The 133,737-nt window shown below is 33.6% G+C and overlaps 9 protein-coding genes and 1 pseudogene across 9 annotated transcripts; 8 read left to right on the top strand and 2 right to left on the bottom strand.

Moving 5' to 3' along the window:
* The first annotated feature begins 19,046 nt into the window (after nucleotides 1-19,046).
* On the top strand, nucleotides 19,047-21,936 carry LOC146896850 (F-box/FBD/LRR-repeat protein At4g26340-like). The gene is made up of 4 exons (XM_085735590.1): nucleotides 19,047-19,603; nucleotides 20,620-21,073; nucleotides 21,415-21,504; nucleotides 21,673-21,936. The coding sequence occupies exons 1-4, from the start codon at nucleotides 19,047-19,049 to the stop codon at nucleotides 21,934-21,936; spliced, it is 1,365 nt and encodes a 454-aa protein (XP_085591716.1).
* A 4,366-nt stretch (nucleotides 21,937-26,302) lies between these two features.
* LOC146896851 (F-box/FBD/LRR-repeat protein At4g26340-like) lies at nucleotides 26,303-29,178 on the top strand. The gene is made up of 4 exons (XM_085733631.1): nucleotides 26,303-27,157; nucleotides 27,668-28,115; nucleotides 28,392-28,541; nucleotides 28,624-29,178. Exons 1-4 carry the CDS (start codon nucleotides 26,658-26,660, stop codon nucleotides 28,879-28,881), a joined length of 1,356 nt encoding a protein of 451 aa, XP_085589757.1. The 5' UTR covers nucleotides 26,303-26,657; the 3' UTR covers nucleotides 28,882-29,178.
* Nucleotides 29,179-38,283: 9,105 nt separating this feature from the next.
* On the top strand, nucleotides 38,284-44,222 carry LOC146896852 (F-box/FBD/LRR-repeat protein At4g26340-like). Its single transcript, XM_085734584.1, has 4 exons — nucleotides 38,284-38,806; nucleotides 42,092-42,539; nucleotides 42,744-42,896; nucleotides 43,846-44,222. Exons 1-4 carry the CDS (start codon nucleotides 38,325-38,327, stop codon nucleotides 44,107-44,109), a joined length of 1,347 nt encoding a protein of 448 aa, XP_085590710.1. The 5' UTR covers nucleotides 38,284-38,324; the 3' UTR covers nucleotides 44,110-44,222.
* Nucleotides 44,223-46,361: 2,139 nt separating this feature from the next.
* LOC146896853 (F-box/FBD/LRR-repeat protein At4g26340-like) lies at nucleotides 46,362-47,349 on the top strand (annotated as a pseudogene).
* Nucleotides 47,350-48,629: 1,280 nt separating this feature from the next.
* On the top strand, nucleotides 48,630-50,888 carry LOC146896854 (F-box/FBD/LRR-repeat protein At4g26340-like). Its single transcript, XM_085735042.1, has 4 exons — nucleotides 48,630-49,218; nucleotides 49,343-49,779; nucleotides 50,163-50,254; nucleotides 50,472-50,888. The coding sequence occupies exons 1-4, from the start codon at nucleotides 48,752-48,754 to the stop codon at nucleotides 50,730-50,732; spliced, it is 1,257 nt and encodes a 418-aa protein (XP_085591168.1). The 5' UTR covers nucleotides 48,630-48,751; the 3' UTR covers nucleotides 50,733-50,888.
* A 29,421-nt stretch (nucleotides 50,889-80,309) lies between these two features.
* Nucleotides 80,310-82,343, top strand: LOC146896855 (F-box/FBD/LRR-repeat protein At4g26340-like). Its single transcript, XM_085736350.1, has 4 exons — nucleotides 80,310-80,782; nucleotides 80,868-81,306; nucleotides 81,622-81,774; nucleotides 81,994-82,343. Exons 1-4 carry the CDS (start codon nucleotides 80,310-80,312, stop codon nucleotides 82,252-82,254), a joined length of 1,326 nt encoding a protein of 441 aa, XP_085592476.1. The 3' UTR covers nucleotides 82,255-82,343.
* Nucleotides 82,344-89,652: 7,309 nt separating this feature from the next.
* LOC146896856 (peptidyl-prolyl cis-trans isomerase FKBP62-like) lies at nucleotides 89,653-93,235 on the bottom strand. The gene is made up of 10 exons (XM_085734062.1): nucleotides 92,800-93,235; nucleotides 92,551-92,712; nucleotides 92,214-92,441; nucleotides 91,796-91,969; nucleotides 91,580-91,681; nucleotides 91,319-91,494; nucleotides 90,790-90,912; nucleotides 90,195-90,341; nucleotides 90,050-90,087; nucleotides 89,653-89,961 (listed from the first exon to the last, which is right to left on the bottom strand). Exons 1-10 carry the CDS (start codon nucleotides 93,206-93,208, stop codon nucleotides 89,886-89,888), a joined length of 1,635 nt encoding a protein of 544 aa, XP_085590188.1. The 5' UTR covers nucleotides 93,209-93,235; the 3' UTR covers nucleotides 89,653-89,885.
* Nucleotides 93,236-100,519: 7,284 nt separating this feature from the next.
* LOC146896857 (uncharacterized) lies at nucleotides 100,520-101,023 on the bottom strand. The gene has a single exon (XM_085736351.1). The coding sequence runs from the start codon at nucleotides 101,021-101,023 to the stop codon at nucleotides 100,520-100,522; it is 504 nt and encodes a 167-aa protein (XP_085592477.1).
* Nucleotides 101,024-103,584: 2,561 nt separating this feature from the next.
* Nucleotides 103,585-108,089, top strand: LOC146896858 (F-box/FBD/LRR-repeat protein At4g26340-like). Its single transcript, XM_085734063.1, has 4 exons — nucleotides 103,585-104,184; nucleotides 106,333-106,783; nucleotides 106,943-107,095; nucleotides 107,278-108,089. Exons 1-4 carry the CDS (start codon nucleotides 103,709-103,711, stop codon nucleotides 107,542-107,544), a joined length of 1,347 nt encoding a protein of 448 aa, XP_085590189.1. The 5' UTR covers nucleotides 103,585-103,708; the 3' UTR covers nucleotides 107,545-108,089.
* Nucleotides 108,090-109,564: 1,475 nt separating this feature from the next.
* On the top strand, nucleotides 109,565-113,751 carry LOC146896859 (F-box/FBD/LRR-repeat protein At4g26340-like). Its single transcript, XM_085734064.1, has 5 exons — nucleotides 109,565-109,783; nucleotides 109,980-110,436; nucleotides 110,602-110,754; nucleotides 110,938-111,213; nucleotides 113,472-113,751. The coding sequence occupies exons 1-5, from the start codon at nucleotides 109,587-109,589 to the stop codon at nucleotides 113,523-113,525; spliced, it is 1,137 nt and encodes a 378-aa protein (XP_085590190.1). The 5' UTR covers nucleotides 109,565-109,586; the 3' UTR covers nucleotides 113,526-113,751.
* The last annotated feature ends 19,986 nt before the right edge of the window (nucleotides 113,752-133,737 follow it).

Below are 133,737 nucleotides of genomic sequence, written 5' to 3' on the forward strand. Positions count from 1 at the left end.
AATTATATTTTTTTTAGCATAGATTTTGTCAAATTTAATAGATAATTCATTCATTTTTCAAATTGATTAAATTATTAATTTTAATCAATTTCATATATTTATAAGGAAATAATTTTGTTTGCATACATGTGCTCACTATTTTCATTCTAAATACGCACTCTTGATAATTTTTCAACTTAGATAACTACGGTTTATTTATTTTATATTCTAAGTAGTTTTTTTTTTTTAAACTTGGTATCTGACCCAATGACCGATTAATCCGAGGGGTCTAATCCCACCGTCCATTTGCGGGACCCATTTAAATTCATATATTAGGTAGATATTAATAGTTTATTTGACAAGTTACATGTTTTGTGTTATAATATGAACAATCTTTTTTTTTATTACTTTTAAATTATATGTATTTTCAATAAATATTAAACATATAACATAAACACTAATATTATTGATAACTTTTTCAATTTAGATAAGTACGATTTATTTATTTTTTTTGTAAAAAAACCAGAATTTATTTATTTTATACTTTAAGCAGATATTAATAGTTTATATTAAAATACATGTCATAATATGAGTAAATTTTTTTTTCTTTTATAACTCCTGAATTATATGAACTTTTAATAAATATTATACATAAAACATAAACATTAATATTATGTATATAACCCGGGTGACACTGGAAAAATACACAAGTTTTATTAAAAAAGACCAAAGATTTATATTAGTATATATTGTGGGTAATAGGTGTGCATATATTCTTGCTAATATGGATCAAAGTTTCTCTTTGGTTTTAAAATACTCTGTTGTGGAAGTGCGTTTTCTTGTTATTTTGTTTCCAATGGTTCTTTTATTGCTATTATTAACCATGAAATCCACGGTCGGCACAAGTATAGAAAAATATAAAGTTTTATTTTGAAAAGTATTAAATAATTTATAGTGTATATACAGAGAGCCGGGATAGGAAATAAGATCATCAAAGTTTTATTTTAAGATCAAATCGTAAATAAAACAAACTGAAAATTTTACTAGTGTTTGTAACAGCCCGATTTTTGCTAGTTTTATTTTATTATTTATTTATGTGTGTTGTGTGTGTTATTATGTGATTATTTGCATCTGTGTGTATTTTTAGTTGGGAATTGTAGAATTCGGTGTAGAAGGGTATTTTAGTCATTTTGGAATTAGGGGCATTTTTGTCATTTTGAGAATAGGGGTAATTTTGTAATTTGGTTGAGGATTATTTTTAGTGCTTAGTAAGAGTATTATTTTACCAAGTTACTAGAGAGGGGGTAGTAATTATTTTATTTACCGGTAAGTGACCGTTAGTGTTGTAATTTACCATTAAGTGAGTAGTGACATCTTGGGGTGTTAGAATAGAAATGGGTTAGGCCCATTAAGGTTGAGAAATAAGCCCAATTGAATAGAGCACATATATAAACTCTAGTTGTTGGTGAAAATTAGGTTTTCACAACATTTTCACATTTCATTTCATTTGAGGAGAGAAGAGATAGAAGCTAGAGAGAAGAGCAAGAACAAGGGTTAGAGGCAAGAGGGAGATTCACCATCTAGGAGCCAATTGAAGCTTGAATTAGAGGTTCTTGGTGTTAGAGGTAAGGGGGTTAGTCTTTATTCATAATCACTTAGTTGTAGCTTCTACCCTAACTTCTTACATAAGTGCTTATTATTTGAATAATTGATTAATTGTGAAATTAAGTGTGAAATTCGTGCTTATGTTACTATGCAATGTTTAGGTATGCAAATTTAATGTTAATTGAGTTGTTGATGATGAATTTGAGAGCTTAAATCATGTACATATGTATGCTTCATGTTTTAACCAAAAATTGATGATATGAAGTGTTGTTGTGATGAATTGTTGGTAAATTCATGATGGTTAATTGCTGTTGTTGTTGGAAGATGTTGTTGTTGATGATTAAAACATTGGGTAATCATAGTTGGAGAGTTTACTATGACTTTGTGTTGTTTTTGAATGTTTTGATGAAAAATGGGTCAAATGATGATTTTTGTTAAGAGGATGTTGTAGTGCAAATTTTATATGGATTTGAGTGTCTTTTCATGTTTAGAAATGTTTAAACAAACCTTGGGATCAAATTTGAGCTTTGGGAAGTCAAAATTGGGGTTTTGGGGTGAAAAAGTGAGTTTTTCTCGTAACAGGACTGCCCCAACTCGCCACAGCGAGTGGGAGGCGAGCAAGAGGTGCTTCCGGTGAGCTTACTCGCCACGGCGAGCTGCACAGTGGCAGCATCCCCTGTTTCGCGTTCTTGCGTCTTTTTCCCTCGTTTCTGTTTTGAATTGGCTTTCGGTGTACACATGAAAGTTGTAGATAATTTTGTTAGATTTCCAGAGGCTTTGGTTTGACTTGAAAATGATTTTTGGTTTTTGAGTTATGATGAAAATACTCCAAGGTGGTCTTGGTGAAATTTTACAAAAATTCCGCATAACTACTCTTAAGTCGACCCAAACCTTATGGATTGGTTCCAAACTTCAAACATATGTTTTATGAGTTCAAGTGAGGTGTTTAATGGTATTTAAGCTATGATGTGGTGAATCTAACTTGTTTTGATTTGAAAATGGAAATTTTTGTGAAAAGTGATAAAGGGAGACAAACTTCGTGATTTTTGTGAATTCCTCGTATTTGGCCGATGAAATGCTTATGTATCCTCTACTGCACCTATGAGTGACTTGTGAGAATACATGGCATAGGCAATTGAGCTTGTAGAGTTGGTTTTGGTTCATAACTTCTATTATTTTTAAATGGTGACTTTTGGAGACGAACTTAGTAGAAATGAACCTTGATGAACTAAAGTCTTACGAATCTTTTGTGAATGGTCTCATATGACTAAATGAGTGTATTTGAATGATTGTGGAGGAATTAACATGATGTTTATCATAACTTTTTGTGTTATTCCATTTTACTTGGTTTATGTGATGTAAATGGAAATGAATTGTGAGCCGATGTTGATGTATGTTGATAATTAAGATAATGTTGTTGGTTGTTGATGAATATGATGATGATTATGTTGATGATGTTGATGAATGTTGATGAATCTTATGTGAGATGTGATTGTTGAATGTATGGGCATGATTCTTGATAATGCAATGTTGTTGAGTTGTTGAAATGTAAAAGGAGGTGTACTTTTACATTGTTTTTGATAGTTGTTATGTTGGGGTTGTGCATTATCGAGTCATTGCTATATGCCCATGCATCATACCATGTTGTTGTTGTTGTTGAAATGTAAAAGGAGGTGTACTTTTACATAGTAAAAGGAGGTGTACTCTTACATACGATGTTTTTGTTGCATCAAAGGTGACGACCTTGAGGTGTTTTGGTACCACATGCATCTAGAGAAGAGTCTAGAACATTGCATGCATTTGAATAGTTGATGAGTTGTGTCATAATTGAATATATGACTTGGTGAATTGTGTGTTGGTGAAATTTGGTGAATGTTGTGATTGTGTGGATTGATGTATAAGTACATTGGTGGATTTTGTGGATGGTTGTGAATAATTGATTTATGCTCTAATTGCATGTCTTATTTGTTTGTACTTATACACTTGGTGAATCTATTTGATGATAATTGATTGGATGATAATGATGAGGTGAGAATTGTATATGTATATACATAAGATGTGGTGATTTCTTTGATGATGATGATTGATTGCTTGTAACTTGAAATGATGAATTGTACTTGTTGAATTAAGCATGCTGAATTGAGTAATGAGGTAAGTGATGTGATTATTGATTGATGTTGATAAATGATGAGCTTTTGTTGATGACTTGATTAGAGGTTGAATATGCATGCTATGCTATGATAATAATGTGATAGCTTGAAATGTAAGTGATGGGGGATAATAATAATCATGTGATGCTAGTATTCTAGGAGGGAGGGTTATGTATATGTGATACGTTTATGATACACTTGTGGAGATGAACTTGGAATGATAATATGCATGTGTTGTGATTACTTATGAATATATGTATGGATTGTTATTCTTGAATATATTCTTTCATTTCCAATGTTCATGATAAATGTTTTTCGTGGATTATGATGATGTAATGCTAACCCTCAGTGGTCTGTGGTGGACCGCCTACCTTTCTGTATGGACGGGTAGACAGCGTGCAGGATGCTTAGTTGTTTGCTTGATGATGCCGAGGAGTGGAGTTCCTCTTTTATATGCAAGCGTCTAGATTAGGGCTCTGATCTAGGGTAGTTCTTGCATGTTGGTTTTTATTTTTGGACCATGTATTTTGGAGTTGAGATGTTATTTGTTATTTGAGATTTGGAGAATACAATTGTATTTTATTGAGATCTGGAGATGTTTATGATTTTTAAGTATGTCCGCTGCTATGTTTTGTAACATGATCTTTATGCATGTATGTATTGTGGTTTATTTGAGACGTAGCATCTATTTCTAGAATATTTCTGATGTATTCGCGCGTTTTACCGCTTAATAGAAATAGGGTGTTACAGTGTTTCTTTGGCAAATTCAAACTTTGTTTGTTGCAAATTGAAACTTGCCTCCATCAACAATGGCAGAGTCAAACTCCAGACGGCAAAAAGTATCAGCATCAGAAGAAGAAAACGAAGATAGGAACAACAGTATTCCAGACTGCGTACTCAGCCACATTCTCTTTACTCCCAACCAAATCTTAAAACGAGTATTTTGTGTCGCATATGGCGCCACATTTGGAAAAGATCTTTTTCTTTCATACTTACGCGACAACCCGCTTCAAACTGGCAGATAACTATGAGATCGAAACTTGACGATCGATCTGTGCTACCAAACCATTGCCATTTTCGTAAAGCCATGCCTGATTTAGAAGATGTGTCTCTAATGTACCAAATATGTCGTCAACAATAATTGTAATGGATTATTATTACTTCAGTATCACCGCCCTCAAAGCTTGTATTAAGCTCGTTTCCTCATGAATTTCTATTATTTCTTGTTGCGAAAGTTTGTAAAAACGCAATCACTTTTCATTTTCTTCGATATATATACATATATAGTTCTTTTATAAAAAATTGTTAACATAACTAGGTTATATTGTATCTTAAATTTCATTTTTTTTCCTTCGTATATCATCACAATGTACGTAGTATAAATCAAAGCTCCGTACGTTAGAAAGTATATTGGTGAGACATGGTCATAATGTAATAATAATTTACATGTTGCTGATCAGACTCCAGTCCAAGGTGCAATATATTTTAACTTGCAATGGTGCAAGAGAATTTGTTTTTTTTTTTGGTGGTGGCCGAGATTCGAACCCCAGACCTTGCATATATTATGCATTGGGGACAGAGAATTTGTTTATCATCACTAAAGAAGCTGCAAATCGACTTCATAATAGTTATACGGGAAAGCTTTCCGTGTTTTGTGATGTCGACTACGGAAAATTTCGTGTGCCACCTACATTAAAGAGATGTTGACAACCATTGTTTACATTGATGGTAAAAGAATGGTAACCTTAATATTAAGTGATGATGGCAACTTGCAAAATGTAGTGGACTGGTGGAAGAGCAATGTTTCGTTGGGATAAAACATTTAGTGTTGAGTTGTTCAACAGCAACGGTATAATTTTTATGAAAGTTTTTTTTATTGATATTTATTATCATAGTTTATATTGTTAATGATTGATGTATTTCACTAATCAAATACATGTATACAAGTATTCAAATCCAATTCTTCAACTAAATATTCTCAATATCAGAGTAACAAGTATCCAAAGATAGCAAAGTTAAAGACTTGATTGAATATAAAAAGAGACATAGGAAATAATTATGGTATAATATCTTCATCCTTTAGTTTTGTTTGTACTAGCCAGTAGCCTAGTATTACATCATTACTACTTGTCGTCGTGTACAAGCAGCATCTACCGGGTGGCCCCATTGATCTACGTTTTCCGAAATTTCACCATTTACTTCATCTTGAACTCATTCTTCCTTGGTTTGACTCAAGTTTTCTGCTGAGCCTGCTTCATAGATGTCATTTGCTTCAAGTTCTCATTGTTAAAAATGACAAGGTTTGTTTAGTTCTTGAAGCTTTGGTTTATTTAACCTTTTTTCTAAGGAAGTTTATTTAATTTTTTGGTGTAAACCGGATATCCTCCGCCGCGCTCAACTGCGGAGACCAGGGGCGGACCTGGACTTGCAATATCACTGTGGCAAAAAAAAAATTCCATCGAATAATTAAATTATATTAAATTTTAGTAACCAACCTAAAACTAAAATCAATTTCAGTACTGCTATCACTCTCATTATCTTGATTCAATCTCAATTTTCTAATTCAATTACTCTCACTACTACTATCAATTTCAATATAGTAATTTCAAAACTGACCTGAAAGAGGAGAGGAGATGAAATGGGATGAGAGAGGAGAGGAGAAAGAAGGAGAGAGAGAGAGAGAGAGAGAGAGAGTATTGGTTCATGGTTGGTTGGTGGTGTTGATGTGAGAAATCAGAAGGAAAACATGTGGTGCGGTTAGAAAAGAAGAAGGAAAGGGAACGTGGGCCTGATAGAATTCAGAAAAGGAAAGTGATGGGCTGGGCTGGGCTGGGTTCTAAAAGAAATTAAAAACAATTGGACCTGAACTTGTGTGGCTATTGCCACACCCTGCCCTGCTCAGGTCCGCCCCTGGCGGAGACAAATCCCTCGAACATTTTGAAAGTTTATCAATTAAATGCTTTTGTTTTATAAAAAAGGTTACACAAGGTCTCGTTTATGCATATTTCAAGGGAAATGCTAAGAGCCACAAGGGCATTTGTTAAGAAGTCTTAAAAAGAAATTTTTATATTGGAAATTGTGTATTCAACGCATTAAATTTTTAAAAAAGTGATAAGTGTTTAAAAGTGATATATTTCGCATAGGAGTTTAGGCGTTTTAGTGACTTGTTTTGCAAGATTCTCTATGGAAAACTCCAAATATTGTGTTAATATGTCATTTATGCTTTTGAGCCTTAGTCTACCCTTTTTGTGCAGGAAATTACAAGCAAGGAGCAAGAAATGTCAAAGTTCAAAGAAGCTACGCCATTAGCGTGTCCTACGCTATTGGCGTGATGAAGAAATGCCAAAGGTCAGAGGGATACGCCATTAGCGCACCTGGGGCGTGGATCTGGAGCACTCTTGAAGAGTACGCTAATAGCGTATTCTGAGCTATTAGCGTACAATGTCCAGAGAGCTACGCTATATGCGTACCTGGAGCGTGGAAGCAGAAGCTGGGTTTGAAGAGCTACGCTATTAGCGTATTTCACGCTATTAGCGTAAATGCTCCAGAGAGCGACGCTATTAGCGTGGCTGGAGCGTAGCAGCAGGGCAAGAACAACGTGGCAGGCTCCCATTGGCCAAATTATAGGCCGCCTTACCACGCTATTAGCGTGAGTTGCGCTATTAGCGCAGGTGCAAAAACACAGGCCATTTAAATAGCATTTTTACCTCTCTTTTAGGAATTCACTATTCCATTGAAAACATTTTACACATTTCTAGAGAGAGGTTAGAGCTATTTCATAGAGAGAAACACAAAGCAAGTGATTAAGGAGTAGATTCAACCCTAGATTCATTGAGACATCAAGGATCTTGGCATGGAATCTTCATCTTTCCTTCATTCCTTGCATTAGTTTACATGTCTATATGTAACTAACCTTCTTTGTAGTATTGAGGTAACTATCAAGCTATTATGTAATCTTTTGATCTTTTAATATATAAGGTTCTAGCTTAATGATTCAATATTGTTGTTATTCTTGCTTTTAATGCTTTCAAAGAGATTCAAGATGATTTGGACACAAACTCTTGAATCTAGAACTAGAATAACAATCTATCTTATGTTATATCACTCTTGACAAGTTTGTAAACCTTTGATAATTACTTTTAATCAAGATTTTAATGCTTTCGGATACTTAATCAGGCTGGACACGGTCGATTAAGTTATCCGATCGACTTTGTTATCGTTTAAGGAATTTGGACACGAATGTTTAAACGCTAACTTGGAAATAACGATGTCGCTTTGGACACGAAGGATATTGTAGAAATGATTGTGATAATATTGGTTATAAAGCTAGAGTCTGTTAATCGATCGAGAGATTGCTGCTGTTATGCTTGCTCGTTATCTTATACCGCAAGCGAAATAGTTCGATCCCCTCTCGTTTTTACTTTAGTGTCAAACATGGATATAGTGTTACACACAAACAAATTATATCCAAACCCTTAATGTGAACGATTGTGTAAATGCTTATGATTAAACGTAACTCCCTGTGGAAACGATCCTATATATACTCACGTGTACATAGTTATATGACATGTAGGAAAAATCTTACATCAAAATGGCGCCGTTGCCGGGGAGTAACGGAAATTTTTATCATAAGTATTGAAACAATTTTGTCATGTTAAGTCAATTTTGCACAAAATTCTTTCATGCATATACTTATACACTTATGTCATTTATTATTTTTTTATGCTAACCACCTGGTATAGTCTTGGTGAACTTTGTTTATGCGAGGTACCGTTGATAAAGAAGACCTACAATTTGATCCTGAAATTGAGAAAACTGCTAGGTTACTTAGAAAGCAAGCAAAGGAAGCTAGGAGATTAGCCAGGCTGGCTCAGCCGGAATCTTTACTTTTTATTCCTTCTCCGTCAGGTTCGGTGCATACTATATCACTAGGTGATTCTTCATCACATTCTTCTGCACATTCATCTCCGAGGAGTGATCCAGAAGTAGTCATGGCTAATGAAGATGAGAATGCTCTACCTATGTGGGTTAGTCCGAGGAGGCTAGCTAATCTTGGCAACCGTAATGCCAAATCTTTTGAGCTGAAGTCTGGGTTGATAAACTTGATAACTCATAACCAGTTTACCGGTATGGATCATGAGGATCCATATAGACATCTTACCAACTTCTATGTTACCGCCGGTACACTTGGTATGAAGGAAGATGAGGAAGAGGGTGTGTTTGTGCAATTGTTTCCTCATTCTTTGATCGGGAAGGCTAAGGAGTGGTATCTTGATCAACCAACTTCTTTGATGGAAAATTGGGGTGAGCTAGAGAAAGCATTTCAAGAAAGGTTCTTTCCGGAAGATAGGCATCTTGAGGCTAAAACTTCAATTACAACTTTTGCTCAAGGCCAAAGTGAGACTCTTTGTGAAGCTTGGGAGCGTTATAAATCATTGCTAAGGAATTGTCCAAAGCATGGATTTGATAGCCAAATGCAACTATATCTTTTTCGTCAAGGGCTTCAAGATATGTCCAAGACGATGCTAGATGCAAGTGCTGGAGGTTCTATTGCTATGAAAAACCCAGCTGATGCTGTCAAAATCATCAACCAAATGGCGCTCAACACAAGAAAATCTTCTCACAATCGGAATCCTAATCAAAGGAAATCCGGTATTCTTGAACTTGAAGCAAATGATGCGGTCTTAGCTCAAAATAAGCTTCTCACTCAACAATTAGAAGCTATGCAAAAGGAGATGAAAGCTATGCCTAAACAAATTCTTGAATCTCTCAAACAAGAAGGAGGAACCGCTCAAGTCTATACTTGTGGACTTTGTACGGGGGATCATCCCACCGGCTATTGTCCCGAGCCCGGTTCTTTTGAAGGGGAAGAGGTCAACTATGTGGGAAACCAACAAAGGCCTAACCAACCACAACAAGCCGGAACCTCACAACAAAATCCGGGTACTTCCAACTTCCAAGGAAGGTATCCGGCCAACCAACAAAGACCTTGGAGAACACCGTACAACAATAACTATCAATATCCACCATCAAACTACTACCAACAACCTTACCAACAACCATTCAATAATCAATACCAAAATCCACCACCAAATAACCCCCAACAACCGAATAATTCCCAAAGCACCGAGGAGGTCTTGAAACAATTCATGCAAGTGTCCATGGCTAACCAGAAAAACACCGACGCGTCCATCAAAGGCCTTGAAACGCAAGTTGGTCAGTTAGCTCAACAAATGGCTCAAGGTCCTCCGCAAGGTGGAGCTTTCACCGCTAACACTCAACCAAATCCGAAGGAGCACCACAAGGCATAGCAGTCAAAAGCTATAGCTACAAGGAGTGGGAGAGTAGTAGGTATAGGGGTAGGTGATGATATTGTTGTTGAAGAGAAGGATGATGAAGTTGTCAATGAGGAGGACAAAGAGGAGTTCGAGGAGGATAGTGTAGAGATAGAGGAGGAAGTGTATATAAAGAATAAAGAAGCATTAGTTGAAAAAGAAAAAAATCAAAAAAGAGATCTAGAGTTACAAGAGGAGATGGAGAGGAAGAATAAAGATGTGGGGAGAGATAAAGGGAAGAAACAAGTAGTTGAGAAGCAAGTGGTGGCTCAACGCTTACCATACCCACATGCTCCATCGAAGAAAGACAAAGAGCGGCAATACGCAAGGTTTCTTGAACTCTTCAAGAAGTTGCAAATTGATATACCATTCTCAGAAGCCTTGGAGCAAATGCCGGTCTATGCGAAGTTCATGAAAGATATCCTTTCCAAGAAAAGAAGAATCAACGATGAAGAGACGATCCAAATCGATGCCAATTGTAGTGCTATTATTCAAAGAACAATGCCAAAGAAAGAGCAAGATCCGGGAAGAGTCACTCTACCGGTAGCTATTGGCACAACACATGTAGGTAAAGCACTACTTGATCTTGGATCAAGCATCAATCTCATGCCTTTGTCCGTTGCCAAAAGAGTTGGTGACCTTTGTATAAAGCGGACTAGGATGATGTTGCAATTGGCCGACAAATCCTTTGCAAAACCATTAGGTATGGCCGAAGATGTTCTTGTAAAAGTGGACAAATTTATTTTTCCGGCTGATTTTGTGGTTATGGATGTCGAAGAAGATGAGGATGTGCCTATCTTAATGGGAAGGAATTTCATGCAAACGGCTCGGATGATGATTGATCTTGATGATAATATCATGAAGGTCAAGGTAAATGATGAAGAGGTTACCTTCAACATCCGAGAAGCTTTGAAGTACTCGAAAGACAAGGGTGCATGTTTCAAAATGGATGCAACCGAAGAAGTCATCTTGACTACTCGGAAGCAAATGCACAATAGAACACCCCTTGAGAGTGCTTTGGTGGACGCACTCAATGCTATTGATGAAGACGAAGCAAGTGCCATTGAAGAGTGTTTGAAGGAGCTAGATTCCTTGAAGGAGGTTCTTCCTAATCAAGCCATACTTGAAGATTTGAAAGAAGAATCCAAGGAAGAAGCCAAAGTTGATGACACCAAGGTAGAATTAAAAGTTTTACCATCTAATTTGAAATATGTTTTTCTTGAGAAAGATGGTACAAAACCGGTGATCATTAGTAGCTCCTTGTCCATCGATGAAGAAACAAAGTTGGTAGAGGTTCTCAAGGCCAACAATGAAGCGATAGGGTGGAAGTTATCCGACTTGAAAGGGATAAGTCCATCTTATTGTATGCACAAGATCATGATGGAAGAAAACTTTAAACCGGTAGCACAACCGCAACGCCGCTTGAATCCAAACATGAAAGAGGTGGTGCGAAAGGAAGTAGTAAAGTTACTTGAAGCCGGCATGATCTATCCTATCTCGGATAGTGCTTGGGTAAGCCCGGTTCAAGTAGTGCCCAAGAAAGGAGGAATGACGGTGATCACTAATGATAAAAATGAGTTGATCCCAACTAGAACCGTCACCGGATGGAGGATGTGTATAGATTATAGAAGACTCAATCAAGCAACAAGGAAGGATCACTTCCCCTTGCCCTTCATGGATCAAATGCTTGAAAGACTCTCCGGTCAATCCTTTTATTGCTTCCTAGATGGTTACTCCGGTTACAATCAAATCGCCATGAACCCAGATGATCACGAGAAGACGGCTTTCACTTGCCCCTTTGGTATTTTTGCTTATCGAAGAATGCCATTTGGCTTGTGTAATGCACCCGCAACTTTTCAACGGTGTGTTCAAGCAATCTTCTCCAAACTTATTGGAAAATGCATGGAGGTGTTCATGGATGATTTCTCGGTTTTCGGTTCATCATTTGATACGTGTTTGAAGAGCTTGGATACCGTGCTGAAGCGGTGTATTGAAACTAGCTTGGTGCTCAATTGGGAGAAATGTCACTTCATGGTTACCGAGGGTATTGTCCTTGGTCATAAGATTTCTGCTAAGGGTATTGAGGTAGACCAAGCAAAGGTCGATGTCATAGGAAAGCTTCCTCCACCGGTAAATGTCAAAGGTGTGCGGAGTTTTCTTGGTCCTGCCGGTTTCTACCGGAGGTTCATCAAAGACTTCTCAAAGATTGCAAAGCCTATGAGCAACTTGCTCAACAAAGATAAGTCTTTTGTTTTTGATAATGAATGTCTTGATGCATTTGAATCTTTAAAAGAAAAGTTGACCACCGCACCAATAATCATTGCTCCTAATTGGGATTTAAATTTTGAATTAATGTGTGATGCAAGTGATTATGCTGTTGGTGCGGTCTTGGGTCAACGTAAGGACAAAATTTTTCATGCTATTCACTATGCAAGTAAGGTTTTAAATGAGGCACAAATTAATTATGCCACAACTGAAAAAGAGTTACTTGCAATAGTATATGCAATGGAGAAATTTCGTTCTTACTTTGTAGGTTCCAAAATTGTTGTTTATACTGACCATGCAGCTATCAAGTATCTCCTTACTAAGTCCGACTCAAAGCCTAGACTCATCCGGTGGATGTTGTTGCTTCAAGAGTTTGACTTAGAGATCAAGGATAAGAAAGGCACGGAGAATCTTGTAGCTAATCACCTTTCAAGGTTGACAAACAATGAGGTAACCAAGAATGAACCGGAGGTTCGTGAAGAATTTCCAGATGAACGGTTGCTAGCAATTAATGTGAGACCGTGGTTTGCCGACATGGTGAACTACAAAGCAACCGGGTTCATTCCGGAAGATTTTGAATGGCAACAACGCAAGAAGTTCCTTCATGATGCTAACCACTTTGTGTGGGATGAGCCTTATTTGTTCAAAATTGGAGCGGACAATCTCTTGCGTATGTGTGTGGATGATGAAGAGGCAAAGAAGATCCTGTGGCAATGTCATAATTCGCCCTATGGAGGTCACTTCAACGGGGAGAGAACAGCCGCAAAGGTACTTCAATCCGGGTTCTATTGGCCAACTTTATTCAAAGATGCCAATTTACATTGCAAGTATTGTGATGAATGCCAAAGAACCGGATCAATGTCAAAGAGAAATGAGATGCCTCTACAACTCATCCTTGAAGTGGAAGTGTTTGATTGTTGGGGTATAGATTTTGTTGGCCCTTTTCCTTCATCATATTCAAATGAGTACATCTTGGTAGCTGTTGATTATGTTTCAAAGTGGGTGGAAGCCGTAGCATCGCCTAAAGCCGATAGCAAGACGGTAGTGAAGTTCCTAAAAAAGAATATTTTCACCCGGTTTGGTACACCAAGAGTTCTCATTAGTGATGGAGGGTCACACTTTTGCAACACACAACTTGCCAAGGCCCTAGATCATTATGGAGTCAAGCACAAAGTAGCATCACCGTATCATCCGCAAACGAATGGACAAGCCGAAGTTTCTAACCGGGAGGTCAAACGCATACTTGAGAAGACGGTCTCTACATCTCGGAAGGATTGGTCGGCTAAACTTGATGAAGCTTTGTGGGCATATAGGACTGCATACAAGTCTCCTATAGGCCTCACTCCTTTTCAAATGGTTTATGGCAAATCTTGTCATTTACCGGTCGAGCTCGAACATAAAGCCTTTTGGGCATTGAAGTTCCTAAACTTTGATCAAGAGAAGGCCGGTGAAAGAAGAAAAGTTCAAATGCATGAGCTTGAAGAATTGCGAAATCAAGCTTATGAATCTTCAAAGCTCTACAAAGAAAGGACCAAGAAGTATCATGACAAGAAGATCATTCTGAGACAATTCATGCCGGGACAAATGGTATTACTTTTCAATTCAAGACTGAGGTTGTTTCCGGGCAAATTGAAGTCTAAGTGGTCCGGACCTTTCATGGTTAAAGAGGTCAAACCGTACGGAGCTGTTGAACTTGAGGACCCAGTCACCAAAGCCAACTGGACTGTTAATGGGCAAAGGCTTAAGCCCTACTTCGGTGGTGAAATTGATCGGTGTTTGACGACGATTTCACTAATCGAGCCATGATTTCTTCAAAATGCGTCAAGCTAAGGACGTAAAACAAGCTCTTGCTGGGAGGCACACCCAGTTTTGTAAGTATTTTTATGGTTATTGCATATAGTAGTAGTACATATACATTTACAGCAGAAATGAAAGACTTTGAAAAACTGATCCTGAAGCCTCACGCCAATAGCGAAATTTGCGCTATTAGCGTGAGAGCTCCAGAGAGCCACGCTATTAGCGTGAGTTTGGCGTGGGAGAAAAAATTTTTTGTGGGCCCAGGGGATTAACTCCCCATAACTTCCCACAACCCCTTTTTTTTCCCCTTTTACGGTTTCATTTGTCCATTATCTCATAACCACACATCAAAACTTCTCTCCCATTCCCTAACCCTAGAAATCAAACCCACTTTTCATTTTGGTTCAAGCATCCATTTTTGCATCATTTCTTCTTGCATTTGTGTTGCTTCTCTCTGCATTAACAAGGTTTGATCTTCTCTTCCTATCTTTGTTCTTAAATTTGAAAAATCCATGTTTTTGACATGATTAGAGATGGTTAGGTTAGGGTTAGAGTTTTGATTTGTGAATAGAGATTGTTCTTTAATGATAATAGTTGGAAAAGGAACAATAATCATAACCCACATGCAACAAACATTCATCTTTTGATTTTCTGGGTTGTGCTGAGAAATTGCAGGAACAAAGATTTTGAAAATTTGAAAATTGCAGGAACGAAGAAGTACGCTATTAGCGAAATATACGCTAATAGCGCAACTTTTCCAGAAAAATTTCGCTAATAGCGTATCCTACGCTAATAACGAAAGTTTCCCAGAAAAATTTCGCTATTAGCGTGACTGGCGCTATTAGCGTAGTTCTTCGTACTTGCCCAGATTTTCAAAATTTTTGATATTTTTAAATGACCAATTGTAGTTTGTGCTAATATTTTCTATGCAATATGTTGGTGTTTCCTGGTTTTGTTGCAGATGGCACCGAAAAATGTTGAAAAAACTACCGGGACTAAGCGTCCTAGAGGCAAAGGTGCCTCTTCCTCTGCTGCACCTGCAATCCCAAACCGTTTCCCCACCCCTGCCCACTCTGCCAGGTTTAAGAAGATGGCACAGTACAAAACCTGGCACGAGAAAACTTTTGACATTCATCCTAGTGGTGAGCATGCTGATATGCTCCACATCTTCACTGGTCGCAAATGGACCAAACTCCTTGTGCCCGCAACCGAGATTAACACCGACCTAATCAGGGAGTTCTATTGTAATGCTGTCCCTGATGCCTCACCCGCTACCTTTGCTGAGACTTTCTCTTGGACTTCTTATGTCCGAGGAAAGCAAATCCCATTTGATAGGGATGCAATCAATGATTTCCTTGATAATGCCTTAAACCTTGAGCCATCACCTGACCCCACAGTGCCCACCTTGTGTACCTATGGTAAGAGGAACGCTCAAGGAAATTGGAAATTTCAGCAAATTGAGCGTGATATTATGAACAAGGGCAGACTCTTTGTAAAGAATGACAAGGGAGAGATTAGGCATGCACTTACCAAGGAGATGACCGCTACTGCCCGCTTAGTTTTCCAATTCCTAGTCCACAATGCCCTGCCTAGAGCCCATACTTCCGATGCCCCAAAAGCTGTTCTACCACTCATCTGGTGCATTATGAAAGAAGTGCCTGTTGATATTGCTCGCATCATTGCTAATGAGATGAAGGCTGTGGCTTTGAAAGTAGCCACTGGTGCTAAGAAGGTGGCTTTGTTCTACCCGGGTTTGATTATGGGATTGCTGAAGGCCAATGGAGTGGCCATTACTGGACCCTATGATGAGGATATTGAGGGGGTCATTACTGACACTCATATTCGCACTTGGGAGAAATCAGAGCTGAGGGCAGCCCAATACCATTTCTCTGATGATGAAGGTGGCCCATCTGAGGGTGCTGGTTCTTTTGACTTTTCAGGTTTGCAGACCTTTATGCTGGAGCAGCAGATGCATAACCAGTACGTGAGGGACCAGAACAGCTTCTTAATGGACCAGAATGAGGCAATTTGGAGGAGCAACATGGGCATACACCAGGACCTCTACAATGCTCACATGCATCCGGGAAATGCTGAGTACCCGGTTATGACTCCTGAGCAGTATCAGGCTTATGTTCATTGGCCTGAGGGCAGGCCAAATCCTTATGTGGGGGTGGCTGATGCTGTTGATGATGAGGCGACACCTGAGCATGCTGGAGTCGTGGGTGATGATGATGATGTGTACCAGGATCTTGATATGGATGATGCTGGAGAGGATGATCAGTGAACTTGAGTTTTTAGTGATGTTTTTTCTTTTTGCTTTATAACTCTTCGTTTTTATTTCATGTTGGAACATCTGTTTATTTTGGTTGTATTTTGTACTCTTCAAGCACTGTGGTTTTTAGTGCTTGATTTGTTACTTTGTTACTTTGTTACTTTATATTTGGTTTAATAACTTAGCTTTTTGGTTTAATAACTTATGCTTTGGATGAAATTTTTGTTTACATCTTGCTTGTGTCTCTCAAAAGAAAATTGCTCATGAACAATAAATTTTAAAGTGCTCCATGGAGCCATGTTTGAGCAAAAGCAGGTGAGTGATAATGATATTACTTGTGATAAAGCGTAAGGCCAAGGTATTGGTTTCCTGTTATTCTAGGTTTTTAATAAGAATTTGAAACTTGTACTTTGCACAAAATATATATCATTTAAGTCTTTTCATAAACATAAATATCTTTGAACCACTTAGTACTTAACATAAATGTGAGGTAGCTTCAATCTGTTGTATATATGCTGGAGACCGATAATCACAGTCTAACTTGTTTTAGTTATGTTAAATCTGATAATTATTTTGAATTGTTTGAAAGCATGGAAAGGATCAAGGCACTTTTTGAATTGAGAGTAACCTACTTGACCACATAAAGCCTACCTGTGAGAAGAGCGAGTATCTGATACCCCAATCTGAGCCAAATGAATCAAGTCCTCAAACATGAACTGTCAATATTCATAAGCACAATGCTTGTTGAATTTGCCTGAAATTTTTTAAAAAAATCCAGTTCATGGTTGAATCTTATAGGACTTTGATGATTTTACTTTGTTGAACCCTTAACCTTTTTGTACTTTGTCCCTTGCCTTAGGATAGGGGAACATTCAATTAGAGTTTTGTTGTATTCAAGTTGGGGAGGAAAAAGAGGCATTATATGTTAAGTTATGGTGAAGTTGTAAAATAACCTGACAACATTGAATCAAAGAAAAAATTGTACATTTGAAAAAGAAAAGAAAAGAGAAGAAAAAGAAAGAGAAAAATCAAAAAGAGAATAAGTTGTCAAGGTTATAAGTTTGATTGTTAAGCACCAAAGGTTTTAATTCTTGGTAGGGAAGTATATGGATTTCAAGTTGTGATACAAAAAAAAAATTGTTCCTCTTTGAAAGGCTTTCTGATCAATTGCCCCACATATGACATTTCTTTTGTAGCCCAGCCAAGTTATAACCCTTGCAAGACCTTTTGATCCATGCTTTTATGCTTTTTGAGACGATATTTGGATGGACACCTAACTTAAATAGGATGTTAGCATGATTGTTGGATGTGTGTTCATTACCTCATTCATTGTCATCATTATATTGCATTTACTTTCAAAGAAGTGTGTTAGGTGTGGTTCATAGATAAATATGTTTATATTTTGAAGTTTATGATGTATAGTTTGTGCTTAGGACATTTTTCGCATTCTTAGTTTGAATCTAGAGTAGCGGAGGACCTCATGCTTATCCACGTGATCATATTTGAATCACCATTTGTTTATTTTTGTTTTGAATTGTTTGACACCATGTTGAAAACCTTGTCCAAAGCCTTGTTAGTTTCCTTTTCAATTGATTTGTTTGAGGACAAACAAAAAGCCAAGTTGGGGAGAGTTTGATAAGTGTTTAAAAGTGATATATTTCGCATAGGAGTTTAGGCGTTTTAGTGACTTGTTTTGCAAGATTCTCTATGGAAAACTCCAAATATTGTGTTAATATGTCATTTATGCTTTTGAGCCTTAGTCTACCCTTTTTGTGCAGGAAATTACAAGCAAGGAGCAAGAAATGTCAAAGTTCAAAGAAGCTACGCCATTAGCGTGTCCTACGCTATTGGCGTGATGAAGAAATGCCAAAGGTCAGAGGGATACGCCATTAGCGCACCTGGGGCGTGGATCTGGAGCACTCTTGAAGAGTACGCTAATAGCGTATTCTGAGCTATTAGCGTACAATGTCCAGAGAGCTACGCTATATGCGTACCTGGAGCGTGGAAGCAGAAGCTGGGTTTGAAGAGCTACGCTATTAGCGTATTTCACGCTATTAGCGTAAATGCTCCAGAGAGCCACGCTATTAGCGTGGCTGGAGCGTAGCAGCAGGGCAAGAACAACGTGGCAGGCTCCCATTGGCCAAATTATAGGCCGCCTTACCACGCTATTAGCGTGAGTTGCGCTATTAGCGCAGGTGCAAAAACACAGGCCATTTAAATAGCATTTTTACCTCTCTTTTAGGAATTCACTATTCCATTGAAAACATTTTACACATTTCTAGAGAGAGGTTAGAGCTATTTCATAGAGAGAAACACAAAGCAAGTGATTAAGGAGTAGATTCAACCCTAGATTCATTGAGACATCAAGGATCTTGGCATGGAATCTTCATCTTTCCTTCATTCCTTGCATTAGTTTACATGTCTATATGTAACTAACCTTCTTTGTAGTATTGAGGTAACTATCAAGCTATTATGTAATCTTTTGATCTTTTAATATATAAGGTTCTAGCTTAATGATTCAATATTGTTGTTATTCTTGCTTTTAATGCTTTCAAAGAGATTCAAGATGATTTGGACACAAACTCTTGAATCTAGAATCCACAATTCTTAGATCATTTGGAAACCTGCTCTGTTGAAACGACAATGACACAATCAACCTCCAAACTTCTTCATCTTGCCACCATCCTTTGGATGTTTTTTCAGAAGAAAAAAGTCACGACGACAGAAGAAGAAGATGAATCAATGGTAGGATCAAAAGAAGACAGGATCAGTAGTCTACCAGACTGTGTGTTAAGTCACATTCTATCTTTCCTTCCGATCAAAAACTCCATTGCCACCAGCCTTCTGTCTCGCAGATGGCGTTACATTTGGAAGAAGCATCTCTCGGTCCTCGATTTCTCTGATGACTCATTCGAACTCAAAGAAGAACGATATGAACTCTTAGAACACTTCCAAACCTTTGCAACTTTTGTAAACAATGTGTTCTATAGTCGTAGGCCCTCCATAATTCGAAAGATGCGTCTCTCTTGTACTAAATCTCTCATCCAAGAAGAAATTTGCACTGATTCAATCAACAGCTGGGTTAGCTCCGGCATTGGGCCCCACCTCGAGGAGCTGGATCTTACATTGTTTTCCATGGACGTATACCAATTTAAGTTCCCCATTTCCCTCTCATATTGTCCTAATCTTGTATCCCTCAGGTAAGTACAATATTCCATTCATTTTTTTGATTTTATTATTTTAATTATAATTTAGACTTAAATAGGAGTTAAAAGATAGAGTGAAGAATCAATTCAGTCTCTTGACAATTTTTTTGCAGCCCAATTTCATATTTAATAAAATATAATATCAAACCAATTCCTGAGATTAATAAACGGAGAACGAATTAGTCACTCAATCCTTTATATAAAAATGTTGGGGAATACTCTGGATTTATTTTTTTGTAAGGGACTTAATTGAGTCGTGAGAAAATTGTGAGTGACCAATTGAGTCTTCACTCTAAATTAAAAGATATCTTTTTTTTTGAGGGATTTAAAAGATATCTTTTAAAGCTAATATTAATAATATTCCTACAACTATATTATTTATGCCCTAAATATAACCATATTTGACTCTATTTAACAATGTCTATCCTAAAATTCCCTTCAACAAATATAAGTTTTATTTCACAACGACTCTTTTGTTCTTACCAAACAAGTTACTTTTTTTTTTGAGGAAACCAAACAAGTTACTATGAAGGGCACTTTTTAGGATTCACTAATATGTTTTATGAGAGATCAAGGAGATTAGTTACATTTAATTTTTTATTTTTTTTGAAGAATAGTTACTTAATAAGGTTGAAGCTAGTTATTTTTGTAAGACCGCAATATTAGATATCATCTTGTGAAAGTTTTGTAAGCAAGCTCTTTCGCATAAAATACACAACACTATTTTTACTTTCTTTGTGATCATTATCATTATAATTATATATCAATAAATAATTATCAATGTCTCTTCCAAATACTCTGCTTGTATAAACTTTTTCCATAATACATTAGTTAACATATATAGGTCATCTGGTATTTTGTATTTCAAATTTTTTCACTATCTGTCTATCTATATTGTATCAAACTTGTAGATTAGTTCATATTTGGGTTTCATATGTTGTAGAGTATATTGGTACACTTCCTCTAATGTGTCATGATGATAACATAATAACAATTGACATGTAGTTCAGTCTTGTTGGTGCAATATATTTTGACTTGCAATGGTGTAAGGACATTTATTTACCATCACTAAAGAAGTTGAAACTCAACATTGGTTATATGGGAATGCTTTCCATAAATGTCCTCCTCTCTGGCTGCCCTATCCTAGAAACTCTGGAGAATCACTTTTGGGTTAAGGACTACGACAAAATTTGCTTGCCACCTACATTGAAGACATTGAAAATTATTGTTGACATTGACGATGGTGTCGCTTCCTTCGTGATGAACGGGCTTGTTTTTTACCATATTAATAGTACCAAAACCACATTGAGTGATGTTGGCAACTTGCAATATGTGGCGAAAGCGTCTCTTGATATTTTTCGTTCCTTGGATTATTCTGATGATTTGGATTTCACTTCTTTACTCAACCTCCTCACTGCTCTCTCTGGAATAAAACATCTAGCACTGAGTCGTTCAACAACAAAGGTATGGTTTTATTACGATGGTCTTATATATAGATATAGTACCAAGTTGTAAATGATTGGTGCATTTCAATGATCAAATGCATATACATATACAACAGTCATGGAAACCAGTCATTCTACACCATACATATTAGCTTTCGAATAACAATCTAATCTTTAGTGATACGATTGGATATATAACATCGAAAATATAAGAAAGTATGCTACATTATCTTACTATTTAGTTTTCTCCTTATAACTAATATTACATCATTTCCATTTGTTTTTGTTTTGAAGTGGTTGTTACTGGGTGACAACGTTGATCAACTTTTATCGAAATTCAGCAATTTAATTCATCTTGAGCTCATTCTTCCCTTGTTCAACTTTAATTACCTGATGAGCTTGCTTCAGGCGTGCCATATGCTTCAAGTTCTCATAATTCAGAACGACAAGGTGTGTCGAGTTCTTAAGTTTGTTTAAATGAAACTTTGGTAAATTTAATTTTATGCATTATAATCATAAGGATACATAAAACGATTTGTCACACACACGTGCGTGTGTGTCTATATATACCGTTACATCTTATGTAAGTCATGTCGTGGTGTTATTTGTTTCCGACAGGAAAAACCACCCTTAAAAAGAAGGAATACACAGCCAAGTGTTCCTAGTTGTCTTGTATCAGAATTGGCTTTTATTCAATTTAAAGGATATCGAGGACTTCCGGATGAGTTCTTGTTTGTTGAGTATATTTTGAGAAATGGATTTGCTTTGAAGACAATGGTTATTTCTGATATTTCGGGGGACGCAACCAAGAAGAATGCCATTTTCAAAAGATTATCTAATGTGCCAAGGGCCTCTGGAAATTGCCAACTTATATTTGACTAAGTTATGTCTCCTTAAGGTGTGATCTCTCACTAATAACTCCTCTCATCTCTGTATCTTAATCATTTCAAAGAAAATTAAGAAGAGTTTTAATCTATATAATTAGCTGTCTCTTTTTTATCTTTCACTTGTATTCACATGCATGTGATTTCATGTTAACCTGTATTTGATGAAATTTCATAATTCAATCCCGCAATGGTTCTGATTTTTTTTTGGTCTAGTAATTTTTCCATAAGTCATTATAATTAGGACTATTGGCCCTCTCTACTTAACTTAATTATTCAAGTTTTTCCTCTATAAACATGGTTGTTTTAATTTAGAATTTCAGGCTTAGCCAGAGGATTCAAATCTTGATAGATTTATAACGATTACATTGAAGGAAAACTATTGAATTTTATGCCACATATATAGTATATCAACTTGGTGAATTTTATTGGGTGATCTTGTTATCATTGCAACTAAATCTTTCTTTATTTGGGGCATGGTGTTCATCTTTATGGATATGACATCTCCTTTGCGGCATTTAACACAAGTAGTAATTCCACAATCTTATAGGTTGATTTTCCACGCAATCTAAACTAACATATACCATAATTTTTCTTACAAATATTTTTTGAAGAGTTGTTAATAAAAAATAAGAAATAAGTTTTCTCTTTTTGGTATTTGCATTTGATTTGATATGTGCAGCAAAACTACCACATTTTGCAAAGTAATTAATTAATTAATTTTTTTTTTTATGTTCTGAGGATTAGTTAGCTACCATGAATTTTAGATGGGAAATTAAATATATTTTTATGTTTTGTCATTGCTCAAGTCTTCTTATAAAAAGATACATACAACATATTATTGAAACATATTTACTTTTGCATAAAAAGAGAAGTAACACTATAATTTACATTTTTTGAAATTTTAGAGAAATTTCCCCCCTCTTGAATTTTCGAAGTAAAACTTAGAATGCACATAAACGTCCAGTGTAGCAAGTTGCTTAGAAAGTGACTGTTATTGTTAAGAGTCTCACATCGGATAAGAGTTGGCTTGACAATGTGTTTATAAGTGGGGGCAATCCTCACCTCACAAGCCGGTTTTGTGGGGTTGTGTTAGGCTCAACCACGATTTCTAAGATGGTATCAGAGCCTCTTCAAGATCCATTGGGCCACCTGCTATTAGGTTTCCGCTATCGGACCACCCACCATTTATGTCCACGAACCAAGCCCAATGCTGGTCATGTGTTAAGAGTCCCACATCGGATAGGAGATGTTAACTCTTACAAATTCTGTACAAAGTTCACACAAGTAGATTTGGTGTTTCATTAAAGTCCTTCAATTGTGTTTTCCTCTTGAATGTGCACTAAAAAATGTAAATCCTTGTTTAAATTTTGAGGAAACAAGTAAAAACTTGTGTTTTCAAAGGAAGCCTCCTCCAATAGGGTAATTGTTATTTTGTTGGTATTTTCAGTTTATAATTCATCTTATGCCATTGTTTTTCTCAACTTGATTTAGTTTTTTACTATTAGATTGTTTCTCAGATTTTAATTGTGATACATTGTCAATGTAAAAAGTTTTACACCGTCAACGAATCTCAACCATCTACATATGTAGTTTTAGAAGTAATTATGATTGAAGTGAAATGTAATTTTAATGATCTCATGGCTATGGTCCATTGACAATTGATTTTTTTTTTTTTTTACGGCACAGGCCAGTGTATATGAATTAAATTCTTATTGAGTTTGCTTGAATTAGTGACAGTAAATTTATGTAGCACAAGATAGCAGCTTAGAATAGACATGTAAATTTTGCTTTTTCAGTTCCATTGTTGGTAAAAAACATAATGATATTTGATTAACTTTTTTTTTATATGCTTGGCACTTCGCATTTGTAATGGTGTTATTTGTGAAGTGGACAGATTCATATTTTTCTTATGCTTGGAGCTTCACCAAAATGAGGACAATGTGTTTTCTATTTCATCAAGTTCAACTTCTTGGGCAACTATTATCTATTTTTGTAGTGGAACAATTGCTCAACAATAAAAAGAATATGGCTCCTTCAAAAAAAAAAAAAAAGAATATGGCTATCCTAGTCGCTACACTGCAAGAAATGATGATGTTATTACCAAGTCTACAAGTTTGGGATTAAACATAATCACTCATCCAAATTATGTTTCTTTTTTGCTACTTCTTTTGGGATTATTCTTGCTTATATCATGTCAATTAGTAATTCTTAAGCTTATAAGGAGAGTTCAACACAAAAAATTAGTATATTAGATCGGAGAACTTCGTGGTTTATGTACAAAATTGACCTGGTGGAAGCTTTTTCCTCTTTTACAGATTCACTCACCTATAAGCTTATTTAACTTTGAATTAATTTGAATTTATTTTTATTTTGTATTGTTTTTTTTTTGAAACAGCATATGAAGTTTTGTTGAAAAGATGGGCTCAACATTCATTTAAAGTGCAATATTTTTTTGCAACTTTTTGTAAAATCTTCCTGTTAATATTTTTAAAAATATGATAACACATATTCCAATTGTTTAATGGTAGCAACGATGCACATACGACAACAAAATAATTATCAAGAACAAAGTTGATGAATTAGTATACAACAACATGCAAAATTATCATAAAATATAGATAATCAGAATTATTATATATAAAATCAACAAAACATAATCAACAAAATTAAGTTAGGAAACAATGTGATTGTGAATTGAAGGCATGTGTACTTGCTTATCCTGTTGAACTCGCTTGAAGCGTGCTGGAAGCGAGTGCTCCCTGGACATTTCTCGCTTGAAGCCAGATGAACTCGCTTCAAGCGAGTTTGTCTTTGCATTTTTGGATGATTTCTTGGTCATAGCTTGTATTTTCCTGCACAAATGGGTAGAGTAAGGCACATAAAGCATAATTGGCCAAATTGCATAAAATTGGAGCTTTTACATAGATAACTTGCAAAACAAGTCACTAAAATGCCCAAACTAACACATGAAATATATCACTTTTAAGCACTTATCAGAAATACACAATAAACTACTTGAAGACATGCTCAAAAGAGATCATGAGAATCTTTCTAGAGAGGAAGCATGGTTGGTTGCCTTGTTCCTTCATATAAAGCTTCACGGTAGTTAAGTGCCGATGGAGCAATTGGAATCCGGCAGTTAACTGCCGCGAGGAGTAACCGACGGTAGTTAACTACCGATGAGGTTATTTTCATAAAATACTGATGTTTTTTGGCCAACATTAAAGTGTCAACAAGAATTTTCTAAACCTCCAACTCCAAAAAAAAGTTGTTCTATGTAAACCCCTTACTATGATTTTCTTTTGGCCCTACGAATCAGGGCCCTAAGCCGTCACAACTCAGGCCTATTCTCAGGACCAATCATTCCATCCAAATAGAGGATATTGGGTTCTTGAACCAACCAATATTCAAATCCTTCCATTCATATTCCATTGTGTATTTTAATATGGATTTTTCTAACATGTGCAAATTTACACATGTTAAAAAGTTTAAAAAAGTAAGTTTGTATTGAAAATTGTGTATTAAATATAAAATATTCCTTTCGATCCTATTTTTAAGAAAAAATTGAGTCAACAAAGTTGATGTATTTGATTCAAAATTCAGTGCAGATACATGTACTTTTGCTAACCATATTTTCTCTTATAAATAGGACCGGAGTAGGCATGGCAACAAAACCCGTGCCGATGGGTACCCGCCCAAACCAACCCCGATTTGACGGGTTTTCCCCGATTTGACTGGTTTTGGGTTTTCCCTGATTTCATAATACGGGTACGGGACGGGTAACTGGGATATATATACCCACCCCAAACCTATACCCAAACCCTACCCGAATGTAGAAAGGTCATGTTTTTGTTTTTGTTGAGGGGGTTGATAATGATATGTCATGTTATTTGGTTTGATAACTATCATGATATAAGAATTTTCATTGATGGTTAAAGGAGCGACCAAATTATTAAGTATGAAAGTTAAAATGAGCGCAAATTCTTGGATAATGCATTAAAGTATTACCCATTGAAGCTTAAAAAAACTTTTTTTATTTAAAAAAATTTGATTCACTACGGGATGGGAATGAGCGGAAATACCCGAACCCATTGGGGATGGGGATGAGATTCAATTTCTCATCCCCGTTGGATATAGGTAGGGTAACGAGTAAGTATATGGGAGTAGGGGATGGGGAAGACAAAACCAGTCCCCACCCCGCCCCATTGCCATGCCTAGACCGGAGGGAGCATGTATCTTTTTCATAAATAATTGTTGTTTTTCAATAAAAAGTTCCACTTTTTAGTTGTTCTAACATTTGCAATAGACAAACTCTTTTCATTAATAACATGTGCAATAAACAATGTCAACATTTCATTAACCAATCAAACTTTATTCAAAAGAAAAAAATTAACCAATCAAACTTGAACGCAACACAACAAGAATGGGTCAATTACTTTAAAAAAAAAAAAAACAAGAATGGGTCAATATGCAAACCACGTGAATATTTTGATGGCAGGACTCTAACCCAAAACTTAAATCGATTAACGGCAAAACCCTAATCTCATTTGTGATTGATTCTGATCATCTTCTTCCCTTTAAGCTTAGACTGATCAATTTCATCTTTCTTCCTTTAAGCTTGTTTATAAAATTATTATTATAAATACCCTACTCTTGAATGCAACCAAATGCGAGGTACGAAGAGAGAGAAGTAAGGGAAGGGAGGTGAAATAAACAATGGAGGAGGAGTCGAAACGACGAAGAAAATCGGGTGAAAAAGAAATAATCGAAGAAGAAGACCGGATCAGTAATTTACCAGACGGTGCGCTCAGCCACATCCTCTCATGCCTTCCGACCAAAACCGCGGTTTCCACAGGGCGTCTGTCTAGCCGGTGGCGACACCTCTGGAAGCATCTATCCGTTCTTGACTTCAGCGATGATTCTGACGAATATAACGACCTACATTCTGAAGAACGATTCCGAAGCTTCGCTCTCTTAGTTAACGGTGTGCTAGCGACTTTCGTCCATAATCCCCGTCCCATTCAGAAGTTTCATCTCGACTGCGCTCATTCCCTCTTGGACGACATGTTCCGTGCCAAATCAGTTGACACGTGGGTTCGCGCCGCCATTGGGATCCACCTCGAGGACCTTGACCTCAATCTCTTCTCCTACGACAACAATCTCAAATACAAGCTCCCTTTATCGACCTTCACTTCCACTAACCTCGTTTCGCTTAGGTAAATAAATCACTTCTCTTTTAATCTCCTTATTTTACCGCAAATACACTACATATTGGGTTTCCTTTGTTTGAAAATTTCAATGCATTTAATCGTTGCAGTTTTGTGTCGTATACCCTATTTGTTTATGTTAGAACATTTGACTTTAGTCCTTGTAGCATTAGCTACTTAAGGATATAAATGAATATTATGTTTTTTGAAGTGAGCAAATTTTAGGGGACTAAATTAAAAGTAAAGATGAAAAGCAGAAAGGACAAAACATAGAAAATGTTTCTTTCAAAAAAAATAAAAAATAGAAATGTTTTTCGTAGGGTTTGAAATTTAGCTGTCTATGATTTTCTCAAATACATATTTTTCGAAGTTTATAATACCACACAAAAGTGTATTCTAAGTTAAGAATCATATGAAAATCAACTAAAGAGTGCACCTAAATTTGTCCAAGCATGAACTAGCATATTTGATTTTTATACTTTATGTATTGTGATTTAACATTACTTGTTTGTTCCTCAGTCTCAGGAGTACAATTCTTGTACACTTGGAAAGCTCTACGCCAGTTACTTTACCATCGTTAAAGATGCTGCTAATCGATATTAATCATATGGAAGTACCTTCCGTGAATATTCTTCTATGTGGCTGCCCAAACATAGAAACTCTGAAACTTCGCTTTGCCACCCAAAGCTTGGACAAAGTTTGCGTCCCACCTTCTTTGAAAAGGTTGAAATTCACCATTGATAATGAAGTTGGGGCTTACCTTGAAATGAACGCACCGGATCTTGAGTACCTTTACATTAACCGAGTCACATCCGGGGAAGTTTTCAGCATGTACAACTTGCACAATGTAGTGGAAGCACATCTTGATGTCTTTCCCCAGTTGTATGGTTCCGTCCTCCCTTTAAACAATCTCCTTGGCAATCTCTCTAGGACTAAACATCTAGTGTTGGGTCGTTCAACAACCAAGGTTTAAGTTTTATTTTATTTATTTTATATTTGCATCAAATGTTATTTCACTTATATAGAGAGTAAGTTCAAACTAATAACAAACTTTTGATTAACTAGTATCTGTAACTATAACTCTAATAATCATAGTTTATAGAGTTATATTGTGGTTTAGGGAGGAACATATGGATAAGAGTGAGGTCGTGAATTCAACTCCCACACGCCCTCTAACATACGGGGTAAGGATGTCATATATATAGTTTTGTACTAATTACTATTTGATGTCGTGTACAAACAGTGGCTGTTTGGTGAACCCCATGATCTAAATTTTAAGGAACTTCACTATTTGCTCCGCCTAGAGCTCACTGGCTGGTTCAACTCCAATTCTCTACTGAACTTGCTTAACAAATTTCCTATGCTACAAGTTCTCATAATTCAGAACGAAAAGGTTTGTTTAATCGAAGTTTAATTTGGTCTATATCACTTTGTATATTGCAATTATTCACGTCTTTTGTTTCCTGCATGAACAGTCGTCTTTACTAGGATGGGCTCCAACACCATGTGTTCCTAATTGTATCATATCCCACCTGACCTCTATTCAATTCAAAGGATTTCGAGGATTACCAGATGAAGTGTCATTTGTTGAGTATGTTTTGCAAAATGGACTTGTTTTAAAGACAATGATTATTTCTGGTATTTCTCTTGACCTAAATAAGAAGTACGACATTCTCAAAACATTATCTGATTTGCCAAGGGCCTCTGGAATGTGTCGGCTGAAATTTGATTGAACTGTATCTCCGCACTATATATGCATAAGGTGTGAACTCAACCACAATCCATATTTCTGTCGCGTACTGCATCAAATCAAAGATGATTGAAGTTGGGTTTAGCGTGTAGCTTTAGTAGTTGTATCTTGTTCTGTCCTAATACTGCTTCAAATAAAAAATGACTAACTTTGGGTGTAGTCTACACTATTAGTAGTTGTATCTTGTTTTTAGATGCATATCATCACATTTCATATATACTGTGGTGGGATTACAAAATACCATGCCCTCAAAGTTTCTAAATTTTCTTTGATCTAGTTATTTTCATGCTTAGAAAGAGGTGCTAGAATTTTAAATATAACAATGAAGAAAATGACAACATTTACTTGATTATTGACGTTGAAAAGAAAAACTACAAGATTTCATGATGCCACAATTGTTGCAAATGAACTTGGTGTTTATAACCGTGTGACATTATTATCATTGGAACTAAAGCTTTGTTTATTTGGGGACATTAGTGTTGTCTTTCTATTATATAAGCTGAATACAAACCTTGTATTCATGAATTATGAGTTTGATCTTCTAGACAGTCTAAAATGAGAAGAAAATAGTCTTGTACTATTTTTGCATTCTCAATTTGCTTCTTTAGTTTTTGTTATTCGATAATAAATAGACATTGCGTGAATTACTGACATTGAATTTCGTAGCACCATATGTAGACATCATTTTAATTTTATTTTTTGTTTGGCAGTACCCATTTGTATTGAATGAATCATGTTTTCTCGGAAGAAAAGCATATCAATGTATGATGCATTTCATTAGGTTCATATTTTATTAGGTTCAAATATATATAGCCAATGCATTTCTTGTTCTTTCGTGTAGAACAGAGGAAAATGTAGACTTTCCTATGACTTGCAAAATCTGTGACCAAATACATAATTCCATGAAAACCATTTCCATTTTAGCCCCCAAAATCCTTCTTTCCCTATTATCTCTCATAGTGGTGTTGGCCGTTAGGTGTCGTGTGCCCTAATTATTGGTAGGCATGCGCCTGCCCCAAGGGCTCTTATTTACTTCAAAACCTTCCACTTTCAAATGGGATCATTACACATTGGACAAAGAACTTGCCTTTGAGGCAAAAAAAGGGACACTCATAGTTTGTATTTTTAGCCAACCTTACTTGCCTTTTCTCAATAAGTAGGTGATAAACAAGTGATTAATGAACTTTACTAAAGGTTTAATTAATGAACTTTACTAAAGGTTTAATTATTTGGGAGAAATCGAGTTCGATTCCTAAGGCTCTGTTTGGATTGATGGAACGTAACGGAACTGTAACATCCCAGACTGCTTTCAGGATTGCCGACTAACCCCACAAACCAACACGGGCCTTTTCAGCATGCTTTGTCCTCACTCACATGCTTACCGGGAAACTTCCCGATAGGTCACCCATCCTAGTACTACTCCAAGCCAAGCACGCTTAACTGTGGAGTTCTTATGGAATGGGCTACCGAAAAGAAGATGCATCTTGTTGATATGGGTAGTACCTAACAATTCTTATAAGCCTTCCTTCAACCATGTAGTCCCATACCTACACGGCCTCCGAATCCCTCTCATTTCAATGTGATTCGGTTCCTCTTATTAACGTGGGGTCATCCTTACGGATAGTGTCCGTTCCAACTGGCGGGAACCTTTCGTATCCAACTGGCGGGATATCGAAAGCCACGTCGTGGGTGTTACAGGAACAGAGCGGAATGGAATAAAACGGAATGGAGTGGAACGGAGCGGAATGGAACGGTGATTCCATTCCATCGTTTGGGTATGTTATGATGTGACATAACAATATTTCCATTCCATTGTTTGGAAAGTGGACGAAACGAAACACACTATAAATTTTTTATTCCATTTTTACCCATATTTAAAAAACACTATTATTATGTATAATATATTATTACTAACATTTTATCTCCTTCAATTCAACACTAAAAAAAAAGAGTTCATAGAGCATTCTAATTTGATTTAGCATGCCCACCAGATTTTACCAAACTGTATTAATCCAAAACTCTATGTTTTAAAGCAATAAAATGAAGAAAATATATGCATGCCTCATCATTTTGTTATACCAGCTCAATTGTTTGGAAACATAGCAAAAATAAAATTGAACATATGTGCATGCCAACTTAGAAAATTTTAAAAACATAAAAAAGGTAAACATAGATTGAAAGAAAAACAACACGTCAGAGCATGAAACAACAAACACGATTAGAACAGTATTAATGGAGATAACATGCTGCAATGAAGAACCAAGAGGATTGGTAGACAATCAGGAAACGCAAAGGTCACAAACAACTTTTTTGCAACGCAATGACAGAAGAAATTTGAGAAAGAATGGTGTCGAGAGAAAGAGGAAATGGTACTAATAATAAAATAAAAATAGGGGTAAAGTGGTAATATTATAATTATAAAATCTCATTCCATTGGATACACCCCAAATTGGGGGGAGAGGAAAATTGAAGGAATTGATGGTATGGGATGGAATTGGTTCCATTGGATTTCATTCCACTCCATTCATATTTTGCAAATCGAAACAATGGAACATAGTTACTTACCATTCCATTCCATCCCATTTCATCACATACCACCAATCCAAACAAAGCATAAGTGGAACAATACTTAGTTAGACTTTACTTAACTTCTGACCGAACTCTGGATATTCTCCTTAGAACTTAACACCAAAAAAAACTAGATGATAAGTATCACTCAAAGGTTAGAAAAGCAAGACATAGGTTAAGGAAACTAAAGTAATGCATGTTATAATTCATAACAACTATATAATTTGTTTTGAGAAAAAGAAAACAAGGATAACCAACTCCTAACTAACTATTAATTTTTTTTTTAATCCAATATCAAAGGTCAGTACTTTGAATTTTGGTCTTAATTTTTAATTGTTTTAATTTCTTTTGTTAGGATTTGTTGCCTAACCAAAGTACTTTAGCATTATATATGTTCCATTGGAATCAATTGATGGTAATATCTTTTATCATCAGATTTGTCTGCATCATTTCATTTATGCAAGATCTTTAATGTCTGCGCTGATTATTCTTTTTCAAAAAACAATTTTCTCTTGTTTGAACATGAAATTTAAGTAAAAGGCAAGAAATGATATACTTTAGGTTCTTCTGGTGGGAACTTCTATCTATCTATTACAAATGATGGGGGAAACTATTCTTCTTATTGGAGCTTTGTATTCATTGAAAGTTTGTAAATTTATACTTCTGCAAACTTCCTCAATTTAAATTTAAATTGCAACAAAAATGATCTCTACTTGAGTATAACTTTAAGTCTGTTTATACTTCTACTAGTTTACATTCTCATTTCAGTAGGTACCAAAGCTGTAAACATCACCATGTGTTATATACAAGTGATCATGTGCCTTCATCAGCCTATTTTGTTTGCTTGGAAGGGATTAATCAATTTTGAGGAAGCTTTTTTGGGTGCGTTTGTTTCAGCTTTAAAAAAAATTGATTTTGAGTTAAAAGAATCTAGAGCTTTTTTTTTAGACATTTTAAAAAAAAAATCTGAAGTTATTTTTGTTTGTCTACTGATAAGTGTTTAAAAGTAATATCTTTCATGCGTTAAAATAGACATTTTAGTGACTTGTTATGCAAGTTATTTAAGGAAAAGCAATCAATTGTTGTAATTTCACCATTTAAGCTTTACATGTCTCATTCTCCTCTAACTTGTGCAGGAAATGACAAGCAAGGACCAAAAATCAACTTTCCAAGCCAAGCAGTACTCGCTTAAGCGAGATCACCTTGCTTACGCGAGAAAGTTCCAGTGAGCAACATAGCATCTCGCAGCCAGCTCGCTTTCCATCTCGCTCGTGAATTTTGGTATCTCGCTTACGCGAGTGTAACTCGCTTACGCGAGATTTATGCCGAGAGCAACTGGAATTTCACTTTTCATCTCGCTTCCAGTTCGCGCAAGCAAAGGTTCAAAGGCGGTTTAAAGTTTGAAGCCAGCTCGCTTACGCGAGTGAATCTCGCTCACGCGAGATTAGTCCAGAGAGCAACTTCAGGAACTCGCTCTTGGCTCGCCTCCAGCTCGCTTACGCGAGATTCAACTTCTACAGGGATAAGGTCCACGTGGCAAGACTTCAATGGCCAGAGTGGGATTCTCATGCTGCTCGCTTGAGCGAAATTCCGATCGCTTAAGCGAGATGTCACAAATTCAGCCCATTTAAATAGAAGTTTCACCTCTCTCTTGTCACTACTTACTGTTTTATTGATATTTTCTGCATTCTAGAGAGAGGTTAGAGCTATTTCTTAAGAGAGAAACACAAAGCAAGGTAGTTTGGAGTAGATTCAAGCCAAGATTTGTTGAGACATCATGGATCTTGTCAATGAATCTTCATCTCTTTTGCATCGTTTGCATAGCTTTCATAGACATGTGTAGCTATCATCTACTCTTGTAGTTTTGAGGCAATCAAACAAGCTTTTATGTAATTTCTTGATCTTTTAATATATGGTTCTAGCTTATTGATTCAATATTGTTGTTATTCTTGCTTTAAATGTTTATTGAGATTCAAAATGATTTGGACACAAACTTTTGAATCTAGACATAGAATAACAATCTATCTTAAGTTAATACTCTAGACATGGATGTTAATATTTGATAATCACTGATAATCTAGAACTTAATGCTTTTGGACATTTAATCGGTTGGGAAATCGTCGATTAGATTATCTGAACAACTTTGTGATCATTTAAACGTTTGGGAAATCGATGTTTAAACGATCCCTTCGAACTAACGATTTTATTTGGACACGAATGATATTGTCGAGTGATTGTGATAATATTGGTTATAAAGCTAGAATCCGTTAATCGATCGAGAGATTGCTGCTGTTATGCTTGGTTGATATCTCTAACCGCAAGCGAAATAGTTCTATCTCCTCTCGTTTTACTTTTATATATGTCAATTAGGAAAATAGTTTTACAAACAAACAATTTATACTCAAACCCTTAATGTGAAATATTGTGAAAACGCTTATGATTGAAGCAACTCCCTGTGGAAACAATCCTATATTATACTCACGTGTAAATAGTTTTATGACATGTAAAAATCTTACATCACCTACTACCCATAAAAATCCATTTTTTTTTTTTTGAAGAAATGAGTTTTAACTTGTACATGTGTTACCTCCTTGTATATGAAAAAAAATAGATTTTGAGAAAAGCTAATCCTAATAGCTTTTCATTTTAGGGTCAAAGTAGATTTTTTTGATAAAATGATTTTTCTAAAAATCCTAAACAAACACATAAAAATGAAAAAAGTGATTTTTTTAAGGAAAAAAATAGATTTTTTTTTTTTTTTTAAAAAATCTGGAACAAACAGGCTCTTTGTGGAAGCTTTGAAATTATAAGAATGGTTTAAATTAGTCCCTGAAATTCGCTAAATAGTAATTAAGTCTCTTAAACGGAACAACATCGTAAGGTTATTTTTTTCTAAATTTAACACCTCAATTTTAATGTTTTTATGCTTGTTTTGATTCAACAATAAGCTATCCATGTTAATGTGTAAATCTTTAATAGGTTTTAATTAATATTTTCTAAAGAAATGTTTTGTTGAAATGGCTAAATTGATTGATGTTTTTTTAATCTAAAGAACAAATTTCTTATTTTGTAAATATGAAATACTATTTTTTTCCTCTTCGAAACATCATGCTTTAAATGTAGTTAAAAGATTAAAGAATAAAAGTACATATTATAAGGACTGTTATGATGGATATGTTTCTATTTATGGTTCCATATATGTGTCTGATTTATCAAAAATGTGACACAATATCACAAATGATGGAAAATTTGAAATCAGTTGACACATATCTTATGTTGCATTTTGATTCTCTTTACTAGACTTGACGATCAGGTCGTCCATATACACATCAAACATGTCTCCAATTTTTTCTTCAAAGATTCTATTCATCATTCTTTGATACGTAGCTTTTGTGCTCTCAATTTGAAAGGGACGTCGCTGTACCTGTAGTTAGCATTTTCTATCCCGAATGCCGTCATATCCCTATCTTTCTTATACATGGAAATCTGATTGTACCTACCTATAGTAGGCGTCTATCCCGAATGCCGTCATAATCCCTATCTTTCTTATACATGGCAATCTGATTGTACCTACCTATAGTAGGCGTCCATGAATGATGAAAGATGGTAACCATAAGAGTTGTCCACCAATTTGTCAATGTTGAGGGAAATGATAAGCATTCTTGAGACAAGCTTTGTTCAAATTAATATAGTTGATGGTCAGATTTAAACAAGTGTATCAAATCGTTTACCAAGTAATAAAGTGATAAGTAGAGTATTGTATCACGTGAATTGTCGTTTCAACTAGGCAATTCACGTTACTTATTTGGGAAAAGAAAATAGTAAATTAAAAACAATAAATTATAAGATAAAAGTTTTTTTTTGCAATTTAGTCTGTTTGTAGTAGAACAAGAGTTTAAGAGTTAACCTGTTTTGATTGCAGAATTGTAGTGGCGTTTAGGATTCTTCGAATCCCCTATATTCATTTGTTGGAATTAATTAATGGTGAAACATTATTCATATTGATTTTACGTACTCTCTCTAAGTGATGAGTTTCTGGGGTTTAGGATTCTTCGAATCCCCTATATTCATTTACTTGTCACACACGTTTGTACGTGTGGGGCCTTTCTCTCTCAGAGGTCTGGGTTTATTCCCCTCCAGCTGCCAAGTTGCAACCTTACACCAGAGTTTCTACACGGTTCAATGTTTAGGGTTGTCAATCCTGTAGGGAGATACACTTTTGCGCGTAGAATTATGTGTAGGTTCTAACTCTCTTAGAGGTATTTGAATCAAGGACAAACAATAGGGTTCCTAAATTCAATATGTCTTAAAGGTTCCCTCGTTAATTGAATATTGAAGGACATCGACATATTCTCCCTCTCAGTAGTTCTACAAACAGACAACCCTATCTCGTTTACCTTATCAAGGATGAAAGAAGAATAAAGTTACTATGCTGATTTAATTCTTGAAGTCATTGTGTTCTTAGTTACTTCTTGATTCGGTTAGGTTTTCACCAATATTAGGTATGTCACTTTCTTAAGTACTATTATCTCAGGGTGGTTCGTTTTAGAGGAGACAAATCTTACGCCATAGTAAAATGAAATAAGATTCACAAAGTAACTATAAAGAATTTAAATTAAATAATCTAACAAATAAAATATAGGTTCATTTTACAACTCTGCCCTAAAAAGGTTTAGTTACTCATGGTAACTAAATACAAATTACAAAAGAATAAAACATACGTAGAGACTTAGAGTGAGGAAAGACTCCTCCCTTGAATCTCCTATTGGTTGCCTTCCACTTGATCCGCTTTGTTCTAAATGAGATAATTGATATTTATAGGCAAGTTTTCACCTGAATTCGGGCTAAAAAACTGGGATTTTCCACTAAAATGTTATAAAAAGCTGTTTTGACCCGCTCCCAGCATGCCCAAGGAGCATCCTGTAAAAACATGCCTCAAGTACATGGCATCATGCCCAGGGTGCATAGTGCATGTCCAGAGCACATCATTGTGTTTTCCTGCGCGTAATCGTCTGTTTCTTCGTCTTTTTGGGTGTTTCTATAAAAGATGTCTTGAGACTTGGGAACATAATTCATCCCTCTGTAATGTCTTCCAAGGCATATCTTGATCTTCATTCATGGTCTTCTCAAGATCTTCATAGGTCTTCAAGATGTATTGCTTCGACGATTTGCATGATTTCTTCTTGAATTACATCAAAACACCTTAAAATTTGCTATGTTTTGGGAAAAACTAAAATTACATGACTCAAATGGAAAACATTACAAATTGTACCAAAAACCACAAAAAAAAAAGTTCTAATACTCATCTATTTTGAATTTAAACTAAATAACTAAAAAAGACATGTCAATCAAAAGTCAAACACACATCCACCATTGAGAGCGTTTATGCTATGCTCCTCTTCATGGTGTCTTTCGAGGGCTCTTTATAGAGTGGGAAGCCTCCCAGATTGATTCCATGAAAAGGCATTTTTTTCCTTATGCTTGCTTTCACCATTCACATGCTCTTTGTAATTGCTCCGTATATTTGACCTCTCTTATTCTTCTTTATTTTAGTTGATCTCATTATTTCAGTTTATGTTTAAGCTACTAGTTAATATGTTAGACTTCTTTCTTCCTTCAAAAAATATTTTAAGCTTCTATATTTTAATTTTTCGGTCGAAGAGTTGTTGTTTTTGACCTACTAGACAAATGAAGTTGTGGCGTGAGTTGTTTGGTGCTTTTGTGGGTCTTCTCACCTTGGAGTATATAATATAATTTTTAAAAAAGATACAAATATTTGTCAATGATATATCAAAAACACGGATATTGTTTACTGAGGATATTGTTTTTTTCAATCAATTTGGTTTTGTGATAAATATCAAATTGGTTTTTCTATTTGCAAACAAATTGGTAACAAGCTCAAACTTTTTTATGTAGTTTTAGGGTCCGTTTGGTTCGAGAATTAGGAGGGGAGGGGAGGGGAGAAATTTTAACGGAGGGGAGGGGAGGGGAGATATTTTAATTAAAAGTGTGTTTGGTTCACAGGGGGAGGGGAGGGATTTTAAAATTATTTTACTGTTTTACCCTTAAACTTAATTAAATAAGGATAATAAAGTAACGAAACAATAACGATGTAATCGATATAAACTTAATTAAATAAGGATAATAAAGTAACGAAACAATAACGATGCAATCGATAACAACATGATGTAGACGATGGAATAATGAATTAGTAATAGGGTTGTTACAATTACAAGTAGTAATAAAAGTTGTTACAAGAAAAAATTGTTAATAATATGAAATAAAAGTTGTAACAAGATAATATAACCTATAACCTAATAATAGTAAAAGTTGTTTCAAAATAATATAACCTAATAATAATAAATGTTGTTACGAGGAAAATATTGAGATTTCAAATTTTTATAAGGATAATTTTGACAGTGCAATAAAATTTGCTCCCCTCCCCACCCCTCCCCTCCCCTTCTAAAAATTGAACCAAACACTTCAAATTAAAAATCTCCCCTCCCCTCCCCTCCCCTCCCCTCCCCTCCAAAACTCTCGAACCAATCGGACCCTTAGGGAATTTGTTGTAGGATTGAAAGTGATAAACCACAAAAATTAAGTTTTGTTTTATTTGTTTGTAAAATAAGCATCAAACCCCATAAAATTTAAAGATAACGAGGTTAATTATGAAATTTTACACATGAGAAACATAACCAAACAAATATATATAGAGAGATAAAAAGTAAGATAGCAACAAAAGGGTTTTCTCTCTATCTCTCGTTTACGGCAAATCTCTAATTCATATGTTTTGTGGTTCCCATCCAAACTTCTTCAATCCGAATAGGTTAATGCGTCGAAGAAAAAGTAAACTATAGAATGGCAGAGTCGAACTCCAAAGGAGAAAAAACGTATGAAGAAGAAGACAGGATCAGTAATTTACCGGACGATCTGCTCGACTACATCCTGTCATGCCTCCCTACCAAAACTGCTGTTGCCACGGGTCGTCTGTCTCGCCGGTGGCGCCATCTCTGGAAGCATCTATCCAATCTCAACTTCACCGACCACTCTGAAGAATATATCTACCAACCTTCCGAACGATTCAGAAGCTTCGCTCTCTTAGTTAACGGTGTGCTCGATGCTTTTGTCCGTACTCCCCATTCCATTCAGAAGTTCCAACTCGAGTGCGCTCATTCCCATTTGAACGACAAGTTCCGTGCCTGTTCAGTTGAGACGTGGGTTCGTGCCGCCGTTGATCTCCACCCCAAGGAACTTGACCTCGATCTCTTTTCCAACGGAAACGATCCCCCATTTACACTCCCTCTATCGCTCTTCACTTCCACTAACCTCGTTTCACTCAGGTTTCCTCAGTTTGTATTTATTTATTGCTTTATATATCATTTTAATTTACAGCAAATATACTACATTTTGGTTTTGGTTTGCAGATAAACTAGTTGGAGTGGCGCCAACAATTCCATAAAATATATGATTTTTAGAAAGGAATCATTCTTGACCATACTTACAAAGAGTTACAAATGATAAATATTACATAAGATTGTATGTATATAAGAAACATAATTACAAAGTATCACACTGTTAACAAAAAATTGTATGTCTATTGACGTTAAATCACTTTTAACACATTTAAACATTAATTGCATATTAAACTCCAAGTTAGGGTAGGAAATAAATACATAAGGTATTTGATGAATGAATTGAGTTGTAAGTTAGGGTAGGAAATAAATACATAAGGTATTTGATGAATGAATTGAGTTGTTGGTCTCAAACACATATTGAGATACCCTTGCTATTTGGTTCATAACTTTCTAAGGAGAGCATTTAGATTTATCATGAATCAGTATATTGTTTATGTTATAGTTAGGCTCTTAGTGTTTTGATTTATGAATTATGAACTTGAAAATTATTGAACATAGGGATACTTGTTTCACACATCAATCAATTGAGAAATTTTAATTAAATATATGTTTGGTTCACAAGAGGAGGGGAGAAATTTTAAAATCACATTACTGTTAGGGTTAAATATGTTTTTGGTCCCTATAAAATTGCGACCTTCTAAGTTTAGTCCTTACTTAATTTTAATAGCTTTTTTAATCCCTACAAAAAAAATTTACTTATAATTTTAGTCCCTGCTAAAATAAATTTTGTTTAATTATCCTTAAACTCTTAAATTTTTTAACTATTCTTTTTATACAAGTTTAGAACACTATGAAAGGTTCATTTACTAAAATCTATAATTTTTTAACTTGAAATAAATTAAATATGAATTTTTGAAAACGACAAAAATTTAAGATATAAGTAACAAAAATATGGACGAAGAAATCAAATTTTTGCGATATTTTTTCGGAGGACCTTTTAATAACGTTCTTAACACGCCTGTAAAAAATTGTTGAAAAACTTAAGAGTTTAAACATAAATTAAACAAATTTGGATTGAGTAAGGACTAATATAGAGTGCAGAAATTTTTTGTAGGGATTAAAAATGCTATTAAAATTAAGTAACGACTAAACTTACAAGGTCGCAATTTTGTAGGGACCAAAAACATAATTAACTCTTACTGTTATATACCTCTAATCTTAAAACAATCTCAAGTTTTAATATTATTCACTTCACAAAAAATTAAACATGAAAACTCTGTAATAAAAAACTCCATAAATAATATAACACAAACAATTCTAACAAAATATTAAATATTCATAAATATTAGAGCACTTCCAAAGAAATCTTTTTTTTTTTTGGTGTCCGGGATTCGAACCCCGGACCTTGCATATATTATGCATATATTACTTGCATATATTATGCATTACCAACTGAGCTAAGCTCACGAGACACTTCCAAACAAATCTAGTACAATAAAAAAATTTATAAAAAAATTATTGATACTATTTTTTTTATCTTTATAATCCATCTAACTCTTACTGAATTAAATTCTATATAAATAAGTAAAAGAATTTATAATTACGAAATGTTTTAATATACATTCCAACGAAAAAACTATAAAACAAATATACTAAAAGGAAAAAAAAAAGTATATGTTAATATAGGGACAAATATTTTAATATACATTTTAAATTGGAGTTTTTTGGAGGGAAGAAGAGAAGAGTTAATTAGATTGACATAATTATCTTCATATTGATTGACTCTTTAACTTTAAAATTTGAACTCTCTTAAACATGATCCAGAAAACCTGTCTACAAACAAAACCATAGGATTAATAATTTAATAAAATAACCCGTCTCTAACAAACAAAACCAAAGAAGCAAAATGTGAATAATACCTCCATCTACTTTTGCAGAACTCTTGTTGCAAACTCATGAAATAAATAAACCACTTTTTTTTTTGAAAGATAAAAAAACCATTTTATTTACAATCTAATATACATCATACAAGAAATAACAGAAAAAAAAAATGAGGTCAATAATTAAAGATAATCATAGTAACAAAAGTATAAACACAAAATTTCTTCAAAACTATAACATATTTTAACTAACCTGAAGGCTATCCATGTGCGAAATCTCATATTGAAATGAATTTTTTTTGTAAGTAAGTTTTTTTGTAAACTGAATTAAGTGAATGATTCCAAAAGGAGTTGCTAAAATGAAGGCAATATATTAGACAATGACTTTAGAAAAATTAAGAAACGAGGTTCTCCAACAATCAAAACTGATTTACCAAAACAATTATTTACTTTATATGATTCAAAGAAATCAACTCTTTGAATAAAAAAATTACATTAAAAAAAATATAGAGTACATGAAGCATAAGATGTAGCAAAAACAATAATATACCCATACTCTATATGCTACATAAATTATCAAAAAATTAACTCATGTAAGTTGTATGTGTCATCAATCATCCAAACATTATAGTCACTTCAAGAGTTGAAACTAAAAGAGCAAAGTATTTTGAGATTTTTGGATCAATTTGACAAATCCTAAAAGTGTGTTTGGATGAGGTAATTTGAAAATTTTAAGGAATTTAAAATTATAGGAAATTTACCTCTAAGTATTTGAATTCCCTCATAACATTATATTTCCTCAACGTTACATTACATTCCTCCATCTAAACAATAGAATTCACCTCAAAGTATTTGAATTCCCTCGTAACATTACATTCCCTCGAAACATTTCCCCATCCAAACACACTCTAAGAGAAAACAAGAGAGAAAGATTTTTGATCATTTTTGACGAACTGAAATGCAGAAATCAACCAAGCCAATTATGTCGCAATCCAGAAGCTTCATCACCAAATTTAGGGCCAATTTTCAACAAATTTTTTTATATTCCTTGTGTCTTTTTCCAACAGCACCTTAGATATATAATCTGGATTCAAAATCATAACCTTCAAGCAACAATATTCCCCTACTTCCATCACAAAGAAAAACAGATTTTTTAAAATTATGTCATGACTTTGAATTAACAAACAAAAATTTAATTTGTTTCTTTCAACTTTTTCCCTGACTGCCAAATTCAGTTTGAACCAACCAAGGTGTCTGTTAGTGTATTTTAAGTTAAGAATAATATGAAAAACACTAAATGCACCTAAATTTTTTCCAAGTAGAAACTAGTATATTTGAATTTTTATTTTTGTTTTCTGAAATGTGATATAACATTACTTCTGTTCCTCAGTCTCACGAGTAATATTCATGTACACTTGGAAAGCTCTACGCCGATTACTTTACCATCACTCAAGGAGCTGGTAATCAACATTCATGATGCGGAACTGCCTTCCGTGAATGTACTTCTATCTGGCTGCCCAAACATTGAAAGTCTGGATCTTTACTTTTCCATCCAGAGCATGGATAAAGTTTGTGTTCCACCTTCTTTGAAATGGTTGACAATCGACATTGAGAATGAAGTTGGGGCTTACCTTGAAATAAACGCGCCGAATCTTGAGTACCTTGACATTACTGGAATCACATTCGACAAAGTTTTTCACATGTACAACTTGCATAATGTGGTGGAAGCACATCTTGATGTCTTTCCTCATTCGCTTGGTTCCGTCATCCCTTTAAACAACCTCCTCAATGCTCTTTCTGGGATAAAACATCTAGTGTTGGGTCGTTCAACAACCAAGGTTTAAATTTTGTTTTATTTGTTTTATATTTGCATCAAAGGTTATTTCACTTATATAGAGATTAAGTTAGAAGTATTAATTAACTACTATGTAACTAAAACTCTAATAGTCATAGTTTATTCAGACTTGGAAGTTATACGGTGGTAAGGAGGTCACATATATAGTTTTGTACTAATTAATACTTGATGTCATATGTACAAACAGTGGCTGCTTGGTGAACCCCGTGATCTAACTTTTCAAGATCTTCGCTGTTTGCGTCGCCTAGATCTTACTCTTGATTGGTTCAACTCCGATTCTCTACTGAACTTGCTTCAAAAATGTCCTATGCTTCAAGTTCTCATAATTCAGAATGACAAGGTTTGTTTAATTGAAGGTTAATTTGGTTGACATAACTTTGACATGAAATTTGCCAATTTTTGTGAAATAAATTACAATAGTTATAAATTGCATCTTATTTTCTGGCATACAACTTAATATAGAACATGTTTTACTCATTACTATAAATATTGCATGCTATTCAAACCTTTTGATGCCTGTAGGAACAGTTGTCTTTACTAGGATCGGATCCAACGCCATCTGTACCTAATCTTAACATTACCGGAATCACATTCGGCAAAGTTTTCAACATGTACAACTTGCATAGCGTGGTGGAAGCACATCTTGATGTCTTTCCTCATTTGTTTGGTTCCGTCAACCCATTACACAACCTCCTCAATGCTCTTTCGGGGATAAAACATCTAGTGTTGGGTCGTTCAACAACCAAGGTTTAAGTTTTATTTTGTTTATTTAATATTTGCATCAAAAGTTATTTCACTTATATAGAGATTAAGGTAAAAGTATTAATTAACTACTATGTAACTAAAACTCTAATAGTCATAGTTTATTGAGACTTGGGAGTTATGCGGTACTTCATCGGTTTATTTATATAGTTTTGTACTAATTAATACTTGATGTCGTATGTACAAACAGTGGCTGCTTGGTAAACCCCGTGATCTGACTTTTCAAGATCTTCGCTGTTTGCGTCGCCTAGATCTTACTCTTGATTGGTTCAACTCCGATTCTCTACTGAACTTGCTTCAAAAATGTCCTATATGCTTCAAGTTCTCATAATTCAGAACGACAAGGTTTGTTTAATCGAAGGTTAATTTGGTCCACATAACCTTGATATGAAATTTTCCAATTTTTATGAAATAAATTACAATAATTATAAATTGCATCTTATTTTTTGGTACACAACTTAATATAGAACTTGTTTTATTCATTACTATAAATATTGCATATTATTCAAACCTTTTGTCGCCTGTAGGAACAGTCGTCTTTACTAGGATCGGCTCCAACACCATCTGTTCCTAATTGTCTTGTATCCCACCTGACCTTTATTCAATTTGAAGGATTTCTAGGGTTACCAGATGAGGTGTCATTTGTTGAGCATGTTTTGCAAAACGGACTTGTTTTGAAGACATTGACTATTTCTGATACTTCCTTGGACCTAAGTAAGAAGTACGACATTCTCAAAAGATTATCAAATGTGCCAAGGGCCTCTGGAATGTGCCAACTTACATTTGACTGAACTCTCATCCACAATCCATTTTTCAGTCATCGTACTGCATCAAAAGATGACTAACGTTGGGTTTAGTTTGCACTATTAGTAGATGTATCTTGTTTTTAGATATATAATACCATACCCTCAAGGTTTCTGAACTTTCTTTAATCTAGGTATTCTAATGTTTAGCAAGAGGTGCTAGATTTTTAAGTATAACAACGAATAAAATGACTTTATTTACCTGATTACTCAAATTGAAAAGAAAAACTAAGATTTCATGATGCCACTTGTTGTAAATTAACTTCGTGATTTATTATTGTGTGGTATTATTATCATTGGAATTAAAATTTTGTTTATTTTGGGACATTAGTTTTGAAGTTGATGGATCAAAGCCAACTTTGTCGATGAAGCGTTGTCTTTTCCATTATAAGCAAATAAAAAACCTTTGTATAATCATGAGTTTGATCTTCTGGACAATCTAAAAGGAAAAGAAAATAGTCTTGTGCTATTTGCATTCTCAATTTTCTTCTTTAGTTTTGGTTATTCGATTAACTAGACATTGCGTGAATTACTGTCATTGAATTATGTGGTATAATATATCAACATATATAGACAACAGCAACAATCCCCAAAACCACAATTACCTACCTAGACACTCCCTTGGATTCCAACACCAATCATAGGATAAAACAAACTTAATTGTTTTAATTTCTTTAGTTTGGATTTGTTACCCTGTACCAAAAAAAAAAAAAGGATTTGTTACCCAACCCAAGTACTTTAACTTTATGTTCCATTGTAATCAATTGATGGTAATGTCTTTATTATTAGATTTGTCTGTATCATTTCATTTATGCAAGATCAAAAAAAAATTTCATTTATGCAAGATCATTAATTTCTGCGGCTGATTAACCTTTATCAAGAAACAAACCGTATCTTGTTTGAACATATTGTTAAGTAAAAGGCAAGAGATTATGTTGTGCCATTCTGGTTTCATTGTGAGTCTGCAATTATGTTGAATCAGAAAATGTGGAGATTTAATTTCTATAGGTATATGTATATATTACAATATGATTTCTAAGACCTACAGCTTATATGCATAATTAAACATGAAAACTCTGTGATAAAAAACTCCATAAATAATATAACACAAACAATTCTAACAAAATATTAAATATTCATAAATATTAGAGCACTTCCAAAGAAATCTTTTTTTTTTTTGTGGTGTCCGCGATTCGAACCCCGGAACTTGTATATATTATGCATTGTCCTTACCAACTGAACTAAGCTCACGGGACCTTCCAAACAAATCTAGTACAATAAAAAAAATTATAAAAAAAAATTATTGATACTATTTTTTTATCTTTATAATCCATCTAACTCTTACTGAATTAAATTCTATATAAATAAGTAAAAAAATTTATTGAGAAATGTTTTAACATACATTCCAACGAAAAAACTAAAAAACAAATATACTAAAAGGAAAAAAGAAGTATATGTTAATATAGCGACAAATATTTTAATATACATTTTAAATTGGAGCTTTTTGGATTGGAGGGAGGGAAGAAGAGAAGAGTTAATTTTTTTTTTTTTTTGAGAGGAAGAGAAGAGTTAATTAAATTGACATAATTATCTTCATATTGATTGACTCTTTAACTTTAAAATTGAACTCTCTTAAACATGATCCAGAAAACCTGTCTACAAACAAAACCATAGGATTAATAATTTAATAAAATAACCCGTCTCTAACAAACAAAACCAAAGAAGCAAAATGTGAATAACACCTCCATCTATTTTACAGAACTCTTGTTGCAAACTCATGTAATAAATAAACCACTTTTTTATTGAAAGATAAATAAACCATTTTATTTACAATCTAATATACATCATACAAGAAATAACATAAAAAATGAGGTAAATAATTAAAGGAAGATAATCATAGTAACAAAAGTATAAACACAAAATCTCTTCAAAACTATTATATATTTTAACCAACCTGAAGGCTATCCATGTGCAAAATCTCATATTGAAATGAATTTTTTTTGTAAGTAAGTTTTTTGTAAACTGGACTAAGTGAATGATTCCAAAAGGAGTTGCTAAAATGAAGGCAACATATTAGACAATGACTTGAGAAAAATTAAGAAACGAGGTTCTCCAACAATTATACAAGAACAAATATTTTGATAAAAGTTTTAGGATTTAGCCATGGATCATTAGATACAAATTCTTTATCTTTGCCCAAACATTGAAATTCTTTATCTTTGCACTTCCTTCCATACCATATGGGTAAAGTTTGCGTCCCACCTTCTTTGAAAAGGTTGACAATCATCATTGATAATGAAGTTGAGGCTTACCTTGAAATGAACGCACCGGATCTTGAGTACCTTTACATCAACGGAATCACATCCGGCGAAGTTTTTAGCATGTACAACTTGCACAATGTGGTGGAAGCACATCTTAATGTTTTTCCCCAGCCGTTTTCTTCCGTCATCCCTTTGAACAACCTCCTTGGCAATCTCTCTGGGACTAAACATCTAGTGTTGGGTCGTTCAACAACCAAGGTTTAAGTTTTATTTTATATTTTCATCAAATGTTATCTCATTTATATAGAGATTAAGTTCAAACTAGTTACAAACTATTGATTAACTACCATCTCTGATGTCATATATATTGTTTTGTACTAATTACTATTTGATGTCATGTACAAATAGTGGCTGCTTGGAGAGCCCCATGATCTAAATTTTCAAGAACTTCGCTATTTGCTTCGCCTAGAGCTCACTCTTTATCGGTACAACTTCAATTCTGTACTGAACTTGCTTCAAAAGTGTCCTATGCTTCAAGTTCTAATAATTCATAACGACAAGGTTTGTTTTGTCGAAGCTTAATTTGGTTTATATAACTTTGATGTGAAAATTACCATTTTTTATGAAATAAATTACAAAAATTATAAATTGCATCTTATGGCCTGGTACACAACTTAACATAGAACATGTTTTGTTGCCTACAGGAACAGTCATCTTTACTAGGATGGACTCCAACACCATGTGTTCCTAATTGTCTTGTATCACACCTAACTTTTATTCAATTTAAAGGATTTCGTGGATTTTCAGAGGAGGTGTCATTTGCTGAGTATGTTTTACAAAAAGGACTTGTTTTAAAGACAGTGATTATTGCTGATATTTCCGTGGACTTAAAGGAGAAGTACGACATTCTCAAAAAATATCTGATGTGCCAAGGGCCTCTGGAATGTGTCAACTTAAATTTGACTGAACTGTATGCATAAGGTGTGAAATCTCATCCTTAATCCATATTTCTGTCTTTGTTCTGCATCAAATCAAAGATGACTAACGTCGGGTTTAGTCTGCAGTATTAGTAGATGTATCTTGATTTAGATGCATATTATAATCATCACATTTAATCTATACTGTGGCTGGATTAGATAATACCATACCCTGAAAGTTTCTAAATTTTCTTTGTTCTAGTTATTTTCATGCAATTAGCAAGAGGTGCTAGATTTTTAACTATAACAATGAAGGAAATGACAACATTTACCTGATTACTCAAATTGAAAAGAAAAACTACAAGATTTCATGATGGCACTTACTGTAAATTAACTTGGGGACATTAGTGTTGAAGTTATTACTGATTGATATTATAATCATTGAAACTAAAGATTTGTTTGGGACATTAGTGTTTAATGAAGAGTAACATCCAAATTAACTATATGACCTACAATTTCCACTTTCAAGGACTCTTACTTGGATTTTCTGGTATTCCAAAGACTAATTTGACAAGACACTACAATTTTAGATACCATTTCGCGGGATTACAATTTTAAACTCATTAACGTGTGGAATGTTCTTCTTCCAAAAAAGTGATGCATAACCATGTGTTATATATAATTGAAACACTTATGATCCAGATACCCTAGAGTTCTAGCCTATTTTGCTTAAAATTGATTGATCTATTACTTTAAAGTGATGCATAACCGAGTGGAAGGTTTTTGTGGGCGGGAGAAAAGCTGTGAAAGAAAGTATCCCATTTTTTTTTTCTTCTTATAAATTAATATTTAGTCTTTGAAATTGTAACAGTGGTCAACTTAGTCTTTTAAATTTGCTACTTTGTTTCTTGCTCTTATACTCCGTTTCTTCACTCCTTCTAAAACTGTGAGAAAGGTTTTTTGAACTTCATCTTCTACTACTACATGCTTTGTCCTCCCTTCTTCTTCCTTTACTACTATGTTTAGTGGCGGAGCTAGTTTTGATGTATATTTTTTTATTTCAATTTTATCTTATATTCAAAACCCTTTTTTTTACAATTTTATCATTCATTATACACAAACAAATAAAAACATTTGTTTAAAGAAAGATTTTTTGTTAGTTTTTTTTATAACAATTTTTTTTGGGTTACATTTAAAGAAAGATTTTAAGATTTTATTGCGAAAAAAGTGTGAGAAAGATTTTTCTTAAATAAATATAGTGAAAAAGAGTTGTTTTTTTTTTTTTTATGAATATTTTAGTGTATACGTAGGGTTTAGAGAGAGCGGATATAGGATGAACAAAGTTTATTCTGCTAATCCCTGATTCCCAACGATAGGGTTTAGAGAGAGTCGATTTCATCTTTCTTATACACCTTTTCTTCCAAACTGAAACTAACCTTGCCCCTCTCAACAATGGCAGAGTGGAACTCCAAACGGCAAAAAGCAGCAGAAAAAGAAGATAGGATCAGTAGTCTTCCTGACTGTATGCTGAGCCACATCCTGTCTTTCCTTCCAACCAAAACCTCCGTTGAAACGAGCATTCTGGCTCGCCGGTGGCGCCATATTTGGAAGGATGTCTCGGTTCTTGATTTCTCTGACGACTCACTAGAATTCGATGATGATAACTTTCAAACCTTTGCGGTTTTCGTAAACAGCGTCTTTTGTCTCCGTAATCACTACCCAATTCGAAAGATGCGTCTCTCATGTACTAAATTTCTCGTAGACGACTACGTCTGCAAAAGTTCAGTTGATACATGGGTCCGCTCTGTCATTGGGCCCGACCTCAAGGAACTCGACCTCATACTCGATACTGAGGAGGACTATTTCGACTTCTGCCTGCCTATCCCCCTATCTGCTTGCACTAATCTCGTCTCTCTCAGGCAAGCACATTCTATTCATTTTTTATAATAGTATTTTGTTTTTTAATTATTATTAAAACTACGCATATTGCTACACTCCTCTTATGTGACATGACATGATGCTAACAATTAACATGTAGTTCAGCCTCTATGGTGATGTATATATTGAATGGCAATTTGCTAAGGTGATTCATTTACCATCACTGAAGAAGTTGAAACTCTGTGCTATGAGCATGCGTAAAATCAATGCCTTCCTTGTTGGTTGCCCTATCCTAGAAACTTTGAATACTTACCTTTTTTATGAGGACTACTTCAATTTTCTTGTTGCCGATATTCGTGTGCCACCTACGTTGAAGAGGTTGGAAATCAATGTTGATACTGGCAATGTTGCGCCTCGCATTCACTATCTTAACATTACCCGAATCAGATTCAATGACGTTGGCAACTTACAAAAGATGGTGAGAGCATCTCTCGATGTTTTTCCTTCCTCGAGTGATACTTCAAAGGCCTTCACTTCTTTACGCAAGCTCCTCAATGCTCTCTCTGGGATAAAACATTTAGTGTTGGGTTGTTCAACAACAAAGGTATAGTTTATTACCATGGTTGGATATAGATCATATAATACCTAATTGTAAATGACTGATGTTTTTCACTGACAAATGCATACACATATATACAAGTCTTAGAATACAATCAATCCATGCAATGTACCTAATATCACTAACAATAATCCTAGGATAGTAGAGTAAAATTAATGTACATATCACACACATATTAACTTTTAAATACCAACCTAATATTTAGTGATATTATTGGATATCATAAAGAATATTATAAATTATGGTACAGTAGTATCTTACTAGCTAATAATACGTCTTACTACTTGTTGTTTTGAACAAACCAGTGGCTTCTTTGTGGCCCGGCTGGTCTACATTTTCCAGAATTCTATCATTTACTTCATTTGGAACTCATTCTTCCATGGTTCAACTCAAATTTTCTGCTGAGTCTGCTTCGGAGATGTCATCTGCTTCAAATTCTCATAATTCAAAATGACAAGGTTTGATCAGTTCTTATGTTTGTTTAATGGTTTATTTTGTGTCATGTACATCACTTAATGATGTGAAATTGATAAATTCAATATGCTTACGAAATAGGTTCCATAAGGCCTCGTTTTATGCATACTCAAAATGATCACTATGCCATATAACATGATTTCTTACCATATATGCATCATTAGATCTTATGAATGTTGTGGTGCCTTTCGTTGTCGACAGGAAACGTCGCCTTTAGCAGGATGGGCTACACAACCAAGTGTTCCTAATTGTATCGTATCACACCTAACTTTTATTCAGTTTAAAGGATATCAAGGACTTCCAGATGAGCTATTATTTGCTGAGTATATTCTGCAAAAAGGATTTGTTTTGAAGACAATGATTATTGATGATATTTCAGTGGACCTAAGCAACAAGTACAACATTCTCAATAAGTTATCTAAACTGAGAAGGGATGGAATTTGCCAACTTATATTTGACTGATTTGTATCTCTCTAAGGTGTGATCTCTCCCTAATAATCATTTCAAAGATTGGGTTTAGTCTTCATAAATAAATTTTCCTTATTTAGCCATCCCTTGTATTTACATGCACGTCACTTCATTTTCAACTCTTTTTGGTGGAATGACATAATTACATACTCTAAAGTTCCTTAATTTTCTTTGATCATGTTATTTTCTCATAAGTCATAACAAATATTGTATCGGTCCTCTCCACTAAACTAAATTATTCATTTTTTGCCTTTGTAACTGTGTTTATTTTAGTATTTCAGGCTTAGCAATAAGAGTTAAGAAATTTTCTAGATTTATAACTGTAAGATGGATGAAAATGCTTATTGAACATGATCATTTGAATGCTTATTGAAATTAATAAAGAATTCTGCTTGTTGATCTTTTTATCATTGCTACTAAATCTGTTTATTTGGGGGAATTAGAGTTCACATTTGTCGAAATTTATTTGGGGGCATTAGTATTCCCCCTGTCGAAATGCCAAATTAATGCTTAGAATGTGCTTAAGCTTTCGTTAATATCTCGTGTAGCAAGCTGATAGAAGCAACATATTTGACGTTTCTTCCCCCTCCCTCAGTTTTTAATGCATTGCATGCTTTAAAAGAATTCCAAAACTTACGTTAGCTGTTGTATTTTTCAACAAATAACCAATCATATGCTACTTCCATTCTTAACTTTCTTTAGTGTTGATTATTAGATAAATTTCCATATTTCAAGTGTTAAATAATGCTAAATAAGATGATTTGAAAAGCCAAATTTTGTCTGCGTATTTAATTTGCCTGAATTAGTGACAGTAAAGTTATGTAGCACAAGGTAGCAACATATAATTTGGACATGTAAATTCAGTCTCCATTGTTGGTACTAAATATAATTAGATTTGATTAACTTTTTTGTTATATGTTTGGCAGTTTGCATTTTGAATGCTGTGATTTGTGAAGTTTATAGAGTCCTATTTGATCGTCTGCGTAGCACTTCACTAAAAAAGGGACAACGTTTTTCTATTTCATCAAATTTAAAAACATTGGGCATCTTCTCTGGAATTGATTTGTTTTTCTGTCCTCTATGTGTGTTTCTATTTTTTGAGTGATGTTTCTTCAACTGACTCAGTGATGGATGAGTTCTCTTATGCTATGGTTCTCTTATTGAGTTTTTCTTTTTCCTAGATTTTTCTATTTTTGGAAGATTCTTTATTTGACTATACTTTTTTATTTCCTCTCAATGACATTATATTCAATGCAATATGAATCTTACTTTTGATGACGTTATATGAACTGCAATCTTTTTTATCGGTTGAAGCATGGTACACATAGGTGGGATATTTACTAAATCAATAGTTTTGAAACGAAAGAAAGAAGGATTGCACATTTCCTTTGTTTAGTTTGTTCCTCTCTCAATCGAAGTTTTCAGACTTTGGTTTCTATTTCAGTTTTCGAGCAACATAGTTTTGTGTTGGTCGTATTCATTTTTCAGTTTCTAGAATTTCAAGTTTTGTATCTATATACAAAGGCATAGTCAATAATTTTATACAAAGAAATTTGCTCTATATTAAGATTGAAATAGACAATTCCTAGACGAACGATGATGATAATGACAACGGTGCGCTATACTACTAGTTCTTGTGTGAATAACTTTTGTAGATCTGTCGCAATAATCATGTCAGGAGGAAAATATTTTGGATAAATTGATAACAGGTCTTCACTCCATATAAGTACATATTGTTAGAAAACTACGCATAATTTTCCCATAGTCAGTTTAAGTGGAAGTGAAATAAAAGGGGAATAATACACTAATTGAAATGAGCTTTTTCCTAAGAACATATTCTCTTTATATATGGAAATTTTAAACCAGCCATACCTTTAATGTGTTGCTAGACCAGCCATATAGTTTTGAGGCTTCAAGGAACTTCTAATGTTCATCTTTTCAACTTTCTCTCTGTTTTCTTAACTTAATGCCAACATGATTGTGTAAACAACATGTCTTTTGCTCGAATTAATTTTTTTTATCCAAACTGAATTGAAGTGTTTGGTTCTCATCAATTCCCACAAACAAAAACACTTTAAAACAATATCTTTTACTGTGGCTATCGCTTTTCTCAACAGAGTAATCATGATTTTTACATCGTCGTCACTCTTGAGTTTCAATCCAAACATGTTTGTTTGAGTCAATCAACGAACGGTGGTACTTGTTAGATAATAAAGTATTAGACTTAAGTTATTGGGCCTTTATATTAGTAAGTTATAATCCATTAAGTTTTATTATATATTCTCTTTACAACCTTTTGTAATGTCAAGCTATTGGTATTCTATGAAACCTAGCCGTCTTTGTTGTTCCTTTTCTCTTTCTTTATTTTGTATCTATATTGTTAACATGGTATCGAGAGCTTGCTTCGATCCTCCTTGAAAGATTTGTTGCTTCCGCTATTTAGTTCCCAAAAGAGATTGGGAACATGTTTTTGTGAAGGTATATATTTTCGTTCTCTATATTTAGTTTGTGTGAATTAATTTTGGTTCGGATGAAGAAATAGTGCACGCATCTTTGTATTGGTCTGATTGTTATGTTTGAAGGGAAATCTATACATACTCGAAGAAAAAAGAAACTCACCCCTTGAAATCATTAGTAAATTGGAATTTGCTTGGAATTATTGTTCGGTTGGAATTATTGTTTTGCAAATATCATGGATAACAAGAGAGTTGATTTCTATTGGAATGTATTTTTGTTATCGTTGCTTCGGTGGTGATGGTTATCTATTGATCATGTGGATTTGGATTTTGATATATTTCAAGGAAATGATATTTGCTTCAATTGCTTTCAGTGGTGAACTATATTTTGATTCGTTGATCTGATTGGTATATATGGATGCAAATCATCATTGTTCCAATTCCATTTACGGTGCTATTTGTGAGTCATTCTTTGATTAACAATAATTTGGTTAAGGTTGGTTGGCTCTTTTTGTTTGAGTTTTATGTTCGGGTCTGTCTCCTATTTTTTTTCTTGGTTTATTTATTTGAGTCTATCTTTTAATTTGAGTTTCTTTTTAGTCTTTGTGTTGTGTTTGGTTAATTGGTTGTTCGTCAATATCTGTCTTGGTTGTTTTGGTTCAGCTTGTCTTGGTTCGTTTGGTTTTGTTCGTTCTAGTTCTTCAAGTTGTTTTGATTTAGTTTTGTTCGGTTCAATTAGTTTGGTTGTTGGGTGATCAAAATAGTGCTCACAATTGGTTTGTTTGTTTGTTTGTTTGGTGGGTCAAGCACTCATAATTTTGTTTGGTGAGTCGAGTTCTTACACTTTGGTTGTTTGGTGTTCGTGTACTCACAATTTGGTTTCTTCTCCCCTTTTGATTCTTCAATTTGGTTGTTTGGTGAGTCGAGTTCTCACACTTTGGTTGTTTGGTGAGCGTGTGCTCACAATTTGGTTTCTTCTCCTCCTTTGATTCTTCAATTTGGTTGTTTGGTGAGTTGAGTTCTCACATTTGGTTGTTTGGTGAGTCGAATTCTCACATTTTGTTTTTTGGTGAGTCATGTGCTCACAATTTGGTTTCTTCTCCCCCTTTTGATGCTTCTGATTGATTGCACCTCTCCCCTTTTGATTCTTCTGATTGATTGCATTGCACTTCTCCCCCTTTTGATTCTTCTGATTGCATTGCACTTCTCCCCCCTTTTGGTTCAGCCCTTTTGGTTATTCTGATTGATTGCATTTCTCCTCCCCTTTGATTCTTCTGATTGCACTTCTCCCACTTTTGATGATTCATTTGGTTACTCCTCTATTGATTCTCATGTATGACTGCTTCTCTCTACTGGTTCTATTGTTTGGATGGTTCTCTCTTTGATTGGTTGATGGTGATGGTTCTTGTTGCCCTCTCTACGAAGATAACTCACTTTGGTTGGTTGCTGCCCTCCATTGGTTTTGCTAGCAGCTGATTTGGTTTATTTCCTAGGTTAATTTGTAACAAGCTTAAATCTTAGTAAGCTTCAGCTTGAGGGGTAGTGTTAGAACTTTATATTATTTAGTATGTTTTTCGTATTTTGTTTGACAAACTCACAATGCTTCTTGTTGATTCATTGTGAGTTTGAGGGTAGATGTTAGATAATAAATTATTAGACTTAAGTTATTGGGCCTTTATATTAGTAAGTTATAATCCATTAAGTTTTATTATATATTCTCTTACAACCTTTTGTAATGTCAAACTATTGGTATTCTATGAAACCCTAGCCGTCTTTGTTGTTCCTTTTCTCTTTCTTTATTTTGCATCTATATTGTTAACAATACTAAACACCGACCACCTTAATTACTTGTCTCTGTAGTTGAGAAAATCATTAATGTGGTCTAGTTGATCCTTCAAATTAGACAGTGTAACATCAATATAAACTTTATATTGAGTTTCCTCTTGTTGTGGTAATCGATTGATAGGCCAGTGTTTATTTCTAATGGATAAGTATTCTTGGTTTTGTGGTGTGGACTACAGATGAATGAAAGACACCAATTTATAAAAGTTTCTTGGATCAAAGAAACTAGCAAGGCATTGTGGACTACAATAAATCTAGTATTTTATTGGTTTGAATTACATAATTAGAATTTCACCAAAACTCTCAATCCACAAGTTTTTACTGACAGGTTTCTGATTTTATAAACCGAATGCATAAAATATTGTTTCAGTTTATAGAATCTAAAGTAGGGATGCACAAGATTTTGCATCATATACTCTTTCTCAACAGAAAATAACAAAATAGAACACCAAATAACACATAATATTATCCAAAACATAATATTTAGACGTTAACACATAAAATCATCAAGAGTATAAGGTACCGTTTAGCCAGGCTTTTTTTCGGTCTAAAAGCTACTTTAAAACGAAGTTAAAATAAAGCTCTTTAAGGAAGAAGCTAAAGTTGTTTGGTTTATTTATTGTTTTTTAGTTTTAAAGTTATTTTTAAGTTAAAAGTTGTTTGACAAAATATGTACAAATTTATGCGTTATCTTTATCAACTGAGATAAGCTCACACGGACAAAACTTTGAATTTATTATGAATATATCTATAATATGTATATGTGCGTGTATATATAATGAGAATAGTTGGTTTTTTCTTTTCCAATTATACTCTATAACAAATTTTGTTATAAGAATACCATATTTTTAGTGTCAGTCAAAAAGGTAAGAATTTATATTATATAATATTATATTTGTTACATTGCCGGTGTGATTGAAAAAGATATGTTTAGTGTTTTTAATAAGAAAAAGATATGCATAGTTTGTTACAATACAAATGTGTAAAATATATATAAGTATAATGTTTTTAGGCAACTACACTTGTACTTTTAATTAAAATTAAAATTTTATAAAAATAATTATATGCATTACCCAACACTAACAAAAATTATACGCGTTAGTGTAACAAAAAAACATACAGACGGACATAAAGTATTACTCTAAACCCTAATGTGTGTGTGTGTATTCCGAGGTTGAAGAAAGAGAATAAAAATATTCGGTGTCATTCAATGACAGCGTGAATAAAAATATTTGCGAGGTTGTGATAATTAAAAGATATTGAAATCAATATATAAGTGATAAAAAGATAATAAAATTCCTTAAAAATAGATAATAAAATTAAATGGACCCTCCATAAAAAAAATTAAATGGACCGGTTCAAAAAAATAAAATAAAATAAAATGGAAGAAAAAAACATATTGAAAAAATAAAATAAAAGGTTGCCAGCGTGATTTGAAGAGAGGTGCTTGTGAAATAAATTGTTGAGAAGTAGTTTTTTGAAGTAGCATTCAACAACTTTTGGTCAAAGCTCATTCCATTCTATTTTATGCATTCTAAAAAAAGTACTTTTCTTAGAAGGTACTTTATTGATATTGTGTTTGGCCTATCTTCTCCTTAAAAATGTAGAGAAGCTGAAAATAAGCCGGGCCAAACGGTACCTAATACACCCAAAGTTAAGTAAAATTCAAATGTATTTGTGAGAAATACTCATGTTTTTCTTTTATTTTCTTTGTGACAATTTTTCGCTTGTTTTGTTAAGTTACCGTAACAAAAAAAATAACGGTGATAAATGTTTCTCCCATATTTTTTTTTTATATTTAGTAAGTAAAATGTATTTATTAATGATTTTTATTAAAAAAGTTATAATAAATATTAAAATAATTGTCATTTTTCAATGAATTACCTAAAAAGAAAAACAAGTAGGAAGATAGTTCCATTGCATCAAATATATCCAAGGTGAGATAATAGCATTTATACATAATAAAGCTAATTTTTAGTAAATTTAAATTAAAAATATAAGGCTCGTTTGTTATGAATTAAAAAGAATCTTTTGACATTCAATAATTTAGATATTATTTATTAGTGATTTTATAAATAAAAAATACAATCAATATTGTGTTGTTTATCTTGATAATAATCACTTCTTTTAAAAAATAACAATGTAGTTTGTTGGATGCAACTATATAAAAGAGATATTTTGTAATATCCCGCTTAACAGTAACGGAATATTAGCCATTAGACGCGTCAGAGGACAAATGATCATGTAAATGTCTATTAATGGCATAAGTCAGGTATGAGCTAGATATCAGAGATTAAGTGTTATAGAACGTCAAGTACGACGGAAGATGTTTTTATGAAATATCAGTCGAGCATGGGCTTATGTGTCAGTGTCAGGTAAACACGACTAAGGCGAAGGGCAAAGTGGTAAAATGTCGCAAGTGACTATATAAGGCCACAAGGGCCATTTTTCTTCATTTTCCACTTCACTTTCTCTCTCTAGGTTTTTGGGAAAATATTTCTCTCCTCCTTCTCTCTAGAATTTCGCCTCCCTCTCCTCTCCAAGACATCCAATCTTCCTTCAATACATGATCAAGTATGGTTTGGATAGCTTAGCAACCAAGAAACAAGTGGAGGAAGAGATTAAAGCAAGGTTTGGAGGAAAGGGCTATAGATCAAGCATGAAGCAAAGCTAGGGTTGATGCTTGGAATTGCAAGGATCATGTTAGGTGAGTTCCATAGATAGATTACCACCCTTTGGGTTGTGCAATTCCATGTTTAAAGGATTGATTCATGTTTATGAGGGGATTAGAACCCTAATACTCTTTTGATAAATTCTTGTTGATTAGATGTTAAATTGCCATGAAATATGTTTATAAATGTATATATATGTTGCTGGATGATTATGGTGCATTGCAGGATCAAACTGAACAAGTTTTGGGTCAAAACTGGAAATTTGGTACCACAGACCCGAAGAACTACGCTATTAGCGAAATCTACGCTAATTGCGAAATTCTCCAGGCAGGTCACGCCCCAGGTGCGCTAATAGCGCAGGCCTCTGACCTTGCCAATATGATTTTGGCCTGTTGGCCCATTTTAGGGTCGGTGGTGCACTCTGAAGACTTTCTTTCGATGTTTTACAACTTTATAACCCCAAAACAACATCTAGGCAATGCACATAACATCAAACGATTCTAGAAATGAAAATCATGGCAATCTTAACATGAATGGCAAGAGTGATTCAAGAGAGTTTAGCCGAATTACTCGGGTAGCAAAGAACTAGGCATGGGATGAAAGTAGAGCCTTGACATAGCTTGTCAAGAACTAGAATAGTTAGTAAAGAAATAGAATGTTAGGCATGAGTAGTATGCTTGATTATATGCGAAGTGATATAGAGTATTCTCTTCGTATAGAAACTAGAGAGCCATACGAGTATGGCAAGATGTGAATTGATTAGACATCTCTTCACATAGCAAGTTAAACAAGCATATAGTTTACCTCTAGTTGGAACGTATAGGCATCCGAGGTAAAAGAGATAGCTAGCATAGATTTAATACTCATGCATATATATAGACCAAGACTTTAAAGTTAAGGTGCCATGTCTCTTGTGTCCACACTAGGAAGGCTCAAGAGGTTTCCATTAGGTGAAACGGGGTTAGCCGTAAGGAACCCGCATGTCACTTAGTAAGCAAGATGTAGTGGTCGTGTCTCTTGTGTCCACACTAGGTTGGTTCAAGAGGTTTCCATTAGGTGAAATGGGGTTAGCCGTAAGGATCCCGCACGTCACTGCAGGAGTGTCGTTGGTTATACCTTAGATAGATTTCCATCGGATAGATAGGGATTGCGCTCGGGGTTACTCCACTCGGGGCTTTCCGTAAAATGAACTCAGATAATAATTGTTTGTTAAACGCTAACTTTATGAATGAACTTGACTATGCATATTTATTAGATATATTTATGTTATGTCATAGAGCCTTGACGTAGATCATCAAGAATTAGTAGAGCCTTGACGTAGATCGTCAAGAATAGTAGAACATAGACGTAGATCGTCAAAACTAGCATGATAGCAAGATAGAATATGTTGTTAGATACAACATAGTTATGCATAGAGCGAGAATAGATAAAGATATACCGATGACGATCTTAGGTTTCCCCTAATCGTCCGGTTTAGAATTGTGTCATGATTATAGTATGCTTAGGCCTTGATGCGTAGAGCGTATTCTTGGCATTGCGGTTTTAGATTCCCCTTGACCGCCATGACACGTATAGGAAGAGAAGCCTATAACAAGTGAGATAAGACTATGACGGCCCTAGTATGCACGACCGTCTAAGTATGCAAGTCCCCACACACGTATAATCAACCGTCAGGTTGTATTTTAGACACATGGTGACCGTAGGTTTCCCCTGAGGTTACCTATAGCCTAGGATTTAGGGGAACTTACTGAGACATTATGTCTCATCCCAATCCTTATTTGTTTCAAATAAACAGGTTGGATTAGCAAGCTAGTAGCCGAATGGATGATGCGACAAGTGTTCGTTCGTACCGCTGCAGGTTGAGATGGATATGCAAGGACGCATTCTTTATACTTTAGAAAAGTTGAGTTGTAATATTATGTACGAACGCATTTGGTTGTATACATATATATTCATTCGTAGTTGTTTTGTTGTAAATTTTAATGTATCCAGTACTAATCTAACGCACATGCTAGACTTTCTAGATACGTCTAGTATGGGTGTTACATTTGGTATCAGAGCAGGTCGATTCAGATCGTGCCTTGGGTCATTAAGTTACAACAAAGGTAGTGGGACCATTGGGTTCCGGGTAAATGTTCTAGTTGTTGTTGTTAGTTGAGCCTGATCAACTCAATTTAGCATTCGACGATTAGAATGGATGCCTGAGAGCTGAGTAGGACCCTGGAGGAACGAAGCATGTGAAGAAGATGCACCAGAAAGTGTGAACTTAGAAGCAAGAACTCAGAATGAGTATTAGTAAGAAGTTGATCGTGCCAGTAGGTGGCCGGTAAACTAAGCAAGTAGAAGTATGAATCCTCCGGGAATGTAAGGCAATGTTCAGAAGGGACGTTTATACAGCGTTGGGTAAGTTGTTGATGATACTTCGTATACCCATAAGAGAAGGATATGAAAATATCTTAGCGGGACCTGAAGCTTCAGTAAGGGTCGTAGTTAGAACGGAAATTGTATTCCAGAAGGTAAGCGCAAGGCTACAAGATAGAGAGCAATCGACGTAGGTTGACGGGATTAGTAGACTCTCAGGAATAGCGTTATGTTATTGAGATTATGGACTTGAATGTTCAAAGTGAACAAGGTTCTAATGTTCGGGAAACTACGTTAATTGGTAACGCAGAGAAGTAAGCTACTCGTAGTAGAAAAGAATTCAGTGAAATTTTTATGTTATCAGGAATGAAGCATCAATTTCTAAAGTGCCGAGAATTGTATCGAATTTGGTTGATGCTTGCCATGCATATATTATAGAATGTTTTACAATGCTAGGAAAGAATGATGTGCATTAGGTTACTTGAGAAATAAGAATTTTCGTGCAAAGAATGTTTTTCCGGAAAATTGAGCTGAAGAAACTCATCAATAGCGAACCTGGAGCGAAATTTTCGATTTTCCCGAAAACTTTCAGTTCGTCTCTAGGATCTGCAGTGACTTGGGGAGTTGTCTTCACAATCTTTTATGCGACGAAAACCTTTATAACATCAAGTGACGAATGCATATCACATCCTAAAGTTTCCAAAAAGGGAAAGAGGCATGGGCAATCATCAACGAAAATCGAATCGGTTTAACGCGACTTTGGAAGTTAATGTGACAAGAGTTAAGAATGAGTTTAGACCAAAAGTTTAGAGGCACCAGTATCTAGAATGGAAGTCACAGATGTGAAGGCATGAAGAAAGAGTTAAAGTGGTGAAGAGTTTTATGAAATCGCAAGGTTCTTGAATTTTGCGGAGTTATGAGTATCCCTCAAATCTATGTTTTGCTTGATGAACTTGCGAAGGCTCGTTAGGATGCTAAATCGTAAAGTTACATGATTTTAGAAAGATATACACATAAGGGTGATTGAAGTTGATATTTTTGAAATACAAATGAATTTTTGTAGGTACCGGTTTGTTACGACTCGTGTAGTATGGGCTACACCCACTAGGACTAAGATTTGATGACACATATGTGTTATCAACTCGTCCTGAAATTTTAGAGTAACGACTGGGACCTAGATTCAGTATATGTTTTATATAGTTGAAAATCATCAACGTCAATGACTCGTGTGCTAATTTACGAAATTTTCTTAGAAAGAAAAATTAACGAGCAAGCATAGGAAGGATTAAGCAAAACATAGTATGCGAGATACGAAGCTACAATGTTAGATGCATAAGGAAGTATGTCCGAGCGCAAGATGAGTCTACCATGGGAGGTTGTAAGAGTGTTTCATGGAATAGTAGTTATGTAATTGCAAAGATGTGCTCCTTGAGTTAAGTTGCTCAGGAATAAGAATAAGTATGACATTGATATGTCCAGAGGTAAGTTTCCTTGAGATTCAATCTTGCCAGCAAAGAGTAGAACGAGGTTGCAGTGTAGCATGCAACATAGAAGTATCGAGCAGAGTTCAAGCAGATATTGAGGTGATAATAGAAAAAGAATAAAATTTCCCTCGTCTCAACGGATCAGAGTATTGGTTGAGGCCAACCGGTGGAAATCAGAGTAGCGCAACGGAAGTTAATTACTTAAGTTGCGAACAGTAGCCATGGAACATGGAAAATTGGTAGTAAGAAACTTCGTGAAGAAGTTCAGGATAGCAATGCAGCTTTAGTGAGAAGTATTATGTGGAAAGCGAGGAGTTCTCGTTATGTAAGTAAGTATAGATGCTTACGCAGCCAGTATTGATTAAAGTGAAAGTTTAAAGAAAGCATCTGCACTCAGGTAAGATGAGAAAGACTAGAGTTACACAGACGAATTAATCGGGTTGCCAATTTGGTGATGCCGAATGCGCAGAAGAGTTGTTGGTTAGCCAGAAAGAGAATGTGCTACGTTAATGGAGTACGATTTATGAGTTATGCCTGACGAAGTACATACCCTCTTATACCATACTTGTTAAATGATAACGATACTTTCTAGAATGGTGTCAAGCCACGATTTTATAACTTTTAAAGATAAGATTGGTATTGAGGAACTTGGGAACGATGGTTTTTTTAAAAAAAAAAACATGAAATTTCACATTGTTAAAACTAAAGAGATACGTCGTAAGCGAGTAAGCTCACTTTGAAGGTGAGAAAAACACAAGAAGGGGGGTTGAATTGTGTTTTGAAAAATTCTTCGTTTCTCCTAAAAACTGAACACACTGATCAGAAGCTAGGTGAGACAGCTTCTGAAGTGATAATCAGAATCTAAATGCAGCGGAATAAAACAGAGAGAGAGAAGAAGAACGACACAAAGCAATTATACTGGTTCCTTCCACAATCCGGAAGTAGTCCAGTCCCCCTTGCACTTCCAAGGAGATTTCACTATGAGTAATATCTGATTACAAATGCTCAAGCACACAAGCAAGAGACTTCCTTTGCTCAAGCACACAAGCTAGAGACTTCCTTTGCCCAAGAACACAATCAAGAGACTTCCTGCTCAAGCACAACTGCAAGAGACTTCCTAACTAAACAAAATTACACAGAAAATTGTTTAAGGTTGAACACTTGATATACAATCAGAGGTGCTCACAATACAAATCAGATACAGACTCAATGAACTTAAGAATTTCTAAGATATGACTTTGAGACACAGAAATTCTAAGTGAATGCAGAACAATTTCAGCAGAGGTTTGGTACTTGTGAAAATCTTGTGAGTCTTTCGTTTAGCGTTCTTGCATTACCAAAACTCTAATTCTTCACTCCTTTATATAGAGGTGTGAAAGAGACGTTATGAAATTGCCAGCACACCAAAGAGTCGTTAGTGAAGCTTGATCTTTCACCAATGATCTTTTGCCTGATTTGGTTGTTGTCCTATGAAGAACCAATTTGAAATCCATTCCTTATCCAAAGGAACATATATGCAGGCGAGACCGTATTCTGGAGCTGTTTTCTTGTCTTGTAGCGTGGACACAAAACAGAGTAGTGGAGAACGTGGTTGTACAATTCGTACAAAGTACAATGTCAACGCTTTCGTCCAAATTGCAAGCACAAGCCTTCAAACACCTTTGAAATGACCGTTGCAAAACTCCACTAATCCTTCGTTTGCGTTTTCGAATCCAATAGACAGCTTTTGCATTGATAATTCTTCAAATCTTGAATCTTTTGTAAATTCAGTTGAGATTCAGCTTCTGGTGAAATAGCTTCTGATGAGGCAGCTTCTGATGATGCAGCTTCTGATGATATGATTTCTGCAGCTTCTGGTGACGCAGCTTCTGATGATGTGGCTTCTGGACCTCTTGTCTTCAGAAGCACTATTCTTCAGGAGCAGCTTACTTCAGGAGCGCTATTTCTTCAGGAGCAGCATGACTTCAGGAGCGCTTTGCCTTCAGAATCATCTAAGCTTCATTTTCTTTTGCTCTTTATTGGCTCATTCAGAACCAATGATGATGTGACTTTATAATTATGGTCCTGTACACTTGAACAAATATTAGCTAGTCCAATTTACAATTTTTAATACCTTGTTATCATCAAAACTCTTTAAGGTTCATTGTTAAACACATTTTGTTCCAACAATCTCCCCCTTTTTGATGATGACAAACAAAAGTATTTAAAATTGATCAATTGTTGTTAATCTAATTAACAAGTTGACTTTGGGGTTCTAAGGTTTGTAAGCTCAGAATCTGAGGTTTGTAAGCTCAAACTCCCCCTGAGTGTGATAGTCTTTAAGGTGAGGTTTGTAAGCTCCCCCTAAGTTCTATCCAGGTTAATTAAATTCATTTTACGCACAATAAAAAATATCAGAGCTTAAGAACAAAAATTGAATCATTGAAAGAATTAACTTATAGATAAGAAGAATGGTTCAATTAATTTTACTTGAATTTTGATACTCCTTCGTTCGTTCATAGCTTATACCAATAAGGTAAAAAAAATGATAGAAGTTTTTCAAAAATTTCAAATGCCATTAATGGGGCTCAGAGCCTTTAAATACTTGTCACATATACTCCCCCTTTTGTCATTATAAAAAAAAAAAGGTAAAAAATAAGCATAAAAGACAAAAAGATTTGAGAAAAACTCAAACAAAAGAGAGTATACAAGAATTTAATCAGATCAAAAAATATATGAACATGAATATCTAAAAAAAAATCAGAAGCAGCTAAACAGTCAGAAGCAGTAAGCATTCAGAAGCATAGAGAAGTAGAACAAGATGGTTTCAGAAACAAGGACTAAGAATATAAAACAAACAACAAACAAAAGATAACACTAAGGTGTGCAACTAAGGGTTGGTTTGTTGTTGTTTCTTCATCTCCTCCATTTCTTCAATTTTCTTCTGCAACATTTCTTCAAGCTGTTGTTGCCTCTGGAGAAGAGCTTGTTCCCTTTCTCTGGCTTCTTGCTGCTGCTGTGCCATCTGTTTCTTCAGAAGCTTACACAACCTGGCTTCTCTGGTCAAGTAGTCCGTTTCTGAGAAGAAAGGCTGGTTTGCCAGGAGCAGTGTAGAACTTCTTACTCTGAGACTCTGATTCAGATGCTCCATTAACTTCCTGACAGAAGCTTCCTTGCTTCTGATGCACTTAGCCCTTAAGCTTTCAATTAGCTCAGTTGCCCGGTTCTGAAGTGATGCCCAGGAGTCTTCATATGCACTTGTGAGATCAATTGTCCTTCGTTGATCCACAAGATTATGCAATTGACTAAGGATTGTCAGAAGCTCAGAAGTAATATATCCAGATTCCAGGATGTTTGTGGGTGGTTGTTCAAGGATTTCAAGATCAGAATCACTGATTTCCAGATCTTGAACAGGGTTAGGAAGTGGAATGGTAAAGTGTGTTTGTGTGTTTGAAGATGAAGGCTGGTCAGAGGCAATGTGAGTGGTAGTGGTTGAGGCTTGAACATTGACTAGAGAGATGTCAACATCCATGGGAGTTGGTTCTGGGAAGTGTTCAGGTAAAGGTTGAAATTCAGTTTCAGTTGGTGGTTGTTGTGGTGAAGTTGATGTATGAGTGTTGAGTTGGGGGTCAATGGTAGCTGTTGGTGATTGTGGGGGTGTTGTGGGTTTATGTGGTTCTGGTGTTTGTTGATGGGGGTTTTCTGAAACAACATTTTCAGAAGCAGCTGCTTCTGGAGTTGCTTCAGAGGCCTTTTCTGAAAATGTTGAGAGGTTGAATGTTAAGAGGTTGAGGGTTAAGGCGAAAAATAGTCTCAATGACTTTTTCTCTCTGCACAGCCATTTCAGCCAACTTCTCATTAATTATGTGACCAACTGGTTCATAAGTAGTTGACTGAGAGGACTTTTTGTTGGTTTTGGTTGGTGTTGACTTGCTTTTTACTGGTTTTTGAAAGAGTTGGGCTAAGGGTATATCATCATCAGAATCATCAGAATCTGATAATGGTGTGGATGCGGAATCTGATGATATATTAATTACCTTCTCTGGTTCAGGATCAGAATCCTCTTTAACAGACTCACTGGTCATCAGCAACAGTTGCTTGGCTTCTGAAACTACAGACTCTTGTAGCTCAGCAGCAATCTCCATAGCTTTTCCAATAGCTTCTGACACAATAGTAGCAACTTCAGTCTTCTTAGAAACATGAGGGAAGTTCTTGGTCCTCCTTACTGCTTGCTTCCTTTTCTTCTTTGGTATTGCAGGTTGATCAAGAGTAATGCCAACATCCATGATCATCCTGGAATCCATGTCTTCAATGGCTTCTTCAATAGAAGGTACTGATGAACTACCAATTTTGAGCTTGTCAGTAGCAACTTTTGCCTTTTTAGCAGATTGTTCAACCTCTAGATATTGCTCTGCAGTCATCTTTCTTTTTGACTTTCTGCCTCTGGCTCGTGGCAGAGCACCACCATACATTTCCTCTGGAATATCTTCCAATCTGATTCTCTGATTGGTTGCCTCAAAATGTTCCTTGATATAGTACATCTGCACTTCAATGGGATCCTTCTTGCAGATGGGTGGAAAGTCCTTCATAAGATCAGACTTAACAAGTGATTCACTCAAATCTGTATGAAGCTTGGTGACAACAGGGATCAACTTCATATTCTTGAGGGTTTGTGCATTAATGAACTTTCCAGTTTTAGTATCAAGCAACTCGTCTGTGAAGGCTTCAGCACTGCTTAGCTTGTCCAAGACTCCTCCTTGATAGAATATTTCTGACAAGAGTCTTCCATAAGGTACCCAGGTTCTATTCTGCAGCTGACTCTGTTTCAGACACTCTATCAAGTATTTGAACATATATTTTGGCACGTTCACTTTCTCCTTCTTAATGAAGTGTTGAAGAAAGACCTTTTGTGCCAAATTGGGTTTCTCACTTCCACCACATGGAAGTAAGTCCTCATTCTGAATCTTCAGAAGCAGCTTCTTATCCATGCTTAGATCAGCATACTTTCCTGCTTGCGTTGAGTTGTACAGTGCCAAGTTTACTTTTTCCTTCCAGAGGCGTTCTTCAGCTGTATTTGAGAGATCAATTCCAGAGTTTTTTCCAGAGGCCTCTCTACAGAGTACAGCTTCTATCTGCCATTCCGCAATTCTTACTGGAATACCACAAATACTTGACCTGATTTCAATGCCTGTAAATGGCTCAAGTCCCATTTCTTCTCTGGTCTTCCCTTTCAGTTCGGGATAAATCAACACCATTTGACTTTCTTCAGTTATAGACGCAACTTTGTCATAAACCTTGGCCCTCACCCAGAAGTGTCTTACCAATGCTTCGTATGTTGGTCCATTCAACATCTTGAAGTAATGCATAAGTTCCTGCTCTTCATAGTAGCTTCTGATCCAACACTCATGGAAGGCGAGTGATTCAAAATCCACCGGATTTTCTATTTGAACTTGTAGTTCCCATTCTTCCAATTTCATGCTTCTTCCTTTGTAGTCAAATTCAGGGACCATCCATGAAGTAGATTCTGAAACTTTTCGTTGCGAGCTTGATGATGCCATTTGATGATTGACGAAGATTTGAAGAAGATGAAGATTTTAGGGTTCTAAGGTTGAGAGAATGCGCTTACTTCGCAAGAGGTTTGAGAGCAAATGTGTTTGTTGTGAGTGAGTAGTGTGTGAATTGTCAAAGTGTTAAAAGTAAAACGATTGCAATTCAAAAGAGACATACAAACATAACATTAATGACAAAATTGGGGGCGCGTGAAAAGTACTTTCAAAGCTATTAAATCATCATTGCCCTTTTAGTTATACACCAACACATACAGGCCACGTAAGAAGTTCACAAAGTAACTACCAAGTTAGTGGGCCAGAAGTTACTTTTTAAAAGGTAACTTCCAACGTTTCCACTAATTCAACTATTCAGAAGCAACAAATCCAGCTTCTGGACTTCAGATGCTGACGTCATCATCAGAAGCGAGTTTTCCTCAGAACCTCAATAAAGAGCTTCTGATGGACTACCGCTTCTGAACTAACTTCAGAACCTAAAATCCTATTCAGGAGCAAGCAAGCATTTAATCAGATACAAAGTGCATGTTCAAATTTTTCTTTATAAAATCAAATCTTTCAACAGTTAAAGGCTTAGTAAATATATCAGCCCATTGATTTTCAGTATCAATGAATTGTATATCTAAAATTCCTTTTTGAACATAATCTCTGATAAAATGGTGTTTGATTTCAATGTGCTTCGCTCTTGAATGCAAAATTGGATTTTTAGACAAACAAATAGCAGCAGTATTATCACAATAAATGGGAATACTGTTAGCAGTCATCTGATAATCTTCCAACTGATGTTTCATCCAGAGTAGTTGTGTACAACAACTTGCAGCTGAAATGTATTCTGCTTCTGCTGTAGACATAGCAATAGTTGTTTGTCTTTTGCTAGCCCAGGATATAAGATTATCACCCAGAAATTGACAGTTGCCACTGGTTGACTTTCTTTCAATCCTATCACCAGCATAATCAGCATCACAGAATCCAATTAGCTTATAATCTAAGGATTTCCTATAAAGGAGTCCAAGATTAGTTGTTCCTTTCAAATACCTGAAGATTCTCTTGACAGAAGTCATATGAGATTCTCTAGGATCTGATTGGAATCTTGCACACAAGCATACACTGAATAAAATATCTGGCCTAGATGCAGTGAGGTATAACAAAGAACCAATCATACCTCTATACAGCTTCTGATCTACTTTAGCTCCTTCATCTTCTTTGCTTAAGTTGCACGTGGGGTGCATTGGAGTGTTCATCACTTTACAATCTTCAAGTTTGAACTTCTTCAGAAGCTCCTTTGTGTACTTTGATTGATGAACATAGACTCCATCTTTGCATTGATTGATTTGAATGCAAAGGAAGAACTTCAGCTCTCCCATCATGCTCATTTCAAATTCATCCTGCATCAACTCAGAAAATTCCTTGCAAAGAGATGCATTAGTAGAACCAAATATTATATCATCAACATATATTTGCACAACAAGAATATCTTTCCCAAGGGTCCTTCTGAAGAGTGTAGTATCAACCTGTCCTCTTTTAAAATCATTTTTGATTAAGAAATTACTTAGTCTATCATACCAAGCTCTGGGAGCTTGTTTCAAGCCATATAGTGATTTCTTCAGTTTAAAAACATGGTCAGGATATTTAATATCCTCAAATCCAGGAGGTTGCTTGACATACACTTCTTCTTCTATGACACCATTTAGAAAAGCACTCTTGACATCCATTTGATATAATATTATGCCATGATTAACTGCATAGGAAAGAAGTAACCTGATTGCTTCCAATCTTGCAACTGGAGCAAACGTTTCAGTGTAATCAATGCCTTCTTGTTGACTATACCCTTGTGCAACAAGCCTGGCTTTGTTTCTTGTTACTTCACCTTGCTCATTCAGCTTGTTTCTGAATACCCATTTTGTTCCAATAATGTTCTTGTGCTGAGGTTTGGGTACCAGATCCCACACATCATTTCTTTGAAATTGATTCAACTCTTCTTGCATAGCTAGGATCCATCCATCATCTGAAAGTGCTTCATCAACTGTTGTAGGTTCAATCATTGAGATTAGTCCAATCATTGACTCCTCTTGTCTGAAATGTGATCTTGTTCTTCTTGGACTATCCTTGTTTCCAATGATTAGCTCCTCAGGATGTGAAGACTTGTGTTTGAATGTGTTTCTGGGAGGATCTGCTTAATGTGAGCCATCTTGTGCTTCATCAGAAGCAGCTTCATCTTGTGCTTCTGATGTGGGTTCAGCTTCTGGACTATCTTCAGACTCAGCTATCTGATCAGGTTCTGGAGTAGCTTCAGGAACCTGTATCTCTGCAGAACTTTCACCTTGCTTTGAAGTTTTATCTTCAAGCTCCTTGTCATCAAATTTAACGTGCATAGATTCTTCAACACAAAGTGTTTCTGAATTATACACTCTGTATGCCTTTGACCTTTCAGAGTAACCTAAAAAGATTCCCCTTTGGGCCTTGGCATCAAATTTCTTTAGGTAGAGCTTGTTGTTCAGAATGTAACATGTACATCCAAATTGATGAAAGTAAGAGATATTGGGTTTTCTTCCTTTAAAGAGTTCATATGCTGTTTTCTCCAAAATAGGTCTAATATAGATCCTGTTCTGAACATAGCATGCTGTATTCACTGCTTCTGCCCAAAAATGTTTTGGTAAATTGTTTTCATGAATCATGGTTCTGGCCATTTCTTGTAAAGTTCTATTCTTTCTCTCTACAACCCCATTTTGTTGTGGTGTTCTAGGAGAAGAGAACTCATGGAAAATTCCATGTTTTTCACAAAAAGCTTCAAATGGCTCATTTTCAAATTCTCCACCATGATCACTTCTGACTTTCAAAATTTTTGATTCTTTTTCAGATTGAATTTGAGTGCAGAAGCTACTGAATACATCACACGCAACATCTTTACTCTTTATGAATTTCACCCAAGTCCATCTGCTGTAATCATCAACAATGACTAATCCATATCTACTTCCATATAGGGATGCAGTACTCACTGGTCCAAATAAATCAATATGGAGTAATTCTAAAGGTCTTGAGGTTGAAACAATGTCTTTGGTTTTAAAAGATGATTTCACAATTTTCCCTCTCTGACATGCACCACAGAGTGCATCTGAATGATAGTCAATGTCTGGTAGCCCTTTCACAAGTTGTAACTTACTAAGCTTAGAGATTAACCTCCAGTTAGCATGTCCCAACCTTCTGTGCCACATCCATTTCTTATCATTCACTGATAGTAGGCAAACCACCTTCTGATCAGCCAGTTCAGAAAAATTGATTTTATAGACATTGTCAACTCTCTTTCCCTTGAACACAATGGATTTGTCTTTCTTGTTGATTACTGTACAGTTGGGTTTTTCAAAAAGCACATCATAACCATTATCACAAAATTGACTAATGCTCAAAAGGTTATGTTCAAGACCATCTACCAACCATACATTATTAATTGAGGTAGAGGAATTACCAATGGTTCCTGTACCTATGATCTTGCCTGACTGGTTGCCCCCAAATTTCACACTTCCTCCCTCTTTCATTGTTAGGCTGAGGAACATGGACTTGTCTCCTGTCATGTGTCTTGAGCAACCGCTGTCTAGGTACCATGATCTTTGCTTTGGCACTGCTCTTAGACATACCTGCATCATTGACATTTTTAGATTTAGGTACCCATTGTTCTATGGGTCCTGGAAGGTTAGTACTTAAGGCTTTACTCTTCACTTCTTGTACCTTGTGCTGTGAGTTGGGTTGCTTCTGATTAACCATCACCTTAGGTTTTGGTACTTCAGAAGCAGTAACTATCTTCTTCTGAAACTTTAGACTTCAGAACCCCAGATTTTGGTTTCACCAGACTCTGAGGAATAGGTTCTGATCTTTTCAGGATCCTGACCTTTGAAGTCTTGGAATCAGATTTGATCATAGCCTTTGACTTAGAGTTCTTTGGCGTTGAAGTAATCTTAGCCTTAGGACTAGAAGCTTCAGGTTCTGATTGAACAACAGTTTCCAACTCAGCCCCTTCTGGTACAAAGAATGTTTTCAGACCTTCCTTGATGCATTCACAACAAGATTTTAGATTGGTTTTCTCAAGTTTCACTTCTGGAAAACCAATTCCTCTGCCATTGTTCTTGTAAATGCTATAAATCATAGAAGCTACTCTGCTTCTGTCAATGCCAGATATAATAAAATCTTCAAGAGCAATTTCATGGTTACTTAAAGGTTTTTCATTACACTTTTCTTGTAGCTTCTGACATAAGAACCTGAGCTGATCTTCATATGTTTTACACATGAAGTCAAAGCCCCTAAGTCCTTGTTCAGAAGCTTTCAGATCCAATAGAGTTGATTTTTGCTGTTGTACCAAATCAGCATATTTTTCTTTTAAATCCTTCAACTCATTGGTTCTTACTTCAAAATGTGTAAGAAGTTCTTTAAGTGACTCAACAAGTTCATCTCTGGGAATTTTGGAATATACCTCGTTTTCATCTTCTGAGTCTGAATCTGATCCAGCTTCTGAAGTTGCTGTTGCTACCAACCCAACAGCTACCTTTGCATCTTCATCAGCTTCCTCTTTATCAGATCCAGATTCACTACCCAAATCATCCCAGGTTGCCATTAAACTCTGCTTAATCTGCTTCTTGAGTTTGCTTGGTTTAAATGTAGACCTCTTTGACTTGTCCTTTGACTTTTCTCTTTGAAGATCAGGGCATTCAGCAATGAAGTGTCCAGGCTTCTTACAGTTGAAGCATCCCTTCTGATCTTCTTTCTTTGAGCTTCTGGAGTTACCCCTTCTGGAGAGAAACTTTCTGTTCTTCTTGGCCAGATATTGAAGTCTGTTTGAGAGCATGGCCATTTCAGCAGCATCTGGTTCAGAATCTGAACTTGACTGTTCTTCCTCTTCAGATTCAACTACTTTGAGAGCTTTTGATGACTTGCCTTTGGATGGAAGAGCTATTGATTTACTCTTCTTAGTAGACTCATGTTCATTAAGACTTAACTCATGAACTTTGAGAGAACTAACAAGATCTTCGACACTTAAAGTGTTTAAATCTTTAGCTTCCTCAATGGCAGTCACCTTTGGTCTCCATCTGGCAGGTAAGCTTCTGAGTATCTTGCTTACATGATCAGAAGCAACATAGCTCTTCTTTAGAATCTGTAGCCCAGAAACTAAGGTTTGAAACCTTGAGTACATCTCCTCAATAGTTTCATCATCCTTCATCTTGAATAACTCATACTGATGTACAAGCAGGAGAGCCTTTGCTTCTTTGACCTTCTTGCTCCCTTCATAATTTGAACAGAGAGAAGCAAACATAGCTTTAGCAGTGGATTTGTCACTCATCTTCATATACTCTGCTTTGGGTATGGCAGTGACAAGGGCTCCTCTGATAATATGATGCTTCTTGTAAAGTTTCCTCAGTTCTGGAGTATGTTTCTTTCTATCCACAGCAGCTCCTTCTTCATCAAGGACTAAATCACCAACACCATCTTCCAGAATATCCCATAATTCTTCATCCAGGCTCATGATGTAACTGTAAAAGTTGGTCTTCCACCAAGAGAACTCTTCAGCATCTCCATTGAACTTTGGAACTTTTCCAACACTGGTTTTCTTACTATCACTATAATCATGTGAGACATGTTTATAGCTAGTATCACTAGGACCAGTAGGAGGAGGAGTAGACATGTTTTTCTCAGATCTTTCACTGTTGCACGGTTAAGTGATACACAACAGACCAAGGCTCTAGATACCAATTGAAGGTGAGAAAAACACAAGAAGGGGGGTTGAATTGTGTTTTGAAAAATTCTTCGTTTCTCCTAAAAACTGAACACACTGATCAGAAGCTAGGTGAGACAGCTTCTGAAGTGATAATCAGAATCTAAATGCAGCGGAATAAAACAGAGAGAGAGAAGAAGAACGACACAAAGCAATTATACTGGTTCCTTCCACAATCCGGAAGTAGTCCAGTCCCCCTTGCACTTCCAAGGAGATTTCACTATGAGTAATATCTGATTACAAATGCTCAAGCACACAAGCAAGAGACTTCCTTTGCTCAAGCACACAAGCTAGAGACTTCCTTTGCTCAAGAACACAATCAAGAGACTTCCTGCTCAAGCACAACTGCAAGAGACTTCCTAACTAAACAAAATTACACAGAAAATTGTTTAAGGTTGAACACTTGATATACAATCAGAGGTGCTCACAATACAAATCAGATACAGACTCAATGAACTTAAGAATTTCTAAGATATGACTTTGAGACACAGAAATTCTAAGTGAATGCAGAACAATTTCAGCAGAGGTTTGGTACTTGTGAAAATCTTGTGAGTCTTTCGTTTAGCGTTCTTGCATTACCAAAACTCTAATTCTTCACTCCTTTATATAGAGGTGTGAAAGAGACGTTATGAAATTGCCAGCACACCAAAGAGTCGTTAGTGAAGCTTGATCTTTCACCAATGATCTTTTGCCTGATTTGGTTGTTGTCCTATGAAGAACCAATTTGAAATCCATTCCTTATCCAAAGGAACATATATGCAGGCGAGACCGTATTCTGGAGCTGTTTTCTTGTCTTGTAGCGTGGACACAAAACAGAGTAGTGGAGAACGTGGTTGTACAATTCGTACAAAGTACAATGTCAACGCTTTCGTCCAAATTGCAAGCACAAGCCTTCAAACACCTTTGAAATGACCGTTGCAAAACTCCACTAATCCTTCGTTTGCGTTTTCGAATCCAATAGACAGCTTTTGCATTGATAATTCTTCAAATCTTGAATCTTTTGTAAATTCAGTTGAGATTCAGCTTCTGGTGAAATAGCTTCTGATGAGGCAGCTTCTGATGATGCAGCTTCTGATGATATGATTTCTGCAGCTTCTGGTGACGCAGCTTCTGATGATGTGGCTTCTGGACCTCTTGTCTTCAGAAGCACTATTCTTCAGGAGCAGCTTACTTCAGGAGCGCTATTTCTTCAGGAGCAGCATGACTTCAGGAGCGCTTTGCCTTCAGAATCATCTAAGCTTCATTTTCTTTTGCTCTTTATTTGCTCATTCAGAACCAATGATGATGTGACTTTATAATTATGGTCCTGTACACTTGAACAAATATTAGCTAGTCCAATTTACAATTTTTAATACCTTGTTATCATCAAAACTCTTTAAGGTTCATTGTTAAACACATTTTGTTCCAACACACTTAAGACGTACAGACTTCAGGACCAGCTTGTTTGAGACAAGTGTGAAGGAGAGTCGTAAAACCTTTTTCAGATATAGAGACTCGTCCTGTGGTTCTGCAGTACTAGTATAGACTCAGTTTTAAAAATGATATTTTTCTAGTCATGTATTTATTCGTTCCAAGAACCTATGTACTAAAGTTTAGAAACTCTTAGAAACAAAAGCTAGAATGAGTATCGTTATTAACTAACAAGCAATGGCGCTAGAAAGTATGCCAATACTAGAAGATAAAGTTTTTATGAATGAATGACAAGGCCCATGTGATATTAGTGTCATACGGGATGCACGGATTTGTGCTAAGAGTGTTCAATGCAAGTGCAAAAGGACTTAGTAGAAAGTTTCAAGAGTATGTGAACCGCCAAACAGGTTAATAGATTGTCAGATGAATCAGTGTAGTTGAGTTCACTTCTTCATGCCAAGCTAGACAAGTTACCCATGAATTGCAGTACAGGGAGATTATGAAGAGATAGAAAGGTTTCATAAGGCTATGATTAGAGATGAGTAGAATCATCAAGATAAGTAGCAACAGTAAGAAGCATAAATCGCAATGTGCGGTAAAACAGATTATGTATGCATGATAAGATGTATACATGGAAGATGTGTTAGATACACGTAGGCACTGCAGGGCAAACCTGGATATCAGTAGAACTCCAGTTTAAAGGCAAATCCTGAGTGATTCAGATAGAGAAAAGTTACGTAGATGCAGAGTTCATGCTAAGCAGAGAAGGAATAGATCCGAGACAAGCAATCCTCTTATAATAAAAGTTAGTTTTAATCACTATGTTCTCAGACAGTTCTATGATTTTGATAAAGATAGTAAGATTGAAGAGACCATATTCAATCATATGCAGAATAAGAAAGAGGATAAATTGCATGCTTTATTGAGAAAAGTATTCTTCAACCTTCCTAGAGTGGTTTTGATCAGATATTGTACAGCAGAAACCAAAGGAGACAGATTTTAGTTGTGATGATTGTAGATGATTTCTAAATTTCAAGGACGAAATTTTTTTAAGGGGGGTAGAGTGTAATATCCCGCTTAACAGTAACGGAATATTAGCCATTAGACGCGTCAGAGGACAAATGATCATGTAAATGTCTATTAATGGCATAAGTCAGGTATGAGCTAGATATCAGAGATTAAGTGTTATAGAACGTCAAGTACGACGGAAGATGTTTTTATGAAATATCAGTCGAGCATGGGCTTATGTGTCAGTGTCAGGTAAACACGACTAAGGCGAAGGGCAAAGTGGTAAAATGTCGCAAGTGACTATATAAGGCCACAAGGGCCATTTTTCTTCATTTTCCACTTCACTTTCTCTCTCTAGGTTTTTGGGAAAATATTTCTCTCCTCCTTCTCTCTAGAATTTCGCCTCCCTCTCCTCTCCAAGACATCCAATCTTCCTTCAATACATGATCAAGTATGGTTTGGATAGCTTAGCAACCAAGAAACAAGTGGAGGAAGAGATTAAAGCAAGGTTTGGAGGAAAGGGCTATAGATCAAGCATGAAGCAAAGCTAGGGTTGATGCTTGGAATTGCAAGGATCATGTTAGGTGAGTTCCATAGATAGATTACCACCCTTTGGGTTGTGCAATTCCATGTTTAAAGGATTGATTCATGTTTATGAGGGGATTAGAACCCTAATACTCTTTTGATAAATTCTTGTTGATTAGATGTTAAATTGCCATGAAATATGTTTATAAATGTATATATATGTTGCTGGATGATTATGGTGCATTGCAGGATCAAACTGAACAAGTTTTGGGTCAAAACTGGAAATTTGGTACCACAGACCCGAAGAACTACGCTATTAGCGAAATCTACGCTAATAGCGAAATTCTCCAGGCAGGTCACGCCCCAGGTGCGCTAATAGCGCAGGCCTCTGACCTTGCCAATATGATTTTGGCCTGTTGGCCCATTTTAGGGTCGGTGGTGCACTCTGAAGACTTTCTTTCGATGTTTTACAACTTTATAACCCCAAAACAACATCTAGGCAATGCACATAACATCAAACGATTCTAGAAATGAAAATCATGGCAATCTTAACATGAATGGCAAGAGTGATTCAAGAGAGTTTAGCCGAATTACTCGGGTAGCAAAGAACTAGGCATGGGATGAAAGTAGAGCCTTGACATAGCTTGTCAAGAACTAGAATAGTTAGTAAAGAAATAGAATGTTAGGCATGAGTAGTATGCTTGATTAGATGCGAAGTGATATAGAGTATTCTCTTCGTATAGAAACTAGAGAGCCATACGAGTATGGCAAGACGTGAATTGATTAGACATCTCTTCACATAGCAAGTTAAACAAGCATATAGTTTACCTCTAGTTGGAACGTATAGGCATCCGAGGTAAAAGAGATAGCTAGCATAGATTTAATACTCATGCATATATATAGACCAAGACTTTAAAGTTAAGGTGCCATGTCTCTTGTGTCCACACTAGGTTGGCTCAAGAGGTTTCCATTAGGTGAAACGGGGTTAGCCGTAAGGAACCCGCATGTCACTTAGTAAGCAAGATGTAGTGGTCGTGTCTCTTGTGTCCACACTAGGTTGGTTCAAGAGGTTTCCATTAGGTGAAATGGGGTTAGCCGTAAGGATCCCGCAAGTCACTGCAGGAGTGTCGTTGGTTATACCTTAGATAGGTTTCCATCGGATAGATAGGGATTGCGCTCGGGGTTACTCCACTCGGGGCTTTCCGTAAAATGAACTCAGATAATAATTGTTTGTTAAACGCCAACTTTATGAATGAACTTGACTATGCATATTTATTAGATATATTTATGTTATGTCATAGAGCCTTGACGTAGATCATCAAGAATTAGTAGAGCCTTGACGTAGATCGTCAAGAATAGTAGAACATAGACGTAGATCGTCAAAACTAGCATGATAGCAAGATAGAATATGTTGTTAGATACAACATAGTTATGCATAGAGCGAGAATAGATAAAGATATACCGATGACGATCTTAGGTTTCCCCTAATCGTCCGGTTTAGAATTGTGTCATGATTATAGTATGCTTAGGCCTTGATGCGTAGAGCGTATTCTTGGCATTGCGGTTTTAGATTCCCCTTGACCGCCATGACACGTATAGGAAGAGAAGCCTATAACAAGTGAGATAAGACTATGACGGCCCTAGTATGCACGACCGTCTAAGTATGCAAGTCCCCACACACGTATAATCAACCGTCAGGTTGTATTTTAGACACATGGTGACCGTAGGTTTCCCCTGAGGTTACCTATAGCCTAGGATTTAGGGGAACTCACTGAGACATTATGTCTCATCCCAATCCTTATTTGTTTCAGATAAACAGGTTGGATTAGCAAGCTAGTAGCCGAATGGATGATGCGACAAGTGTTCGTTCGTACCGCTGCAGGTTGAGATGGATATGCAAGGACGCATTCTTTATACTTTAGAAAAGTTGAGTTGTAATATTATGTACGAACGCATTTGGTTGTATACATATATATTCATTCGTAGTTGTTTTGTTGTAAATTTTAATGTATCCAGTACTAATCTAACGCACATGCTAGACTTTCTAGATACGTCTAGTATGGGTGTTACATATTTCATTAAGAAATTACATTGATCTTTTGATATTTATTTTCTTTCCGCTATAAAAAAATATATTTTTGAAAAACTACTCTTAATAGATTTTTATTTGAAGTTCTTTTTAGATTTTTTTGTAGATTATGATTTCTTTAAAAAATAATAACAAACGGATACAATCCTTTCTAAAGTGAAATTTTAAAAAAAATGATTTTTTCCTAAAAAAATGATTCTGTTCTTAAAAAAGTTATAACAAACGGTCTCATATAGCTCGTTTGTTACATATTTAAATAAAAATGATTTTGAAATTCAATAGTTTAAAGTTTATCTTTTTAAAGATTTCATAAAAAATCATAATTTATTTTGTGTTTGTTTATTGTAACAAAAAACATTTTAAAAACAATAATTAATTTAGTTTATTTGGATAAACCTATAAAAAATAGATGATTTGTTCCAAAATTGCCTCAAAATATATATGTTGTGAGAAAGATTTGATTTTTTTTAATTAACCCTTTAAAATACGCTATGTCTGGAAAATGACCCCGTAAAATAAAAAATATATATTCTAACCCTGTAATTTGAAATTCTTCTTATTTTTTACCCTTTAATATACATGTGGTCCAAAAAAGTGATCTATAGATTTAATTTTTTCATGATTTTTTCAGGCATCTTTAGGATGTTAAAACATGACTTTACCCAAAAAATTAGATTTTTTCCAACTAGGGGCGGATTTATTATGAATTTTTATTTCCCATAATTATGAATTTCTTAAACAATTCATAATTAATTTGTATCTCGTTTAAAAATTCCAAAATTTTAATGTTAAGGTTTTTATGATGTTCTAACCATTTCTATAACATTAGAGAACATGATTTGACCCGTGAGTATACGCTTACTCGGAACAAAATTGCAATTTCATACATTTTGGTTGAAAAATAAAGATAAATTGAAACGCCTTTCAAATACTATGAAACTTTGCAGTTCCTTTTTAAGTATTTCTATAGATGTCTCTACAAACAATCAACTCAAAATTCAATTTTTAGGTTGGGGTTTTCGTTGTTTTGTTTTTTGAGTTTTTGACACTTTAAAAATTCATAATTAATTCGTCTTTCGTTGAAAATTTCTATTTTTTTTGTGTAAAGTTATATTTTAAAGTCCTTAACATGTCTAAAAAATCATGAAAAAATTCAATTTCTAAGTAGCTTTTTTGGACTTCAATTATATTACAGAGTCAAAAAATAATAAGAATCTCAAATTACATGGTTTGAATATGTGTTTTTTTTTATTTCACAGGGTCATTTTTCAGACTTCACATGTATTATAGGCTTTGTTTGGTAAAAATCAGCTATAAGCTAGCTGATAGCTGATAAGCTAGCTGATAGCTAAAAAGCTAGCTGATAGCTGATGACTGATAGCTGATAGCTTATAGCTGAAAAGCTCGCTTATTAAAAATAATGTGTTTGGTAAAATTAGTTGTTGAAGTGACTGATTAATATAAAATGACATAAAAGGACATGTTTGTTTATTTATTTTTTTAATAAATTTTAGACATAATTTTTTTTCTTTTTCAATTCTTTTTTAAATATTTAAATTCATTTCAAATTAATTTCATCTCTAAAATGATAAATGTGTTTTATGAATTCAATTAATATTTTGTGTTTAACTAAAATGACTTAACTATTTATTGTAGATTTTGTTTAAAATTATACATTATGTTATATGAATTAAAAGCAACGTAGAAAAAAAAAAGTGAACAAAGATAATATATAAAAAAAAAAAAAAACTACAACATGAGTGGTGCATATGGATAGTGCAAGGGGCTGGTTGCCCAAAATATAAGATTCTAAGAACGATATTTTGAACCATCTGAAAAAATAAATAAAAAATTCAAATAGAAAGCAACATGAGACCGTATAAAAAATAAAATAAAAAATAACCTAAGAACCATATTTCCAACCAAATAATAAATAAAAATTCAAATAGAAAGCAATTTATAAGGCAACCGTAAAAAAACATTAACACAGCGTGGGAAGTTTTTTCTTTATCGTGGGTAGTTTTTTTAAATAAAAAATAATATTAAAGGGTATAAATGGAAGAAAATGTGAAAAGCTATCAGCTATAAGCTAAAAAGCTACTTGAAATAGCTTCTCAAAAAGAGCTATAAGCTCGTGAGAAAAACTTGTTACCAAACACATCACGTTTTCATCCAACAAGCTTACAAGCTAGTCCAACAAGCTATAAGCTAGCTTTTTTGTGTTACCAAACACAGCCATAGTCTAAATTTAAAATATTAACCCTTTTTTTTTTAAATATAGTCAGGGTTTAGAGTGAGCGGGTATAGGATGAACACGTTTTTTTTCCTTAATAATTCCGCAAAAAAAAAAATTATTTTGATATATAACCCACGGATATAGCCTTCATCTTCCAACCTGAAACCAAGCTTACCCCCAATCAACAATGGCAGAGTCGAACTCCAAACGGCAAAAATCTGCAAAAAAAGAAGATAGAATCAGTAGTCTCCCAGATTGTTTGCTAAGCCACATCCTGTCTTTCCTTCCAACCAAAACCTCCATTCAAACAAGCATTTTGGCACGCAGGTGGCGCCATATTTGGAAGGACCTCACGGTTCTTGACTTTTCCGACAAATCCTTTGAATCTAACAAAACCTTTGCGGTTTTCGTAAACAATGTGTTTTCTCTCCGTTCTCTCCGTAAGCCCTACCCAATAAAGAAGATGCGTCTGTCGTGTACGAAATTGCTCGTGCAAAACGAATTCTGCATAGATTCAGTCGACACATGGATCCGCACTGTCACTGGGCCCCACCTCAAGGAACTCGACCTCCTACTCGATGTCGATGATAATGAATTTTCTGTGGAATACGACCTGCCTATCACCCTCCTCTCTGGTTGCACTAATCTCGTTTCCCTCAGGCAAGCACATTCAATTCTTTTTTTATAATAGAATTTGTTTTTTTAATTATTATTAAAATTACTTATATTGCTACACTCCTCTCAGCCTCCATAGTGATATATTTATTGAATCACAACTTGCTAAGGATTTTCATTTACCGTCACTAAAGAAGTTGAAAGTCTGTGCTATGAGCATGCCTCAAATGAACGAATTCCTCGATGGCTGCCCTATTCTAGAAACTCTTGATACTTACTTTTTTTATGGGAATTACACCGATTTTCTTGTTGGCGATCTTCGTGTGCCACCTACGTTGAAGAGGTTGAAAATCAATTTTGATACTGGCAGTGTTGCGCCTGGTATATACTATCTTAACCTGACCCAAATCAGATTCGGTGACGTTGGCAACTTACAAAATGTGGTGAGAGCGTCTCTTGATGTTTTTCCTTCCTCAGGATATCATTCTTTTCTCTTCACTTGTTTACTCAAGCTCCTCAATGCTCTCTCTGGGATAAAACATCTAGTGTTGGGTTGTTCAACAACAAAGGTACAGTTTATTATCATGGTTGGATATAGATATAATACCAAATTGTAAATGACTGATGTCTTTCACTGATAAAATGCGTACACATATATACACAAGTCTTGGAATACAATCAATCCACACAATACCTAATATGACTAACAATAATCCTGGGATAGTAGAGTAAAAGATATGTACATACCACACACATATTAACTTTCTAATCCCAACCTAATCTTTAGTGATATTATTGGATATCATAAAGAACATTCGAAATTATGGTTTAGTGTCTTACTAGCTAATAATACGTCTTACTACTTGTTGTTTTGAAAAAACCAGTGGCTCCTTCGTGGCCCTGCTGATCTACCTTTTCCAGAATTCTACCATTTACTTCATTTGGAACTCATTCTTCCGTGGTTCAACTCGAATTTTCTGCTGAGTTTGCTTCAGACATGTCATCATCTTCAAGTTCTCATAATTCAAAATGACAAGGTTTGATGAGTTTTAATGTTTGTTTAATGGTTTATTTTGCTTCATGTACATCACTTATTGATGTAAAATTGATCAATTCAATGTTCTTATATGAAATAGATTAAACATGCCCTCGTTTTATGCATGCTCAAAATGATCACTATGACATATAACATGATTTATTACCATATATGCAACGTTAGATCATATGTATGTTGTGGTGTCTTTTGTTGTCGGCAGGAAAAATCGCATTTAGCAGGATGGGCTACACAACCAAGTGTTCCTAATTGTATCGTATCACACCTAACTTTTATTCAGTTTAAAGGATATCAAGGACTTCCAGATGAGCTATTATTTGCTGAGTATATCCTGCAAAAAGGACTTGTTTTGAAAACAATGATTATTGATGATATTTCAGTGGACCTAACCAACAAGTTCAACATTCTTAATAAGTTGTCCAAAGTGAGAAGGGATGGAACTGGCAAACTTTTATTTGACTGATTTGTATCTCTCTAAGGTGTGATCTCTCCCTAATAGTCATTTCAAAGATTGGGTTTAGTCTTCATAAATAAATGTTCCTTATTTTGCCATCCCTTGTATTTACATGCACGTCACTTCATTTTCAACTCTTTTTGGTGGAATGACATAATTACAACTCTAAATTCCTTAATTTTCTTTGATCATGTTATTTTCTCATAAGTCATAATAAATACTGTATTGGTCCTCTCCACTAAACTAAATTATTCATTTTTTTCCTTTGTAACCGTGTTTGTTTTAGGATTTCAGGCTTAGCAATAGGAGTTGAGAGATTTTCTAGATTTATAACTGTAAGATGGATGAAAATGATCATTTGAATGCTTATTGAAATTGAAGGATTAAAGAGTTCTGCATGGTGACCTTGTTATCATTGCTACTAAATCTGTTTATTTGGGGGCATTAGTGTTCACATTTGTCGAAATTTATTTGGGGGCATTAGTGTTCCCCCTGTCGAAATGCCAAATTAATGCTTAGAATGTGCATAAGATTTTGTTAAAATCTCGTGTAACAAGCTGATAGAAGCAATATATTTGACATTTCTTCCCCTTCCCTCATTTTTCAATGCATTGCATGTTTTAAAAGAATTCCAAAAATTACGTTAGCTGTTGTGTTTTTCAACCAATAACCAATCATATGCTACTGTCATTCTTAACTTTCTTTAGTTTTGATTATTAGATAAATTTTCATATTTTAAGTGTTAAATAATGCTAAATAAGATGATTTGAAAAGCCTAATTTTGTCTACGTATTGAATTTGCCGGAATTAGTGACAGTAAAGTTATGTAGCACAAGATAGCAACGTAGATTGCACATGCAAGTTCTGCTTATTCAGTCTCCATTGTTGGTACTAAATATAATGAGACTTGATTAACTTTTTTGTCGTAAGTTTGGCAGTTCACATTTGGAATGCTGTGATTTATGAAGTTGATAGAGTGATATTTGATCGTGTGCTTAGAGCTTCACTATAAAGGGGACAATGTTTTACTATTTCATCTAGTTTAAAAGCATTATGCATCTTCTCTGAAATTGATTTATTTTTCTGTTCTCTTTTTGCTTCTCTTTCTGATTTTTTTCTATTATTGGAGGATTCTTTATTTGACTATACTTTTTTTATTTCCTCTCAGTGAAGAGACTTATTTTCAATTATTGGAGGTTGCTAAGTTTGAATTAGTCATGATGCTCTATTACAATCAATTACATTTGATGACATTATATTCACTGCAAAATGAATCTTACATTTGATGATGTTATATGAACTGCAATCATTTTTATTGGTTGAAGCATGGTACACATATGTGGGATATTTACTAAATCAGCAGTGTTGAAATGAAAGAAAGCAGGATTACACATTTCCTTGGTTTGGTTTTCCTCTCTCAACCCTAGATTTCAAATTTTGGTTTTTAATTCAGTTTTCGAGCTCCATAGCTGTGTATTGGTCGTTTTCATATTTAGGGTTTAGGTCTACATACAAATTTCAAATTTTGTATCTATTTACAAAGGCATAGTAAATAATTTTATCCTAAGCAAATTTCTCCATATTAATATTAAAATAGACGATCCTCAAACGAACGATGGTAATGACAAAGGTGCGATATACTACATATACTAGGTATAAAACAAACAAAATCATAATCAAAATCATTTTACCTGGATATATCAGTGTCATCGTAACATCGTGTTCGTTAAGCTCTGTAGTCTATAAAATGTTACTGCCAAGGTCATGGCTCATGCATTCTGGTGAGTGTTAAATTACTATAGCAGAGTAAAAATATCATTACTCCTAAATCCCTCTGTGTTCTTTTATACAAAAGTAACAAAAGCAAAAATATCAGAAACTTCAATTAATAGCACTTCTAACATTCCTTGGAGTGAACTGTGAAGCATAAAAATCTTAACATAGTTTGGTTCAAAAGATGTGCCTGAGACCAAACAGTCTTTGCACCAACATGTTTTGTGGTCAAAATATAAACAATCTCAAAACTTAGACTAAGAACAATCATACTCCTTCGTTACTTAGTTTCCTTCAGAAATCAATCCTAACAACATTAATATATGGAAATTTTAAACCAATCATAAACTTGATGTGTTTGCTAGGCCGGCCACATAGCTTTAGGGCTTCAAGGAACTTCTTATGTTCTTCAACATTTCAACTTTCTCTCTATTTTGATAAAGTATATGGTTCTCATCAATTCCAACAAACAAAAACAAAAGAGTAATCAAAACGCAAAATAACATGTAGAAATCAGCAACATGATGATTACAAGGAGAGTGTGCAATAACCTTAATTATTATTGTAATAACAATAATAATTAATGTTTAAAAAGCAGTGGAAAATTTTATCAGATTAGTTGTGCCTAGCTCCATAAAAGGAGAACACATAAAAGAAAGAAGATAAACTTTAGACTGTGTCATTTTCATCACAGTTGGAGTACAAAAAAAAACTAATATATTTTAATCAAAAACAGAAAACAAGACGCTTTGCAATTTGCTAGAGCACTTCCAGGCAACCTAAAAACATTTAAAACATAAGATAAAACAAGAAGACAAGTCAAATTTTGACTTGGCCAACGCTACCAAATTAAGTTTCTGTGAAGAAAAATTTATAATTGATCACTTGGGTTGGCCTGGTGGTATTGGCCTTAGACATGGGAGTGTGTTCCTCCTCAAGGTCTGATTCTCCCTGGCTTGATCACAAGGAGTTAGTATTTTTACAATTCACCTGAATTCTCTAATTGTATAACACTTCAAACAAACAAGATAAATAATTAAATACACATTCATTTCCACCAATTTGATATCACATATTATAGCAACATTACCGTCCAATGATATCTAGGCATAGCACAACAAGATTATGACCCATTATGGTTAATTCTCTTTACACTCATCTAACATGATGCTTAATTAAAAGTACGCAATCACACTAACCAGCGAGGCTTAATAACGTACATACATCAAGCCAAAAGCCCAACACCGACAACAAATTGCTTGCTAGCTACTTCCAATCTGATGAGAGTAATCACAAATCCATTTCCTTTCATCAAAAACAGCATATGAAAAATGATACTCCTTAATATATCAACATTCTAGCTTCATATCAGTATCCCACAAATAAAATAAGGTAAAAGAATATTATAAAATAAGCAAAAAAAACTATCCATTTACCGCACCAACAAGGAAGCATGGGATGCTTTGCACAAAACATGTGGTGGTGCAGAAAAAATCAAGAAGGTGAGACCACAAACTCACAAAAAATAGTACGAATTACTGTAAATGGATGGAAGAGAAGAAGAGTATCAATGAATTCTTTTCAAGAATTTGTAAATTTGTTAATTAAATGAAGGCTTGCACTCAGGGGCAGACCTGAGCAAGACAGGGTGTGGCAATAGCCACACCAGCTCAGGTCCAATTGTTTTTAATTTTTTTTGAACCCAGCCCATCACTGCCTTTTCTGATTTCTATCACGCCCACGTTTCCTTTCCTTCTTCTTTTCTAACCGCACCACCTGTTTTCCTTCTGATTTCTCACATCAACACCGCCAACCAACCATGAACCGTTACTCTCTCTCTCTCTCTCTCTCTCTCTCTCTCTCTCTCTCTCTCTCTCTCTTTCCTCTCTCAGCCCATTTCATCTCTCTCCTCTTTCAGGTCAGTTTTGAAATTACTATATTGAAATTGATAGTAGTAGTGAGAGTAATTGAATTAGAAAATAGAAATTGAATCAAGATAATGAGACTGATAGCAGTACTGAAATTGAAATTGATTTTAGTTTTAGGCGTTGGTTACTAAAATTTATTAAATTTAATATAATTTAATTATTCGACGGAATTTTTTTGCCACAGTGATATTGCAAGTCGAGGTCCGCCCCTTGCATTACAAGAAAATTGACCTATAGTAACATAAAAAGTATGTATCATCAACTGTGGAACGACTGTGTCAATTGGATCTTTGGTTGAAAAGATCTTGAGATCTTTATCACCAAGATTCGACAATGTCGTAATAGTTATGGAAGAATCTAAGGATCTTGCATCAATGAAAAAAGAAGAACTGCAAGCATCATTGGAGGCTCATGAACAGAGAAAGAAAATGGTGCAGACAAAGTCAAAGTAGAAATTACACGCACAATCAAATAAAGATTAGAAAGGAAAAGTCAAGTGGACAGCGAATAGACGAAGAGGTGTCCATCGAAACTCTCATGAAAGAAACTAACAAGAAAACAATTCCTCAAATCAGAAACATGGTGGTTACCAAACAAACTTAAGTGGAAACTATAGAGGTGGAGGAAACATCATATGTAGAGGAGGAAAGAAGAAATTTGACAGAAATTAAACAGTGATCAATGTTACAAATGGTCAAAAGTATGGCAAATGCATATCAGTGCTATGCAAACAAGAAGGATACAAGTGAAGATGTTGTAAAATTAGCAAGATAAGATGATGATGATGAAGTTTTGTCAAAGGTCACAACCATTAAAGAATTGAATTGTGGTGATAAGTGGTGTATTTAGATACTGGATGTTCTTGGCCTCTTGAAAAAAAGATATTGGATGTTCATCTCACATGACTAGAAAAAGGGACTGATTTGTGAAGATAAATAATACATCTAAAAGCAAAGTGAAGTTTGCAGATGACATCACATTATCACCTGAAGGTATTGTTGATGTCTTGATAAATAATTAGGAGGACATTCACTTATCTTGGGATTGTTGCACATTCCAGTTATGAAGAGCAATCTTGTTAGCATTGGCCAACTACTTAAGCAGGAGTACAAAAAAAAACCATAGAAGATCATAAGATGATGATATAGTGCATGACGTACAAAAGGAAAGTTGATCTTAAATGCTCATATAAATATAATCACTAAGAAAAGGAAAATTGTCATCGATACACTGAGATAAAATATTTTCAAAGGAGCAATTAGAGAATAACATAGTGACTCTTATCATATGTGAGATAAAATATTTATTCTTGGATCATTCATTATGGAATCAAGTTTCAAAAAAAAAATTTGTTTATCTTTTCATAGTTCATGTTCTCTCAATCACTGTAATCATAAAATCCCAAAAAACAAAAAATTATTTTATTTTGAAATTATTATGGGATCAATAATATTTGTTTTGTTTAGTTTATTTCAAAAAAAATATAAAATCTCTTGTCCATACTATTTGGGTCATTGAGATTTGTCCTTTCAATTTCTCATATGGATCCTTTTCCAGATTTTTTTTCTTCATATATGTTGTTGTTTTACAATTTGATGATGAGTAATCAAAATAGTTGACTTTCGCTTAAAAAAATAATTAAAATTCATGCATTCTTCGGTTAGAAAAATTAAATGTAAAAAATAAAAAATAAAACTCATAGGATTTAAATTTTTTTAATATAAATATAATCAACTTTCCTTTTGTATCAAGTAGATGTCACTATAAATATAATAAGAAAAGAAAAATTATCATCGATACATTGAGATAAAATATTTTCGACGAAACAATTAGAGAATAAAATAGTGTGACTCTTATCATCTGTGAGATAAAATATTTATTCTTGTATCATTGATTATGGAATCAAGTTGCCATAACAAATTTTTGTTTTTGTTTTCACTAATTCATGTTCTCTTGATCAGTGTAATCATAAAATCCCCTAAAACAAAAAATTATTTTAACTTGAAATTATTATGGAATCATTCATATTTGTTTTATTTAGTTTATTTCACAAAAAAAAATCTCTGGTCCATATTATTTGGGTCCCATTTTTTCGAAATGTTGATGATTTCAATTTCATATATGGATCCTTTCCTAGATCTTTTTTTCATATATGTTGGTGTTCTACAATTTGGTGATGAGTAACCAAAATATTTGACTTTCGCCTAAAAATAATCTCACATTTATGCACTGATAAAAAAAAATAAAAATTCATGTCTTCTTCGGTTAAAAAATTTAAAGCTAAAAAATTTAAAAACTGATAGGATTTAATTTTTTTAACCGAAGAATGCATGAATCTTAATGTTGTTGCGAAACATAGACCCTAAATATGGCTTCTGTAATCAGACGCGATTATTATGTTGTGGATTGTTTATTAATATGTTGGATGTGGAAATCCTATCAGAAAACAACGCTGGAAAAGAGTATTCTTGCTCATACTTAAATTAAAAACAAATGCGAGTTCAGGACTTCCAAATATTACACAAAACAAGTAAATAACTCATACTGATATGAAAACTATTGATTAAAAAAATTACAAAACAAAAACTGAAAGTGAAGATTAAAGTGGGTCAGAAAATGGTGAATTCCAAATGCATCGCCGGTGAGATTCCGGCGAGAATTTTTTCTCACAATCACGGCCAACAAAGACTCCCATGGTCACCTCCGCAGTTAGTTCTATCATGGGTCGAATCCCTTCAACAAGAAAATCGAATGGATCTAAGTTACAAGGGACTGAACAACCCCGGCGGAGAAAGGTCGCCGGAAAAACGGAGGTACTGGCCATGGATGGTAAACAGTCTTATGCTAAAATTAGGAGAATAATATTAGCTTGAGTTTGATCATGAACATTGAACAGTGTTGATTTTGAAGTTTGCTGGTGGTGGTTTGGAAAAGAGGGAGATGAGTTGTAAAGAGTTGGTGGTTAGATCTAGTGTTGACAGAGAATGAAGATTGTGTTCTTCATTTGATCAAATGGTTAAAATACATTGTCCCATGGTGGGAAACTCTTTCCCTTTCCCATGCTAAATGCCACTTGTTTTCAATGGACTAAAAGTCACTCTATGTAAGATTATGATTTTTTTCTTCTTCTTGTTATTACATGTCACTAAAACCATTTTCATGTGTAATGTAGCCTTTTGTTTATTGTTGTCTCTATTTTCATGTTTAAAATGTGTTGTATTTTCTGATTTGTCATGCCGAATTGAACTATTCTCTATTATTTCACTCGGTACTCATACCAAGTAAGATTGTTTTGTCAATCGTATATTGCTGCCGCATTAGTAATAGTTTTTGGGAGGGAGTTTTCCTTAATCAACTTTTCAATTGTTTGTAGTGGTGTGTGTGTGTATTTGGTTTCTTTTTTCAATTAAGATAAGCATGGAGCAAAATGTAAGTGAAGAGGACCAAACATGACCATGACGGCAATTCAATAGCCATGTCTATGATACATTGAACTTAAGATGACTAATGCAAATGAAAGAAAACCCCAATTTTTGTATAGTAATTTCATGCATATTTGTGGTTGGACATACAAAAAAAAACAAAGCGTGTAAACGTTCATGAGAGGTTAAGTGTATATTTGATGATAACTTAGGGGGGTTAATTGTATATTTTTAAACAAGAAGGGATGTCTGTATCATTTAAAGACATCCCTGATTTCTATAAATGCTACAAACTCACAAGTTCAGGTTACTCTATAAATATCAACACACAATTTAGCATCTATAGATGCCTTGATGACAATATGGGTTGAGCATCTTCGGCCCAAATTTCTGCAAATTAAATAAATGTAGAAGATTTTACACAGACAAACAAAATAAATCATATTTGACTTCAACTTCGACATCATATGCACCGTCTAGAACCACTGGCAGTGTATTGTCCAGAAGTAAAAATATACTACATAATCTGATTCCAGATACCCCCTCCTGTGTCAATATTGCCCCCGTAGTACTCTTGCGGCCGCTGCACATGCCTGTTTATAAATCAAGATCAAATTCATTTTACAACAAAAATCCCAGCACATCCAAAGTTCGAATAATTGAACCACTCAATAAGTGTACCTGTTCCAAACTTTTGTGCCCTCCTCAAGCTCCGGCATCTGCTTGTTCATAAAAAACTCGGTCATTAATTATTAGTAAGCAAGAGATATGATTTTCTATCCCTTCAAAAAATGATTTTCTGTAAGATGGGAGACAACAGACATACCTTATTAAACCAATTAGCTGAATGTTCAAAACCTTCCCATACTGTCTTGCACTTCTCAAAGTCCATAAAGATATTACACCTCAAGATCCTAACAATTTTGTACTCCTCATGACTAAAGGAGGTTCCAAAACCTACGAACCTCAGAGCCTGTATTACAGTTTCAGTTTCAGAAAAGATACATGATAGAACACACAAAATAAACATGGTAATTTTGTATATCAACAAACGATAAAGATGAGCGCAGAGGCTCTACAGCGCTGGAATAACAAAATGAAAGAGATAAACCAGGGTCCAAGACTCCTAAACAGAGCACTCTGCTCCTAACCAGAGAGAAACTCTCCCAGCCAATTCTAACAATATCTCGGAATGCCTTCTCCACTACCATATCTTTTATAACCGTACTCATATGAGATTGGTGCACAAGTCACTAACTAATTTATTCTCTCCCCAGGCCCCACCTTCCTTCTCCTCATGCACTCCATCCAGAAAGTGGGCCTATGCAGATTTGTCCTAATGCTTGGCGGACCATAGGCTCAAGTGTACCTATCACATTGTAGTGGATGAGGGTGAAATATATCAATGTAACCTCGGTTACCTTCATAAATCTTTTAGAAGCCCTTGCATCTTCCCCAGCAGCAAGCAATGCATTCCCTTCTCTTTTCTTCTCAAGAGCAGCTTCTATTTTCTCTTGATTGTTCATGTCCTCGAAATCCTTTTCCTAAAGCAAAAATTGAACCAACGTATAAATGCATAGAGAAAGTCGCAATGGTATCCAACAAGAAAATATATTTTGATAGACGGAAGTCAGAAAACAGAAAGAGGATAAAATAAACATCGAAAAAATTTGAAAAAAGGTTCATTGGAAAGTGTAACCTTTAATTATGCTAACCAATTGAAAAGAAAAAAAAAAAAAAAAACTTAAACTACAAGAGCCCTCAAAACACGGTTAAGTATTTGGCTCTTTACTGTGCCAAGAAAAATAGCTTTGTAAATTAACTATAACAAACTAGGAAGATGGCAAAAACAACAATCTTATTTATGTCTAAGAATTTCAATTTAGGTTAGACAATCTTTTTAAATTATAGAATTTTAATAATCAACATTGAATCAAATTATTTATTTACCTTCACAAATGATACTAGCTCGACCCTATACATCAAGGGCGAATTAGGAGGAACCATTGCCAGTTCCTGCTGAGACTCTGATGAACCAAAAGCATATTGAGGCGGAATAGACAAGACAGCTACCTCACCCTTCTTCATGTCCATCACAGCTTCCTCAAGCCCTTCAACCACTTGCTCTGCTCAATACAACAAACATTCACTATAGTTGATATAAAAACAGATTATTGTGAGAAAGTGAAACATTGTGGAAATTGAAATTACCCTCGGCAGTTTTAAATTCAAACAGATCATCATCATCATCACCACGATAGCCCCTGTTAAAAAAAACAGTGTCATCTCCTGGCAGCCAACCAAGTAGTCTCACTGCAAAAATGCAAAATGGAGAGAGAGCCATCATATATACTGCCTAAATTCATTAAAGAAACAATGGAGAGAGAGCCATCATATATATTAGCATGAATTAGTGGTGTGATTTACATTTGACAACAGCTCCCTCATTTGGACAGTCATTTCCTTCTCCTTCCTTGATGAGGGTCTTATTGTAAGTTATTTTTTTCCAATAAACTAACTCAACAAAAATCACCAATGTTGCATTAGGCGGAACTGGACCTTCATTGCCGTAAGCTGGCTTGCCTTCGTCACCAAATCCATCTAGAACAGAATATGAAGAGTACCGGTTATATTATATTATATTATATTAGCTAAGAGTAGTGATGTATTACTAATTGTTTTACAAACTTGTTAATTTCTTATATCTATGTTAGAACTAAAACAAATAAAACTTGTTTTAAAATGAAATTGTAGAGATAATAAGGAGTTTTACAAAACTTGAAAAAAAAGGAAAAGGCAAGCAAACAAATGATGATCATCATTTAACAATTTGTAGACAACTTACACTGTGGTTTGACAGTGAAAGATGATTTCTCTCCGATCTTCATGTTCTTAATAGCGATTTCCAATGCAGAGCAGTAAAAAGGTTTAAAAGAATATGAAAACAACGACGATCCGGGAACCAGAGGAAAGTTGAATGGGTACTCTTCCACTTCATGGGATTGTTTAATAAAAGTTTGAATTCCTAATCCTTTTTCATCATCTTTAAGCCATACTTTGTACTTGACTCCAACTGCAATGCAATTAACAATACAATAAGGAGTTGAGACTGAGAGTTAACACACATACATAATCCAGCAGCAAGATAAATAAAAAAAAAAAAAAAATGAAAACATACATACCTAAAACATCATTAACATCAATATGTTTATTTCTACATAAATCCTTAATGGTTTTGTTCCCTTTTTCGCGTCTATACTTTAACAAACCTCCATCCTTACATATATCCCTGCATTTACTCCTAATGCATCGACGTGCATTACGAAAAGGTCCAGGAAACCAACCTGCAAGCCCCCCCAAGATAAGTTTGTGAAACAGCTAACAAAACAAAACAAAATTGAAGGAAGGAATGAATGAGACACTTTACTTACTTTCATCATCAGAAGAAAAATCAGAATCAGAATCAGTATGCAAAGGAATTCTTCCAAAAACCCTGGGTTTGCACCTGCGGGGATCGGGAATAGGAGTATATGCTCCATCCTTGAAAAAGGGATTGTTTTCCATGAGATATGGATAATAAGCCCTGCTAGGATTATCAGGGGTTGTCTGCAAAGGAATTCTTCCAAAACCCCTGGGTTTGGGATCGGGAATAGGAGTATAATCTCCATCCTTGAAAAAGGGATTGTCGCTGTCGCTTTCCATGAGATGTGGATAATAAGCCCTGCTAGGATTATCAGGGGTTTTCTGCAAAGGAATTCTTCCAAAACCCCTGGGTTTGGGATCGGGAATAGGAGTATAATCTCCTTCTTTGAAAAAGGGATTGTCGCTGTCGCTTTCCATGAGATGTGGATAATAAGCCCTGCTCCTATATTTTGAAACCCTAGATGAGATCGAACTTTCAAGAATTGTGAAAAAGAGGAAGAGCTATATATACTATATATAAAAATGATTTTCAATATTCTTATTTTCTAAAACTAATATTTTATTTACCATAAATATCTCAACAAACTTCCTATCCTATATTTTAATCAAAGTATTATAAAAAATATGGTTCATAATATATACGCATTAACACAATTTTAATCAAAGTATTATAAAAAATATGGTTCATAATATATACGCATTAACACAATAAGTTAATCATATGGATAATGTCCATCTAACGTTACTTATTATTATTAAAAAAAAATTGTATAAACTAAACAATAATGATTTAGAGCGAAATTGGATGCATAAGAGAATAACCTTATTTATAATATATTGTAAATAGTAGACACTAGATAGTTTTTTTTTCTTTTCTCACAAAAAAAAAAAAGATAGTTTTTTTTCTCTTTTCTCATGCAAACAAAAAATTAAATCAATAGTATCAATAGTATATATATAAAGTAAGGTTTTTTATGCCACATGTCACTTCCACATTCATTCTCAATATTTTTATTTTTTTTCTATTTTATTTAACATAAATATCTCAACAAACTTTTGATCTTATGCACTCAGTATTTTTTATCTCAACAAACTACACATCAATCAATCAATCAATAGTATCAATAGTATATATATAAAGTAAGGTTTTTTATGCCACATGTCACTTCCACATTCATTCTCAATATTTTTATTATTTTTTCTATTTTTAAAAACCAATATTTTATTTAACAAAAATCGGGTTTTCGGGCTACTTGATCGGATTGCTCCGAAACATCCCCAGAAAATCAGAAAAAATTCAAGGACCATGACTCCCATAGAAGGGACTTCTTACGGGACTCCGCCCCTCAAAATCCAAAATTTCATCGTTTAGACCCATTTTTCATTTTTATTAATTTTTCATATTCTCAGAAAAATCCGAAAAAATTTCCATTAGTTTTATTTGATTTTTAGAATTTTTTGGTACTATTTTTTATATTTTTATGATTTTATTTGACAGGTTTTTAGCATTTTTTACTTAGTTTTTTGTTGTTTTTAAAAGGAAAACTCAAAACTATTGAAATGTGAGAGAGTCTGATGGCTGATTATACATAAGAATTGTCCGTATTATAAAATCCAAAATAGTAAACATGAATCCAAATTTTAAAATCCGGAATGCACAAGGGCATTTTTAGAAATTTTACAGGGCGCGAGAGAAGGCAATAGGGTGGGAAAGTAATAGTCCATGTTTAAAGGACCCAAAACTATTACCACTTGGACTAATTCATTATTGATTTTGTTACACTTTTTATTCTTGCATTGAACATTCATCTCATCATTTATATTTATTTTTAATTTTTTTTTGAAATATTTATATTTATTTTTATGATATTATTATAATTGTAAATTTAAATAAATTCAATCTAATATACTGACACGTGTATTCGTGCACACAAACTTATAAAACTTATTTAATATCTAACCCGGGCAACGCCGGGTCTCTAAACTAGTATATATATAAAGTAAGGTTTTTTATGCCACGTGTCGCTTCCACGTTTATTCTCAATATTTTTATTATTTTATTATTTTTTAAAACTAATATTTTATTTGACATAAATATCTCAACAAATTTTTGATCTTATCCACTAAATATTTTATTTAAATTTTTATTGAATTCTTAATATTTTTATTTTTTTTAAACGAATTCCAAATATTTTCTGTAACAAAAATATCTCAACAAACTACATATAATACTTTCAATCGTCCTTTCAAAGAAAAAAATATAATACTTTCAATCATGTCCGTTGAATTTTCACTTTTTTTTAGGGAATTAAATACTTCACTTTACTTTTTAAATATTTATTTTAATTAGTTAATATCTACTTCAATTTTAGAATTTTTTTCCAATAAATTTAATTTTTTTATCTGTTTTCAAATTTATAAAATTGCTATTTTTTTAAAACTGATTTTTTTCTTCGAATTTTCAAATATTTCTTTGAGTTTTCATCATATCCACTAAAAAATTCATTCTACCAAAAATATTATAATTTAGTTAGAATTTTAAAGTTAATACATATTGTAATTGATTTTAAAATATTATACCAAATTTTTAACAGAGGTTGAACTTTTAAATTTATTTTTTAATTTATTTTTTATGCACATGTCCTATTGATACATTAAGAGTTTTTTCAAATAAAGAGTAAATTTTTATATGTTTCATATAATTTACTTTTTATTTATTTTTATGCACATGTGCTATTGATACATTAAGAGTTTTTATGTAGCAGAAATATCTCAACAAACTACACATCAATCAATCAATCAATCAATATCAATCAAACATTTTTTCATATTATATGTAGCAGAAATATCTCAACAAACTACACATCAATCAATCAATCAATCAATATCAATCAATCAATAGTGTATATATATATATATATATATATATATATATATATATATATATATATATATATAAAGTAAGGTTTTTTATGCCACGTGTCACTTCCACATTCATTCTCAATATTTTTATTATTTTTCCTATTTTTGAAAACCAATATTTTATTTAACATAAATATCTCAACAACATTTTGATCTTATCCACTCAATATTTTCTTTAAATTTTTATTGAAATTCTAATATTTTATGTAGCAGAAATATCTCAACAAACTACACATAATACTTTCAACAAAGTTTACATATACGATCTTATTTTATGATTAAAAGACTCCAATTTGTTTATTTATTTTTAGGAAAAGAAGCTTCAATTAGTTATTACTAATCTTTTAGCACTATATCATTCAATTAGTTTTTATGTTTGAGCAAAAAAATGGTTCGATTAGTTTTTTTTTTGATAAAAAAAAGGTTCGATTAGTTATTATGTTATCTTTTTTTTTTAAGGAAGTTATTATGTTATCTTTTAGCAGCATATTCTAATGCAAATGTTAACTATAAATAAATAAATTTTCGTTAATCACATATTTACATATTTTGAGCACAAGCAGAAACCTCAAACCTTCTTTTCATCTAACATTTTTTCTTCTTCAGGTTTGCCAAACACCAATTTTATTATTTCTCATACATATACTTTGATATATATATATATATATTTCAACCACTTTCTTTCCTTTCAATCGATTTTTCTCTCTCATACGCATGGACCACGAAACAAACCCATGAGCACATGTTTAAAGGGACCCAAAACTCTTACCAATTGGACTAATTCATTATTGATTTTGTTACACTTTTTATTCTTGCATTGGACATTCATTTCATCATTTATATTTATTTTTATGATATTATTATAATTTTAAATTTAAATAAATTCAATCTAATATACTGACACGTGTATTCGTGCACACAAACTTATAAAACTTATTTAATATCTAACCCGGGCAACACCGGGTCTCTAAACTAGTTAAAATAAGAAGAAAGGGATAGAGAGACAATGTACATTGGATTATACTCTGTTCCCTATCCCTCTTCAGACAAGGCTCAGCTGATTGTGATGTCAATAATCTTTAAGCACAAGGTTATTTGTGCACGCATAGTAGACTTTGCTGACACAAATGGTTATTGTTGAATTTCTAATTATGATATGATTAATTTTCCGTTATTAAATTGATGATTAAAGTTTATTTGTACGTTTGATTGATACATTTGGCTTACAATTTTGTGATTTAAATGTTTGTTCTTGAAATTATGTTTTTGTGGCGGTCTTACAAAAAATACTAAGCGGAGAAGACTTAGTGTGATACAGTCAACTGGGAGTAATATAGATAAGGTGAAGGTCGTCCCTGCACATATAAGGTGAAAGCCACCAGACCCGTATTAGTTAATATCTCTAAAAGATGATGTGATATACTCCAAATATTACACAAAACAAGTAAATAACTCATACTGATATTAAAACTATTGATTAAAAAAAATTACAAAACAAAAACTGAAAGTGAAGATTAAAGTGGGTCAGAAAAATTACAGTGGCTTCTGAGTAACCCGCTGATCTACATTTTCCAGAATTTTGCCATTTACTTCATTTGGAACTCATTCTTCCGTGGTTCAACTCGAATTTTCTGCTGAATTTGAAAAAATGTTAGATGAAAAGAAGGTTTGAGGTTTCTGCTTGTGCTCAAAATATGTAAATATGTGATTAACGAAAATTTATTTATTTATAGTTAACATTTGCATTATAAATAGACTTATATGGGTGCAATTGTATTCAAGCCTTTAAGCATTTGAGATGCAATGTCAATAATATTGAAGGCTTCACCATATCACTAATGTATCTCCTCCTACAATATGCTCATCACTAATGTGTGTCCCTACCACTAGCTCCCTCACGCTCTATATTTTCCAACGGTGGTATCAGAGCCTGGTTCGGTCATTAACAGGGCGTAGCAAAATATGACCTCGTGTCACCAACCATATGTTCTTCTATAACATGAATTCTACAAAAGTAGAAATTCTCAGTCTATGACTCAAACACAAAAGGAGTACATGTAGTCACAAGGCTCTACTCTGTTTGAGTTCAAACAAAGAAAACTATGAAGGCTATAGAGGAGTTCAGGTAGCCTAACAGCCCGATCCTCTAAAGTTCAAGTCCGACTAATGACGAAGACCTATGGCGAATAAGACACTCAAGTTTGAATAGAGCACAAGTCCAGCAATAAATATAAATGGAGTCCTGTGACCTCTGATGCTTAACTTGAGTACAAGCATAGGTAACTGCTAGAACAAGAATGAGTCCCTGTCAAGAATCTACTACATGAGTGACAAGGAGACTCACAAGCGACTATGAACAAGAAATTCTCCCTGTCAGAAATCTTCAACAATGTCGACAAAGAGTTTCTCATGCAACTAAGAAGCAAAAATGGTCCATGCAGAAGTCTTCAACAAGACCGGCAAGGAGACCAATAACAAATATTATGGCAAGAGGTGGCACAAATTTTCTATCATGTCAAATTGATCAACTATGAAGAGTATTAGTGCAGGAGGAGATGATAGCACAAATCTATGTTTGAGCAACTACGTACTACATTTGAAGTTTTCGAAATATGCATCAAGGAGGAGTGTTGAAATATGATGCACATTTCTAGATATTTCTAGAATACATTAGAGAAAACTAGAACAAGCTTAAAGTTATTATATATTTCTAGATTGTTCCATTAATGTCTAGGTTAAGTTGTAGCCTAGAAACATCCATAATATTCTAATGTAGAAAAGGCAAATAAAGGCCTAGATTATTCTAGTTCTAGAAACATCTATAAGCACCTATAAATAGACTTATATGGGTGCAATTGTATTCAAGCCTTTAAGCATTTGAGATGCAATGTCAATAATATTGAAGGCTTCACCATATCACTAATGTATCTCCTCCTACAATATGCTCATCACTAATGTGTGTCCCTACCACTAGCTCCCTCACGCTCTATATTTTCCAACAGATATCTAGGCATAGCACATCAAGATTATGACCCATTATGGTTAATTCTCTTTACACTCCTCTAACATGATGCTTAATTAAAAGTACGCAACCCCACTAACCAGTGAGGATTAATAAAGTACATGCATCAAGCCAAAAGCCCAACACAGACAACAAATTGCTTGCTAGCTACTTCCAATCTGGTGAGAGTACTCACAAATCCATTTCCTTTCATAAAAAACAGCATATGAAAACTCCTTAATATATCAACATTCTAGCTTCATATCAGTATCCCACAAATAAAATAAGGTAAATGAATAATATAAAATAAACGGGAAAAAAAACTATCCATTTACTGAACCAGCAAAGGAAGCATGTGATGCTTTGCAGAAAACATGTGGTGGTGCAGAAAAAATCAAGAAGGTGAGAGCGCAAACTTACAAAAAATAGTATGAATTACTGCAAATGGAAGAGAAGATGAGTATCAATGAATTCTTTTCAAAAATTAGTAAATTGGTTAATCGAATGAAAGCTTGCACTACAAGAAAATTGAATTATAGTGACAGAAAAAGTATGTATCATCAACTGTGGAACGATTGTGTCAACTGGATCTTTGGTTGAAAAGATCTTGAGATATATATTTTTTTTAAGATCTTGAGATCTTTATCACCAAGAATCGACAATGTCGTAATATTTATGGAAGAATCCAAGGATCTTGCATCAATGAAAAAAGAAGAAATGCAAGCATCATTGGATGCACATGAGCAGAGAATGAAAGAGGTGCAGACAAAGTCAAAGTGGAAATTACACTACATGCACAATCAAATAAAGATTAGAAAGGAAAAGTCAAGTGGACATGGAATAGAGGAAGAGGTGTCCATAGAAACTCTCATGAAAGAAACTATCAAGAAAGCAATTCCTCAAATCAGAAATATGGTGGTTACCAAAAAAACTTAAGTGGAAACTATAGAGGTGGAGGAAACATCATATGTAAAGGAGGAAAGAAGAAATTTGACAGAAGCAGTGATCAATGTTACAATTGTTAAAGGTATAGCAACTTTCCATATGAGTGCTATGCAAATAAACAAGAAGGATACAAGTTAACATGTTGTAAAATTAGCAAGATAAGATGATATGATGATATAGTGCATGATATACAAAAGGAATGTTGATCTTAAATGCTCATATGTCAAAGAATTGGATCTTCAAGATTTAAATTGAAGTGAAATAGCTATTCAAAGTGTAAGCAAAATCTTAAAGATGAATAATTTGACGCAAAGCTAAGTTCTTATCTTTTTTATGAAATTATGATTTTAATTAGAGTAAATTACACTCCCCTCCCTTCAAAGATGCTTAAATTACACTCTCATCCTCTCTTATGTTAAAATATACATTCCCCTCCCTTGAAAAATTAAATTTATACTCCCTTCCTTATAAGATGTTTGAATTACAACCCTCACCCTTAATAATTAAATATGCATTACACTTTTTTTTTGACGTTAAAGACAAATTCACTAATGAAAGTCTGGCAATAAATCAAATGCCGAGACTGCAGAAATACAAGGTGGAGTTTCTTCGATCCATATGCAATCTAAATTCTTAAGAGCATATTTAGCTAAATAATGAGCAGCTTGGTTGGCTTCACGTCTAACATGCAAAAAATTTAAACTACGAAAACTACCCTTAAAACTAACACAATCTTGGATAATAGAGCCAACATAGTTGGGAGATTATTGGTGAGCATTCAACGCTAAAACCACAATAGAAGCATCTGATTCTGCTATAAGATTCAGAAAAGACATGTCTTTTGCAAATTTCAAACCCTTTCACATAGCTAAAGCTTCTGCAACCTCTGAACCTGGTAATGAAAAGACTTGCCAGGAACTAGCACCAACGACAACACCTTCATTATCTCTCACCACAACACCAATACCCCACTTATCACCCTCTATCGGACCTGCTGCATCAACGTTAAGCTTATAGAAACCACTAACAGGAGGTGTCCAATGAACATCAGATATTGGCAAAATTGGACCTCCACTTTGTATTTCCACCAACATCGTACTAGCACTCTTAAAATTCACAATTGATCTTTGTGCCTTTTGAACAGTGGCAACCACATCAACATCAGTCCCCTCAAAACATTTCTTATTTCTAGCACACCATATCTCATAACATAAGGCTAAAACATGGACTATAATATCCTCATTGACATCAATAATATTTTCCTCAAACCACTTATGGAAAGGAACGTACCTGGAATCATGCAAATTAAATACCACGCCTAAAGAGGAGGCAAACCATATTTGCTTTGACCAATGACATTCCATAAAAAGGTGTGAAATTGTCTCATTATGTTCCCCACAAAGAACACACAATGGATCACTACTTATTCCTTTTTTAAAAAGATCATTTTTTATTTGCAGTTTTTCATGTAGAATCCTCCAAGGAAAGTGGATATGTCTTGGAATACTTTTTATTTTCCATAATTTTTTCCACACTTGATGATTATTGTCCTGCATTGAGCTATGTGAGTCATTTGCTTCACGCCTTACCTTTAAAAAATGGTATGAACTCTTCACAGAAAAAGTAGCTGAACGTGAAGCACCCCGTATAAATTCATCTTGCAATTGAGAGAAAGAATATGCATTATAGTTTAATCTATTTTAACATAAATAAATATTTTTATGATATATATTAATTTTGAACCACCATTTAAGAAAAATTAATTCATTTCTTTATAATTTAAATGCCAATGATAATTAAATTTAAATATTTTGCTATTGATTTGATAATTTATAGTATAAAATTAACTTTTAAATAATCATGTTTTATTGTCTTTAGTAATTTTTCACATATTTTAATTTTATTTTGGGTTGTTTCATATTTTAATGTGATTTAACTATTTTTCACGATAGTGAGATTGTTATGATAAATATTGTTCCTATTATAGTGAGATTGTTCCTATTTTAATGTCTTATTTTATGATTAAAAGACTCCAATTTATTTATTTGTTTTTAAGAAAAGAAGCTTCAATTAGTTATTACTAATCTTTTAGCTTTGTATCATTCAATTACTTTTTATGTTTGAGGAAAAAAAGGGTTCGATTCGTTTTTATTTTTGATAAAAAAAAAGGTTCGATTACTTATTATGTTATCTTTTAGCAGCATATTCTAATGCAAATGTTAACTATAAATAAATAAATTTTCGTTAATCACATATTTACATATTTTGAGCATTTTGAGCACAAGCAGAAACCCCAAACCTTATTTTTATCTAACATTTTTCCTTCTTCAGGTTTGCCAAACACCAATTTTATTATTTCTCATACATATACTTTGATATATATATATATATATATATATATATATATATATATATATATATATATATATATATCAACTACTTTTTTCCCTTTCAATCGATTTTTTCTCTCATACGCATGGGTCACGAAATAAACTCATGACCACATGTTTAAAAGGACCCAAAACTCTTACCACGTGGACTAATTCATTATTGTTTTTGTTACACTTTTTATTCTTGCATTGGTCATTCATCTCATCATTTATATTTATTTTTAAGATATTATTATAATTGTAAATTTAAATAAATTCAATCTAATATACTTACACGTGTATTTGTGCACGCAAACTTATAAAACTTATTTAATATCTAACCCGGGCAACGCCGGGTCTCTAAACTAGTTGGGATAATGAAAAAGTAAGTATAAATATACTCATAGTTTGTTACACTTTTTAAATGATAAAAGAAAGAAAGAAAAAAAAACCAGACATATATATATATATATATATATATATATTCATATCGTGTGTGTTATTTGTATTTAAAATTGAGAATATATTTGGAAAGAGAAAAAGTCAGTCCAAAAGAGCTGAAAGATGTTGTTTTCTTTATATATAGTATAGATGAATAAATAAAATAGAAGGTTTTGGGTTATATTATTTATTATTCCAATTATACCATAAAACAAATTTTTCTATAATAATGTTATATTGTTGATGTCATAATATTTTATATTATTATTATATGTTATATTGTTGGTGTAATTTCAAAAGATAAGCATGTATGATTTTAATCAAAATCTAACTAATTTTATAAAAATAATATTTATAATAATTTACACTCATTAGCGTAATAAAAACATCAAACAAACGGACACAAAGTTATATATAAAGGAAATACATGATTTTGGATTGCCTTTTTACTTCCAATTATACCCTTTATAAATTTGTCTATAAGAATGTTATATTGTTGGTATCATTAAAAAAGATAAGAATTTATATTATATTTATTATATTCTTTTTTGAAATAATAATATTTGCTCCCTCAAAAAAAAATTATATTTGCTATATTGTTGGTGTCATTGAAAAATATATTATAGTTTTTTACAACATGAAAGTTAAATATATATCTTCTATACTATATATAAAAAAAAATAGGGGGTTTCTAGGAAATTTTGGATTGACTTTTTTTTGTTATTCCAATTATACCCCTAAATAAATTTTCATATAATAATATAGGTGTTATTAAAAAAGATAAAAAAAAATTGTTATATTTGTTATATAATTGTTGTCATTGAAAAATATAAATATGGTTTGTTTAGTTTGTTACTTTTGAAAGTCACAATTATCTATACTTATAACTTTTTATCTATATCAAAAAATTTGTTGAAAAAAACAGTTTTATAAGTCAACGGAGGATCCAAGTAATTTAATGAAGAAAGGTTCTATTGAGGAAATAGATTTGAAAAAAATTGTGAGAAAGATTTGAAAGAATTATTATTATCTTAAAGTGGTGTGTATATATTGATAGAGGAGTATAGTATCAACACAGAAAGCGTTTCTCTCCTACCCAAACAAGGAAAGCGTTTCTCTCCTACCCAAAACAAAGGAGGAGTATAGTATCCAAATTTCTTCACCTTTCTGCCATCATCTGAATACATTGTTGCATCAAAGAAAAAAGTAATCACTAGAAAGGCAAGTGTTCAAACGACAATGGCAGAGTCGAACTCCAAACGACGAAAAGCATTACAAGAAGACAGGATCAGTAGTTTGCCAGACGATGTGCTCAACCACATCCTGTCATGCCTCCCTACCAAAACCGTTGTTGCCACTGGCCGTCTATCTCGCCGATGGCGACACCTTTGGCAGCATCTCCATGTGCTAGATTTCTATGATGACTCCCTCTACTCTGATAACCCCATCGAACTCAAAAAGTTTGTTTTTCTGGTGAACGGGGTGCTTGCCCTCCTCCGTAATCCTCGCGGTATTCGGAAGATGCGTCTCCATTGTGCTCATTCCGTTATCAACGACGACAATTTCCATGCTCATTCACTTGACACTTGGGTTTGTCCTGTCATTGGGCCTTACCTTGAGGAACTCGACCTTGATCTCTATATCGACGACGAAAATGCACCTGACTTCAAGCTTCCTCTAAGCCTCTTCACTTGTCCTAACCTTGTTTCACTCAGGCACGTGCTTCCTTATTTTTATTGCTTGTTTTTATTTTTAAAATAACAAATGCCAGTAAGGAAAAGTTGTATCCTTGGTTCCTAATCAATCCAACCTTCTTTTATTTTTTGGATTTTTGATTACTAACACATAATACTTATGCCAATATGTCGACACTGATGGTATGGGATAGTATGAGACGGAAAAATAAATTTTATAAACAAACCGATAAAATCCAAATCTTAAGAGTATGCATTCTAATGATTTGAAATAGAATCCAATACAAATAATTGTAGAGAGTGAGAGTTTTAGAGAGAATGAGATAACTGTTGAAATGTTAGACAGATTGCAAATGAGGCACTCGATCAAATTTAAATACAAATCCTCAAAGCTAAAAAGGTAAAATAAAATAAAATAAATTTTAATTTTTAAAATAAGAAAATAATCTAATACTTTATTACTTAATTCCTATTACAATTCCCTCCCTTTTAAGCATCCTTGTCCCTTAAAGATGAGAAGAATTTCTCTTGAGTAGACCTAGTAAACTCCCATCCAAGAACTATGACCTGAACGACCACAAACACATCAATATTAGCAGCAAACTTCTAAGTGCCATGCTTAGGTGGCAAGTCCCTTCATTTGAGAATCATTTGAGTAACAATGAATGCTGCCCCTATTAACTATCTTCCTATGCAAAACAGCCACATTTTTTTTCTTTTATGGCCTATTTCAAATCTTGGAGTAGCAGAAGATGTGGAATTTCCTTTATCACTATCAAGGAGTGATTGATCATTGAGAAGAATTTCCTTGATACACACATCATGATTGATATAGTAAATAAACTTGTCCATCTTCTATAAAAACCAAGGCGGGTAATGATAGGCTTCTTTGTCATGACAAAGAATAGTAACACTCAAAGTTAGTGCACCAAATACCAGAATAAGTGGTTCATGAATATTCTATGAATTTTATCAAATTCAAATTGAGGTACTTGGTTTTGAGAGTTTGAACTACTGCCACTCAATTGAACTCTATCACGCGCTTAACATTTGAGAGGTGATGATGAGGAACATTGGCAAACAACGCATTTCTCCACCCTATTTGAACTTTGTAGGACTATTGCTTCTCTTGTTGCCAATGCCATCGTGCCAGGAACAATCAATATCCTATCTGATTCTTTGGAAAAATCAAATTCAACAACTAACATAGAAAAATTAGGCCTATTATAAGTGCACCTACTAACATAGACAAATTGAGTCACGGTATTGTAACACTAACAACTATATCAGGTGGTTCTAGTGGCGGTGCAATCATCCTTCCTAGTTTGTGTGTCTTTGACTGGTTTGTATATGATAACTGTAAAGTTTAAGGTCTTGTGTGTTTTAGATGGCTCAACAAAACGTTAAAATTTCAATTGGTGTGGGCCTAGAAAATTTTGCAAACATATATGATGTATTTTCCAATCCAGTTCAGCAATTGCTGACACGATGCATATGACATAGGGTTACCTGAAAATTAAACATAGAATTTTGGTTAGATGAAATCAGAGCTTGCTAAAAATCACTCCGTGATTTCTTTGTATAGTCAACATCATCGAATCAGAGAAAAACTGTGGTTGTAGATATGTGGAGAGCAGAGGTTCTGCCGTAGCAAAGGTTAGGACATCAGTGGATATCCATAACAAATATCTGAATATTTTTATGGAGCAATTGATTCACCACAGGAGAAACATAAACCTTTTGGCTTTTTCCATCTTGTCTCCCACTTTGAGGGCACTCAAAACTCAGTTTGCAACTTCCATAAAAAATCACCGTAACACTCAAAATACCATTCAGTCAAGAAAATGGATTATAAGGACAAATTGATAAAAATTCAAATCTCAAGAGTAGGGATTCTAATGACTCTGAATAGAATCTTATACAAAAGAGAAATTATACAAAGAATTGTCGAGAATGAGAGTTTTTAGAGACAAAAAGATAATTGTTAAAATGTTATTAATTGTAAATGAGGCATTAGCCCATGTTTAAATACAACCTAAAGATAAAAGGGTAAAATAACATAAACTAAATAGTTATGAAATAAAACTCAAAGTGTATATGACTTCAATGTTAAGTATCAGTGCTAAATAGTTATGAAATGTGATATAACATTATTTGTTTGTTCCTCAGTATTTGTGGTGGAATTCATCTAGACGTACAAAGCACTACGCCAATAAGTTTACCATCACTGAAGATGCTGCTAATTGACATCCTCGGTAACGTGGAAGTGGCTTTTGTAAATGCACTCCTCTATGGCTGCCCAAACATCGAAGCTTTGGATCTTCACTTTTTATCTGATAGCTTGGAGAATGTTTGCCTCCCAACTTCCTTGAAAAGGCTGAAAATCCAAATTGATAACGACTTTGGGTCTTCGCTTGAAATAAACGCGCCAGATCTTGAGTACCTTAACATTTACCAACACAAATTCATTGATGTTTTAAGCATGAACGGCTTTCACAACGTGGTAGAAGCAAGTCTTGATCTCTTTCCTTTCTCGTATGATTTTGTCGATCCATTACTCAAGCTGCTCAACACTCTCTCCAGGACAAAACATTTAGTGTTGAGTGGTTCAACAACCAAGGTAAATTAGTTTTATTTTAGTTATTTGATGTTTGCTTCATCATTTATATAGAGTAGGTTAGTAACTAACTATCGAAAAATTATATCTCTACATATCATAATTTCTTTATAGATAGATATAGTTTTATACTAATTGCTACTTGATAATGTGGACGAACAGTGGCTGCTTGGTGAACCTCGTGATCTATTTTTTCAAGAATTTCGCTATTTGCTTCATTTAGAGCTCATTCTTCCCTGGTTTAATTCCAATTCTCTGCTTTCCTTGCTTCAAAAATGTCCTGTGCTACAAATTCTCAAAATTCAGAACAACAAGGTTTGTTTAATCGACGCTTAATTTGATCTACATAACTTTAATGTGAAATTAACAAATTTTTATTAAATATATTACATAAATCAGAAGTAACATATTATTGAACAGTACCCCACCCAATATATAACATGATTAATTCATTACTATGAACATTGCATCTTATTCAAGTCTTTTGTTGCCTACAGGAACAGTCACCAATTTTAGGATGGGCACCACAGTCAAGTGCTCCTAATTGTCTCGTATCCCACCTGACCTTTATTCAATTTAAAGGATTTCTAGGATTACCAGATGAGGTGTCATTTGTTGAGCATGTTTTGCAAGAAGGATTTGTTTTGAAGACAATAATGATTATTTCTGATATTTCTTTCGACCAAAGTAAGAAGTACGACATTCTCAAAAGATTATCGAATGCGTCAAGGGCCTCAAGAATGTGCCGGCTTACATTTGACTGAGTTGTATCTCCTAAGGTGTGATTTGGTGTGGACTCTCATATAGGCACCTAGATTAGACATATAAATTATGTATTCAGTTTCCACTCATGGCACTAAACATAATTAGATTTGAATAACCTTTTCACTATATGTTTGGCAGTTCACATTTGCAATGCTGTGATTTTTGAAGTTGATAGAATCATATTTTTGATGAGATGCTAGGGGCTTCACTATAAAGAGGACAATGCATTTTCCATTTCATCAATTTTACAATTCTTTTGGCCACTTTGAATTTCGGTAAGTTACTATCAGGACGTAGTACACAAGGCATGGATACATTTCACAAGCCAATACAGCTAGCCGACCTAGCGAAATAGTTATTAAACTTGTACTTTTGTTTGTAGAACAAAGAAAAGTTTTGAACTACTTTCTTTTTATCACCTTTAACTATGAACTTTCAAATCATCTTCTTATGGCTCCCATCAGTCAGTATATGTATGTATTGAACCGATATCAACTTTGTCAATTGGGATAACTTATTTAAATGTCCTTATTTGTTTGTGGCTTATAAGTTATGTTGTTAAAAAAAATTGGTCTTTGAGAAAGTTGTGGATGCTTCTAATATTGGATTGTGCCTCAGTTTGAGGCGCTAAAAGGAGTGAAAGAAGGCTTATAGTTGACCTCTGATTACATGAATTTGAATGGAGGTTTTGATCCCATGGATTTGAACATTACGGAGCATTGTTATAGTTTAACATTGTATAAGGCGACTTTAGGAAGGTAATGGTATGGGACAAAAATGTCTAACCTATTTACTTCATCAATTGCCTCCAAAAACAAAACCCCACAATAAGAACACTAGAATGACCCAATAACAAGGTTCAATTACAAAACTTGGAAGGATGACAAGACACAAATCTATGATCGATGTCATCACATGAAACTATCTCATCTCGATGTCAGGATTTCAAAAACACCAACGTGCTCCACCGTTCTTAGCATCAAAAAATATATCATTGTATCATCGAGACACCATACCGCATGAGTATGCATGGGTATACCACAAGTTCTAAACATAGAAAAATAGACATTTGAAAGAAGATTTGTGTTATTTAAACATTAAATACAAACATCACAAGGGAGTATGTGACACTATATGTACAACATTAAATACAAACATTTAATATTAAAGTTGGTAGTTTCAAATTCATCGCTTTCAAAACTATAATTCATAGGTGTGTTATTCAATCTTGATTTGAAATAAAATTGATCAATCACTCCATTTTAATGTTGTTGATGAAATATTTATCTTTAGAAGAAGAAAAAAATACGTGTAAGTAATCATATTTAATGTCATAAACATTTTTAGACCTACGACTCTAATAAATGATATATAAACATTTTTAACGAAATTGGATGAAAATGGATCATAGTATAATATTCTAACTTAAAATGATCAATTTTTAACAAAATGAAATCAAAATATTATTTTATTATAAATATTTTTTTTGGTGGTGTCGGGGGTTTGATCCACAGACACATTTTATTATAATCTAACTTTAAAGGATAAAATCGCGACAATTATTTCAGAGAAATAATATTTTAACAACTTTTCATAATAACTTTTAAACAATTTTAATTTTATTATCCCTTACATTTTTAACTCTTTTTTCTTTCTAATTCATCTTTTCTGATTCCAATCAAAACTTCTTCATCACCTTTTCGCCATAACTCTAAATGGCAAATGTTGAACCGACAATGACAATGGAAGAATCGAATTCGAAACGACAAAAATCAGAAGAAGAAGAAGACTGGATTAGTAGTTTACCAGACAATGTGCTGCTCAACCACATCCTCTCACGCCTCCCGACCAAAACCGTGGTTTCCACCAGCTGTCTATCTCGCCGGTGGCGACACCTTTGGCAGAATCTCCAGGTGCTAGATTTCGATGATGACTATTTCCATGTCAAAAATGATGACTCTTTCGTTGATCGACTCAGAAGCTTCGCTGTTTTGGTTAACAGCGTCCTTTCCCTCCTCCGTAATCCTCCGCCATTCGGAAGATGCATCTCATCTGTGCTCACTCCGTTGTCGATGACAACTCACGTGCTGATTCAGTTAACAGGTGGGTTCGTGCCGTCATTGGGCCCCATCTCGAGGAACTTCATCTTGATCTCCGTTCAGACAACATCGACAACGTCAGACTTTCCTTCAACCTCCCTCTAAACCTCTTCACTTGCCCTAACCTCGTTTTACTCAGGCACGCTTCTATTGTTTATTATTATTTTGTGTTGTGTTGTGTTGTTCTTTATTGTTTACTAGGAAATTGAATTTAACCAATATGATTTGCTTGAAATCTAACGTGTATGAATCTGATTTGCTTTCAATCTTAAGTATTGGTGCTATGTGGTTATGAAATGTGAAATAACTTATAACATTATTTGTTTGTTCCTCAGTATCCATGGGACAATTCGTGTAAACCTACAAAGCTCTACAACAATTAGTTTACCGTCATTGAAGATTCTGTTAATTGACATTGGTTTTATTGACATTCATTCTATCAATGCACTCCTCTGTGGCTGCCAAAACATAGAAATTCTGATGCTTAGCTTTTATGACCATGAAAAAAGAATGGACAAAATTTACATCCCACCTACCTTGAAAAGGCTGGACTTCTTTGCTGACAATGACAGTGGTGGGCCTTCACTTGAAATTAACGCGCCTCATCTTGAGTACCTTAACATTACCCAATGCCCATTCCATGATGTTTTAAACACGCAGAACTTGCACAATGTGGTAGAAGCAAGTCTCCATCTCTATCCCATGTCGTTTGGTTTCATTGTCCCATTACTCAAGCTCCTAGATGCTCTATCCGGGACAAAACATCTAACTTTGAGTAGTCCAACAACTAAGGTTAAGTTTTGTTTTAGTTTTTTAATGTTTACTCGTCGTTTATATAGAGAGTAAGTTAGTAACTAGCTAACTAATGACAAATTATATAACTAATAATCATGATTTATTTATTTATGGATAGATATAGTTTTGTTCTAATTACTACTTGGTAATGTGGACAAACAGTGGCTGCTTGGTGAACCCCGTGAATTGCTTTTTCAAGAATTTCGCTATTTGCTTCATTTAGAGCTCATGCTGACCTGGGTTAACTCCAATTCACTACTTTGCTTGCTTCAAAAATGTCCTGTGCTTCAAGTTCTCAAAATTCAGATCTACAAGGTTTGTTTAATTTGAAGTTTAATTCGGTCTGTATAACTTTAATGAGAACTTAACCAGCTCTTATGAAATGGATTACACAAATTAGTAGTTGCATTTTATTGTACAGTACACCACTTAATATATACATGATTAATTCATTACTACTAATATTGCATCTTATTCGTGTATTTTTATTGCCTACAGGAGCCACCAATTTTAGGATGGGCTCCACAGCCAAGTGTTCCTAATTGTCTCATATCGCACCTGACCTTTATTCAATTTAAAGGTTTTCAAGGATTTCCAGATGAGATGTCATTTGTTGAGCATGTTTTGCAAAAAGGACTTGTTTTGAAAACATTGATTATTTCTGATATTTCCTTGGACCAAAGGGAGAAGTACGACATTCTCAAAAGATTATCAAATGTGTCAAGGGCCTCTGGAATGTGCCAACTTACATTTGACGGAGATGTATCTCCTGAGGTGTGATATCTCACCCTCAATCCATTTCTTTCGTCTTCGTACTGCATCAAATCAAAGATGATTAACATTGTGTTTAGTCTAAACTATTAGTAGTTGAATCTTGTTTTTAACTACATGTCACTACATTTCAATTTTACTGTTACCACACCGTCAGAGTTTCTAAATTTTCTTTGATCTAGCTATTTTCATGGTTAGCAAGAGAAGGGGAGTTTTGTAACTACAACATTGAAGAAAATGACAATATTTACATGATTAATGAAACTGAAAGAAAAACCATTACATTTCATGATGCCTCTAGTTGTAAAATTAACTTGTTAATTTTCTGCTGTGTGATATTATCATCATTGCAACTGAAGCTTTGTTTATTTGGAGAGATATTAACATGGTACACAAGGCCTTTGTAGAATTGAATAACAATTTTCTAGTGTGTTATTTTTCTCTGCTCAGCTGGGGTTAAACGCTCCTGCTAGGAGGTAGGTTGGAGAGTTGGAATTTGTGTTTTTTGTTGCCTTTTGCGTTGCATGTGCGTAGGTTTTATGTGTATCTGTGGCCTGGATAAAGTACTCCTTGTAATCATCTTTGATGTCTATGACTATATGTATCTACTTGTACTCACACTATATATATATTGCCATTCAAGAAAAAACACAAACTACGAGTTAAGGAAGGAATCACCAATTTTCTACCAGTTTAGTAACAATTGAGGACAGAATTTGGGTTTGTTTGGATTAGCTTATTTTAGAGCTTATATAAAACAGCTTATGAAAATAAATAAGTTTTTATGTATTATTTATAAGTTTTTAACGTTGTTTATAAAGAAACAGTTCATGAAGATACGATTTTAGCTACTGGGAGTTTATAAATTAAAATAAAAGCTTATTTGTTTACATAAGCTATTTTTCATAAGCTCAAACCAAACGGGGCCTTTGTCAAATTGTTTTAAGTAACGATAGTTCTTAGTAGAATTTAGAATATATAATACTGAATTTCATAAAAAAAATATCGTGTTGGAGTTGCCTTTGTTGGTTTTATTCTTTAGTTGTATTTGTCATTATTGATTTGATTAGTTGTATAATGATTCCTCAATTATCCTCTCAAAAAAAGTAAATAATAATTATACCTCGACTATACTTTGAATTTTATTATTTATTGAAGGGTGTCTGATTAAACATGAGATGCTGCTTCTTGTGGATGCTTTATGTGGCAGACAAGTTTCACTGCCTCTTCTAGAATGTTTGATACTCTTGCACTGTAGAGTTGAAATGACTCCAATCTTGTTATTGAAGCATTTGAATGGCAAGAATGAGTTATTTAATGGATCCTTGGTTAGGATTGGTAGAAAAATAATGGTATCAAAGCCTGCGTACTTAGACTGTTTTTGGATATTGCTTCTTGTTGTTAGTTGCTACTCGATGGAAACTGCAGAATTATGCAGATGCAAATTTTGAGGATATCTTAGGATAAAACTTATTGGACAGTAGTTTTTCTTTTGGGGCTCTTATTATTGTGTTGGGCCTCAATTGGTGATTCCTTCCTCAATTTTCTACTGTGTGATATTAATATCGTACGCAAGGAATGCATGTTATAATTTATAACAACTATATAATTTGTTTTGAGAAGAAGATTAAAATGATAACTAAAATTTGACAAACTTTATTTCTAATATCTAAGGTGAGTACTTTGAATTTTTGTCTGAATTGTTTTATTTGGATTTGTTGCCCAACCCAAGTACTTTAGCTTTATGTTCCATTGGAATCAAGTGATGGAAATATATTTTATTCTCAAATTTGTCTGCATCTTATCATTTTTGCAAAATCTTTACTTTCTGCTGCTGATGAATCTTTTACAAGAAAAAATTGTCTCCCTTTTGAACCTGAACCTGTTCTAAGTAAAAGGCAACAAATTATATCCATTAGGTTCTGCTGGTGAGGACCTTCTTTTTGCCATTTTGGTTTCATTACGGCTCTGAAACTACGAGTGTTGAATCAGATAATGTGGACATTTAGTTTCTTTAGGTCTGAATGAATGCCAAGATACAATAGGTTTGTGGTGTAACAAATATGATAAAGCTTAATCTTATTCTGAATCTTATATGTGTATATTGTTGTACAACATGATTTCTAAGATCTAAAGCTTGTATGCATAATATGTCGAGATTTAGGCTCTGTAGGTGCATAATGTTCTATTGCTGTTTGAAATTTGGATGTTTTGATTATATTTTGACAAAAACATGTTATGTTTCTTATCATCTTATGCAGGAAATCTCTCTATCTATGACAAACGTTGGAGGATGTAGTTATACTTCTTATTAGAACTTCGTATTCATTGAAAGGTCATTGTTTATTTCAATTAAGGCCAGAGTTATAAAGATTTGTAATAAAACAAAACAATGATCTCCAATGTTGGACTATTACTTGAAATTTGGTGATACTTACTACCACAAGTTTTGAACCAACAAAAGAAATCCAATCTGGGTGATATATATAGCCCGTCTCTGAAAGTGAAATAGTACATTTTTTATCAAGACCAGATTTCATCTTCTGTTGTTGCCATGTGCTTTATTATGTTGGCTATCTCATGTACTTTTTATTTCATTGGTTGGTAGATTAAGTGATTTGGTTTTATGACTTACATTAGTGGTTAAAACGTGATCTTTACTCTAATTACTTTCAATTGCTGTTATTTTGGAGACAGTTAGTCAAGTGCCGCTACTAAAAATTTCTAACCAAAACTCCTGCGGATTATGCTTATCTAACTAACTTCAGCTACTCTAAATAAACATCATTTTCAAATACTTTAGCTGTCGATGATATACTTAATCAGTGCCTTGCTGAATAGAGCAATGTAATTAGGTGCAATACTTTAAGCACATCTTTGTTTATTAGGTTTAGATACATAGTTTTCATATAAGTGATTTTAAACTTCCTGTATTATATTTTAAGAAACATAAGAACTAAAAGTTATATATATTAATTTTGAGAATCATTTGCAGCTTAGTATTGCTCTACCAGAGTTATAGTCATGTTCATATTCATTTTTACAACATTTTTCAATAACTTGCTTCAGACATACCAATCAGATGCTGCTAGAAAATAAGGATGAAGTTGAGAGCAAAATGGTAAAAGAAGAAAATGTTCAAATTTATAATCCTTGCTTTGTATAAAACGTCACTGGCTTGGCTATGTCTTTGGTTGGAAGGTTGTGAAAAGCTATCGTTATTTAGTAATATCTGTGTAAACTTGCTAAGTTTGGTTATATTGACTAAAACATGTTATGTTTCTTATCGTCTTATGCATGCAATGTCTCTGTCTATCACAAATGTTGGCGTAGCTAAGCTTCTTGTTAGAACTTTGTATTCATTGAACGGTCATTGTTTAAGAGATAAATGTTGGGGTAGCTAAGGCTAAAGTTATCAAAAATTGTGATTTTGTAACTTCATTGGTTTAAATATACCTACGAATGCAACAAAGCAATGATTTCTTCTTCAATGTAAATCTCTACTATCGAGTATTATGTTCTTATTTAAGTAAGTAGTCACCAATAAAAATCGCAGAATTGTACACTATACATTCAACTATATAGAACGTAGCTGATGATATTCTCAAATTTGTAGCTTTGAACTAACAAAACCTCCATCCTAATGTATAATGATGTAATTCAATAATGTTTCATGTGCAAACAGTTCATTACTACTAATAGGCATTAAAATGTTCACTCTTTTTTGCCCCTGAATGTTCATTTTACTGTGGTTTTATTATTTAGGTGTATATATCTCAAGGGCGACCAATTGAAGATATAGTGGTTGGGTCATTTTAGTAGTGAAATAAAGAATTTGAATTCCCTGCACTCAATAATTGTTTTGTCGTCCAATCTTGCATTAACCGTCAATAATTGTATGTTTGCTTAAAAAGGGGCTACAAGGAAGGAAGGAATCCTAGTTCGAGGAATAACACTTCAAAAACTTACCATTATGATTTAAGAGTTCAATAAGACGTCACTCTCAAGACTCGAAAAGATGGAGATTTTCTTTTCCCACCATCCAGGCTTCTCGCGGGGCTTACAACATTTTCGATAATATAATCTGAATATTGTAAAAACATGTATGAAAAAAACCTCCAACACTCTACAACAATTCATATTTCAAAATTTGAACAAAAAAAAAAAACTAAACATTTGTAAAAAGAGATGTGTTATTTAAACATTAAAACGTAGACATCACATGCAACACTATATATGTATATAGCTATTTGCAACTCAAAAAATGCATAACTATTTATTTTTGTATTTTTATCTTTTACAAATTCACACGTATTTAAAAATACTGATACATATATTATTAAATATGTATTTATATGTAATATAAATTATTGATCATGTGTATATATTAATATTATATCAGCATCATACGTAGTTATTAGTTAGTATATTGGTATTAAATTATTAATCATATCTATATAGCTAGTTAGTAGTTTAATGTAGTTAGGAAAAGGTGGTTAAGAAACTACCTTTTCTATTATATAAATATTTTTTTTGAAAGCAAAATATGAAGAAATTAATAATAAAAATTCTACTCTTTCTCTCATTTCTATGGAGACCTATTCATTCTTGAATTGAAATAATTATCTTTACTTTTATTTTTCGTAATTTCTATCAATGGTGCATTCACCATCGCACTCTGATTCGTTTTTTTATTAGTTTTATTTTAATCTCTTTAAAACCTTTTTTAAGTCAGGTGGACCAATTTAAAAGATTTGTTAGTAAAAGTCTCACCACCGGCTTGAGCTTTTAAGTCATGTGGATAGTAACCTATTTAATATCCTTGCGTTAAAAAGTGATTTTTGTACTAGTGATTTCTTCTTCAAACTCAACTTCATCTTCGAACTTCATTTTATCTATGAATTCCATTTCTCTCATATGCAAATCATTTAGAGAAATTGATCGACGTATAGATGATTCATACCGTAAAATCATGGAGGCATTTGCAAGAACGCATGACATAGTGCAAAGAATTGTTGCTTATGAATCGTTTATCACTATGTAAACAGACTAGATTGTTTTGTGTAATCACATGTTATAAAGATCCAACAACCCTTAAGAGTAATGATACAACCAAATGATTTCAATGACAGATTGATTTCTCTCCCATAATCAATCGAAGTCCATTCTTTCACAAAGATAACTCAAACACCGATGACAACTGAGGAAAATCAAGTGCGGGTGAAAACACAACCATGCTCGACCATGTTGTTGGCCGACACGTCTTCGGTGACAAGAAAAACATCCTCACAAAGGACGTGATTCAACAACCACAAGGAAATGGAATTATCATCGATAGTGCTGCTGCATTACCATTGATTGTCTAAATTGATCGGTGGCCTAAGCAATCAAAATTTATGGAATACAATGCTATATGATCCCGGTGAACTCAATGGCATGATGGCTACTTGGCTAGCATGTGAATTCCTATGGAAAGGAACCCCATTCTAAAACATTCACTTACGTGAACAACGTATACTTTTAAAATTTTAGGTTTTACAGACTATGTGAAACGAGATTACATAGGTCTTACTTTTTTAAAAAAAAAAATACATGTGAATGATTTCATGTAGGATTGGATGACGTAAAAAAAATTAAACTAAGAAAATCGTTCAAATACTCACTTGTATGGAATATTAATGAGACATTTTGATCGCCATTTTTTTAACCTTAAAAAAAATCAAGTTTTCAAAAACAATTTTTTTTTAGCTTCCACGAATGCATGTGGAGAGGTGAAAAGTAAGATTAGAAGATGAAGAATATAGGATTTTTATTTTAGGGAATATAGGATTTGTAAAGTTATTAATAGAACTAGTATAGTGACCCGTGCCAAGCACGGGAAATAAAAAACTTTTTTGATCAAATGTATAGATTTTATATTATGTTATCTTAAAATTATAAATGTGGTTATAATTTAAATTTGATATGGAAAAAAATATCATCTTGTGAACAACGTATACTTTTAAAATTTTAGGTTTTACAGACTATGTGAAACGAGATTACATAGGTCTTACTTTTTTAAAAAAAAAAATACATGTGAATGATTTCATGTAGGATTGGATGACGTAAAAAAAATTAAACTAAGAAAATCGTTCAAATACTCACTTGTATGGAATATTAATGAGACATTTTGATCGCCATTTTTTTAACCTTAAAAAAAATCAAGTTTTCAAAAACAATTTTTTTTTAGCTTCCACGAATGCATGTGGAGAGGTGAAAAGTAAGATTAGAAGATGAAGAATATAGGATTTTTATTTTAGGGAATATAGGATTTGTAAAGTTATTAATAGAACTATAGTATAGTGACCCGTGCCAAGCACGGGAAATAAAAAACTTTTTTGATCAAATGTATAGATTTTATATTATGTTATCTTAAAATTATAAATGTGGTTATAATTTAAATTTGATATGGAAAAAAATATCATCTTAATGTTGTTAATTTTGTATATATTTTGAAATATCTAAACATTGCACATAACGATTAAAGTATTTTCCCTCAAAAAAACGATTAAAGTATTTGAATTTATACTTATACTAATTATTTGTAGTATAAGATGTACTCATTGTTAAACTTAGCATATGTAATATTTATGCAAAAATACGCCGACGTACTGTATATTATTATTTGTTGACATAATATATTTTATTAATCATAAAAACTAAAAAGATTATATTTTTTTTATATAATAGTCAGTGGCAGATGTATACCCATAGCCTGTGAATGCAAACGTTAAATTTTTTATGGGTGTGTCTAAATATAGTTTGGGCTACAGAAACGTCGATTGTTATTTGTTTTTATTTTTTACAAAACCAATGGTCTAATGTGAATTTGTATTTTGGGGTAACAACGATGTAAAAAAAAAGTTCTGCGTACTGTTATACCTGAAAAGTGCATCAATTAAAAGTCAATGGCAGGAGGATCTGCTTATATAGAAATTGCATGTCCTGTAATGACCAATACGTAGACATGGCAATGGGGCGGACCGGGGGCGGGTTTGAGAATCCCCGTCCCCGCCCCCGCTTCCATGCACCCGTACCCGCCCCCGCCTCCGTCCCCAAACCATATCAGGGGTAAAAATTGAACACCCAACCCCGCCCTCAACTCCCGGCTCCGCCCCCACCCCCACCCGCGAAAACTTTATTTTTTATAAAATATTTAAAAAATGCATATTTTTTCATTTTTTCATAGCAACAAAAACACAATAATTATATTAATAATTATTTATCTAATAAACTTTTTTCAAAAGAGCAAAATAATTATAATAAATATGTTTCTAAAGAGTAATATTATATTAAAATAGGTTGGTACTTATAGAAATAAGATTATAAAATTTAAGAAAGAAAGTTTTAAAAAACGGTGCGGGGCGGGGTTGGGTGCGGGGCGGGAGTAAGCACACCCCGCACCCGCCCCCGTACTAAAACTCCAAATTTCCCCCACACCCGTACCCGCACCCGGTTAAATCGGCTTTTCCCCGTTAAATTCGGGGCGGGGGCGGCCGGGTCTCGCGGGGGCGGGTTTAATTTGTTGCCATGTCTACCAATACGCCTTACAAAGAAATTAAAAAAGAAAAACGACTTCCAAACTATACGTAACTTTAGTTTTTTAAATTATAGTAACAACAATTCTAAAACATAGTCAATGATCATACTTTTTGAAAAACTTCACGATACACAACATTTTTGGTTTCCTTGCAAACATTATTATCTTCATCCAAGATGAGCAGCTTCAAACCTTTTCTAGAAGTAACTCGAGAGACAACGACATAGAGTTGTCCATGCATGAACACGGGCATAGGAAGATAAACTCCCACTCGAGATAAAGATTGACCCTGACTTTTATTTATTGTCATCGCAAAACAAAGCGTCAATGAAAATTGCATGCGTCTGAATTTGAAGGGTAGTTCTGGATCACTCGGAATAAGATTCATCCTGGGAATGAATATCATGGTACCTGCCCTTTCTCCTGTAATTACAGTAGCAACTACCGTGCTCTTCCCTAGATGTATAACTGTCAGCCTCGTACCATTACACAGTCCATTGGCCTGATCGATGTTTCTCATCAGCATAGCCGGTCATCCCACCCTTAGTTTCAACCGGTGATTTGGAATTCCAGAGCTCTTAATACCATTAAGAAATTCTGTTGTGAAATACTCGCTTTGGACATCATAATTTTCACACGATCGACAAACAGAATCAGAGCTTAAATACTCTTTCTCTTCACTTGGAATCAGCGACATCATATATTCGTTAACATGCTCAACTGAATCAAGCGTTGGTGCGAGTATTCCCCTTTCTTGGAAAAATAGCTGGTCACCAATGTTATCATTCAAATCAGGATACACAAAGTTTATAATTGACATCAACAGATCTGTTGTGTCCGATATGAGCAAATATTCAGGAATTTCTACCTTCATTTCACCATTCTCATCCGAAGCGTCATTGTCATCTCCAGTTGAGAGTATCCACTTGCCAAAATTAGGAATTTCTTCCTGCTCTGCATGCTCTGCAGGTACCAAAGATGCACCCAATCTCATATTAACAGTAAGCCTCAACAAATTACAATAAGCCCGTATCTTTGATGAATTGATTGAGGCATCAACAATATCCTGCCTCGTTCCTTTTCGGACAACAGACAATATCTGTCTGAAATCACCACCTAAAACTACTGTCATTCCACCAAAAGGTCTAAACTCGTTTAGGGGATCATTCTTGGACATCACACATTGATCGGTCAACTGCCTCAAAGCACCATCGGTGCATCATTGGAGTCTCATCCCAAATTATCAACATTGCAGCGCACACCAGGTCGGCCCTAGGACTATCCTTTTCCATCGTAAGCGATGATGCCTCATTAATCTCAATAGCGACTGTCAGCGTCGAGTGCGCGGTTCTTCCACCTGGTATAGAAAAGTCGCTATACCGCTGGATGCAACATTCAATACAATTAACCCCTTCGATCTAACAGCATCTGACAATGTTTTCCATATAAAGGTTTTTCCAGTACCACCGTAACCATATAAGAAAAAGAAACCACCGTCGTCAGAACCAACGGACTCCATGATCTTTTCATGCACACATCTTTGTTCATCAGTCAACATCAGTGTGTGTCTTATCCAGTTCATCTTGGTTGTCATTTAGCTCATCAACGATAAGCTTGTTTGTGAAAGTTGGCATGTCTGCTGCATTTGGCCTGGGCATAGATTTGAAGTCAATAAGAGACCGTCCGTTTTCCTGAAGCAGCATTTCAATTTCAATCAAACACAGCTTCTTCAAATCATCGTCACTGATACGCAGATCTACATATTAAATGTAAAGTCCCAAAATTAATATTAACACCTTTGCATGCATATGTGTGCACGTTGAAGAGAAAGATAAAATATGAGCTTTATATGAGAATTCTTTATATTTAAACATATCAGCTTAAAAAATGTAGAAAATGCTGAATGGTATCGTAGAGTTAGTAACTCTTGGTTTGTTCTTTACTATAATTGCCTCGTCCATGTCATTTGCACCCTGATGCTAAACTCGTCATCCCAGAATTCCAAGCAGTATTTGACTTGTGTTGCTTCAAAAACAACAACAAAGGAGTACGCAAAGAGAAGTGCAGTGGAGACAACACTAACAAAGCATATCTCAGTGGAGACATGTTTTTACTTTGAAGTTTTATGTTACCTCTTAATGCATTTTAAGTGCAGCTTTTCCTTTTAAAGTTGCATAATGACACGCCATTTGTTCTAATTCTCATCAATGACAATTGCAACATGTTCTGGCCTTAAAAAAAATATATCATTATGTCTTGAAACATGTCTATTTTCACTTCTGTCTTTGTCATAAAAACTAAAAATGATAGTAAGAGAATATATGCAATGCAACGGAAAAAATGATATTAAAGTTACGACTCAATTCTTAATCGAAAAAAGCTTCTTTCAGCTTAACTAAAAAAATAAGCTTATTTGTAAAGGATTTCCCAAGCCATTATCTAATTAACGCGAAAATAAATAGATATAGAAACTGCTACAAAAAGATGTCATGAATGCTCACTAATCTAGATAACGTGAAAAATTAATCAATTAAAGAACAGTTTTGTGGCGTTGATAGTAGGTCATGCATTAACCTTATGTTGTTTGCATTATTTGTGGGTGTGTTAGTGTCAGGCTTTTGTAGCCGCTGGCTGGGAGGCTTTTGTGTGTGCATAATTGTTGTTGCGTCCGCTTGGCTTTTCTGTTTTTTAGTTGCAGGTATTTCAGCTTGTTGTAGTGCAGCTTTGCTGCTGTGCAGCTGCGATTTTTTAGAGGATCTTTGTGGGCATTAGGTTGTGAGACATGGGTACTCTCGTGTAGGCAGCACCACGGTTTGTCGTGGTACTTTGCTGGGTTTGGTCTTTGATTAAGGCAACCTAGTGTACACCTCGGCCTCATGATTATTGCACCTGACCCTTGTATATGAATTTACCATCCGCATATATCTCCCTTAGATCATACCCCTATTCAAGCCTTCAAAACACTCCCTACATTCACATTTAGGTTCCCTCGTAGAAAAATATTTTCTCCTAGTGGTATATTTAGAATTAAGCATCCTAAATCATCCCAAAATTTACTTTTAAAGTTTTTTTTAACCCTGCCCAGGGTGCATAAGCACTAATGATATTAAAGATGTATTGTTCCACTATAACTTTTAGGAATATGATATGATCTTCTATCCTTTTCACATCTATAATATCCTTCTTTCATTCCTCATCAACAATAATGTCTACCCTATTTGTCGGTCTAACTTATAACACTAAAGACGTATTGTTACACTATAAATTGTATAACTATGATATGATGTCCTATCCTCTTTACATATACAACATCCTTCTTTGATTCCGTATTCACTATGATGTCTACCTCATTTCTCGTTCTAACTTTATTAGTGTACCAATTCTAAAACCTTGAACTATCTAATTCTTTCGCCCTTTCATCCACCCACTTAATTTCATGATATTAAAGATGTATTGTTCCACTACACTTTTTAGGAATATGATCTCCTATCCTTTTCACATCTATAATATCCTTCTTTCATTCCTCACCAACAATAATGTCTACCCTATTTGTCTGTCTAACTTGTAACACTAAAGACGTACTATTACACTATAAATTGTATAGATATGATATGATGTCCTATCCTTTTTACATATACAATATCCTTCTTTGATTCTGTATTCATTATAATGTCTACCTCATTTCTCGATCTAACTTTGTTAGTGTACCAATTCTTAAACCTTGAACTATCTAATTTGTCCGCCCTTTAATCCAACCACTTATTTTCCTATATGCACGTACAATAATCTTCCTTCTAGTCATAGCACCAACTATTTCAATATATTTTTCTATAAGAGTGTCTATATTCCATGTTCCAAAACTGATCATACTCTCTTGTACTAACTTCTTTATCCACACATCATTTTTAGAGGTCCATATTACACCTCAAAATGAATGTGATACAAATAACATACATTTTGCCCAAACCATGGGTCGTTTATGCGTATGATGGTTTACCGAAAATTATCATTGATAGTTGAAAGACCAATTTTAAAAGGCTATATTGTGGTAGCAAAATATTTGCATTGATTTTGCTAGGCTGTATTTTTTATTCATTGTTTGAAAAATGGAATATGTTATTTAGTATATCAATAATATTAATGGGATTTATACCGTCTTCAATAATTTTTATTTTTAAACCAAAAGTGGGCAATTAGAGTATCACCTCACCAAAATATATTAAATAAAAAATATATACAATAGAAAAAGAGGAGAGACCAAACCAAAGCTCTCAGAAATTTAAGAATCTAAAGTTTGATAAACCAAATATCCAACATAATACTCACTAATTTGGGCAGAGATGCTATTGCAGTTAGTATAATCATTAAGAGTCAGACCTAAATTTGCTAAAGCATATAAGCAAAAATTTAATTCTCTATAAATATAAGAAAATATAACTTTCATAAGCATATATGTTCCAAATTTGTTAAACACTCATACAAACTACTATAAGTAGCTAGCATTTCTCTTTATATATGTTTATATTTGGGTTTCTTAATTAAGATTTCTTTTGTTAAAAAAAAATTAAGATTTCTAAAACTTTTTTATATATACATTCAAAAAAAAACTTTTTTATATATGTTTAAAATTATACTTGTATAAAATTTGTTAAACACTCGTACGAACTTCTTATCGAAGTCAAATATCTCAAAATTCAATAATTTTTTATATTCACTTAAAATTATGTTTGTATAAAATTTATTTAATAAAACACTGATAAAAATGTCTCAAGTAAGTCGAATATCTGTAAAGATTAAAACCAGTTTATATGTGATTAATGCATTAAAATCACGTGATTCTCCTTTATTTCTTCATTAAATATCTAAGGTATTTTATTAATGATATTAAATCGATTTAAACAAAATTAAATAATTTAAATAATGTGATTCTCATTACCTGTATAGGAGTAAAGTAGTCATTAAGGAGAATATCTTCATTAATATTAAAATTGTGATTCTCATTAACGAAATATATATATATATATATATATATATATATATATATATCTATATATATAAACACAACCCTCTCATTAAGGAGAATATCTTCATTAATATTAAAATGTGATTAATGATTTAGAAATTTTTTATTATATTAATATCATTTGTTTTTTTTATGGTCCTTTTGAATATTTGTATTTCTTCATCAGTTTGAAAACAAATCTTTATTGTTTGATGGTGAACAACGAAGACCATATATAGAACTTGAGATTCTTAAAATGTTTTTCCAAAGAATAAATATTTACACCAACAACACAACACGATAAGAAAGTGGTACACACCATATTATTGTAGCCAATATACATATGATTTACTAATAAATCCTTGAATGTCTACACATGACAATTGTCCACAAGTTCATTATGAATATTTCTAAAAAAAAATAATCATTATAAGCAGTGGTAGATGTGAATCCTTTAGTTATTTTCGTTTTTTTATTAAAAAAATTGATAAAATTTGTCATTTATTATTCTTAATGATTATCGAAAAATAATAATTATTCTTGCTTTTTTTTTTTAGGCATTTTATACTTACTTGTATAAAACTTATAAATATTACCATGTATTGGACCATGTGAGATTGAATCCGTAATCCTTATTTGTAAATGATAAAAAGCGAATTACTCCTTTGATATTATACCAAAAATATAATATCTATTGAGTATATGTGTCTGCAATTAAATTCTCAAAAGATCTGCTCATAGCAATTATGTTTTGTCTTAAGCCAATAGCTTCTTTTGTTTAATGAGTCAATTGATTTTTGAAATTATTGTGAGACCATTATTGGTTAAATTTTACTTAGACTCAGGTCAAACTCCATACTATCATAGACCTTCCATAGAAACTGGAGGGTCAGCACAAAAAATCATTATCATTCAAAATTATTATTTGAGAGTTTAGATTATCGGAAATTAAGAAAGTAACTTTTTTTTTACATATATTACTTCAAAAAACCTTTTTTACATATATATAATTTTTTTTTTATCATGATGGCCTACTATATTTATCTCTTTTTTTTAGGGATATTATATTCATCTTTTTAGGTGTTAATATTTATCTGTATATTTAATTTTAACAACATTGTTGTGGTAAAGGGATGAAGATAATAGGAAAAAAAAGTCATATATATGATACAACACTCATCAAAGAAATTAAATCAATAAAAAAGGATAGTGTCCACTCTAATTTCCTAATTACACAAAGCAAGTTAACAACAACTATCTATAATATTCAATATGATTTTAATCAATATTAAAATCATAACATAGTCGGTGAGCAAAAGAAACATTGCTATTTGAAATGTAAAATATGATCAACAATACAAATCGTAGCTCTAAAATTAAGTGCATGAATAGTTTTAAAAAAAAAAAGTAATCATCGTGTGCATCATATTTCATCAAATTCGTTCTTCGAGATCCACTTTTTGAACACCTAAAGAGAAGGTGAAATAGGTTTCCATATGCTGAATTTCCGTATGTTCAGCTGAAAGAAAGAAAATTAGAGTGAAATAAGTTTAATTGTTGTACCCGTGGAAAATATAAAAAATAGAATCAATTTTTGGAGACAGATCTATGAAAATAAGAAAAAAAATCAATATATTGAAAGATGGATTTCGAAAACTATTTTAAAATTCTTGTATGAAATTAGAGATGATCTGAAAAATGGTGTCGAAAACATGAGCTTCAAAAGCAATATTTATAGCCAAAAAACACCAAATAACCACAAAAATTATTCCATTGATTAATGGATGCAATAATTGGGAATAAATTATACATTAATTTATGAAACAAACTCATACACATACTCATGATATATTAGTCTTTTAATTTGAAATAATCAAAGTCACAATTTTTTTTTATTATAACAATATATTGATTGCGAAAAACGAAAAACATATAATAAAGATTTTTTATTTACGTATCGTTTTTTTAACCCTGTGTCGATCTAGATTTAATCTTATAATTTAAATGTGTTAAAAAATCAAATGAATAATTATTTAATTAAATATGTACAATTTTTTTTTGAAGAATGCACAATTATTTTTTATAAAGCGCATATTTTTTTTCCACATCAAGAGTACACAATAAAAACAAATTATTTTTTTTCTAAAAGTATATAAATACTTGTAAAAACAAAGTAGAGTCTTGGAATAACGTATGTTCCATGATTTATGTTTTTTTTTTGAGAGAGTGATTTATGCTTTTTTGTTAAGACTTTTTTTACTATAGCCATATTTACGGTTGTTTTTTTAACTAAAATTGAAATCAATCTTTATGCAATTAATTATCATCAAAGTCTTAATCAATTATTATTAACGCCTAGAAAATGTCATTTTTTTAAAAATTTAAATGTGTATAAAATATAAATTTCTAATATCAAAATAAAAACATTATTTTTTCATACTGAACACTTTTTTTAAAAAAAAAATCTTGGAAAATATAATAGAGTGGGGATATTTTTTTTTTTAAGAATAAAAATAGAAGTTTAAATACTCCTCCAAAATTTTCGGTTCATTAGAGTAATTTCATATGTAAATTTTCGGTTGTCATTCTGGTACATTAAATACTCCTCCGAATTTTAGCAAATAACATTTTGATGTGTATATGAAATAAAATATTAAATGCACCTTTCAATATAAGGTTGTCACGTGTACCATCAAAGTAAAACGTGTGAATTGAAATTCTTATGAATGAAAATAAAAACTAATATAAAATAATAAAAAATAATGATTTGAAAAATCAAATTATATTTGAACCGTGTTAATAACAAAATGTAGAGATACACATATATAATATTTTTTTGCATTATTCCTGCGATATTTTTTTTAATAGAAGAGATACACATTGATTGAATGATGTTGGGAATTTTTTTAATAACATTGCCAATTTATTGATATAATCTCTTTTGGCCATTGTGATTTTAGAGGAAAGGTGTTGAAATAAATTTTTTTTATCTATTAAGCAATTCCAATTTTTTTTTTTGGTTTAAGGCTTATTTTTTTTTAGAGCAGATCCACTAAATAGAATCAACTGAAATCATATTTTTGATATTCTCTAATGATACGTTTTCAATTCAAATTAAATACCTCCAATTCCAATCTTTTTCTGTCCTAAAATAAAGTATCCGATTTTCTTTTTCTTTCATAAAACAAACATTGAACAATTGAACGAAATTCATTAAAAAAAATTTGGTGAAATCTGTTCAACGGTTTTTGCAATTTTAGAGGAAAGGTCTTGAAATATTATTTTTTTTAGCTATTAAGCAATTCCTAATTTTTTTTTTGGTTTAAGGCTCACTTTATTTTTTTAGGGAAGGTTCAACGTTTATTTTAGCAAGACCATTAAATAGAATCAATTTATATTATTGCCAAAAAAAAGAGGTATCAATTTACGTTAAAAAAAAAAAGAGGAACCAATTTAATAGCATTTAATATTTTTCTTTTTGTATTTCAACCAAAATTAAATTACATGATTCTACTAAAAATAGAAATATCTAATAAGAAAAACATGGGGTTTACGTCCTCTTTTTTTTTGCGGTAATCGGCGTTTTATTAAAAAATTTAATTGTGGTGGAATTTATCCTTTGACAAAAATAACGTATACTTTTTAGTCTAGTAAATATTTGTATCATACATGACCTTAACAAAATAACCAAATATTATTTTTTTGGGTACCAAGTAAAATGTATCTAGTTAAATTATATAACAAATTAATGGTTACTACCAAATCTAATTAAATTATTTTAAAAAGTTACACTTTTATCAAATCATTTTTTTTTTTGACAAATCAAATCATATTTTTATTATTTGACATATATCAATTATTTCATCTCTTTGATATTTAAATAATTATTTCATTAATCGTATTTTAATTAGATATTACTTGTTTTATTTTAATATATGAATTCAAATATATTAATTTAAATTATTTGATTATTCAAAAAAAGCATATTAGAATTTGAAATTGTAAAACTTCCTTTTGTATTTGTATTTCTAAAATATGAAACGTTTAGCAGAAAGAAAAAACATTTAATTATTTTTACAAATATAAAGCATACGTTTTCACAAAATAAATCAACAATAATTTGGAATTCGTATTTTTTGAATGAATAGGAAATGTTTGATTTGAAATTTGAAGCATATTAGAATTTGAAATTGTAAAACTTCCTTTTATACATAAACAATAAATACAAATTTGTGAGGATGAATGTGGTGAGAGTATTTTGTAAGGATGAATGTGGTGAGAGTATTTGAAAAAAGAATAGGATGAGAGTGCCACGTGTCATAAGAATAGGAGGAGAAAAAACATTTCCATAAAGGGCTATGGAATCGGCCGTAAATTTATATTATATAGACTAGGGTTTGAGTAATCTAAAGATAAATTGATTAGAATAGTAAATTCAACATCTTTAAATATGAAACCGATAATATGCAAACAAACTCACAATGTTTAGTATAGAATGATAAACTGTTTACAAATAATATGATAAAATAATCAAAGTGATCATAATATCTAATTGAAATTGTTCTCTCAGTATAACCAAACCAAATGAACACCGCAACAGGACAGAAAATCAAATAATGACGAACACAAGGTCATATTCCGACGACGACGAAATCTTGAAGAAACAATGAAAAAAACTTGATCTATACAAAAACCACCTATTTAAATTAAAAGAAAGAAATAATAATAATAATAATAATAATAATAATAATAATAATAATAATAATAATAATAATAATAATAATAATAATAATAATAATAATAATAATAATAATAATAAAGATGCAAAGAGTTCATTCCAGACCAAAAAAAATATATGACTCAAAAACATCCCTATTTGGTTAGTGAAAAAGGAAAGAGAACTTAAAGAGAATACAATGTTTTTTCTCCAAAAGAAACTAGGGCTAACTACAACTAGGGTTGTCAATGTGGGGTGATCCATCCCATATTGGTAAACGATCAATTGCCAATTTATTTACTTCAATACAAGTAATATTGCCTTACAGGAAAAAATAATGCAACAGTAAAAGGAAACACAAATATCAAAGCATAAATGCAATAATAGAAGCAAAGGGATAATTTTAGACTTCCAGCTCACTTTCAAGTTGCAAGTCTAGGGAGCTAGGGGTACCACATTGGTAAAATACCCTACACCAAAGAATATCAGAATTTTATTCAAAAACTTTTTACTTCAATACTTTTTGACCCATCACCCACTATGTGACCAAGGGTACAGGGGGCTAGTGTTATGGTATGGGCCTAAAAGGCTCGTCACAATTATGATGAGTACTACTTTTCCACCCTATGATCTTCTTTCACGCGCTATTTTTTTTCAATCTATCATTTGTTCGGATTCTAAAATCTAAGCAGTATGTCGGATTATGAAATCTGAACCCTTCTTATATATAGGAAACTTCCACATTTACATAGTTTGCAACAGTTGCCCTACAACTTTTCTTTACCACTCCAAAATCTGAAAACCACTCAATGGGTGAATCTTGGATGTTTTTTTTTTCTCAAAATCATCCCATTTCAAGCTCCAATATTTGTTATTTTCAGTTGTTATACTTATCTTATTATAAGTATGCATAGCTTATATAAGCATTGTACAACTCATGATACGAATGAATGAAAAATAATAAAGTTTTCATTCTAACTTCTCTCTTAAATTATGGAGTGTGATCCCTACTTGAATTAGGTCGTAACATTTAGTGCTTTCATTCTTGATATCATACCTCTAATAAAGGTCATTTACTGAGCTTTCACTTTTTGACGAAAACGAAGATGCCTACTGGTGGATCCTTTGTATTGAGAGTTATTTCAGGGAAACATGAAAATTTGAGGTGGCTAAGATGATGGTGGTTGCATTGACTAGGTGAGGTGATGCTTTTCAATGGTGGCTATGGTGGTCTCGTCGTCACCCATAGTCTAATTGGAACACCTTAATCGCTGCTCTCTTATGGCGTTTTGAACCTGAATGGCGGCTTCTTTTGCCGGTATTAGATGAAACAAAGAAGCCTTATGAATCATCACAATCGACAGAGAAGACTCGCCTTCGTGACAATTTTGTTGTTGAATTCGTCACTGCCATTATTGGTGAACACGATCCACCATAATTCTTGAAGTCGAATTTAAACATCTTAACTTCTCACAAGTCGTCCCCATGCCACTCTAAAATCACATATTCTACACCCATCATATTTCCCATGGCTGCCTTTCATTCAATCAACATAGGTTTTGTCGATGCAGAACAATTCATGATTCCACCAATACCACCAGACCTTGCTTTGTCAAATGCATCACAGGATTGTCGACGATGACCGATCTTTCTCCTTGTTTCTCACAACCCATTCCATCTTTGGGTACTACAGAAAATACCAAGAAACTTACTAAACTAATTCAACCTCTACTACCTCGGAAGCAACCAAAATTTGAAAATTGAATAACAAATCGAGCTCCGGCACCGCCACTAGAATCACCAGACACCAAATTACTGATTGAAACCACTTGGCATTCCTCTCTGTTTTCCTTCGTTATTTTAAAGGAAGGCAAACCGCAAAAGTATAAAACGTCATCATTCATTTGTGGACAGTTGCCAATTTGTTTTGCCCTTTTGTAGCTATGGAATCCCAGTCAACATTGGAATATGCTCACACCAGCTAGGTCCTCACGGTCCAAGCAATGGGATCCAAGAAAGTTTATTGTAGCAACAAATTTTTACAACCTTTGAGGACAAGGTTGATCTTGAAGAGGTTGGTAATGATAGGATAATTAAGATAAGGAGTGGTGATGGATTATAATCAGGGATTGCTAGTTTTTTTTTAGAGTAACATGTGACATTTAGTTTTAGAATAAATTATGATGGAGTAATTTTAGGAGATTATTTTATTGTATTTATCTTTTAGTAACAGATTGTTTAGGAATTCTAGTATAACTAATATTGAAATTTTTCTAGTTTTTATAGTTATATTATGAGAATTCATAACTTATATAAGCATTGTACCACTCATGATTAGAACCATTAAAAATTGAAATTTTTCTAGTTTTTATAGTTATATTATGAGAATTCATAACTTATATAAGCATTGTACCACTCATGATTAGAACCATTAAAAAATAATCAAATTTTCTTTCAAACTTCTCTCTTGAATTATGGAGTGTGATCCCTAATTCAAATTGGGTCGTAAGTTCGTAACAATTAATTACTGGCTTTTTATATTTAGTTTTCATTCATGCGTTTTCTCTTGGAAAAAAGGAAGAGGAGTATGTTGGGTTACGATTTACAACCGTGTTGTGGTGAAAATAGTTTAGGGATAGCTGAGATTTTTCGAATTTGGGTTCAATGACAAATGAAGAACTTTTTATGCAAACACCATGGCAACCTTACTTTAGATTATAGGGTTAATTATGTTTCTAGTCCCTATAAAATAGCGACCTTGTAAGTTTAGTCCCTACTTAATTTTAATAGCATTTTTAGTCCCTATAAAAAAAAATTTACTTATAATTTTAGTCCCTGCTAAAACAAAGTTTGATTAGTTATCCTTAAACTCTTAAATTTTTGAACGGTTTTTTTGAGACAAGATTAGAACACTATGAAAGGTTCGTTTACTAAAATTTAGAATTTTCTGACATGAAATGAATTAAATATGAATTTTTTAAAACGAAAAAAGTTAAAGATAAAAAGTAATAAAATCTGGATGTAGAAATCAAATTTTGCAATAATTTTTTGCGGACGAACTTTTAGTAATGTTCTAAACATGTCTTGCAAAAAATTGTTCAAAAATTTAAGAGTTTAAGCATAAATTAAACAAATTTGAATTGAGTAGGGACTAATACTCAATGCAGAAAAACAAAATTAGGGACTAAAAATGCTATTAAAATTAAGTAGGGACTAAACTAACAAGGTCGCTATTTTATAGGGACTAGAAACATAATTAACCCTAGATTATATTATATAAATATCCACCAAATTAATTATTTATATAAAAAAATTAATGAATAAGTAAATGGTCCCCCAAAATATACCAACATTTGATTTTAGCCCCCCTAAAATATTGTTTAGGCTTTTGGTCCCTCCAAAAATTTTCATCCATTAAATTAGTCTCTATTTTTTAGTCAAATCATGTCTAAACTTTATAATTTTTAATGAAATTTTTCAGAAATGGGTAGACAATCTCTCCAAAAAAAATTAGAATTTTTTAAGAAAACATAAATTTAATATGAATATTTATGTTTATGGTGTGAAAAAATTCATATTAAATACATGTTTTGTTAAAAAATTCTATTTTTTTTTTTTTGAAAAATATTGTCATAATTTTATACCCATTTATGGAAAATTTCATTAAAAAATATGAAGGTTAGACATGAGTTGACTAAAAAGTATGGACTAATTTCATGGATGAAAAATTTTAAAAAGATCAAATGCCTAAGCAATATTTTAGGGGGACTAAAATCAAATGTTGATATATTTAGGGGGACCATTTATTTATTTAACCTTTTTTTTAAAATAAAAAATTGAATAATTTTTTCTTCAGAAAAAAGAAGAAGAAAAAACTAAAAAAAAATGTATAAAAAATACTAGAAAAAATGTAGGATAAACCAAAAAAATGGAAGAGAGGACTTTTTTTTAAAAAGAGAGAAAAATAAAATAAAGAACTAGAAAACTAAAGAAAAATCAGAAAATGCATAAAAAAAATGATTTGCTATTTTCATGTTTATGCAACAAAAATAAAGAACTAGAAAACTAAAGAAAAACCAGAAAAATTCAATTAAAAATACATGAAAAACTGGTTTGAACCTCTAAATATTTGCTATTTTCATGTTTTTTCATACTAGTTTTTTGCATTTTTATTCTGCAATTTTTATGCATTATTTTAGTGCATTGTCCAAGTCTTACAAGAGGCACACTCCAAGTGCATATTTTGGAAGAATATTTTCTTTTGCATAGAAAGAGAAGAATTAATGTAGTTTACATATTTGTTTGAATTTCAGAACCATGTATGCTTGGATGATTTGGGATTCAGTAAAAAGAGGACAATGGAAGCAACTTATAATGCGTATTATGCATTTCATTAGGTTCAAAAATCTTTTGACAACTACTATATATTTACATATTTTGGTAAATTAATATCAGGACATGGTTGGAATCTTTTGCTCTTTGAGATTGTTGTGGTTGCTACTAAGTTTGTGCATAAGATTTTGTGGCGCAAATTGTAGTATGGTGCACAATTTGATTACATGATTTTGATTTCTTTTTCGTGTTATAGTAGTAGTAATGAAACAATATTAAGGAATTAAAAAATGAAATGCAATCTTCCAACTACACTCCTAACCAGGAGCAACATTGTAAATGCGAACTTACTATGCATGTGTATTTGTATGTTATCAACTTTGTCAAGACAAAAAATTAGGACATGGAACATAAGGTTCAAATACAGCCAAGAGGGCTTGTTGTCCAAGTGAAACGGTTCTTTCCCCAATTTCTCTTTTACCGTTAAAGATTTGTTATATCATCAGTCATCACATGTTTGTAGTGCCCGCCGCTCACTATCTGTAGCCAAGCAATTCCATACTCGTTGACGTAGCGAAGGAAGGCGTTGTTCTATAATAGGAAGGTGTGTTGTGTGGCTTTGGAATGTTGTGTGGCTTTGGAACAATGTCAATATGTGACTAGTGCTGTTGTGTTGTAGTGTTGGCTTTGGTGGGACTTATTTGTTTTTTTGTTTTTTTTTTTTTTTTGAGGGAACTTATTTGTTTTTTTGTTAATTTTATCTTTAACTTTTGTCGTTTTAAAAAATTTATATTTAATTCGTTTCATGTTAAAAAAAAAAATCTAAGTTTTGGTAAATGAACCTTTCATAGTGTTCTAAACTTGTCTTAAAAAAATCGTTCAAAAATTTAAGAGTTT

The sequence above is a fragment of the Medicago sativa genome, chromosome 8, assembly GCF_051527215.1.
Source record: "Medicago sativa cultivar Bolivia chromosome 8, Bolivia_mono, whole genome shotgun sequence".
In the NCBI taxonomy this organism is placed as follows: domain Eukaryota; kingdom Viridiplantae; phylum Streptophyta; class Magnoliopsida; order Fabales; family Fabaceae; genus Medicago; species Medicago sativa.

Excerpts from the sequence above, each read along its gene's own strand:
- LOC146896858 (XM_085734063.1), top strand. The coding sequence starts at position 103,709 with ATGGCAGAGTCGAACTCCAAACGACGAAAAGCATTACAAGAAGACAGG. Across the intron at positions 106,784-106,942 it reads TGAGTGGTTCAACAACCAAG|TGGCTGCTTGGTGAACCTCG; the intron begins GTAAATTAGTTT and ends GTGGACGAACAG. Across the intron at positions 107,096-107,277 it reads TCAAAATTCAGAACAACAAG|GAACAGTCACCAATTTTAGG; the intron begins GTTTGTTTAATC and ends TGTTGCCTACAG.
- LOC146896856 (XM_085734062.1), bottom strand. The coding sequence starts at position 93,208 with ATGGAAAGCGACAGCGACAATCCCTTTTTCAAAGAAGGAGATTATACT. Across the intron at positions 91,970-92,213 it reads TTTCACTGTCAAACCACAGT|ATGGATTTGGTGACGAAGGC; the intron begins GTAAGTTGTCTA and ends ATTCTGTTCTAG. Across the intron at positions 90,088-90,194 it reads CAGCTAATTGGTTTAATAAG|ATGCCGGAGCTTGAGGAGGG; the intron begins GTATGTCTGTTG and ends ATGAACAAGCAG.
- LOC146896859 (XM_085734064.1), top strand. The coding sequence starts at position 109,587 with ATGCATCTCATCTGTGCTCACTCCGTTGTCGATGACAACTCACGTGCT. Across the intron at positions 109,784-109,979 it reads CCTAACCTCGTTTTACTCAG|TATCCATGGGACAATTCGTG; the intron begins GCACGCTTCTAT and ends TTTGTTCCTCAG. Across the intron at positions 110,755-110,937 it reads TCAAAATTCAGATCTACAAG|GAGCCACCAATTTTAGGATG; the intron begins GTTTGTTTAATT and ends TATTGCCTACAG.
- LOC146896850 (XM_085735590.1), top strand. The coding sequence starts at position 19,047 with ATGACACAATCAACCTCCAAACTTCTTCATCTTGCCACCATCCTTTGG. Across the intron at positions 19,604-20,619 it reads CCTAATCTTGTATCCCTCAG|TCTTGTTGGTGCAATATATT; the intron begins GTAAGTACAATA and ends CATGTAGTTCAG. Across the intron at positions 21,505-21,672 it reads TCATAATTCAGAACGACAAG|GAAAAACCACCCTTAAAAAG; the intron begins GTGTGTCGAGTT and ends TGTTTCCGACAG.
- LOC146896854 (XM_085735042.1), top strand. The coding sequence starts at position 48,752 with ATGGCAGAGTGGAACTCCAAACGGCAAAAAGCAGCAGAAAAAGAAGAT. Across the intron at positions 49,219-49,342 it reads ACTAATCTCGTCTCTCTCAG|CCTCTATGGTGATGTATATA; the intron begins GCAAGCACATTC and ends CATGTAGTTCAG. Across the intron at positions 49,780-50,162 it reads GTTGGGTTGTTCAACAACAA|AACTCATTCTTCCATGGTTC; the intron begins AGGTATAGTTTA and ends TACTTCATTTGG.
- LOC146896852 (XM_085734584.1), top strand. The coding sequence starts at position 38,325 with ATGGCAGAGTCGAACTCCAAAGGAGAAAAAACGTATGAAGAAGAAGAC. Across the intron at positions 38,807-42,091 it reads ACTAACCTCGTTTCACTCAG|TCTCACGAGTAATATTCATG; the intron begins GTTTCCTCAGTT and ends TCTGTTCCTCAG. Across the intron at positions 42,540-42,743 it reads TGGGTCGTTCAACAACCAAG|TGGCTGCTTGGTGAACCCCG; the intron begins GTTTAAATTTTG and ends ATGTACAAACAG.
- LOC146896851 (XM_085733631.1), top strand. The coding sequence starts at position 26,658 with ATGGAGGAGGAGTCGAAACGACGAAGAAAATCGGGTGAAAAAGAAATA. Across the intron at positions 27,158-27,667 it reads ACTAACCTCGTTTCGCTTAG|TCTCAGGAGTACAATTCTTG; the intron begins GTAAATAAATCA and ends TTTGTTCCTCAG. Across the intron at positions 28,542-28,623 it reads TCATAATTCAGAACGAAAAG|TCGTCTTTACTAGGATGGGC; the intron begins GTTTGTTTAATC and ends CTGCATGAACAG.
- LOC146896857 (XM_085736351.1), bottom strand. The coding sequence starts at position 101,023 with ATGGAATGTCATTGGTCAAAGCAAATATGGTTTGCCTCCTCTTTAGGC.
- LOC146896855 (XM_085736350.1), top strand. The coding sequence starts at position 80,310 with ATGGCAGAGTCGAACTCCAAACGGCAAAAATCTGCAAAAAAAGAAGAT. Across the intron at positions 81,307-81,621 it reads TGGGTTGTTCAACAACAAAG|TGGCTCCTTCGTGGCCCTGC; the intron begins GTACAGTTTATT and ends TGAAAAAACCAG. Across the intron at positions 81,775-81,993 it reads TCATAATTCAAAATGACAAG|GAAAAATCGCATTTAGCAGG; the intron begins GTTTGATGAGTT and ends TGTTGTCGGCAG.